The 133,258-nt window shown below is 50.3% G+C and overlaps 5 protein-coding genes and 1 non-coding gene across 13 annotated transcripts in view; 4 read left to right on the top strand and 2 right to left on the bottom strand.

The window, feature by feature from the left end:
* Positions 1-10,765, bottom strand: part of NWD1 (NACHT and WD repeat domain containing 1) — a 94,642-nt gene extending 83,877 nt beyond the window's left edge. For 2 of the 6 annotated variants that reach the window (XM_049877320.1, XM_049877327.1), the window contains exons 1-4: positions 10,578-10,765; positions 8,839-8,936; positions 7,260-7,417; positions 1,988-2,073 (exon numbers count right to left, since the gene is read on the bottom strand). In XM_049877320.1, coding sequence (XP_049733277.1) covers positions 1,988-2,073; positions 7,260-7,293 — 120 coding nt within the window. In that variant the 5' untranslated portion in view covers positions 7,294-7,417; positions 8,839-8,936; positions 10,578-10,765. The other 4 variants (XM_049877321.1, XM_049877322.1, XM_049877323.1 and 1 more) reach the window with 4 other exon arrangements.
* Positions 10,766-23,916: 13,151 nt separating this feature from the next.
* On the bottom strand, positions 23,917-45,796 carry TMEM38A (transmembrane protein 38A). The gene is made up of 6 exons (XM_049877318.1): positions 45,588-45,796; positions 31,179-31,335; positions 30,066-30,250; positions 27,259-27,346; positions 26,157-26,274; positions 23,917-25,469 (listed from the first exon to the last, which is right to left on the bottom strand). Exons 1-6 carry the CDS (start codon positions 45,709-45,711, stop codon positions 25,248-25,250), a joined length of 894 nt encoding a protein of 297 aa, XP_049733275.1. The 5' UTR covers positions 45,712-45,796; the 3' UTR covers positions 23,917-25,247.
* A 985-nt stretch (positions 45,797-46,781) lies between these two features.
* On the top strand, positions 46,782-57,813 carry SMIM7 (small integral membrane protein 7). Its single transcript, XM_049877319.1, has 5 exons — positions 46,782-46,943; positions 47,027-47,068; positions 47,553-47,608; positions 53,208-53,298; positions 57,000-57,813. Exons 1-5 carry the CDS (start codon positions 46,918-46,920, stop codon positions 57,013-57,015), a joined length of 231 nt encoding a protein of 76 aa, XP_049733276.1. The 5' UTR covers positions 46,782-46,917; the 3' UTR covers positions 57,016-57,813.
* Positions 53,761-53,831, top strand: TRNAE-UUC (transfer RNA glutamic acid (anticodon UUC)). Its single transcript has one exon. It is a non-coding gene; the product is annotated as a tRNA-Glu (tRNA).
* Positions 57,814-69,247: 11,434 nt separating the features above from the next.
* MED26 (mediator complex subunit 26) lies at positions 69,248-118,970 on the top strand. Of its 3 annotated transcripts, none has more exons than XM_049877316.1 (3): positions 69,248-69,588; positions 115,810-115,884; positions 116,366-118,970. In XM_049877316.1, exons 1-3 carry the CDS (start codon positions 69,517-69,519, stop codon positions 118,007-118,009), a joined length of 1,791 nt encoding a protein of 596 aa, XP_049733273.1. In that variant the 5' UTR covers positions 69,248-69,516; the 3' UTR covers positions 118,010-118,970. The 3 variants fall into 3 exon arrangements, with proteins under 3 accessions (XP_049733273.1, XP_049733274.1, XP_049733272.1); XM_049877317.1 differs by lacking the exon at positions 69,248-69,588 and adding an exon at positions 113,442-113,519; XM_049877315.1 differs by lacking the exon at positions 69,248-69,588 and adding an exon at positions 113,649-113,832.
* A 1,995-nt stretch (positions 118,971-120,965) lies between these two features.
* Positions 120,966-132,963, top strand: SLC35E1 (solute carrier family 35 member E1). The gene is made up of 6 exons (XM_049877313.1): positions 120,966-121,410; positions 121,680-121,750; positions 124,388-124,525; positions 125,694-125,819; positions 127,124-127,369; positions 128,898-132,963. The coding sequence occupies exons 1-6, from the start codon at positions 120,993-120,995 to the stop codon at positions 129,126-129,128; spliced, it is 1,230 nt and encodes a 409-aa protein (XP_049733270.1). The 5' UTR covers positions 120,966-120,992; the 3' UTR covers positions 129,129-132,963.
* Positions 132,964-133,258: the final 295 nt, after the last annotated feature.

Genomic DNA, 133,258 nt, shown 5'->3' with positions numbered 1-133,258 from the left:
ATCTAAGATGCATCAGTTGGTCTCAACCCACCTGGATCAAAGGAGAATGAAGAACACCAAGGACACAAAGCGATTATGAGCCCAAGAGACAGAAAGGGCCACATGAACCAGCGACTACATCATCCTGAGACCAGAAGAGCTAGATGGTGCCCAGCTACAACCGATGACTGCCCTGACAGGGAACACAACAGAGAACCCCTAAAGGAGCGGGAGAGCAGTGGGATGCAGACCCCAAATTCTCATAAAAAGACCAGACTTAATGGTCTGACTGAGACTGGAAGGACTCTGGTGGTCATGGCCCCCAGACCTTCTGTTGGCCCAGGACAGGAACCATTCCCAAAGCCAACTCTTCAGACAGAGATTGGACTGGACAATGGGTTGGAGAGGGATGCTGGTGAGGAGTGAGCTTCTTGGATCAGGTGGACACTTGAGACTAGGTTGGCATCTCCTGCCTGGAGGGGAGATGAGAGGGTGGAGGGGGTTAGAAGCTGGCGAAATGGACAAGGAAAGAGAGAGTGGAGGGAGAGAGCAGGCTGTCTCATTAGCAGGAGAGTAATTGGGAGTGTGTAGCAAGGTGTATATGGGTTTTTGTGTGAGAGACTGACTTGATTTGTAAACTTTCACTTAAAGCACAATAAAAATTATTTAAAAAAAAATAGTCAGTGAAAACCCTAGGGGTCACAACAGTCTGATCCATAACTGATCATGGGGATGGCGTGGGCCTGGGCAGCATTTCATTCTGTTGTGCATGGGGCTGTCATGCGTTGGAACCAACTGGACAGCAGCTAACAACAATGTTCAGGGAATGTTGAATATTCAGCATGACTGGTTTCTTAGTCCTTGTTATGGATTGAATTGTGTTCCCCAAAATATCTGCTGGAGTCCTAACCCCTGTACCTGTGGATGTGATCCTGTTTGGGAATAGGATTTTTCAACGTTGTATTAATAAGGCCACATAAGTGTAGGGTGAGTTCTAAACCTAATCACTTCTGAGTTATAGGAATAGATTAGAGACAGAGGTAGACACAGGGGGTAGACACGCTCTATCTGACCACTAAAGAGGCAGATGTATCCACAAGCCCAGGAACTAGAAGCTGAAATAGACAAGGAAGAGCCTCCCTAGAGCCACCTGCTGAATTCAGACTTCCAGCCTCCTGAACTATGAGGAAATGAATTTTTGTTGTTTGAAGGCATCCGTTTGTGGTATTTCTGTGACAGCAACACTCGGGAATTTAAGGAGACTAGTGATGGCTCAGTGGCAAAATCCTTGCCTTGCATTTCAGAGACCCAGGTTCAATTTCCAGCCAATACACTTTATGAGCAGCCACCATCTGTCTGCCGGTGGAGGCTTGCGTGTTGCTATGATGCTGAACAGGTTTCATGGAGCTTCCAGACTAAGACACACTAGGAAGAAAGGCCTGGCAATCAACTTCCAAAAATCAGCCAGTGAAACCCTGCAGATCACAATGGCCCTGTCTACAACCAATTACAGGGATGGTGCAGAACTAGGCAGCGGTTTGTTCCATCGTACATGCGGTCGTCATGAGTAAGGGGCCGACTCGATGGCAGCTAACAACAACAAGTGCAAAAAGAAAATACAGGTCCTTTTCAAAAAATCATTACAAATTTCAAGACGGAGAGAAAAGCAGAGTGTTAAACCGGGTGTGGTCCCTACATACCCATGAGGCCAGCCCTGCCTACCTCACTTCGGCTTGCATTTTGTTGCTGTTGTTGTTTGGTGCTGGCGAGTAGATTTTGACTCATGGCGACCCGATGTGACAGAGTGGAACTGCTTCACAGGGTTTTCTGGGCTGTAATCTTTACGAAAGCAGATCCCCAGGTCTTTCTCCTGCGGAGCCACTGGGTGGGTTCTAACCACCAGCCTTTCTGTTAGCAGCCGAGCGCTTAACCATTGCACTACCGAGGCTCCTTGCTTGCATTTTAAGGCAGGGGAAACTGAGGCAGGGAGGAGCAGGTAGGCACTTACCTCGAACATCAGGCCGTGCTTCTGGCAGAAGGTTTGCACTTCGGGGTAGGCTGACTTTTGCAGGGCTTCCCTCTCTGTGTCCATATCTGTAAGGAACAGCACCAAGGCTGTTAGCTGGAAGAGCCCAGAACTAGTCCCTGCCTGTGGCTGTTTTTAGCCTCCTTCATCTCCACTGAAGCTAGGGCCTTGACAACGAATCCAAAGACACAAAAGATATGGGGTAGACCCAGGGAGACCAACTGTCCTAGTCTGCCCGGGACCTTCCCAGTGTTAGCCAGAAAATCCTGCGTCCCAGGAAACTCTCTGGTCCTGGGCCAAGCAGACTGGTGGGTCCCCTGGGTTAGAACTGTCAGATAAAATCCACGGTGACCAGTTACATTTGTATTTCAGATAAACAATAATTTTTAACAAAAGTATATCCCAGTCCATGCAATATTCTGATACTTTTGCTTTTCAGATAAACCAGTTAAATTTGCGTTTCAAACACAAATAATTTTTAGCCTAAGCATGTCCTAGTCTGTGCAGCAAGTTTGGATGAGTTTGCATTTCAGCTAAACCCAATTAAATTTACATTTCAGATGAAATTTTTAACATAAGTATATCCCAATCCATGCAGTATTTGTATTTCAGAGAGACCGCGTTAAATGTGCATTTCAGATAAACAACAAATAATTTTTAGCATCAACATATCCCTTTCCGCACACTATTTGGATACATTTGCATTTCAGATGAACTGAGATAGACGTGTGTTTCAGATAAACAACAAATACATTTTTTAGCATAAGTCTGTCCCATTCCATGCACTATTTGGTTAAGTTTCCAGCTAAACCCAGTTAAATTTACATTTCAGATAAATTTTTTACATGTCGCAATCCATGCAGTATTTGAATAAATTTGCATTTCAGATAACCCCAGTTAAATTTGCATTTCAGATAAACACTAGTAATTTTTAGCGTAAGTGTATCCCAGCCTATGCAATATATGGGACTTATTTATACTAAAGAATTACTCCTTGTTTAACTGAAATGCAAATTTAACTGGGTGCCCTGGTTTTGTGGGACATTTTTGTTTTCGTATGGCTTTTATTTTTTATATTTTGGCTAAATTTGGCAGCCCTCCCCAAGGTAAACCTAGATTCCAAGACCTTCTGTACCTCTGTAGAGTGGCAGACTAGCCTCATTTTCACTCCTCTGCAAAACAGGGGCTATGCCTCAACTTTGCAGGAGCTGTAAGCACCCTGAAGTCAAGGACTTCTGCTTGTCCTGGTCACTGCTGGATCCTCAGGAGTCAACCCAGGCTCTCAGTGAGAGCTGGTTAAATCCTTAAATGTTGTTGGTTGTTAGTTGCTGTCGAGTCGATTCTGATTCATGTAACCCCATGTGCACAGAGTAGAACTTCTCTCCATAGAGTTTTCAATGCTGTGATGGGACTTTTCAGGAGCAGATCGCCAGGCCTTTCTTCTAAGGCACCTCCGGGAGGGTTTGAACCGCCAACCTTTCAGCTAGTAGTTGAGTGCTTAACAGTTTGCGCTATCTAGGGACTCCAAAACATTGAATATTACCAGTCAAAGTGCCTGGTGCAACTTGCTGTTAGGTGCCCTCAAGACAATTAAGACTCGTAGCGACCCTGTGTACAAACAGAACGAAACACTGCCTGGTCCTGTGCCATCCTCACGATTGTTACCACACATGAGCCCATTGTTTCAGCCACTGTATCAATCCATCTCATCGAGGGTCTTCGTCTTTTTGACTGACCCTCTACTTTACCAAGCATGACGCCCTTCTCCAGGGACTGATCCCACCTGATAACGCGTCCAAAGTATGTGAAATGCAGTCTCGCCATCCCGCCATCCTTGCTTCTAAGGAGCATTCTGGTTGTACTTCTTCCAAGACAGATTTGTTCGTTCTTTTGGCAGTCCATGGTGTGTTGAATATTCTTCGCTAACATCACAATTCAAAGACGTCAGTTCTTCTTCAGTCTTCCTTACTCATTGTCCAGCTTCCGCATGCATATAAGGCAGTTGAAAACACCATGGCTTGGGTCAGAGGCACCTTAGTCTTCAATGTGACATCTTTGCTTTTCAATACTTTAAAGAGGTCTTTTGCAGCAGAATGGTGCAACACAGGTGTTGAAAAAGCATCTATTTCCTCCACATAGGCAGTGGGAGGTCACTTTAATGTCTACGGCACAAAGTGTCAGAGCTTCTTACAGCTACTGGTGCAGAGGCGCTGACCTCCCTGGCACAGGGGTCAACCTGGACACCAGTCCTGGCTCTGCCTCTTCCTTGAGCCTCATGCGGTATGATCACACCTGCCTCATAAATGTCACAGGCCATTTACATTTTCCTGCAAGTACCCAGGACCCTTGCTAAGCAATGGGGACCCAACAGCAAATAAGACATATGTCGATGGCATTGCGTGTTCGTGCTGTCCTGTCTTGGCTCAGGGTAGCTGATTGCCAAATTTCCAGGAATTTTGTGAGCCAATGGTTAACACAGCTGTTATTAAAATTAATATTGTATAGACTTACAAGGAATACAATATATTAAAAGCAGAGTGTTATGGATTGAATTGTGTCCCCCCCGAAAAAATATGTCTTGGAATCCTTACTCCTATAATACCTTTGGATGATACCTCTAGATGAGACCTCATTTGGGAATAGTGTCTTTTTTTGTTATGTTGATAAGCCCTATCAGTGTAGAATGGTTCCCAAACCTAATCCCCTCTGAGTTATACAGAGCAGCGTAGACAGAGGGAAGCAAGCACGAACTGGGGAAGACAGTACCACATGTGAGGATCGCCAAGAAACCAAGGAATACCGGGCTAAGGACGCTGAGACAAGTAACTTCCTCAAGAGCCAACAGAAAGAAACCCTTCCCCTATAGCTGATGCCCTGGACTTGGACTTCCAGCCTCCTGAACTGTGAGACAATAAATTTCTGTTTGTTAAAGCCACTCACTTGTGGTATTTCTGTTACAGGCGCACTAAGAAAATAAGGCACAGAAGTCACAAATACAACTCACTTCTGACATATTTTACTACATTTGACGTGACCTCTGTTCTAGAGGTTATTCAGGACTATTGATTCTGTATGATGGAAACATTATATATAGAGAGAGTTGCTACTGTGCAATTCTGCCCAACTCCAGACCCAGCAAGGTAACATTGGCAGCTTGAGATCGACGATGTGGGACTATTTACACCACGGAAATTGGCAAACAGTACAGATCAAGTGTCGTTAGGTTTTTCCTAAATTTTTGGAGAGCTGATTGTTAAATATGTAGTCTTTTCCCTCATGGAATTTACAGCCTCATCAATGGACCCAGGCATTAAATAGGTACACAAATACATAGATAAGATAGTTATGGCTTATGGAATGTGCTATCAAAGAAACTTGAGTGTGAAGCTTACACACCGATGTTCAAAGCAACACTGTGCACACTGGGCCCACGCTCATGCTGCCGCCCACCTAGAGAGCCCTCCCCGACCTGGGAGACCTCACACCCTCCTGGGAGGCCAGCCAGGCAGGGCCATCTGGAGTGGTGGGCCTGTCTCACTCTCAGGGGCCCCTTTGGTGACCTGCAGTTCTCGTCACAGCTTCTTTTGGTCTGCAAGCACTATTCACAATAGCCAAAAGGTGGAAACAATCTAAGTGTCCACCAGCAGATGAGTGGATAAAAATAAAATGGTGTATCCATACAATGACGTATTACTCAGCCATAAAAAGGAATGGAGCACTGATACATGCTACAACATGGAGGAACCTTGGTAACATTCTGCTGAGAGGAAGAAGCCAGACACAGAAGGACAAATACTACATGATCCCACTTACATGAAACAGGCAAATGTACAAAGACTAAAGCTTATTAGTGGTTACCAGAGGTGGGAAGGAGGGTGAAAGGGGGAGTTTTAATTTAGGGGGCACTGAGCTTCTGTTAATGGTGGTAAAATAATTTGGAAATGGATAGTGGTCATGGCTGTGCGACATGATGAAGTAATTAATGTCACCGAATTGGACACATACAAAATGGTGAATGGCACATGTTTTGTTACATATATTTTTACCACATAAAGCAATTAGGAAAAAAAAAAAAATGTGGGCTGTGCTGGAGGTAACTTTATACTGGGGGCAGAGGGAGGCTCCCTGAGGAGGGGCTGTTTAAGCAGAGGTCCCAAAGGGTAGGAAGAAGAAGGAGGAGAGAGGAGTCTGAGGTCAACAGTCCTCAGTGGAGTCTGGGGCTTCATGGGTTCCAGGACCTGCCAGAGGCTGGTGTGGCCACAGAGAGTGGGTGAGGGGAAGTTTATAGGTGATAAAGTTGGGTGGGTGAATTTGAGGTCTATGACGCAGTGTGATCATCATAAATGTTAGTTGCAATATCATTTAGTACTACCAGCACCTCTATCGAGTTGGACTCAGCCTAGCTTGTCTAGGAAGAAATAGAGGTTCCAGGAGGTTGCCGTGTCCGACTTGGGTCACTGGCTGAACTGCGTTCATGTCCAGTCTCCTAGAGCCCCCTGGGCCATACCCATAGCTCTGGCACCCCGAGAGAGCCCACTTGCTTCTAAAGCCCTAGCCCTGGGCCCACCTTACCTGAGACTGTGGAGCTGATGAAGATGGCCACACCGCTGGACAGGGGTGCTGGGAGGGGGCCTGGCTGGCCCTGCAGGAGTCGCCGGCGGGTGCCTGGGCTGAGGGGGCCCACGCTCATGCTGCCACCCACCTGGAGGACCTTTCCCCACCTTGGAGACCTCACGCCCTCCTGGGAAGCCAGCCAGGCAGGGCCATCAGGAGTGGGGAGCCTGTCTCACTCTCAGGGGCCCCTCTAGCGGCCTGCAGCCCTTTTCACTGCTTGCCTTGGTCTGCAGAAACTAATGGGGGGGACAGCGGGCTGTGGCCTCCACGCCAAGCCCGTGGATGTGGCTCCTCCAGGCTCTGGAGCCTTCTCCCCCTCAACCAAGTATCTCCTTGCCCTCAGAGCTCAGCGGTCGCCACAGCAACTGTGGTTTCCCAGAGCTGAGTGTTGGGGCCCGGGGACCAGCCAGTATCTCTAACACCTGGGTCCCCTGGGAACTCTGTGTAAATGGAGCTGGGCCCAGGTGTGCAGAGGGGAGGCCACGGGATGCTGGCAGCCATGCCCATCCCTGGTGGGGCAGGCAAGAAGGACAAGGACCGGCGAAGCCCCTACCACGTCCTACACTTACCTCCCCTTCCAAAGAAGCAAATTCCTTCCAGGACTAAAAAAAAAAAAAAAAAAAAAAAACGCAATCCTCACCTGGGTCCACTCTGCTCCCAGGGACACTTGGCATTGTTAGGAGACGTTTTTGATTGTCACTGTTGGGGGAACGATGCTACTGGCATTGAGTAGGTGGAGGCCACGGATGCTGCTCAACACCCTACAGTGCACAGGACAGTCCGCACACGGAGAATGATCTGAAACCGAATGTCAGCAGTGCAGAGGCTGAAAAAGCCTGCTTTCAATCAGCAAGCCAGATATTCCTGCCTGCAGGAGGCGGGAGTGTTGGCTAAGAAGGGAGATTAGCAAGTCTCAGAGGGGCAGTTAAACACCTGTCTCTATCAAACCGGGATGTGCCCTTTGAAATAATAAAAAACATGGGTTGAGCATAGAATTACCATAACAAAACCAGTTACTGCGGAGTCCATTCCAACTCATGGCAACTCCGTGTGTGCCACGGGAGAACTATGCTCCATACGGTTTTCGATGGCTGATTTTTTGAAAGTAAATTGCCAAGCCTTTCTTCTGAGGCACCTCAGGGTGAACTCTCATCTCCAACCTTTAGGTTAGCAGCCGAGAGCATTAGCTGTTTGCACCACCCATGGACTCCTAGAACTACCGTATGACCCAGCAATCCCAATCCTGGGTGTATCCCCAAAAGAATTGAAAACAGGGACTCAAACAGATACCTGTGCACCAGTGTTCATGGCGGCATTACTCACAATAGCCAAGAGGTGGAAGCAATCCAAGTGTCCATCAACAGACGAAGGGATAAACACAACGTGCTCCTTCCGAACAATGGAACAGTATTCGGCCATAAAGAGAAGTGACGTCCGATACACGCTACGATGTGGACGAATCTTGCAAACATGATGCTCAGTCAAAGAGGCCAGACACAAAAGCCCGCATATTCTGTGAGTCCACTTACACGAAACGCCCGGAATAAGCAAATGTATGCAGACCAAAGTTTATTAGAGATGACCAGGAGATGGGGATGGCTCATTGTTTCATGGGGACAGAGTTTCTGTTTGCGGTGCTGAAGAAGTTTTAGAAATAGTGGTAATGGCTGTGCAACATGGTGAATGTAATTAATGTCACCACGTTGTACACTTAAAAGTCCTTAAAACAGTAAATTTTATGTTACATATATTTTACCATGATAAAAATGTTAATTTTTTAAAAAGTAGGAAGCTAAGAAAAGCGGTAGCACAGTTTTACGCATGTTAAAGGGGTCCCTGGATGACACAACTACTAACTGAAAAGTTGGCGATTCGAACCCACCCAGAGGCACCTTGGAAGAAAGGCCCGATGATCCACTTCCGAAAGGTCACAGCCTTGAAACCCTATAGAGCAGTTCTACTCTGCATACATGGGGTCACCGTAAATCAGAGGTGACTCGATGGCAAATGACAACTACTAACAAATGGTATAGAAATACATAAATACTACAATAAATATGCTACGTTAGCTCAAAAAGAAAAAAAGCGGGGGCTCTATTGACAAGGGAAAGACTCCCTCCCACTTTGGCATTATTTAAAATGTCTTTGCGGTATAAGCTCTGCCCACCTGCCTCCCAGCAGTAATAAACCACCACAGAGATGGACAGAGGAATGTGTACCTTGGCGCCCGCGGGCCCGGCTTGAGTCCTGGCTCCTCCATCGCCTTCCTGGGTGATTTAAGCCAGAGGCCTTCTTCTCAGGGCAGCAGATATACCATCTGTGAAATGGGTGGAAGAACCATCAGGCCGGGGTAGGGTGAGGAGAACAGGGCACTCGCCTCTGGAGCAACATTTCAGGGAACCCAGTGGGCTGATGCAAATGGGGAATGTGCTCCAACCGAAAGGTTAGAGGTGTGAGTCCAATCAGAAGCACCTCAGAAGAATGTCCTGGCAATCTACTTCTGAAAAATCAGCCATTGAAAACCCTATGGAGCACAGTGCTACTCTGACACACGTGGGGTCACCAGGATTTGGAGTCAACTTGATGGCAACTGGTACTGGCCACTCAGTTTCTCCACCTCAGCACTGCTGACATTCAGGGCCGGATCATTTTCTGTGGTAGGGCTGTACACTGTAGGGTGCTGAGCAGCATCCCTGCTCTCCACCCAGTAGCACCCCTCCCCCAAGTAGTGACAACCACGAATGTCTCTAGACATTGCCAAGGAACCCCCGGGGGGCAAAATCACTCCCCCCAGTTGAGATCCACTGGGATAGATAGGTAGGCAGGCAGGCAGGCAGGCAGGCAGGTAGGTAAGTAGTAGACAGACAGTTATAAATAGATCAAGACAGATTGATCGAGATAGATAGGTGATAGGGTCTCTCAGACTAAGCTAAATTTCTTAGCCTTGGCATTGTTGACGTTTAGGGCCAGATTGGAGCCCTGGAGGCACAGTGGCTAAGAGCTTGGCTGCTAATCAAAAAGTCGGCAGTTCGAATCCACCAGCCGCTCCTTGGAAACCCTATGGGGCAAGTCTACCCTGTCCTATGGGGTCACTATGAGTAGGAACTGACTCAACGGCAGCAGATTTGTTTGTTTGTTTTTTCATTTTTTGGTTTTCGTTCTCTGTGGTGGAGGCCATCCTGTGCACTGTAGGGTGTTAGCAGCATCCTTGGCTTCTACCCTCTAGATGTCAGTAGCACCCCGTCTACCCGTTGTGACAACCAAAATGTCTCCAGATGTTACTGATGTCCCCTAGGGGTTAAGATTGCCCTCCCCACCCCCAGATGAGAACAGCTGGTATACACATCTAGCTATCCCAACCTCAGGGCCTTTGCATGTGCTGTGCTGAACTCTTCATATCAAGTCTATCTCAACTTCAATGCCACCTCCTGAGAGCTCTCTCTGATCATCCCCTTGCTCAGTGCCCACCCCCAAAATCTCTCTCTAAGCCCTTGCCCTATTTTAATTCTCTGCACAATACTCACCACCGGCTGACAAAGCTCTTCTTTATTTGTCTACTGTTTGGCTCTGCAATGAGAGCTTGAGTTCCATGAGCACAAGGACCTTGTCTGCAGGGTCAGCGAGTCGGGCACGTAGTAGGTGCTCAGCTGTTGTTGTTAGCTGCCATCCAGTCAATTCTGACTCATAGCAACCCCATGTGTTACAGAGTAGAACTGCTCCATAGGGTTTTCTTGGCTGTAATCTTAATGGAGGAAGATTGCCAGGCCTTTCTTCCAAGGTACAACTAGGTGAGTTTGAACTGCCAACCTTTCGGCTAGTAGTTGAGCACTTAACCATTTGTGCCACTCAGGAACTAGGTGCTCAGTAAATAGTTAAGTCAACAAGTCCGTCTTGACTTTTGTTTGTTACCACAGGCAATTCGGCAAGACTGCATTGCTCTGAAAATCCCAGCACCCACCTTGTAGCGGCCACTTTATTTCCATTGCTGCTCCTCCTCTCTCTCTGCTCCCCGGTAGTGGAAGGGCCAATTTAGAACCCTCTGGAGAAGTAGGTCAGGGAAGAAAGTTTTCTAGACCTGATGGTGCCCAGAAGACAACCACCAGCAACCGGAGCCACTTTCGTCTTAGGGACTTTGTTCGTCTCTCCCTGCCCAATTCTCCCAGCAACGGGGATAATGAAAGAAATTGTTTGGCTCACAGCAAACAGCTTAGCTGGGCTCCCAGCCAGATGGGCAGTTAACCATTGTGTGCTGGGTAATACAGCTTGTTGCAGGAGATGCCACCTGTTGGGGGTGTATGAGGCGCCAGCAGGTCTGCAGATGTCACCAGCAATCCACACAATGACCCCGAGAGAGAATATTATGATCCTGTCCCACAGAGGAAGAAAAGGAGGTGCAGAGAGATGAAGCCCCTTGTCCCTGAGGCTTGACTTCCCGTGCCTGAGTTTTCACAGCTACCTGGGTTGATGAATGCTGTGATTAAATTGTGTCCCCCAAAATCCTACTTGGAAATGGAATTGCCTTTGCTAATTAGATCATACCTGAGGGGGTGGAGAGAGAGAGATAGATGATAAATAGATAGATGTTAGGTAGACTACAGACAGACAGATGATTGGTAGATAGACAAACTGCCACTGAGTCTGCTCTGATTTCATGCACAACAGAACGAACTGTTGCCCTGTCATTCTCACAATCACCAGCATGTTTGAGTTCGTCGTTGCAGCTACTTTGCCAGTCCATCCATCTCACTGAGGGTCTCCCTCACCCTTGCTGGCCCTCTACTTCATCAAACATGATGTCCTCCTCCAGCGACTGATCCCTCCTGATAATGCGTCCAAAGCGAGTGAGTCAGACAATGTTCTGTTGTGACCCAGAAGGCTTTTATTGGCTAATTTTCAGAAGTAGATCACCAGGCCTTTCTTCCTAGTCTTAGTCTGGAAGCTCTGTGGAAACTCATCCACCATGGGTGACCCTTCTAGCATTGAAATATCAGTGGCATAGCTCCCAGTATCACAGCAACACCCAAGCCACCATACTATGACAGACTGACAGACAGGTGGTGGTACCTGAGGAGCGTGGATTCTAAATCTGATTACTTCTAAGTTACAAAAAAAGCAGATTAGACTCAGAGACACATATACACGAGGGAAGACAGATGCCGTGTGAGCGCAGTCTTCAAGCAAAGGAACCAAGGAACACCCAGGACAGGGAAGGAATCAACATGGCCCAGACACTGATTTGGACTTTTAGCTTCCAGAATGGTGAGACGGTAAGTTCCCATTCTTTAAAGCCACCCACCTGTGGTATTTCTGTTACAGCAGCACTAGGGAACTAAGGCAGTGAGGAGATAAAATGCACTTACACATACAATGAGTCTAGCACCGTGCCTGGCTCGTGGGGAAAAAAAAACAAAACCAAACCCTTTGCCATCGAGTAGACTCCCACTCATGGTGACCCCATGTGTTACAGAGCAGAACTGCTCTATAGAGTCTTCTTGGCTGTAATCTTTACAGAAGCAGATTGCCAGGCCTTTCTTCTGTGAAGCACCTATCTGGCTGGGTTTGAACTGCCAACCTTTGGTTAGTAGTCAAGTACAAACTGTTTGCATCGCCCAGGGACCTTGGCTCATGGGAAGGGCCCATGACGTGTTGGCCATTGTTAATTACTATTATTACTGCCTCAAGTTTCATTCAACAAGTGGTGGAGCAAGGAATCCAATGCAACTCTGCCTCTAATGTCAATGTTCCAGCCAGGCTTATTTAAACCTAAATCTCTAGGGCTGGGCTTCCCAACCTCAGCACTGGTGACATTTGGTTCCAGAACATTCTCTGTGGTGGGGGCCGTCCTGTGCACTGTAGGGTAGCAGCATCCCTGGCCTCCACTGGCCCAAGTATCTAACCAAAAATGTGTCTTAACGTCACCAAATGCCCCCTGGGAGGAAGAATCATGCCCAGGCGAGGACCCCTGGGTTAGGGGATCCCACTGACCCCCAAGAGACTCTGTGTCCCATAATCGTCTAGCCTACTGAAGCCCTACGATGCTGCACACCTTCAGATCCACACACTGAGTGGAGAGGGAGAGAGGAGGGAAATCACAGAAGCTGGAGGGTCACCCTGGTTTATATCGTCTAACCCACTGGAATTTATGCCAGTGTATTGTGTGAGCAGGGACAGAATTCAATTTTTTGCTAAATAATTAATACAGGGTGTCTTCCCCTTGGCATTGCTGCCGTTTGGGGCTGGATTATTCATTCTCTGTGGTGGGGTCACCCAGTGCACTGTAGAGTCTGGAGCACCCACTCGTTGCCAATTGCACCCCTCTCCCCAAATGTGACAACCAAACATGTCCCCCAGTATTGCCAAATGTTCCTTGGGGCAGAATTGCCCCCAGTTGAGAACCATATCCTTAGACCTAATAATAATAATGTTATGTTTTGAGGGACTCTTAAGTTTTGAGTACTTATATACTGTCTTTAATTTTCCCACCAACTTGGGGGGTTCACTTTACTACCCTGGTTTACTGATCATGAAAATAAGCCTCAGAGGAGTTAAACAGTTTCCTCAGTCTCATAGGATGTGACAAAGCTGGGGGAGGGGGAAGGTCAAACTAAATTGTGATTCCAAAGCCCAACAATTGCTGGTGAAATCGGAATCTGTGGATATTAAAGAATAATGGGCCAAGTTTTCTAAGTGTGATAATAGTATCGTGGTTATGATTTTTCAAAGAGTTTTTATCTTTTAGTAACACATAACAAAATATTTATGGGATGATAAAACACCCGTTCCTTCAAAAGAATACTGTGACTAGTCATTAAGGAAACACCAGTCAAAACCACGATGAGATTCCATTTCACATCACTAGGACGTTGAAGATTAAAAAAAAAAAAAAAAAAGGCAGAAAATAACAGGTGTGATTATAAGGGAAGATGTGGAGACATTGGACCCCTCATCCACTGCTGATGGGAATGCAAAATGGTATAGCTGCTGTGGGAAACAGTTTGGTTGTTCCCCCAAAAAGTTAAACATAGAATTTACCATATGACTCAGCACTTTCACTCTTAGGTAGAAGAACTGAAAGCAGGAACACAAATAGAAACCTGTACACCTGTGTTCATTGAAGCATTTTTCACAAGAGCCCAAAGGTGGAAACAACCCAAGTGTCCATCAACAGATGAATGGATAAATATGATGTGCTTCATCCATACAATGGAATATTACTCAGCCATAAGGGGAAATGAAGTCCTGTTACATGCTATGACATGGATGAATCTTGAAAACATCATGCTGAGTGAAATAAGTCAGACACAAAGGGACACACGTCTTAGGCTGTGTTCTCTAGAGAGGCAAAACTAGCGAGTTGTGTATGTATATATACCTAGAGAGAGAGAAAGAGAGATTGAGATTTATCTCAAGGAAATGGCTTAACACAGTTGTACAGGCTGGAAAGTCCCAAGTTCGTGGGTCAGGCAGCTGAAGGCTTCTTCTGACTCACGTAGCTGAGTCCCAAGATTGGCAGGTCAGAAGGCAGGCTGCTGCCTCACAGGCTAAAGAGGCCAATGAATCCCAAGATTGGCAGGCAATGCAGCAAGCAGCTGGCTCAAGTCCCAAGAATCAGAGGTCAGATGACAACGAGCCAGATGCAGGATCCAGAGCAAGCAAGCGAGCTTTGCCAGAATGTCCATACACATATATTGGATGTAGGTCACACCTCTGAGAAAACTCCTCTTACAACAGATTGGCTGATCACATCATATCACATCATGCAGGATGACTACATCGTTACATAACTGCCAAATTACATCATTATATAACTGCCAAACCACATCAATACATCACCACCAAACCACTGAGAATCATGGCCCAGCCAAGGTGACACATAACTTTAATCATTACAGACACATATTGTATGATACCAGGTATATGAAATACCTGTCGTTGTCATCAGGTGCTGTCGAGTCAGTTCCAACTCATAGTGACGCTATGCACGACAGAACGAAATACTGCCAGGTCCTGCGCCATCCTCACAATTGTTGCTTTGCTTGAGTCCATTGTTGCAGCCACTGTGTCAATCCATCTTGTTAAGGGTCTTCCTCTTTTTTGCTGACCTATCTAGAATAGGCAAATGCATAGAGTCAAAAGAAGACTGGAGTCCCTAGATAGTGCACACTGAACATGCTCGGCTGCTAATCAAAAGCTTGGAGGTTCGAGTCCACCCAGAGACTCCTTGGAAGAAAGCCCTGATGACCTACTTCTGAAAAGTCAGCCACTGGGGAAAAACGTATGGGGCAGAGTTCTACTCTGACACACGTGGTGTCGCCATGGGTCCGGGTGACTCAAGGGCAAGTTTTTTTGTTTGTTTTAGGAAGATTAATGGTTGGGATAGTGGGAGGGACGAATAGGGAGATAAAAAATAACGCGACGAGTTGGACAAGGGGATGAGGTGATGGTGGTCGGGGCTGGGGCTGGGGCTGGGGCTGGGGCTGGGTGGGGGGGTCATTGTCCTATCCTATGTACTTTGGGGAGTGTTTGGAATTCTCCACAGTAAAAGCGTAAAATATGATCGCAATTTTTTGAGTAGGTGTCAAGGCCCAGCTCAGGGGTTTACCATACCTCCTCTGTCATCCCTGCACTGCTAAAGTTATTCCCACCCCACAGAAGAGGAACCCAGGCTGAGAGATGTTTAAAAATGGAATTGAAAATCTCAGCAGGAAAGGAGGTGCCTGGGCTCAGCATTAACGGGAAAGCAGCACCCCTGTGAGGCCAATTCGGGAACTGCCGCCTGGATGGATTGAAGAAGCTTGACCCCACCAACCTCCAGGGCCAGGAGTAGGGTAAGGAGAGTGAGGCACTCACCTCCGCCACAACATTGGGGGCCGGGCGCCAAAAAATCCAGCAATCAAGATAAATAATATTTTAATGCAACTTTTTTTAAAAGTATTATGGTGAAATATGTATAACAAAACATTAGTCATTTGGGTCATTTTTAGGTGCACAATTAAATAACATTGATAATGTTTGTCATGTTGTACAACCATTCCCACTATCCATTTTCGAGTTTCTCATCACCCTTAACAGAAACTTGGTAACCCTTTTCCCTCTGACTTGCCGCTGGTAACCACTAATAAACTTTTGTCTCTGGGCGTTTGTCTATTTTAGATCCTTTTTTTATATGAATAGGATCATACAATATTTGTCCTTTTGTGGCTGACTTATTCCACTCAGCATATTTTAAATTTTCATCCGCACCATAGCATGTATCAGAACTTCGCTACTGTTCATGGCTGCATAATATTCCATGATATGTCTTTTCCAAGGTTACATATATATTTTGTTGTTAGTTGCCATGGAGTCGATTCTGACTCATGGTGACCCTATGTGTGCAGAGTAGAACTGCTCCATAGGGCATGCAAGGCCGCAGATCAGAAGCAGATTGCCAGGCCTGTATTCCAAGGTACCTCTGGGTGAGTTTGAACCACCAACGCTTCGGCTAGTAGTTGAGCACTTAACTGTTTGCACCACCTGAGACTCCGACCCTCTACCAGTCATGATGTCCTTTTCTAGAGATTGGTCTTCCCTGATGACATGTCCAAAGTAAGTGAGTTGAAGTCTCACTATCCTCATTTTTAAGGAACATCTGGTTGTACTCTTCCAAGACTGACTTGTTCCTTCTTTTGGCAGTCCACTGTACATTTGTATGTTCAATATTATTTGCCAAGACAACAGTTCAAATATATATATATACATGACACAAATGGTTAAACATTCAACTACTGAGAGGTTGGCAGTTTGAATCCACCCAGAGACACTCAGAAGTAAGGTCTGACAATCTACTTCTGAAAAGCCAGCCATTGAAAACCCTATGGAGCGCAGTTCTACTCAGACACACATGAGGTCACCAGGAGTTGGAATCGACTCAACAGCAGTGCCGTCGAGTCCATTTCAACCCCTGGCCACCTTGTGTGTGCAGAGTAGAACTGCGCCCCATAGGGTTTTCAAAGCTGTCCCCTCTTGGAAGCTGTAGTGCAATGGATTGCTTTTTTATGGCCTTTTTCACTATGGTCTTGTAACTCCCACCAAATGACTGGGTGGGACTATACAAATAAAGTGCTTGTGGTCCCCCAAGGGATTGGATAGATTGCTAATAATGCAAATAAGGTGCATGGTACCCTTGTGGGAGTGGGACCATGCAAATAAGGTGTATGGAACCCTAACAAGGGGAATGGCCAGTTTTGCCATCCCATTAGGCTTAAAATGAACCATCCCAGAGGCGAACGGTGATGGGGGGAGTGGAGTGTGTCATTTGGACCTGGGGTTTCTGCACTGAGAACTTCCTAGACCCGGGAGATGGAGACAGAACTGTAACACTAGAGACAGCACAAGATGGTGAGAAGTGGCAGCAAGCATGGCAAAGAACCAGTAGCAATAGAACCAGGAGACCAGGCAGGAGATGGCATGGTGGGCTTCCCTGCCTACAGAGCAAGAAAGTTGAGTGCCTTCGGGTAGGAGGCTTGCTGGCGGAGTGGGATACCTCCAGGCACTCCAGAGCTTTTTAACACTTGCCAGAGTGGGGCAGAGGCCAGGCCAAGAGGCCGAAGGCCAGAGAGAAGAGAGAGAGGCCTGCCTGCAGGCATGGCTGAGAAGCTGCCCTGACCAAAGAACTGTACCCTGAGTCGTTCCTGATCCTGAATTGTAACATGTTACTTCCTTTTTAAACCCCATAATTGTGGTGAATATGGTCTGTGAGTCCTGTGTGGCCATTGCAATTAATTACTGAACCCAGCAGAGAAGTAAAAAGTGCCATGGGAGGTGTCAGAATTGGTGAAAAGGTTGAAGGGTGCAGGTATGTTTGGCCTCCAACTCACAGGGATCAGCCCTGGGCTGATGTTGAAGGTGATTTTCCCTCCCCGTTGTGAAGTTAGCCAAGGAGGTCCAATGCCCCAAGCCATTTTTGCAGAAGCAGATTGCCAGCCCTTACTTCCAAGGTACCTCTGGGTGGGTTTGTGCCACCAACTGTTTGGTTAGTAGTCTAGAGCTCAACCACTGGCACCACTCAGGGATGCATATATCCTTAATCCCTCTATCCATGAATGCATATGACCCTGTTTGGGAAGAGGGGTTTTCTTTTGTGATGTTAATGAGGTCACACCAGTAGGGTGGGTCTTAAACCTAATCTCTTCTGAGTGGTGTCTTGTAAGAAGAGAAGAACAGAAACAGAGAGACATATACAGGAGCAAGGCAGACATCAAGGAACACCAACAACACCTGGGGCTACCAACAAGAAATGACCCTCTCCTAGAGCCAATGCCCTGATTTGGACTTCTGGCCTCCAACACCATGAGATAAGCCATTCCTATCCTTTAAAGGCACCCACTTTATGGTATTTTCTTCTGGCAGCCCTAGGAGACTAAGAGTCTGGGATGCTCTTCCCCCATCTTCTAATCTTCCCTGTGTATTTCAAAGCCCCTCCTCCAGGAAGCCTTCCTTGATCCTTCCAGGCCCCTCTGCGTCCCCATGACACTTTCTTCCCTCTCTCAGGGAACCACTTGAGGATGAAGAACGGGCCCTTGCATCTCTGTGCTCAGTGCCCCACATACGGACAGACACGCCATTTGTTGAATAAATTGATGTTGACTCTGATTATGATCTGTTTTCTTTTTTAGTTGTCTTTTTTTATTATTGTGGTCAAAATATACACACAAAAACCTTCGACAACACAACTTCTGCATGTACAATTCAGTGGCATTGACTACATTTTTCATGTTGTGCTGCCATTATCTCTATCCTTTTCCTAAATATTCCACCACCATTGACACAAACTCACTGCCCTCCCCCCCAAACAAACATTCCCCCTTTCCCTCTTCCCTCCCACCCCTGGTAACCACTCATAAGCTTTGGTTTCTACATATTTGCTTATTTCACAGAAATGAGATCATACAGTATTTGTCCTTTTGCGACAGACTTACTTCACTCAGCTTGAGATTTTTAAGATACAGTTCATTTCTTCTATGAATTTTCACATTTTTTAGAGTTAGAAAGAGTCCTAGAAAGCATCTAGTCCAAGGGTTGGCAAACGGTTTATGTAAACGGCTAGAGGGGAAATATTTTCAGCCTTGCGGGCCAGGTGGTCTCTGGTACAACTACTCAATGCTGCCATTGTACTGAAAAAGCAGCCACGGAGAAAACGTCAATTAACGAGTGTGGCTGTGTACCAATAAAACTTTATTTACAAAAACAGACACAGGGCCGAATTTGGCCTGTGGGCTGTAGTTTGACAACCCCTGACCAAGTTTAACATTTTCATTTGACAAGGGAGAGATTTGCCTGGGGTTACACGGGAAGTTAATGGCAGAATCGAGACTCAGTGCTCAGCCCTGCCAACTCTCTTTGTGTCTTCGCTTGAACTTCTCAGCTGGCTTCTGTGGGCTCCGTTAGGATCTCGTTTCCTCTGTTAATTAAGCTGGAACTTTTCCGAGATCCTGCAGGCAGGTGCCAATGAGAAGGCCCGATGTAAAGGCAGTGATAACAGCCCACGTCTGTGTAATTGCCGGAGAGTTGCCTGAGAAACACAGAAGCAGGACGGGAACTTACCTTTGCTCAGCAATTGCCCAGCACCAGGGGTTGTGCTTAACTCGCTCCCTGTGTGCATCTTAAACCAAAAAAATAAACTTATTGCTGTTGAATTGATTCTGACTCATGGTGATCCCATGTGTTACAAAGTAGAGCTGCTCCATAGGGTTTTCTTGGCTGTAATCATTACGGAAGCAGATCTCTGGGCCTCTTTTCCATGCTGCTGCTGGGTGGGTTTGAACCGCCAGCCTTTACGTTAGTAGTAGAGTGCAAACCATTTGAGCTACTTGGGGACTGGTACATATCTTACGCTTCCCTAAAAAGATGTGGAAAAATTATGCACTCTGGAATGAGATGGGTGTGGATTTTAATTCTACTCTACCATTAGCTCTATGGAAACCCTGGGGGCATAGTGGTTAAGGGTTATGGCCACTAACCAAAAGGTCAGCAGTTCGAATCCACCAGGCGCTCCTTGGAAACTCTATGGGGCGGTTCTACTCTGGCCTATAAGGTCACTATGAGTCGGAATCGACTTTACTGCAACAGATCATTAGCTCTATGCAACCAAGGCCAAACTACTTCACCACTGAGCCTTGATTTTTGGCCATAAAATGAGGGTAGCAACCTACCTCAAAGACATGTTACTGTTGTTAATTGGCATGAAGTCCACTCTGACTCCTGGTAACTTTATGTATTTGTAACAGAACAAAACGTTGCCCAGTCCTGCGCCATCCTCACGACTGTTGCTATGTTTGAGCTCATTGTTGCAGCCACCCCATCAAGCTCAAAAGACTGTATGTAAAAAATCTGCTTCAGGGTTTGGCATGTTGTGAGCACTTAGTAAAAATTTCTAGGCTTGGTCTTGGCCTGGATTCACTTACGAGACTGGGAAGGAACCTCTAAGATGACCCCATTGGTCCCTGCCTCCAGCCTTGTATCATCCCCTCCTGTCTCAGCTTCCTAGTGGCTTTAAAGAACATAAGCTTATTTTCTCACAGTTCTGGAGGTAGAAGTCCAAATCAGGGTCGATTCCTTCCTTGTTCGTAGTCCTGGTCGTTCCCTGGTGCCTTGGCTTGTTGATGATCCTCACATGACCTCTGTCTTCTCTCCTGTGCCTGTCTCTGTGTTTATTTTGCTCTTTTTATAACTCAGAAGTGATGAGGTTTAGGACCTACCCTCCTCTGGTATGATCTCATTCACATCACAAAAGAAAATCTCCTTTTCCCAAACAGGGCCATATGGACAGGTACAGGGGTTAGGACTTCAACACATATGAGGGGGGACACAATACATAACAGACAGTCACGTGATGATGGAGGCAGCTGTTGGAGTGATACAGCCACAAACCCAGGAACACCTGGGGCTACCAGGAGCTGAAGGAGACAAAGACACCTTGATTTCGGGACTTCCAGCTTCTAGAACTGTGACAGTAAATTTCTGTTGTTTAAGCCAAGTCTGTGGTCAATTGTTACGCAGTCCCGGGATGCTCGTACACCCCTCCTTGGATTCTTGCAACAAGGAGGAATGTAAGACAGATTCAGTGCTCATCAAAGGGCCCCACGCAGCCCTGGGACGGTGGACACTACTCTTTCTTGTTGGTATTAGACCCAGGCACCCCATGGCTCTGCATCCACCTCATCTTTCATGCTGCTGAACCTTTCTGGATCTTCCTCTCCATTCGAGAAAAAAGGAAGCTACCAAGCAACTCCTGCAACTAAAACCAGCCTGGATTGAGAGCCAGGCTCCGAGTCCTCGCACCTCTGCGGGTGCCAGGGCCAGCCAGTGGCTGCCCACCCCCTTCCCGGAATAGGTCGGGGAGCTATGTTGGTACAGTCTGTGCTCCCAGACGGTGAAGTCCCAGAGCATTCGTGAGGGGAGGCTGGGAGCAGCTTATCTCACCCTGCCTGGTGCCAGAGGATCCCAGGCAGGAGGTCTCTGGGCACTTCACAGAGCTGGGTCTGCAATCCCCACCCAGCCTCCTGCTGATGCCAAGGGCTTTACAGAGACCCCACCCAGCGAGGAAACCGAGGCTCAGGTAAGGGGGGGTGTCCACCCAGTATACACCGTGCAGGGACAAGGCCAGGATGTGAGCCGGCCTCGAAGGCTCCAGAGCTGTACTAACCCCCCCTTTCTTCATCTCCTCCTCCTCCTCTCCTTCTTTCCTTCCTCCTCCTCCCCTCCTCCTGCTCCTCCTTCTTTTCCGCCTCCTTCTAATTAAGACATAACTTAAGCAAGGAAAAACAAGTTGCTGTTGATTTCAACTCACAGCAAACCCATGTGTTATAGAGTAGAGCTGTGTTCCATAGGGTTTTCTTGGCTAAAATAGGGGCCTGGCTGGCACAAGTGGTTTGTGCTTGACTACTAACCTAAAGGTTGGTAGTTTGAACCCACCCAGCAGCACCATGGAAGAAAGGCCTGGCAATCTGCTCCCGTAAATATTGCAGCCAAGAAAACTCTACAAAGCAGTTCTACTTTGTAACACATGGGGTCGCCACATGTTGGAATCGACTCGATGGCCATGGGTTTGGTTTTTACTTTCTGGTTTAATCTTTATAAAAGCAGATCCCCAGGGCTTTCTTCTGTGGTGCTGCTGGATGAGTTTGAACCATCAACCTTTAGGTTAGCAGTTCAGCAAAAACTGCTTGTACCACCCAGGGACCTAAGGTAGAGCTTACATACACAGCAAACCTCACCCTTTTCAGAGTACAGTTCTGCAAGTTATGACAAACACGTACAGCCATGGAGCCATCACCACAGTCAAGGTACAGGACAGTCCCATCACCCTGCAAGTCCCTCTGGGCCCCTTTGTAGTCAACGTCTCCTCCCACTTCCAGCCTGGCAACACTCAATCTGTTCCCTGTCCCTACAACTTTGTCTGTTCCAGAATGTCTTAATCAATGGGATCACACAGTAAGCAATCTTTCGAGTCCCGCTTCTGTCCCTGAGCAAATGCCTTTGAGATTCAGCCTCGTTTCAAGTATCAGCAGCTCATTCCTTTTCACTGCTGAGTAGTGTTTCATCTCGTGGCTGGACCACAGGTGTTTACCCACTCACCCGTTGATGGACGTTTGCTTGTTGTTTCCAGTTTTGGGGGATTACTAATGCTGTGAACATTTGTATACAAGTCTTTGTATGGACGTGTGTTTTCATTTATCTTGAGCAAATACCTAGAAGTAGAATTGATGGGGCATATGGCAGGAGTGTGTTTAACCTTTTAAGAAACTGCTAAGCTGTCTTCCAATGTGATTGTACCATTTTACACTACCCCCCAGCAGTGCCTCAGAGTTACAGGTGCTCCTTATCCTCACCAACACTTAGCATGGTCAGTCTTTTCAATTTTAGCTTTTCTAGAAAATTTTTTTTTTTTTTTAGTAAGGGCACTGGTGGTGCAGTGGTTAAGTGTTTGGCTGCTAACCAAAAGGTTGGCAGTTTGAATCCACCAAGCTGCTCCTTGGAAACCCTATGGGGCAGTTCTACTCTGTCCTAAAGGGTTGCTATGAGTCAGAATCAACTTGAGGGCAATGGGTGGGTACCCTGACAGGCAGGAGTAATCACCACCCCTTTTTTCCCGAAAGCGAACTGACTCAGAGAAGAGGTGATCAATTAAACCCAAGCAAAATCCATTTCCGTCTAGTCAATTCCAACTCATAACAATCCTATAGGACAGAGTAGAACTGCCCCATACAGAGTAGAACTGCCACATAGGGTTTCCAAAGAGTGGCTGGTGGATTCCAACTGCCGACTTTTGGCTAGCAGCCGAGCTCTTAACCACTGTGCCACCAGGGCTTTGTGGCAGCCACTAGAAACTAGGAAAAGAGCAACAGAATTGTTTCTCTCTCAAAGTCTCCAGAAGGAATCAACCTAGCCAAGACCCTGATTTGGACTTCTAGCCTCCAGAACCATGAAACAATAAATTTCTGTTCTTTAAAGTCACCCACTTTGTGGTGTTTTCTTATGGCAGCCCCAGGAGACTAACCCAAACCCCTTGTCAAGTTGATTCTGACTTGTAGCAACCCTATAGGACAGGGTAGGGCTGCCCAATAGGGTTCCCAAGGCTGTAATCTTTACGGATGCAGACTGCCACATCTTTCTCCCGTGGAGCAGCTGGTAGGTTTGAACCACTGCCCACCTGGTTAACAGCCAAGCACTTAACCACTGAGCCACTAAGGCTCTTTTAGTAGACTAAGACAGTATCTAATTTTGGCCTTAGTTTATTTCCTTAATTACTACCAGGTTGAATATCTTTCATGTTTGTCAGCCTAATCTCATCTCAGAATTGCCCGTTCACACATCTTGCCCATTTTTCTGTTTGCTTTTCTTTAACTAACTTATTTGTAAAACTTTACATAATTTGTGTATAAATAATTTCCTTGTCAGGTATCAGAATAGCTCAGTCTTTTCAATAGCATCTTGTTCTTTTCTAATTTGAATCCTTCGTTCGCCTTCAATCACTTAAAGTGTATTTACTGCATATTATATTTATGCATCCGGTAATTCTTTTATGTGAAGTTCTTGAGGATTTGAAATTGCTCTACAACACTGGGATTCGAACCCAGGTCCACTTGACCCCAAATCTCACAGACCTCCCCCACTGCCACCATCTTCCCCTGCAATCCACAGCTACCTTGAGCGTCACTCCAGCAGAAGGTCAGAGCATCTGGGGATACAGACCCCACCTATGTGACTCTGTCTTCAGGGTGAGAGCATGACAACAAATCAGACCAGCATCAGGGTTCATTCACAACGATTTATTTGCCGACCCCTCACAGACATGCAAGAGGACGAACTTGCGGCGTGACAGCCTCAGAACCCACCCAGCTTCCAAGTACCACCCAGAAAAAGGCACTTTCCCAATAGCTGGGCAACCCCTGGGACCGCCATCAAGCTTTGGCCAACCTTGTGCCAATCTCTCGGTTGCCCCCAGCTGCTGGTGGACGCCCTGAGCATGCCCTGAGCACCTACTTATAGCTCTAAGCCCAACCCCCCACCTGAGACTGGAGATGCCCAACCCCTACCTGGACATCTCATGCAATTTGACCTCTCCTGGCAGCCAAGGACCACCCCCTCCCCCACACAGAAGCAAGTCCTGGCCACCCAGCAGCAGCACAAGGCTCAGCACAGAACAGGCGTCAAGATGTTTGTTGAGTTACTGAAAGAGCCACAGTGAAGAAGGCCAGTATGAGGGAGGCCTGACACTTCCAGGGCCCACAGGGAGAGCTCTCCAGCTCCTGCCAGAGCTGGTTCTTAGAATAGCAGCCCAGCCTGCAGCACTTCTTGGGTTCAGGGGCAGCGAAAGGTCAGAAAGAGTCTTCGTCATGCCCCAGGCTCTCAAGTCCAGTCTTCTGGAGGCCTCCTCTGTGCCAAGTTACTGGTGGGCTCCCCCATCTGAAAACTCAAACGATCTAAAATGCAAAGCTGCTTTCAATCATAATTAACAACCCCTCCCAATGTCACTGAGCCTATGAGCTTTTAAAGCTTTTTCATGTCCACTTGAAGACCCTCTCTGGCCTGGTGGCCCTGCCTCCATCAGAGGTGGGTGGGAGGTTCCTGCCCACTGTACAGAGGAGGAACAGGAGGCTCAGAGAAGGCAGGTAACTCCCCTGGGGATGCCCAGTAAGGGCTGGAACTTTCTGGGCACAGGGAAATGGTCCAGGTCCTAGGGAGCCTGGGCAAGAAGAGACTTCGAAATTGTGCCAGGGCCTCTGTGCAGGGAGCAGGGCCTGTGTCACAGCAGAGACTTAGGAAATATCCATCAAATAAATGACTTCAGAGTCCCCTAAAATTCTTTGAGTCAAGATGCGATTTTAGGAAAAAGTAGAACCAAGAAAATGACAGCAGGATTTTTGGTTGGAGCTGCTCCTGGGATTCTGTACGGCTCCCCGAAAGCTAGGAGCCTGGCAGAAAGGGTGACCCCCAATCCCTGTACCCCCATATCTTACTTAATATCATCAGCTAAGGGAGTGGGTAAATGGCCCCAGTTTACAGACAGGGAGTCAGGGCCCAGAGGGGATAAGCCAAGCCCAGAATGCCCGTTTCCCAGTACCCATGGCCCCTGGGCAGCCCACTAATCTGCTTTCTTGGCCTTCTTCTTCCTGGACCCCTCACTCAACTCCTCCTTGGACTTGGAGGGCAGGGCACCTGGGCTGCTGCCAGGGGACGCCCCATGCCCCCCCTGGTTGTCATGGTGATCATCGCCCTCCCAGGCTTCCCCAAACAGCACAGGGCAGATGTAGCCCTCCAGGACATCAAAGGGGGATCCATGGGAGTGGGTGGCCGTCAGGAACACCTGAAGAGGAATATGGAGGCAGGGAGGCGGGGAACAGGAGGGGAAGAGGGGACAGAAGGTTAACAGGGTCAGGGGTGGAGGTAGCCCAGCCTGAACTCTGGCTGCACACGGGGGACCCACCATCCTGGTGGGGTCCTGGGATGCAGGACTTCTGGTGGTAAAACCAGGACCAGCATACCTGCCCCCTTCCCCAGGGGTTTCCAATGGGCTCAGAGAGGTAAAGGGAGTGGCCTGGGGTTGCACAGCAAACAAGGGGCAGAACAAGACTTGGACCCTCTGCTTCCCTCTCCTCCTCCCCTGAAATCAGGGCTTATGTCAGGGGAGGACACACCCTTGTGCTGGGGCCTTCCATCTCAACTTGGGGTGAGTCCCCTCATGGGAGGCACTAGGCCCAGCATGGACCAGCACCAGCCCTGGTCTAAGTGCCCCAGTGCCTCTTCCTCTGTTCCCTGCAACCTGAGACTCCAGTTCCTCCCGTTTGCCAAATAAATCTGGCATCCCCAGGGCATACCCTCTGCTGGAGTTCTTCTCCCTCCCCCATCCTCACCCTACCCACTGGACCCTGCTCTTCTGAGGCCTCCCCTCAGCCCACAGGGAGACCCTGCACCAAAGCTCCTCCCCTTTCTGCACTGGCCACCCTGGGCCAGAAGTGACATACCCTGAGCCCCTCTCCCAGCCCTAGCTTACCTTGCAGGACACCATGAACATGGTGAAGATGAAGATGAGGCTGGCTTTGGAGACAGGGAGCCAGCGTGTCTGCTGGAGGGTGAAGAGCACAGCTCCGTACAGGCTGGCTTTGGTGGGGCTGGAAGGGAGGCACACGGCTGACCGATCAGGGCTCCACAGAAAACCCCCCACCCCACTCCCACCCCAGCTTCTCCTGAGTGTGAGGTGGGGACGAGCACTGGCGGCTTGGATAAGGTGATGTTGCTCTGCTTCCTAGCAAGTGACAACCGCTCTGGGTCTATGTCCTCATCTTTGGGCTGAGGACAGGACAGACTTCTCACAGGGAGGAAATGAGGTACCCCATGTTTTCCAAAGAGTAGGACGGGAGATGATTTTCATTGGTATATGGGTGAGCCACTTAACTCTGTCATATTTTAATGGCTATGGCCTTATTTATTATGTATTGAGGAAAATGTAAGTAGCCCAAATCTAAAATATTTTTTAGTAATGTGTGAGGCTAGATGCAATGTGGTGCCCTGGGTTGGGTCCCGGATGCTGCCCCTGGCCTGCCCACTGCTTCTCACCTTGCTCTGGCCACACTCGCCATCCAACCCCATGCCCCGACCTCATCCCAACCAGACTCCCCAGCTCACACACCCCACCCAACCCCACACTCCCACCCACACTCCCAACCCCATGGTCCCGTCCCATGTACCCCACTCAACCTCATGCTCCCAACCCCACTCTTACCCCATGCACCCCCCGAAGCCTATGCTTTCCCCCACACTCCCCCTCATGCTCCCCACCCTTCGTGTCTCACCCAACCGCACACTCACACCCCAATCTCCCAGCGCATCTCCTCTGAACTAGGCCTTATCTCTTCTCTTTCCTGACTTGCTGCTTTGCACAGCTGGTGACTGCAGGGCTCCTTCCCTGCTGAAAGCCCTGCTCTCTCTTCAAAACCCAAATCAAGCATCACCTCTTCTCTGCAGTTCTGCCAGTCCTCACCCTGGGCCACGGCCCCGCTCTGGGCTCCCCTAGCCTTGCCCTCTCCAAGTTGCCTAGCCCAGGGTGAGGCCCGAGGCATCCATGAACACAGGAGGGTGGGCGGGTGGCTACTCACAAGGACATGTGCAGGATCTCATTGGTCTCCGGCTTCCAGACGCCCCGAAGCAGCTGCTCAACGTTGGACATGAGGGCGACTCCAGAGCCTATGGGCAGGGGGCGTCTGAAGGAGCCACCCCAGCTCTAGATTCCCGAGGGTAGCCTTCCCGCCCCGGGACTTCCCCCAAGGGGCATGCAGCCTGGGTGTGTGTGATCACCAGGTGCAGGTAGGGAAACAGAGGCTCAGAGGGTCACATGGCACATTTAGAGCAGAACCAGCATGAAGGAGTGTTCCAGATTGAATTGTGTCCTCCCCGCACAAGATATGTGTAGGTGCCCTTGTGGTGCAGTGGTTAAGCGCTCAGCTGCTAACCTAAAGGTCAGCAGTTCAAACCCACTGCCACTCCATGGGAGAGTGATATGGCAGACTGCTGCCCTAAAGATTTACAGCCTTGGAAACCCCATGGGGCAGTTCTACTTTGTCCTATAGGGTCGCTATGAGTAGGAATTGACTTGTCGGAGTGGGTTTGGTTTTTTTAAAGATACATATGGAATCCTAACCCCTTTAACTGTGGATAGGAGTCCCTGGGTGGCACCGTTAATGGCTTGACTACTAGCCAAAAGTTTGGCAGTTTGAACCTACCCAGAGGTGCCTCAGAGGGCTTGGAAGACCTGCTTCTGAGAGGTCACAGCCTTGAAAACCTTATGGATAGTTTTACTCTGACACACGTGGCATCACCTGACAGCAACTAACAACAACATACCTGTGGATACGATCCCATTTGGGAACAGGGTTTTCTTTGTTATGCTAATGAGTATCAGTGTAAGATGGGTCCTAAACCTAATCACTTCTGAGTTAGAAGCGGCAGCATAGATACAGAGGCAAGCAAGCACAAACAAAAGAAGACAGATGTCCCATGGAGATAGCCAAGGAACACTGAGAAGAAGCAGAAAAGCTGAAGCAAGGACCTTCCCCTGTAGCAGAGAGAACCTTCCCCTAGAGCTGGCACCCTGAATTTGGATGTCTAGCCTCCTGAACTGTGACAAAATAAACTCCTGTTCACTAAAGCCACCCAATTGTGGTACTTCTGTTATAGCAGCACTAAGAAACTAAGACAAGGAGTAATGGGTGTATCTTTCCCCCCTCCCCTGCCAAGGTGGGTCTCTCCCCGCTTCTCACCTCCTTGGGCTCTGAGTTTTCAATCTTTCCTAAGCCATCCACCCTCTGGGAGGCATGCTATACCCCCGAGGAAGCTGTAGTAGAGACTTCCTGGAGAGGGCGAATAAGGAGACCCAAGTGGAGAGACAATGGTTAAATTTCTGGAAGAATCTCCCCCATTTACCCCAAAGGAATTGGCTAATGAGTTGGCTTGGGCACCCCCACCTGGAGGAATAGGTAAGCCAACTGGGGGGGTGGGGCTGATATGCACAGGGGGTTCAAACTATACCTCACATGGGCTCTCAAATGGGGGGCAGGGAAAATGGTAACACCTGGAGACATTTTTGGTTGTCACAGTTGGGAGGGTTACTACTTGCATCTAGTAGGTAGAGGCTGGGCAAGCTGCTCAACACCCTACAATGCACAGGATGGCCCCCACCACAGAAAATGATCCAGCCCTGTTATGGATTAAGTTGTGCCCCCCAAAAGAAATGTGGAAGTCCTAACCTCTCTACCTTGAATGTATCCCTGTTTGGATATAGGAGTTTTCTAGGGTGGGTCCTAAACCTAATTGCTTCTGAGTGGTGTCTTATAGAAAGAGCAGAAAAGACACAGAGACACACACAGGGAAAGACAGATGCCAAGGAAAGCAAAGGAACTCCCAGGCTACCTAGAGCCAATGCCTGGTTTTGGACTTTCAGCCTCCAAAACTGTGAGACAATAAATCCCTCTTCTTTAAAGCCACCACTTGTAGTATGTTTTTGTCACTGCATCTCTAGGTAACTAAGGCCACACCAAAAACCAAATCCATTGCCGTTGAGTCGACTCCGACTTATAGCAACCCCATATTCAGAGTAGAACTGAGCTCTATAGTGTTTTCTTGGATGTCGTCTTTACGGAAGCAGATTGCCAGAACTTTCTTTCATGGTACCATTTGGTGCATTTGAACTGCCAACTTTCAGGTTAATAGTCTAGCACAAACCATTCGCACCACCCAGGGACCTAACCAGCTGGCAATGAGTAGATTCCAACTCATTGTGACCCCATGTGTGTCACCGCAGAACCGTGCTCCATAGGGTTTTCCACTTTGTGATCTTTCAAAAGCAGATTGCCAGGCCTTCCTTCTATGGCCCTGCTGGGTAGGTCAAACTACCAACCTTTAGGTTAGTAGTCGAGTGTAAACTGTTATTGCCACTCAGGGACCTAATCAGTTGCCAATGAGTAGATTTCAACTCATTGTGACTCCATGTGTGTCAGAGCAGAACAGTGCTCCATAGGGTTTTCCTGGCTGGAATCTTTCTGGAAGCAAATTACCAGGCCTTTCTTCCACAGCCTTGCTGGTTGCGTTCCAACTGCCAACCTTTCAATTAGGTAATGAAAACAGGCCCCAAGTATTAACATTGCTGCGGTTAAGAAACCCTGCCCTAGAGACATTAGCTATCGTTGTTGCAGTCATCGTTGTCCTATTTACCTCTGGTGGTTAAGTTTTCTGGAAGAATCTTCCCAGGTACCCCAAAGGTATTGGCTAATAAGGAGACGCGGGCTCCTGCTAGAGTTCTGCCACCCCCCCAACCTGGAATAATAGCTGTGCCAATGGCGGGCCTGACTTGTACCACTTGGGTGGGGGCCCCCGACGGGGGCCATTTCATTGTTGCTGTCCTACTTACCTTTGACCCAGCCGGTGGCGATCATGACAAACCAGCCGTGGTGGTAGTGGTGGTGCGCATGGTGGATGCCCACCGCAATCTTGCGGACCCTCACCACCTCCTTCATGGCCACAAAGATGAGCTTCACGGGCAGGAAGCAGACGCACTTGTAGAAGAGGTCCATGGGGCAGAAGAAGATCAAGTACCTTCGGGGAGAGAATACCATGCATCGGGGGGTGGCTGGGGCCTTGGGAGGGGAGGTGGTGTCTGCAATTTCATTTTCTTTAAAGGCTGAGTTGACACAGTTTTGAGGCCCTGGCTGGAGGCTGGACTGTCCACCCTCTCTCCCCTCCTCTTTTATTTTTTTTTTTTTTGTAGAGTAGAACTGCTCCATAGCGTTTTCTTGGCATGATCTGTACAGAAGCAGGTCGCCAGGCCTTTCTTCCTCAGCATATCTGAGTGATTTCAAACTGCTAACCTTTAAGTTAGCAGCCAAGCTCAAACCATGTGCACCACCCCAGGGACCTTGTATGAAAAATGCCGCCTTCAAACACTAGAATCACCCTCGGGAAGCTGAGGTCCACACACCATGACAGGCATATGAGAAGTGAGGCCAGTTTGAGGGGATAGCAGGATCACAACTTGCATCTAATGCTTATGTTGTAGTTAGGTGGTGTTGAGCAGATTCCAACTCATAGCGAGCCCACGTGACAGAGTAGAGATGCCCCATAGAGTTTTCTTGGCTGTAGCCTTTACGGAAGCAGACCACCAGGCCTTTCTCACCAACCTTTCACTTAGCAGCTGAGTGCTTAATTGTTCATACCATCAAGGCTCCTAGATGCTTATATACCCTGAGAACAAATATATATGCAAAATTCAGTTCCATTCCATAGCCGACCTGACTCCTCTTTCCTGTGTCACACCTGACTTACCATGCCACAGATTTGTCGGAGCTTGTCCAGACCCCGCCTTCTGCGATGCGTGGGGCCTGGGACAGACCTGGGCGTGGGGCACAGTGGTTGGGGTGACCCGTGTTTGGTGTGCGAGGTTCCAGTTCTTCCTGCTTCCTGGATACCCAGCCCAGGAGACACCCCCACCCCCAGCCCGACTCTCCACCGCCCCATAGCTGCTCACCAGACGGCCGAGGCCAGCAGGACACTGGAGTTGTTGCTGAAGTAGTCGATGAGGGGCTCCCCGAGCAGGAGGTCAGCCAGGATGTAGCTTCCGAAGCAGTGCAGCATGGCGCAGAGCCAGGACGCGACAGGGTGGCGCCGGGAGAGCTCGACCGCTCCTGGGGGGCACAGGGGAGTCCCCCACCATCGGCCGTCAGGAAGCCGGGCACATGCTCTGCCCCCATGCCTGCCCGTCAGCCCAGCATCAAGGCCCCTGCCCATGCCAAGCAGTCTCACCCATTCCAGACAGAGAACCAATGCTCAGAGAAGTTGTGTATGTGGCCCAAGGATACACAGCAAGTAAAGGCAGCACTAGGTCAAGCTCCTTCCTCCTTGCTCAGTGGTTTGGCTTGAATTGTGCCCTCCCACCTAAAAGGTATGTTAAAGTCCTAACCCTGGTACCTGTGAACCTGACCTTGTTTGGAGAAACAGGAGTTTTGTTTACAGATGTTCGCAGTTAAGTTACTGAAGTCATACTGGAGTAGGGTGGGTCCTAATCCAATACGACTGGTGCCTTATAACAGAGAAAGACACACACACAGAGACGATCATGTGCAGACAGAGGCAGAGACAGAGTCATGGGGCCACAAGCCAGGGAACACCTGGAGTCACCAGAAGCTGGAAGAGGTAAGGAAGCATCTTCCTTCAAAGGCTTTAGACAGAACAAGGCCCACAGCCGTGGGCACCCTGATCTCAGACTCCCAGCCCCCAGAACTGTGAGGGAATACATTCCCCTTCTTATAAACCATCCAGTTATTGGTACTTTGTTACAGCAGTGCTGTAAGACTGATACAAATGTTAAAAGGACAACAAAGAAAAACAGTATAACTTATTTTACAGTTTCTGCAACCAAGGATACAAATCCCAAAACCCAGTGCCTTCCAGTCAATGCTGACTCACAGGGATCCTATAGGACAGAGGAGAGCTACTCCTTCAGGTTTCCTAGGCTGTAAACTTTACAGAAGCAGGCTGCCACACCCTTTCTCCCAAGGAGCTGCTGCTGGGTTCAAACCGCTGACCTTTTGGTTAGCAGGCGAGCACTTTAACCACTGCACCACCAGGGATCCTCACAACTAAGGATACATGCCAGTAAATACTATTAAATGAACTACTACAAACTCAAGGCGACCAAATACAAAGGGGCTGGCTGAGTGAGCAGCAGCTCAGGGCATGGGTCTTGGATTGTTCACTGAAGTTTTATCACAGGTGTAGTAGATTCGAGTGGCCACACTCAGGATACAGGATGGTGCCACAACCACAAGGAAACTCCCTTTGTGGTTAGATCCTCTTCCCAGCCCGCAGCAAAAAAAAGCAGACCAGCTGCCGTACAGTCGACTCTGACTCGTGGTGGCCTCATGTGTGCCAGACTAGAACTGGGCTCTGTAGGGTTTTCGATGACTGATTTTTGAGAAGTAGATCACCAGGCCTTTCTTCCGAGGCATCTCTGGGTGGACGTGAACTTCAGCTATCAGCCAAACGTACTCACCATTTGCAAAACCACCCACCTATTCTCCATCAATATGCTTTTGTCCCTTGAAGACTGTTACGTAAGTGGAATTGTGCCGTATACAACCTCTGAGACTGGCCATTTGCATGAGGGATAACGCCCTGGCGATCCATCCAGGTTGTGGCATATGTGACTGTTGCTGTTAGGTGCCGTTGAGTCGGCCCCTGATTCATGGTGACCCTATGCACAATGGAACAAAACGCTGCTGGGTCCCGTACCATCTGTGGTCAGTTAAGGAACGGATCGTTTAAGGATCCATAGGGTTTTCAGTGGCTGATTTTCAGAAGTGTATCATCAGACCTTTTTTACTAGAACGTTTTAGCCCAGAAGCTCTGCTTAAACCTGTTCAGCACCATAGCAACACGGAAGCTTCTACTGACAGATGGTTGGTGGCTGTACCTGAGGTGCGTTCATTGGAAATCGAACTTGGGTCTCCCACATGGGAGGCGAGGATCCTAACACTGAACCACCACAGCCCTCATCCATTGCACGTACAAGTTGCTAAAGAAGGTCTGTAGTTCATAGTATTATACCCATCTCAGTGTCCTGGTTTTAATATTCAGCTGTGGTTACATAAGATCTTGTCATTGGGAGAAGCTGGGTGAAGGGTACAGGGAACTCTCTGCCATTTTTGCAACTTCTTGTGAGTCTTAACTGATCTCAAAATAAAAAGTATTTTTTAAAATTTCTACATTAAATGGGGGGCACTCCCTACAGCCATAAAGAGAAAGGAAGCTTTAATACATGCTACAACATGGATGAACCTTGAAAACATCATGCTGAGTGACAAAAGTCAGACCTAAAAGGATAAATACTGTACGATCTCATAAGAAACAGACAAATGTATAGCAACTAAAGCTTATTAGGGGTTATTAGGGGTGGGAGGGAGGCAAGGAGGGAATCATTGCTTGGGGGGCACTGAGTTTCTGTTAATGGCGGTGGGACAGCTTGGAAAAAGGTAGCGGTGATGGTTGCACAGCACGATGAATGTAATAAATGTCAGTGAATGGTACATGTGATAAATGTGGAATTGGAAAACATTTTGTTATATACACTTTTCCACGATTAAAAAAAAGCAACATAACAACAGCAACAAAAAGGGGAGGGTCTGGCTTTTTATAAATAAGCTTACAAAAACACGACACTGGGATGCAGGAATGATATCTGGTTATCAAGTTCTTCCATTTTGTATACCCATTTAACGTCTTTACACTCTTTCTAAGTGGATAGGTTATATCTTCACACTAATACCGTCACAGACTTTTAAAGCCACACCCTAGAGTCTGAACCTGGGTGTCTGCCTCCCTAGGTGTGACAACTGATTTCATCATATTGATTCCCTCCTTCCGGCACTAGTTTCATTTTCCAGGAAGCAACCTCAAGATTGAGTTGTATGGAACACCTACTTGGCTCTCACTGCCACAGGCTAGACACGTTGTTCCTATCGTGATTGTCAGCTGCAGTCTACCTGGCACTGACTCATGGTGACCCCATGCACAACAGGATTGGCCCGTTGTGTTCCATAGCGTTTTCATTGGCTGATTTTTGGAAGACTACCAGGCCCTTTTTCCGAGGTGCCTCCAGGTAAACTTGAACCAAGTGCTTAACCATTTACACCACCCAGGTGTATCCCCAAAATTCATGTCCACCTGGAACCTCAGAATGTGACCTTATTTGGAAGAAGGATCTTTGCAGATACAATTAAGGAGCTCTGGTGGTGCTCAGCTGCTAAATGAAAGGTTGGCGGTTCGAACCCACCAGCCGCTCCACAGGAGAAAGACGTGGCAGTCTGCTTCCATAAAGATTTACAGCCTTGGAAACCCTAGTGGCAGTTCTACCCTGTCCTATAGGGTCGCTATGAGTCGGAATGGACTGGACAGCCATGGGTTTTTAAAAAAATTTTTTAGCAGATAATTAAGGTAAAGTTCAAGATGAGATCATCCCAGACAAGGATTTTAATGACTGGTTTCCTTGTAAGAAGAGGAGAGAACACAGAGATGCACAGAGAAGAGGGCCATGTGTGGATGGAGGGAGAGACTAGAGTGATGTGGCCACAAGCCAAAGAATGTCTAGAGTCACCAGAAGCTGGAAGAGATAAGGAAAGATCCTTTCCTAGAGCCTCTGGGGGACACATGGCTCTGCTGACACCCTAAATTCGGACTTCTGGTCTCCAAAACAGTGAGAGAATAGATTTCTGTTGTTCCAAGCCACCCACTTGTGCAATGTGTTATAGCAGCCCCAGGACACATATACACCACCTGACAGATGAGGAACCTCAGGCTCCCCAAGGTCAAGTGCCTTACCCAAGGTCACCATGCATCCCACAAGTATTTCTGAGCAAGTATGCCAGGCCTTTGCTAGACGCTGGGGGTGCAGCTGAAAGCAAGTTCAATCGTTGCCCTCCTGGGATTCACAGCCTGGCAGAGATGCAGCACAATCAAGTAATCCCACAATCGAATGTCAACTTCCATAAAGGAGAGGCACAGGGCGCAGTGAGTGGGTCTGCCTGGGGGCTTGGCCTAGGGAAAGCAGTCAGGGAAGGCTTCATGTAGGAAGCGGTGCAAGTTCTTAAATTTCATAAAAAATGGTGCCATACTGAATATATCCTTCTACAGCTTGTTTTTATCCACATTGTTTTCAAGGTTTATACACATTGATTCACACTGCAGCTGCATGTCTGTCTGTCTCCAGAGCTATTGAGTCAACCCCAACTTATGGTGACCCCATGTGTATCAGAATAGAACTGTGTTCCATAGGGTTTTCAATGGCAGAGTTTTCAGGAGCAGATCACCAGGCCTCTCTTCCGAGGCACCTCTGGGTAGATTCAAACCTCCAACCATTCAGTTAGCAACTAAGCCTACTAACTGTTTGCAGCACCCAGGGACTATGCATACGTACATCATGATAATTTTGACTGCTGTATAGTATTCCACCTTAGGACTAAATCTCTACTGAGCCATTCCCTGGCAGATAGTACATTTTATAATTAGGAAACATGCCCAGTAAAAGTTGTTTTCAAGTAAACAATCAACATACTCCCCTCTCTCTTCACCATCCCCACCAAATAACCATGTGAACTAGACCAAACCATTTCTTCTCTCTGAGCCCCTTCCATTCTTTGTCAGGTGGGGACCCTAAATCTCCCTTCCTCAGCTCCTAATGAGGGCTGGAATCGAATTTTTCCTCCTCTAATCTCATCCTCCTGGCAACCCTACATGCGTCTGAGTAGACCGGCTCCATGAGGTTTTCAAGGCTGTGACCTTTTGGAAGCAGATCACCAGGCCTTATTTCCAAGGCGCCTCTGGGTGGATGTGAACCACTAACCTTCTGGTTAGTAGGCAGGCACTTAACCATTTGCACCACCCAGGGGTTGCCATGAGTCAGAACAGACTCCATGGCAACTAACAACAATCTCACCCTGGAGTTACAAGCTCAAGTGCATCTTCTCCGCACCCTCAAGGTTCTCTTAAGTCTCGAAATACACCAAGGTCCCCGAGTAGGAAGCACAAAGTCTCTCTTCTCTGATGGGGTTCTATTTAAAACACTGCCCGCTGAGAGTTAATCCTTTGAACAGCTGGTGGACACTGGGAACCTGAGTTTAGCAGAAATGGATACGTCTCCATCTAAAAATAACCCCAGGGGTTGAATTCTTTCCAGGGCTTTTGCTGTGCCCTCTGGGACCGTCCTAGGGACCAAGGCTGGGATGTGGATATGGAGGCTGGGTTTGCATGCTTGACGCTCCGATCAACGGGCTCTGGGGTGTGCACCACGCCTGCACCCTGACAGAAAAGTCCACGCTCAGGTGCTACTCTGCCACTCCCTCTGGCCTTGGGCTAATAACCCCCACCTTGAGTTTCCTCCATGGAGCCCTGGTGATACAACGGATAAGTGCTCAGCTGCTAACCCAAAGATTTGAACCTACCTGCATCTCCACAGAAGAAAGACCTGGCAATCTGCTTCCATAAAGATTACAGACAAGAAAATCCTGTGGGTCGGTTCCACTCTGTAACACATGGAGTAACTAAGAGTTGGAGTCAACTCAATGGCACCCAACGAGTTTCCTCCATCAAAAGGAGAGAATGAAAGCACCCATCCTTACAGAGTCAGGATGATTCAGCGAGGTCATGTGGTATTATCATTACCCTTTTTATACTAACTGATACCCTCCCAGTAAACCTGGGAAGGAGAAGTCTCCCCATTGCCACAGATGAGAAGACTGAGGCTGACGAGGGGACCCGATGGAGTTTCCACAGCATAGTAGTAGCCGAGAAACCAATTCCCAAGCTCCAAAGCCCTTTCCTTTTGCTACATTCCTGCTCAGTTTCCCCTGCTGGGTCTCAGTTTCAAACCCAGGCTTTGTGTCAAATCATTGGGTGGGCATGGGTGAATCTCCCTCCTCTCCGGGCCTCAGTTTGCTTATGTGTATAATGGGATGATACCTAGGGTGACTAGGCCTGCGAGTGGCACAATCAGTTTGCGTTCGACTACTAATCTAAAGGTTGGAGGTTTGAACTCAGCCGCGGTGCCACAGAAGAAAGGTCTGGTCATCTGCTTCTGTAAAGATTATAGCCAAGAAAACCTCATGGAGCAGTTCTACTCTGTCACACACGGGGTTGCCATGAATCAGAACAGACTTGACAGCAATGGACTATACAGGGTGATCAGCCACCCTGATTTGCCTGGGACCCAGAAGTTTTCTGGGACTTGGGACTTCCAGCGCTAAACTCAGGAAAGTGTCGGCAAACCTAGAGGAGGTGGTCACCCCAGTGCTATCACTCATTTTGAAGGGCTCTTAGAAGGATGAAGAGAAATTGCTTGGTGCTTAGCAATTATGCAAGCAACGTTCCTGGAGCCAAAGTGAGACAGAAGTTGCCTGTGGATGGAAATTTCTGTATACGGATTTTTTAAAAAATGAGCTCTGTCTTAGGAAACATGGGTCAGTTACCCACCCCCCAACCTCAGTTTGCTCATGTGTATAATGGGGATGCTATCTAGGGTGACCAGGTCTGTGGGTGGCACAAATGGTTTGCACTCAACTGCTAACCTAAAGGTTGGCGGTTCGAACTCATCAGTGGTGCCACGGAAGAACGGTCTGGCAATCTGCTTCCATAAAGACTATAGCTAAGACTTTGGGGCCCTAGTCTGGCCTGAGATGGGCTCTGTGGCTTTTCCTTGCCAGGGTCAGTGTCTCACTTCCAAATGGCAGGGCAGTGCTAGAAGGTTCTCAAAGGTACTGTCAGCACCGCCATTGTTTCCTGCTACTTAGTCTGAGGTCTAAACACGTGTGGTCTATTGGAAGACTTTCCCAGCGACTCTAAGTACTATTCTCAGCACCTCCCAGCTCCCTCAGTTTCCTCCTCACCAAAATGGAGACGGCAGCTCTGCTTACAAGGTTGGAGGATGGGCAGTCCCTCACCCAAGGTCACGGATCAGAGATCCACGGGATGTTCTCTTTGGCTCTTACGGTGTTTTAAAAATGTTAGGACAGCTGACATATAAACATGTTGTTAGCAGCCATTGAGTATGCCCCTGACTCATGGCAACCCAATGTGCAACGGAATAAAACATTGTCCGGTCCTGCATCATCCCCATGTTCGTTGGTCTGCTTGAGTCCATGGTTGTGGCCATTGTGTATTTTGAGTGCCTTGCAACCTAGGGGGCTCATCTTCCAGCACTGTATCAGACAATGTTCTCTTGCGATCCATAGGGTTTTCAACTGGCTGATTTTTTAAGTTGATTGCCAGGGCTTTCTTCCTAGTCTGTCTTAGTCTGGAAGCTCTGCTGAAATCTGCTCAACATCCTAGCAACACTCAGGCTCCATTGACAGACTGGTGGTGGGTGCACATGAGGTGCATTGGCCGAGAATGGAACCTGGGTTTCCCACATGGAAGGCAAGAATTCTACCACCACTGCCCTTGCCATATAACAAGGGAACTTCAAGTCCAGATTTCCAGCTTCTCTGGAAAAATCAGCCTTGGCAGTTCTAGCCATAAGCACATAGAGACGCAGGTTGACTCCCCTGGGGTGTCCCCACCTGACTCATTTCACTTGTATTCCCTGCCTGGCCCCTGGAGGCATTTGAGCTTAAGACCCCTGGTCTAGTGGTTCTCAACTGGAGGTGGCTATGTCTCCTGGGGGACACTTGGCACTTGTGGGTGTCATGAAAGGGTGGGATGCTCCTGGCATCAAGTGGGTGGAGACCAGGTACACTGCTCAACACTCTACAATGCACAGGACAGCCCCCACCACAGAGAATGATCTGGCCCCAGATGTCAATGGCACCACAGCTGAGAAACCAGGGTGTAGAGAATTGTTCTCAAGCTTGGCTGCATGAGGAAGGTGGGTCAGGAATCGGAAATGCTGTCACCATGAACATCTGCTTCCTGTGCCATGAGACCGGAAGAACTGGATGGTGCCTGGCTACCATTATTGAGTGTTTTGATCTAAAATTCTGTAGAAGAATCCTAATCAAAAGGGAGGAGACAGAACAGAATTACAAATTCTCATGGAATCCAGACCTTCTGGAGCCATTGAGGCTGGATGAACACTCAAAACTATTGTCCTGAGATAATCTTTAAACCTTAAACCTCAAACAAAAACATGTCTCAGGAGTCAGCTTTGAACCAAACAATCATTTAGCCTAATTACTAGTTAAAGTATGTCTGCCTTGAGCATTGTGCTCTCTCAAAGATTTATCTGCGCAAGATCAAATTGACAACAGCATCTGGAAAAGTAACATGAGAAGCTTAGGGGACAGTGACTTTGCGTTCATGGCGGTGGAACAATTTGGAAAAGGATAGTAAGAATAGTTACACGAAGAATGTAAACACTAAACTGTACCTGCAGAATTTGTTGGAATGATATATCCTTTACTGTGTGTATTTTCACAAAAAATAAATAAAACTGGGCTGCTTGTTGGAACCATCTGGGGAACTTTGAAAGAGAGTGACTCCTGGCCCTACCCCAGGAGACCCTGATGTACGTGGTAGAGGGGTACAGTTTGGACAGAAGGAGTATGAAAGCCTCCCCAGGTGATTCTAATGTGTACCCAAGTTTGAGGACCACTGGTCTGGAGGATTCTTTGGCTGAGTCAGGGTTTAAGGTATCCAGCATGTCAATTCACTCATTCATTCATTCATTCAAACACAGGGCTGACACCCACTGCTTCCTCCTCTCTCCCCTGTCTGAGACTAGGGGTCCCCAAGATGAGCCAGATCCCAGCCTCCCTGTCCTTAAGGAGCTCCAGGTTTACTTCTTCCTTTCCAGTTTGAATGCCTTTTATTTCTTTTTCTTGCCTAATTGCTGTGGCCCAAATTTCCAGAGCAATATTGGATGTCGTTGTTGTTAGCTGCCATGGAGTGGATTCTGACTCATGGCGACCCCATGTGTGCAGAGTAGAACTGTGCTCCACAAAGTTCTCAAGGCTGTGAGTTTTTTGGATGCAGACTGCCAGGCCTTTCTTCGAGGCACCTCTGGGTGGGTTCAAACCACCAACATTTCAGCACTTAACAGTGTGTGCCACCCAGGGACTCCTCAGGAACTCTGGGTTTAATGAGCAGCTCTTGCCTCTTTTACTCCAATATGTATGAGCGAGCCTGGGATCTTGTTCAAATGCAGATTCGGCAGGTCAAGATGGGGTCTAGGAGTCTGCATATCTGAAGCTGCGAACCTAAGGACCACACTCTGAGTTTTGTCCCCATTTTAGGATTCTCACGAAAGCCTGCCCCAGAAAACGCATCTCCTACCCAGCCTTACAAATAAGGTGCACGTCAAGGTGTCCCAGACCTACTGCTGAAGGTTTTCAAAACGTCCTCACAATAACCAGGAAATGGCCACAGGGATTATTTTACTGATGAACCCATTTTGCAAATGAGCAAACTGAGACTGAGGGCAGTGAAATCACCAGCCTGGAGTTTACCCAACGGTGGAGGGCAGGAGGAGGTCCCTGGGTGGTGCAGACGGTTTCTGCTGAACTACTAATTGAAAGGTTGGTGGTTCAAACCCAGACATCAGCACCACAGAAGAAAGGTGAGGCAATCTGCTTCCATGAACATTACAGCGAAGACAATCATATGGAGCAGTTCTACTGTGACACACATGGGGTCGCCATGAGTCAGAACCAACTTGATGGTAATGGATTTGGGTTTGGGGTTTTAGAGGGCAGAAGTGACTCCTAGTTCAGATATCTTTCGTTCAGGCCAGCTTAGTTCTCAGAATCAGCCAGAGCTGGTTACCCAGGCAGCTGACCTGTGCAGATGCCCAGAACAGTGTGATCAGAAGAACCCCATACTTGGTTTAATGCTTTGCTGTCGCCATCTTGGAGTTGCTGGGTGGTGCCAATATTGAATGTGCTCGGCTGCTAACTGAAAGCCTGGAGGTTTTGAGTCCACCCAAAGGCACCTCGGAAGAAATGTCTGGCAATCTGCTTCTGAAAAGTCAGCCACTGAAACACCCTATGGAACACAGTTCTACTCTGATACACACAGGGTTGCTGTGAGGCCGAGTCGACCCAACTGCAACTGGTAGTGATGGCCGCCATCTTGAAGTCCTCAATCTCAGAGCCAGTGGCCCTGAGTTTTCATTTTGCACCGGATCCTGCAATCGGCACATGAATTCCAAGAAGAAACATTGGTAGTGGTTAAGATTATATACCAAACTGGGGGCTAACCACTCAATCCAGTGCCTTGCTCTTTTAGTAATTGTGGTGATTTCGTGAAGTCGAGCAAGCTGGTACTTAACCTTGCTAAGCTTCGGTTTCCCCAGTTTTGAAACGAAAGGGTTGAACTGGGCTGGGGGTTCTCAACCTTGTCAGGCTACTAAAGTCACCAGGAAGGAGGTGCTTGAAAAATGCTCAAGCCTGGGCCCCACCCCAGACCCTCTGATTTAACTGGTCTGGGGTGGAGCCTGAGCCTAGGGAAGAGGGGATTTAAAAGCCCCCAGATGAAAGCAGAGACTCTAACAGTACTTGTAAACCAATGTTCAAAGCAGCATTATTCACAATAGCCAAAAGGAGGAAACAGCCCAAATGCCCATCAACAGATGAATAAAATCAACAAACGAATGGATAAAGAATATGTAGTCCATCCACACAACGGAATTAGGCCATAAGAAAAAATGAAGAACATGCATAAATCTGGAGGGCATTATGTTAAGTGAAATTAGTGGCAAAAGGACAACTATGAGACTGCTATTATAAAAACACATGAAAAGGTTTAAACACAAAAGAAAACATTATTTGATGGCTATCAGGGTGGGAAGGGAGGGAGAGATGAATTCACTAACTAGGGAGTACACAAGAAACATCTTGCGTGAAGAAATGGATAACACACAATACAGGGGACGTGAGCGCAACTGGACTAAACCAAAAAAAGCTAAGAAGTTTCCCGAACACAACCAAACACTTCACGGGACAGAGTAGCTGAGGCTGGGGTCTGAGGACCATGGTTTCTGGGGACATCTAGGTCAACTGCCGTAACAAAGTTCATCAAGAAAATGTTCTGCATCCCACTTTGGTGAGTGGCGTCTAGGGTCTTAGAAGCTTGTGAGTGGCCATCTAAGATACATCGATTAGTCCCAACCCACTTGGAGCAAAGGAGAATGAAGAACACCAAAGACAGGGAAAATGTTAGCCCAGGAGGAAAAAGGGCCACAAAAACCAGAGACTCTATCAGCCTGAGACCAGAAGAACTAGATGGCGCCCAACTACCTACCACCAATGACCACCTTGACTGGGAACAGAGAGTCTCTTGATAGCATGGGAGAAAAGTGCGGAACAGAACTTGCATTCACATAAAAAGACCAGACTTAATGGTCTGACTGAGACTGGAAGAACCCCTGAAGCTATGGGCATGGGACACTATGTTATTTCAGAACTAAATCCATTCTCAAAGCCCACTCTTCAGACAAAGATTAGACTGGACTATAAAGCCCAAAACCATAAAACATAAAATAATGCTCGCGAAGAGCATGCTTCTTGGTTCAAGCAGATACATGAGACCAAATGGGCGGCTCCTGTCTGGAGCCAGGATGAGAAGGCAAGAGGGGACAGGAGCTGGTTGGATGGACACAGGAAACCTGGGTCTGAGCTGTAAATTTCACCTAAAGTACAATAAAAAAAAGAAAAAGAAAAAATGAAGTCCTGATAGATGCTACGCATGGATGAACCTCAAAAACATGCTCAGTGAAAGAAGCCAAACACAAAAGGACAAATGTCGTAGGATCCTACTTATGTAAAATTTTTAGAATTGGCAAGTGCATAAAGACAAAAAATAGTGGTTTCAGGGACTGGAGGGAATAGGGAAATGAGGAGTTATTGCTTAATGAATACAGTTTCTATTTGGGGTGATGAAAAAGCTTTAGAAATGGATTGTGGTAATGGTTGCATAACATTGTGAATGCAATTGATCCCACTAAATTGTACAGTTAAAAATGGTTAACATAGCAATTTTGTTATATATTTTTTTACCAGGAAAAAGAAGCCTCAGAAGCTTCAAATGTGCAGCCAAGGTTGAGAACCACTAAATCTTCTCAACCTTTAGGAACTTTCAGGAACCTTCAGGCTCCCGTACTTCTAGCTCAGGTGATTTACTTCTGTGGGCATCTCCCGACCCCTCATCCTGCTCTCCTGGCATTAGGACCTCCATGGCCACGAGGCTCTTGCCTTCCATTGCTTTGGGTTCTGCTGGTCTCTGGGCAGCATAAATGGTGTGCCCTTGGCTACCTACCTAAAGGTTGTAAGTTCAAACCCCCACCGGCACCATGAAAGAAAACCCTGGCGATCTGTTCCCATAAAGATTATAGCTAAGAAAACCCTACGGAGCAGTTTTGCTGTGTAACACACGGGGTCGCCATGACAGAATCCACTTGCTGGCAAGGGGGTTGGTTTGGTTTTACTGGGTTCTGCACTGGTAGGGGGGCCTGGTCTGAGCCACCAGGTCTTCCCCAGACAGGAAATACAGCCCCTGTTCCCTCTAAGACAATACAAAGCTTATTTTGCTTTGGAAAGTGGCTGCTTTCCAGAATAGCTTTTAAAGACAGACTCTGGGGTGTAGGTAGGCAAAAAAAAAAAAAAGAACAAAAATTGCAAGGGAAGGAGAGTATCATCCTATTTGCATAAGACCAAACATTATACCTATAACTACATAGGTACAGATGTGTAGGAAGGTCTGGAAGGGTGGCCGCCTGTGATGTTAACTATACTTATCTTTTTTCCTTTGCGCTTCTCAGTTTTTTCTTTTCTATAAATAAACCTGAGCACCTATTTTTATCATCTGGAAAAAAAAAAGCTATTTTCGTACAGAGAAAAGAATACAGAGGTAATTTACATGTAAGAGGGAGAAGGGATCACAAAGTTTTGGGTTGATTGGTTGACTAGCTAAATGCTACTATTCATCTCAGTGTGCTGAAATAATTAAAATACTAGGTAAAGAGAAACATTTGCTCCAGGGAAACTTGCACAAAAATAGAACACAATCTACAGAGGTCATTAATCCTCATTTTGGAAATGTTTATAAAAATCCAGAAGCAGTGTCTCCCCTCCTGAGAGTCCCCAGTAGAGGTCTAGGGCAGGGGGAGAAGGCTGACCCCAAGTCACCCCGCCCTGGGGCCGGCTCCACTCGGTTTAAGTGTAAAGGGTTGGCCAGAGCTGGAGGAATTCGCGCCGCCGGGGCGAGGAGATCCAGCGGCCTGGGTAAAGGGGAGGGAGGGGAGGGCGCCCACAGCGGGGTGGGGACACCGGTGTCACTTGTGCTTAACTGGATCGCAGCCCCCAGTACTGCCAGACCTTATATAGACACTCAGTTGTCGCTCCCTCTCCGAACACCAGGGACAAGGAAGGAGAGGTCACGGCTGGGGGGGCTAGGACATCTGCCTGGGCCCTTGCTGCGACCTGCGCCCCCAGCCCACGACCTGCGCCCCCAGCCCACGACCTGCGCCCCCAGCCCACGTTGGTGCAGTTGGCCTGGCCAGGACCACTTGACCTTCGTCCTCACCCCCAGCGCCTGTTTCCGGTCTTCTGAAAACTCTCCTCCATTTCCCTCCGCCTGCACCTGCTCCCCCTCCCCCAGCCCCTCTGCCCCAGCAAACTATCCTCGGCCCTCCAGCCCGCGCCCCAGAGGGGAGCACCCTACGATGCCAGAGCTGCCTACTCCCACGAACCAGAACCTGTCCCCGGGCAGAGGCGTAACGAGGGAGGATGGAGGTGGGGGGTGGAGGGGGGCACTTGCCCTGGCGCAAGTCCGAGGGGGCTCCTCCAGACGAGGTGCCAAATGACATTCCAAGGCACCATAAATATGAAAGGTGCCTGACTGAGGAGGCTGGACAAGAAGGGGGGAAGGCGTTTCTGCTGACGCTTAACCGCTATTAACGTCTATTAATCTTGAAATGGGGGGGCACGGTTTAGAGATTGCCCCTTGGCGCTGGAATGGGGGGGCGCAGCTTAGAGATTGCCCCTGGGCGCTCCTTATCCTGGCTACTGTCCCTGTCCCTGGGTCTCCCCACCCTCATCCTCCTCGAGACCCTGGGTTGGGTTGGCCCCCCACCCCCGTCACCTCCCCGGCCCTCATCTTAGGGGGAGCACTCCATGATGCCAGCACTGCCTACTCCCGCAAACCGGCTCCTGGGTCTCTCCACCCCATCCCCTCCGGACCCCCGGGTTGACCCCCCAACCCCTTCACTCGGGTTTACTCCCGCCCCCCCCAGGCCGCCTCCACCCCCAGCCCACGCCCGAGGGGGCGAACCCCACGATGCCAGCGCCGCCTCCTCCCCGGAACCAGTCCTTTGGTCTGTCCCCCCAGGGCCCCCGGCTGTCCCCCATCCCATCCCCCGCCCCCCATGCCAGTCTCTCCACGCCGTCAGTCAGCTCACCTGGCTCATACTTGAGGTAGACAATGGAGACAATGAAGTAGCTGAGGTCGAAGACCGGGAAAAGCGGCACCCGCGAGAAGCTGAGCGCCAGCTCGCCCAGACTCAGCGCCGACAGCAGATCCATGGCGCCCGCCCGCCGGGTCGGACCCCAGCCCCTGGCCGGGCAGCGCGTCCAGCAGCAGCAGCGGCGCCCCCGCGCAGGGCCCGCCCCGCCGCCAGGCACCGCCCCGGCCCGGCCCCGGAGAGGAGGAGCGACGGCCGGCCTTACAGCCCACGTCCGCGACCCCGTTCGGCCCAGCGGGGCGGACTACGGGCCCCCAGTGTTGGGTGAGTCGGCGCGGGCGGCTGTCCCTTCTGGGGGCCTGTCCCTCAAGGAGCCCACCCAGCCGGGACTCCTGTACTGCTGGGGTCGGTTAGGATACCTGTTCCCTGTGGGACCCAATCCATCTGGATCCCCGCTCCTATGGGGCTCAGTTAGGACCCCTGTCCCCTGTGGGACCCCTTCGGTGGGGACTCCTGTCCTCTGTGAGATCCACTCCGTTGGGAACATCGTCCTCTGTGGAGACGGATCAGTCAAGACCCCTGTCTCCGTGGGTCCGGTAGGTCAGGATCCCCGTCCTCTATGGAGCTCAGCTGGGACCACCGTCATCCGTGGAACTCCACAAGTCACGATTGCCATCCCCCGAGGGACCCGCTTTGTCGAGACCCTCGTCCCTCGTGGGATTCGCTCGGAGGGGACCCCTGTCCTCTGTGGGGCTCGCTCGGTCGGGACCCCTGCGCCCACGGGGACCCGCTTGATGGATGCCCACGTCCCCTCTAGGGCCTTCTCGGTGGAGACACCCGCCCCTGGTGGGTCCGCACGGTCGGGGACTCCTTCTCCTTTTAGAGTACAGTGAGTCAGGGGATCCTATCGTGGGGTGCCCACTGCGTCAGGACCCTCGGCCCCTGTGCAGCTCCATTTCTCCAGAAGCCCAATCCGGGTTCCGAGCAGAGAAGGACCCTCATCTGAACTCATTTTCCGTCCGCGGAACCCTCACGCATGCGCGGCTCGCTTCTAACGCGAGGCCCAACCCCGCGCCAGGTGGCTCCGCCCTTAGGTAACGTCACATCCTAGCCCCGCCCCTCCTCTGGCGCCCCGCGTCTCCCGGGGAGGAGGGGGCTCGCTTTCACCTAGGGGGCCTGGCCTGCAGGGGGCGGGTTCCTGCGTGCCTCGGCCTTCGATTGGACCAGCCCTCGCCAGTGTTGTTTCGGTATTCCTCGGCTCCGGCCCTTTTCCCTTCCCTCCCCCGGGCTTCCGCTTCCGGTTCTGACGGACAATTCGGCCGTAACGATGATCGGGGACATCCTGCTGTTCGGGTAATTGGGGGGGCCCAGGGAATGGGGAGAGAGAGCCAGACCGGGCGAGGGGCGGCTCCGGTAACCGCATTCTCCCTCCGCAGAACGCTGTTGATGAACGCCGGGGCCGTGCTCAACTTTAAGCTGTGAGTAGGCCGCTCCGGTCCGCGGCCCCACTCGGGACACTCGTAACCCCGCCCCCACATGCGTAAACCCGCCCCACCTCGCAGCCCCGCCCACAACCCAGGCCCCGCCCTTGTCTCAGCACTTCCCCGGGAACACGCCTTCTGGTAGCGCTTCTGTTCCGCTGTCCTCCTGTGACCCTCTCCGGGCCTCCAGTCAGTACCCCGGAGAGTTTCAGACCTTTCTCCCAACGGAACCCCCTCGATGCCACCCAGAAAACTTTTAGCCCTACCCCGACGCTCCGTCCACCACCCTGTCGCCTTTCAGCATCGTAAGTGGTCGCCCAGAGAGAGTCATTGAGTCACCCGAGGTCACACGGGAGGTCAGCAGCTGGGCTGCAGCTGCAGCTGCTGCGTCTCCAGGGGCCCTCTGAGCCTGTGTCAGGGCCAGGGCAGTGCATGTCCTTATGTCCCATCGATAGCGAACACTGTCTGCTCCTTTTTGTAGGAAAAAGAAAGACACCGCGCAGGGCTTTGGGGAGGAGTCGCGGGAGCCCAGCACAGGTAAGACCTCTCACCTTCCAGTTCTGGTGGCCGCTTGCACTTCCAGCTGGAGGCCCTGGAATCACATTGTCCATTTTGGAAAGGACAGTTCTTTCTCATCAAGCCTTCTACTCACGTGTGTGCGCTCGTTCCCACGAGGTCTCTAGGTGGCTTAAATGGTTTGTGCTGGACTGAATCTAAGGTTGGTTGTTCGAACCCACCCAGCAGCATGGCAGAAGAAAGGCCTGGTGGTTGGCTTCCATAGATTAAAGCCAAGAAAACCCTGTGGAGCATAGTTCTACTCCATAACACATGGGATCACCGTGATACAGTTGACTTGATGGTAACAGGAAGTGGGGGAGAAGACAGAGCTGATACCTGGTGAAGTTTGCGGGGGAGAGGGAGACAGAGGGGATATTCTGGAGGAGGGGACAAGCTACTATTTTTGTCAGGTGCCATCGAGTTGGTTCCATCTCATAGCGACCCTGTGCACGACAGAATGAAACACTGCCCAGTCCTGTGCCATCCTCACAATTGTTGCTGTGTGAGCCCATTGTTGCAGTCACTGTGTCAATCCATCTTGTTGACAGTCTTCATCTTTTTCACTGATCCCCTACTTTACCACGCATGATGTCATTTTCCAGGGACTGCTCTTTCCTGATAACATGTTTTCTAAGGAGCATTCTGAGTGTCTTTCTTCCAAGATGGATTTGTTTGTTCTCCTGGCAGTCCATGGTATATTCGATATTCTTCACCAGCACCACAGTTCACATGGATCAATTCTTCTTTGGTCTTCTTTATTCATTGTCCAGCTTTCACATGCGTATGAGGTGATAGAAATGCCATAGCTTGGGTCAGGAGTACCCTCATCCTCAAAGTGACGTCTTTGGTTTTTAACACTGGAAAGAGGTTCTTTGCAGCATCTTTTTTCAATGCAATATGTCATTTAATTTCTTCGCTGCAGCTCCCATGGGTTGATTGTGGATCTAAGTAAAAGGAAATTCTTGACAACTTCAGTGTTTCCTCAGCTTATCATGAAGTTGCTTATTAATCCAGTTGTGAGGACTGTTGTTTTCTTTATGTTGAGGTGTAATCCATACTGAAGGCTGTAGTCTTCGATCTTCATCAATAAGTGCTTCAAGTCCTTTTCACTTTCAACAAGCAAGGTTGTGCCATTTGCATATCCTAGGCTTTTAATGAGTCTTCCTCCAATCCCAGTGCCACGTTCTTCTTCATATAGTCCAGTCTCAAATTATTTGCTCAGCATACAGATTGAATAAGTATGGTGAAAGGATACAGCTCTGACGCACACCTTTCCTCCTTTTAAACCATGCAGTATCCCCTTGTTCTGTTTGAAAAACTGCATCTTGGTCTAGGTACAGGTTCTGCGTGAGCACAGTTAAGTGTTTGGAAATCCCATTCTTTGAAGTGTTATACATGATTTGTTACGATCCACATAGTCGAATGTCTTTGTGTAGTCAGTAAAACACAGGTAAACATCTTTTTAGTATTCTCTGCTTTCAGCCAAGATCCGTTTGACGTCAGCAGTAATATCCCTCCTTCCATGTCCTCTTCTGAATCTGGCTTGAATTTCTGGCAGTTTCCTGTTGATGTACTGCTGCAACTGCCTTTGAATTATCTTCAGCGAAATTTTACTCGTGTGTGATATTAGCGATATCGTTTGATAATTTCTGCATTCTCTTGGATGACCTTTCTTTGGAATGGGCACAGATAAGGATCTCTTCCCCTCAGTTGGTCAGGTAGCTGTCTTCCAGATTTCTTGGAATAGAAGAATGAACGCTTCCAGCTCTGAATCTGTTTGTTGAAACATTTCAGTTGGTATTCTGTCAGTTCCCAGAGCTTTGTTTTTTGCCAGTGCCTTCAGTGCAGCTTGAATTTGTTGTTCAGTACCATAGGTTGTTGATTATATGTTACTTCCTGAATTGGTACAATGACTCTTTGTATTCCTTTCATGTTCTTTTGGTGCATAATTGAATATTTTGCCCATAGAATCCTTCAGTATTGCAACTCGAAGCTTGAATTTTTTCCTCAGTTCTTTCAGCTTTAGAAATGCCTAGCGTGTTCTTCCCTTTTGGTTTTCTAACTCCAGGTTTTTGCACATTTTATCATAATACTTCAGTTGGCCTTCTCGATCCACCCTTTGAAATCTTCTGTTCATCTCTTTTACTTAATCAGCTACTGTACGTGGTGCAATTTGGGGGAGATATGACTCCCTTCCATGTGGGAGACCTGGGTTGATTCCTGACCAACGCACCTCATGTGCAGCCACCCCCTGTCTGTGGAGGCTTGCGTGTTGCTATGGTGCTGAACAGGTTTCAGGGAAGCTTCCAGACTATGATGGATTAGAAAGAAAGGCTTGTGGATCTACTTCTGAAAACCAGTCCTAATGATCTGATCCACAACCAGTCATAGGGACGGCGCAGGTTTGGATAGTGCCTGGGGTCGCCATAAGTTGAGGGCTGACTTGACAGCAACGTGTTTGATTTTTGGATTTGTGTTATGTGTGTTAGGCCTGAGAATGTGGTGTTCCTCCTGCCCACCCCTGCCCCACTTTTCTCCCACCAGACTTCCCCAGACAAGTCAGCAGTTACTTCTCTTCCTACAGCTGTAATTTTCTTTTTGGATGCTGTTGTCTCACTCACGTCTGCTCTTGCACTTGATCTGTAAACCAAGAGAAGAGGCCTGAGACTTTCAGGCTCCCAGTCTCAGCGCTCCAACATGCAGGAATGAATGAATGAACGGATGAACAGCCTCACAAGCAGTTCTTGATTGTGGTGTGATGGACTGATGGATAAATGCAAACCTGTTTTTTGGCCTACGTGATGTCATTTTCTTGTTTTTATTAAGAAAAGCAAATCCACTGGCGTTGAGTCAACTCTAACTCATATCAACCCCACGTGTGCAAAGTAGAACTGCCCCATAGGGGTTTCTTGGCTGTAATCTTTACGGAAGCAGATTGCCAGGCCTTTTCTTCTGCAATGCCGCTGGGTGGATTCAAACCGCCAACCTTTTGGTTAGTAGATAAATGCAGACCATCTTTGTCACCCGTTAGATGTCAACATTGCTAGACTTTGAATAAATTGTGACTCCTGCCCTGATTGAAAATCAGGTGTCTTGTTTTCCTTGAAAGATGGGCCCATCCTGAAGCTCAGGGTTCAAGTGACTTCCTGGCAGCTGTTGAGTGGGGTTGAGAAGCCAAAACAACTTCCAGCAGGGCGAGGGACCTCCGCCTCACCCCAGGTCCCATCCCCTCATATTCGTAGATCTCACTGCCTGGCCCTTGGAGGCCCTGGAATTTGTACCACCTGATGAATTGATTCCTGTGACTCTTTGGAGTCTAACGAGACCTGCTCATGACTGTTGTGTCTATTCATGCATTCGTTCATTTGCCAGATGCTTATTGAGAACCTGCTGTGTGCCAGCCATTGGGCAGGGTGCTGGAGACACAGCAGGGAATAAGACGGTGTCCCTGCCTTGTGGGACTTGCCATGGAGGGGCAAACAGTTCCAGGCGGGTTAAGTGCTGACATGGAGTAACAGGATGGTGAGGGAGTGCCACTCCAACTGTGTTGTGCCAAGGGAAGCCCCCTCTGAGCAGGCAGTGTTGTAGCCCAGGCATCCATGCCAACATGGAGCATTATACAAGGTAACTGGACCCTGAGGGAACTGTCAGACAGCTGCCGTCCCCTGGGGCCCTTCCCACTGGGGAGCTGCTATATTAGAGGCCTTGTATGGGTGTTTCACCCCGTCTCCTGACCCTGAAAGGTAAGGGTTGTCTTCCCATGTGACAGATGAAGAAGTGGGCTCAGAGGTGTAGCTCAACGTGCTAACAGCGAATCTGGGTCTTTCTGGTCCGAGAGATTGTAATCGCGACCACTGACCAACCCTTCATTCATTAATGCATTCAGCAACTATGTATTTTTCTTGTCAGCTGCCATTGAGTTGGCCGGGACTCATGGTGACCCTGTGCAGAGTGGAATGAAATGCTGCCCAGTCCTGCGCCATCCTCACGATCAGTTTGGATTGGACCATTGTAATTCATAGGGCTTTTATTGGCTGATGTTTGGAGTAGAGTGCCAGGCCTTTCTTCCTCATCCATCTGAATCTGTTGAAAACGGCTTGGCATCCCAGCAACACACACTGCTATGTATTGCCTACCCGCCATGCTGTGTGAAAGACTCTATTCCAGGCCTTGGGGTCGCATCCTCCGAGTCTGAATTGGAGCCGTGGTGGGCGAGAGATTGGGCATGAAGGCTGGGAGGCGATGAGAGCCCATTCGGTGATGGGTTGGCTGGCATGGCGGCTGTGCCCTGACCCTGGCTCCCCAGGCTCTTCTGGCTCGATCTTTTTTCACTATGCTTTGTTCTCCTGCAAGGTACATTCTGGTTGTCTGAGGAACGCTGTTTCTCCTTCCTCTGTTCTCTCAGTCTGACTGACTCTTCCTGCCTTAGCAGCTACCTTTGTGGAGTGCCCCTGTGTGCGGGTACTGTGCTGAGGTCTTATCGGCACCCCCACTTAAATGGGAGGAAACCCAGGCACACAGAGGCCAAGGGCTGGCTCAGGGTCCCTAAACAGAAGGGCAGAGCTGGGCTTTGAGCCCGCACTTTAAGGTCTAGCTCACAGGGTCCTTGTAGAGGCATCCTCTGACCTGCACCCCTGGTACACACCCTTGATTGGACCTCCCCCGCCACCCAAGCGTAGGTTATTAGGGCACCCTGAACTTTTCCATCCTAGCAGCCATCCTGGAAAATAACCACGTATGTGATTAGTTGTCTAGCATTTGTCATTCCTGTGAACTCCTGGAGGGCAGGGTACCTATCTTGTTCCTCCCTGTGTCCCTAGCACCTGGCTGTTGCCTGGAACCAGGGACCTCAGAATCTGTTGGTGGCAGGGGATCCCATTTACCAACCCTGGCCCCAGGGAAGGAGTCCCTGGGTGGCGCAAGAAGTTAATGTACTCGCTGGCAACCAGAAGGTTGGAGGTTTGAGTCCACCCAGAGACAAGTCAGAAGAAAGGCCTGGCACATTACTTCTGAAAAGTCAGCCATTGAAAACCTTGTGGAACACAGTTCTAATCTGACATGCAATGAGTTGCCAAGAGTCAGAATTGACTCAGTGGCAAGTTATTTATTTATATGTGTCTTACAAAATATTCTCTTGGTTTTCTTTAATATTAAAAAATGTAAAAACCATCCTTACCTCACAGGCCGTATGGAATCAGGCAGTGGGACACATTTGGCCCGTGGGCTATGGGTTGCCAACCTCGGCTGAAAAGACTGGGCTTTCAGTTCTCCCAGCTCAGTAAACCTGGCAGAAAGCAAATGCCCTTTTCCTAACTGTTGGGGCAAAAGTCCCAGGGCTGGGTCTCACTGGACAGGCTTGGGTCACATGTCCCTCCCTGAGCCAATCAGGCTGGGGGCTCAGTGCTCTGGGGGTGGGTGTCAGGGGCACTCTAGGCATGTACGCTGAGGGAGAAGATGTGGAGGCCCAGAGGGGAAGCTGCAGCAGTGGGCATCAGGTGGGCAAAAACCGAGTAGGCCCACCACGGCCATTACAGCAAAAACGCTAGCCGTGTTGTAAAAACGGTTTTTCACTTTCCAGGTGACAACGTGCGGGAGTTCTTACTGAGCCTCAGATACTTCCGGGTCTTCATTGCCCTGTGGAACATTTTCATGATGTTCTGCATGATCGTGTAAGTCTGACGTTTACTTTCTCAGTGTCCTTCTCCAGAACGGCCTGACCTGGTGGTCTTTCTCCGCCCTCACAGTATGCACTTTGTGTCACACTTCTTGTCTTCAAAGTAACATCTCTCTCAGTCAGTGAGGAGACCGGGGACCCATAGGGAGGGGTAAGCCATGGTGCCACGGTCCCATGAGCCAGGCCGGAGCTGTGGCTGGGACAGGGTGTTCTCTGAGGTCTGCCTGTGTCAGGTGCCTTGTCATGCGCTGGCCAGAGACACCTTACCCTAGTCCATGACCTGGTCATTTCACACCAGTGTGGGACACGTTGCTTATGTGGCCAGTGCGCCATGGTGTCCTGCTTCAGCTCTGCTGAAAACCAGCAGAAACGTATTTAGACTTTATTTTTATTTTCACACCCGTTTTCATTTATGCATTAGGCTAGCAAAAAAAGACCCCAACAGATTGGTTTGGGGGCTGTGGTGGTTCAGTGGTAGAATTTTCACCTTTCACGTGAGATACCTAGGTTTGATTCCTGGCCACTGCACTTCATGCATGGCCACCGCCCATCTGTCACTGGAGCCTGGTGTGTTGCTGTGATGCTGAACAGGCCTCAGTGGAGCTTCCGGGCTAAGGCAGACTAGGAAGAAAGGCCTGGCAATCAGCTTCCAAAAATTAGCCAGTGAAATGGCTGTGGATCACAATGATCCGATCTGCAGCTGATCATGGGGATGGCACAGGACCGGGCAGCATTTTGTTCCACTGTGTGTGGAGTTGCCATGACTCAGAATAAACTCGAAAGCAGGTGTTTAACTGGTGAGAGGGGAAGAGTCCCTCAAGGAAGGCCTCTACTGGGAAGCAGTGATTTGCTTCCCAAGATATTGAAAAACTGGAAACCACCTAAATATTCAGGAACAAGGGAAGGGTCAGGTAACTTGACGGACGTCTATTTGACCAGCTGTCATGACACCGTGACTGATGACGTTCCGGAAGGTTCCATCTGCAGGGTGAAATGTTTTGAAAGTAAAAACAGCTGGATGATGCCTGTATTCACGGCCTGAGCTCAGATGAGGCTTGCTCTTGGTAAACATGGAGTAAATATTGAATGAGTGCCTGAACGATGTGAGGGAAATACAGCTCAGTGAAAGTGCTGGGAGAACCTGCCCCAGCTGGTCCACGGAGGCGATACCCTGCCATTGCCGAGGAAGCTGGTGGAGCTTGGGGGATGGTTCACTTTTCCCTTCGTCCACTTCTGTGCTGTTTGTCCTGAACTATTTTGGGAGTTTGTTGTTGTTGTTGCCTGCCATCAAGTTGCCCCCAACTCATGGTGACCCCATGCACGATGGAACAAAATGCTTTCCGGTCTTGTGCTATCCCCACGATCAGTTGCAGATTGGACCGTTGTGATCTGTAACGATTTCATTGGCTCATTTTCAGAAGTAGATCACCAGGCCTTTCTTCCTAGTCCCTCTTAGTCTGGAAGCTCCACGGAAACTTGTTCAGCATCATAGCAACATGGACAGATGGACAGCTGCACATGAGGTGCCTTGGCTGTGAATTGAATCCAGATCTCCCACATGGAAGGGGAGAATTCCATCACTTAACCACCAATGCCTTATTTTGAAAATCTGTAAGTCATGAAAAACTTTGAAATGCAGGGAAAAACATGTTGAACTGTTTAGGGTGAAGTGTACCGATGTCTGTGACTTATTTCAAAACACATCAAAAAATAAGGTGGAGGATGGGTGGATAGATTCATGATAAAGCAAAGTGTTAGTTGTAGAACCTAGGTGGTGTGTATGTGGGTGTTCACCAAACTATTAACTCTTCTATATGTTGAACTTTTCATGATAAAATATTGGGGGGGAAGTAGGGAGAAAATGAGGATGTCAAAGCATGGAGTATATACAAGTAAAAAGTGAAGGTCTGTCTTCACAATTCAATATTTTTTAATATGTAATCTAATTCCAGAACATTCTCAATACCCCACACAGAAACCTTATACCCATTAGCAGTCATTCTCCATTCTTCCTTCTCCGATCTCTGGCAAGTCACTAATCTGTTCTCTGTTCTGGGTATTTCATGTAAATGGAATCACACAGTACGTGTCCTTTTGTGTCTGGCTTATTTCATTTCGCATAATATTTCAAGGCTCACCCATGTCATAGCATGTGTCAAGACTTCGTTTCTCTTTATGCCTGAGTAATATTCCATTGTTTGGATAGTCCAAATTTTGTTTACCCCTTCATTGAGATATTTCCATCTTTGGCCACTGTGAATAGTACTGCTGTGAATGTGTACAAGTTTTCGTGTGGTTGTGTATTTTTCATTTCTCTTGGGTGCATACCTAGGAGTGGAATTGCTGGGTCATGGTAACTCTATGCTTAACTTTTTGAGGGACTACCAGACAGTTTTCCAAAGCAGCTGCATTTTAGGTCACCATGAGCAGTGTAGAAGGGTTCTGTACATCCTCACGAATGTTTGTTATTGTTATAACAAATAACAATTTTTTTAAACTGTTACTTTTTTTTTTTTTAGTAGGTTTGAGGTAGTATCTCATTGTGGTTTTAATTTGTATCTTCTTAATGATTAATGGGAGACCTGTGGTGCAGTGGTTAAAAGCTTGGGTGCTAACCAAAAGGTCAGCAGCTCAAGTGCACCAGCTGCTCCTTGAAAATGCTATGGGGCAGTTCTACTCTGTCCTGTAGGGTTGCTATGAGTCTGAATTGACTTGGCAGCAAAAGGTTTAATGACTAAAGATGTTGAGCATCTTTTGATGTGCTTATTGGCTATTTGTGTATCTTCTTTGGAGAAATGTGTATTCAGATCCTTTGCCCCCTTTTTTTTTTTTAATTGTTATTTTTCTACTCATGATTAAGAGTTTTTTCTATATGCTAGATATGTTTCTTATAAAATATATGACTTGCAAATATTTTCTCCTATTCTGTGTGTTGTCTTTTTACTTTTTTGATGGCATCCTTTGAAGTAACACAAGTTTCTAATTTTGATGAAGTCTCATATCTATTTTTTTCTTTTGTTGCTTATGCGTTTGGTATCATATCTAAGAAACCATTTCCAAATCCAAGGTCACGAAGTCTTACTCCTATGTTTTCTTCTAAGAGTTTTATTGTTTTGGCTCTTGAACGTTTAGGTCTTTGATCCAGTTTGAGTTATTTTTGTATATGGTGTGAGGTAGGGATTCACCTTCATTCTTTTGCATGTGGTGATCCAGCTGTCCCAGCATCACTTGTTGTCGTTTTGGAAATAAATGTTTTTTGGAATGGTTTTAGATTTGTAGAAAAGTGGCAGAGCTAGTACAGAGAGTTCCACTACTTTCTTTTTAATGGAAATTGGTTTGCCACTGTGAGGCTGAGTCATAATTTATGTACTCATTCTCTGACTGATAGGCATTTATATCATTTTCACATTTTGCTTTTCTAGATTTTTCTTCAATGATCAGTGGCCTTGGGGGGAAAAATCAATTATTTGTTTATTTAAAGTTCTTTTTTATTCATAAAGTCACCACTGACTTGAGGTAATAGAAAGTGGACTAAAATGGTATAGGTTTATATGAAATTTTTTTTTTTTAGAGTTACTTTTAAAAATCAGGAAATAAGATAATCTACGTAATAGTAACATAAAATAACTTATAAAAGTGTTTCTAGAGCAGTAACTACCTACTTTCACAGAACTTTCTGCCTTCTGACTTCCCCAGGCTGTTTGGCTCTTGAGCCTCCTGATACGGACCTAGGATCACACCTTCCCAGGTGTCGACTCTGCGCTCCTCTGTTCTGATGACTTCAAGAATGTTTTTGGAACATTCCAGCGACCTGCCCAGAAAGTTCAAGTTCGTGGTGGGTGGATAAATGTTCTCCAAGATGCCAGTGATTTCCCAGCCACGCCATTTTTTCCTGTTTGTTTCTTTTCAAAGATATTCTCACTTTGGTCTCTGAATTGGAATGCTGTCCACTTGACGAGTGTCAGGAGCGCTGATAAAATTGCATCCCCCGTAGATGAAAAGAACACGTCTAAATCATTTTATCGCATTGGAACCCCTCTTCCACCAAGCCTTTACTCGGTACCTGTTTCTGGATATTTTTTGGTTTCTTTTTAATAACCATTTTTTGGTTAGAATCAGGCAGGTGTTTTTATCATTTTAACCTGGGGATCTGAGCCCGTAAGTTTGACGAAGCCTTTCTTTTGGACAGTGTTTGTTTGGAATAAGTAAGTTGGGAGTTGCTGGGTCCGACAGTGGATCTAGGACCAGTGAGGGGCCTGGTGTCCGAATTCCTTTCCCATCCTGACAGGCTCTGCTAGGCCCCTCGGTGTACCTCAGGTCGTCCTCAGGACTTTAAAGAGCAGGGGACACTGATTTTCCTGTTTAAACACTAAACTGTTAGCGAGTGGCATGAGATGATTACAGGTGAAGTATTACTGATTCCCACGGGACCGGGGTGGGTGGGAGTGCTGTGTGAAATCTTGCTTTGCCTTGAAGCCCTTTGTGAAATAAAGTAACTTTGGGGCCATTACTTTTACACTTGCCAGAATGAGTGATTTACATGGTGATATCGAAACTGTGTTCTAGAAGCTTGAGTTTATGGGTCTTCTTTTTCAAGTTGGTGATTTCAAGGTCGAGAAACAATTAACCTTGTTCTAGGAAACATGATGATTTCCACATTGTCTTCGAGAGGGGGTCCTGGTTTACTCACCAAAGTGAAATGCCTGCAGTCAGTTGCCCAAATCCCAGAGGCTTTTGATTTGCTTGCTGTGTTTTTTGAAATCTTGACTTGTAAGTAAACCTGGAAAGGGGAAAAGAAGTAAATACACAGGTTTCTAGCACTAAATAGCATTGAAAGTAAAAGCTTGTTTCTAAAAGGGACCTTTTGCTTGTACGTTTTTTACCAAGAAGCCGACTTCAACTTAAGTCGTTTCTAATCGTCCTTTGGAAAACACCTAGGATTCACTTTGGAGGTTGTCAAAAAGCCAAGAGTTGAGGTTAGTTTTTTTTCTTTTCCTTTTGGATTTTGCTAAATAAACGGTTGATAAAATTTGTACAAATATGGTTTTGACCCAGGCTGCTGCTAGAGGTCATGAAAGTGCCTGGGATTGCTGTGGAGTTTTGCTACACCAGGGTCAAGCCCATTTCTACTTTTGCTCAACTAGCATAAAGGAGTCCTTGGATGGTGTAAGTGGTTAAGCGCTCAGCTCCTAACTGAAAGATTAGAGGTTTGAGTCTACCCAGAAGCGCCTCAGAAGAAAGCCCTGGCAATTTACTTCCAAAAAATCAGCCATTGAAAACCCTACAGAGCGCATTTCTGCTCTCACACACGTGGGGTTGCCGTGAGTTGGGGTCAATTCAACAGCAGTAGGTTTAATATAATTCTGCTTCATTACTTCTATAATTTTTTCTCCTGTCAAGTCTGGGCCAAGTGTCACCTCATGGCCTGTGAGTACCAGGGATCATAGCTGCTGAATCAGTCACCACCCGGGCCCGTGTTCTTGTCCGAAAGAACAGATGGGCCAAGGTCTTGGATGGCCCGTCTTTGAGGTGTGTGAATGGTGAGAGGGAAACCTTCCACCTTAGTCTCATTGTAACGATGCATTTATTCGTTACGGGGATGAATTATGCTCTAAGAATAGAATGCTGTCTTGAGAATTTTGTCTCAGTTGTTGTATCTTTCTCCTGAGAACTGTTGCCTCGTTGTTCAGTTCTTATGAGCAGCGTAGCTTTTCAGGATGCGGTAGGAGGCTGCCACCATCCCTTGTTGGTGCAAACAGTGTACGTGCTTGGCTGCTAACTGAAAGGTTGGAGGTTCAAGTACACCCAGATGCACCTCGGAAGAGAGGCCTGGCAATCAACTTCTGAAACATCAGCCATTGAAAGCCCTGTGAAATACAGTTCTACTCTGATGCACCCGGGGTTGCCAGGAGTCAGAGTTAACTCCATAGCACCTGGTTTTTGGATTCATAAATGCCTTCTGCTGCTCGCTCTGTGATGTGGAGTCTCGTACGTAAACAATGAAGGAAGGCTGCAGTTTGGAGTTCCTGCCCTTGCCATGTTCTGTTTGGGAGTTCATGTTTGAAACTCTCTTTAGTTCGTCTGCACTTGCCACCTTGAGAAGTGGAGCATGTCTCTCCTTTGTGTGGGTTTCTCATTGTATGTCAGTTTCAGCCGCTGTAGGACAGCAGTTGGCAAACTGTGGGCCACAGGCCAAGTCTGGCCCATCACTTGTTTTTATAAATAAAGTTTTATTGAAACACAGCCATGCCCACTTGTTTATGTATTGCCTGTGGCTGCTTTTACGATACAACAACAGAGATAAAGTCGTTGTGACATAGACCATCTGGCCTGCAGAGCTGAAAATATTGACTGCCTGGCCCTTTACAGAAAATATTTGCTGATCCCTAAGTTAGGAGATGACAGAGAATCTTGCGGTGCCCCTTCCGGTAAAGCCACCCAGATGGATTCATCACCATGCCTTGTGGTCTTATTTTTCTTCCCATGGTTTTTTTTTTTTTTGGTGGTGAGAATATACATAACAAAACATGCTAACTCATCATTTTCCACCTGTACAATTCAATGACGTTGATTATATTCCTCAGGTTGTGCAACCATTCTTGCTGTCCGCTTCCAAGTGACTATACCACCATTAACTTAAACTCAGTGCCCCCTAAGGAAAAACTCCCCCTTTGTCCCCTCCCTCCCACTTCCGGTAATCACTAATAATCTTAGGTCCCTATGTATTTGCCTGTTCTAGGTATTTCATGTAAGTGGGGGCATACAGTATTTGCTCTTTTGCAACTGACTTATTTCACTCAGCATGATGTTTTCCAGGTTTACCCACGTTGTGGCATGCATCAGGTCTTATTTTTCTTTACGACTGAGTAGTAGTACGTTGCAGGGGTGGACCACATTGTGTTTATCGGTCATCTGTTGATGGTATTTCAGGTGTTTCCACCTTTTGGCTATTGTGGTGTTGATTTTAGCAAACACACGTTCTTCAAATTTGGTGAAAATCCAGCCAGCCATTTTCAAGTGATGTGGCTAATGGGCCAAAACCCAATTTTATTTTTCTGGATGGGTGGGTGGGTGGGTGGGTGGGTGGGTGGGTGGATGGGGGAAAATCCCTCTTGGGCTCCTAGGGACTCCTCACAGCAGCTCAGATGAATATGATAATGAGCTCAGATCTCAGGAAGTAGTTAGATTTCAAAAGCAAGCATGACCGTCATTAGTGATCATTTTCCCTTCATTTCAACCACTTCATTATCTCTTTCTTAAACAAATGTGAATTTATGAAATACTCGGCAAGCTTCCTAACGTTTTATTGTTGATGATCTTGTGTTGATGGAGAACGGGTGCTGTTTGTGTATCAAGCTGAAGGCCTGCTGTTAAACAAACAAAGACGGAGATTCTATTTGGGGCTTGTTTTCCCCTATTCCCTTGATTACTAGTGCTATGCAGAGAAAGCACTTGATCTGCATCAAGCCCCTCTCTTCTCGTGAGAGTTTGTGGAAATCAGAGTGTTGGTAATCCCAAGTGTTCCTGGATGAGAAATCAGGCAAAAGGATCAGTACCAGTTTCTGTTAAGTGGATTTGACTCCTAGCGACCCCATGTGTATCAGAGTAGAACTGTGCTCCATGGTTTTTGATGGCTGATTTTTTGGAAGTAGATCACAGGCCTTTCTTCCAAGGCACCTCTGGGTGAACTCGAACCTCCAACCTTTCTGATAGCAGCTGACTGTGTTAAACATTTGCACACAGGGACTCCAACCAGTTGCCATTGACTCCAACTCATGATGACCTCATGTGAGTCAAGGTAGAACTATGTCCAATAGGACTTTCAGTGGCTGATTTTTTTGGAAGTAGATTATTAGGCCTTTCTTCCAAGGTACTTCAGGGTGGACGTGAACCTCCAACCTTTCATTTAGCAGCTGAGGACTTAACCATTTACCACCTGGGGACACAGTGCAGCTACCTCGTAGTTTTTACCAGTGTTGCTGCTTTTATTGAGAGACATGTTCAACAGGGTTTTGTGAGGTTGAAATGAGATCGCCGAGTGTGTGGCTTGCAGTAAATACTCAGCAACTCTTGGGCTGGTAGTATGGCTTTGAGGCATTAAAAAAAAAAAAAATCTGTGGTCTAGGAAAGTCCCTGAGTGTGCTGTGAAGGTCTTTGTCTCTGAATGCTCCACGTTAAGGTCTTTATGTTGTAGTGGGCTTAAATATTGTCCGAGGTTTTATGGGGTCAAATATTTTCCAGAGCCCTCTTTAAAAAAAAAAAAAAAAAGAATAAAAATTCCAAATATAAAACTGCAGGACCTCAGAAGGGACCCATGAAAGTGAGCTTCAGTTGCTTCCTGGTATATCCACTGCCTCTGGCAAGAAGTATTCAGGTAGGACAGCTCCAGTGCAGGTTTATCCAGCCACTCACCATCCTCAGTATATCGGCCCAACCTGATGCTTGCTTCTCTTGTGGTTTCAACATGGTTGCTTCATTCCAGCCATCACATCCAGCATCCCAGTGTGGCTACATCCGGAATGAAGAGGCCATCCTTTCATTGAGTCTCTTTGTAAAAGTGTGGAAACCTCATACAGAACCACCCCCTCCTCCAGCAGGTGTCCCTTCAGGTCTCGTTAGTCAGAACTAAGTGACAAGCCCACCTTTAACTGTTCCCTGAGAAGGCAGTGTTATGGCCATGATTGGACGAGACTGGCAGGATTCACCCCCAAGCAGGTGTTAGGTAGGTCAGGAATGGGTGTGTGTCTCAGCCACCAAAGTAAATGTGAGAATGTCTTCATTCCTTATTTGTGAGCTGAGTACAGTGTTGATAGCTGCAACCCAGTCATTTATCTTCTGAGCATGGCCCCTAAGGACAGGGACAATGGGAATCTTGTTTTAGTTCTTGGAAATATATATGCACGATTGCCATTCTGGTATTATTTATACAAGAGGGAATTTGAAAATGACTAGAATGTCCAACCTTTGGGGGGATGGTCAAGTAAACAGATACATCCTGCAGATACCTGTACTATTCAGTGCCGCCATGGCCACTAGCCCCACGTGGCTGTTTAAATGAACTCAGTTAGCCCAGTGCCTCAGAGCAACCCCATTCCCAGTAGCATTTCACGGCAGGAAGCTCTAGGGCCAGGGCTGTGTCTAGAACAGAGGGCCTCTAAGGGCTGGTATGAGTTTTCAGCGGCTGCTGCAACAAAAGATCACAAACTCAGTGGCTTAACATTCTGGAAGCCAGAAGTCCAGATTGGGTCTCCCTGGGCTAAAATCAAGGCATCAGTCGGGGGCCGGTTCCTTGCTGGAGGCTCCGGGGAAATTCCGTTTTCTTGCCCTTTCCAGCTTCTGGAGGTCACCCACGTTCCTTGGTGCATGGTCTTGTCCTCTGTCTTCAAAGTCAGCAACATCGGTGGAGTCTTTCTCATGACACCATGTCTGACCCTGACTCTTCCTGCCCCGTATAAGGACCCTCGTGGGGACATTGGGCCCACCCAGATAACCCAGGAGCATGTCATTTTGTGGCCAGCTGGTCAGCATCCGTAATTCCATCTGCTACCTTAATTTCCCCTTGCCATGTGAGATAATGTAGTCACAGATTCCAGGGAGTAGGACGTGGACATCTTTGTGGGATCCTTGTTCTGCCGACCACGGGGGAAGATAGTAAATGTTTTTACCCACACGTCACACACATGTGCCACACACACATGCACAACACACATGCACACGTGCCTATCACATGCCACACACATTGCATATGCCGACACGTGCACGTGCCTAGCAAATGCTGTGCGCCCCACGCGTATCAGGCATACACACGGCACACATCATACATGACAGAAACAGCACACATGCTGCATGTTCCTCTTACCACATGCTACACGTCACATAGCACACACCACACACGACAAGCACACATGGCCCTTACACACGTATCGCCTTGCTCAGACCCTTTTCAGATCGGAGGACGTCTGCTGGCTTCCTTCTCCTGGCCTCCCCTTGTGGAAACTCACTGAGATTAGAGCATTTCGTAAAGCCATTTGGCCTTGATAGGACACTGCCGTTCTGAAATTTGCTTTTAGAAAAGTGAACTGTAGTTGGCAGCATGGCGTGGGGAGGGAGGGAGCATTGGGAGTTGGGGGGTTCCCTGTCTGACGACTTGCCATCGAAACTGCACTCTGATCTGTGAGTCTGTGACCTAGGTAACCTTGGAGAGCCAATGGCAGGATGCCTGTGGTTCAGGAAAGGCCAGGAGGAATCTTGTTAAATGGCTCCATTTGTGCGTGTGTGTGTGACATGCATTTGTGTGGCACATGTATGCTGTGTGTGGCATGCATTGGGATGTGGATGTGAGTGGAATATGATGTTTGTGTGGTGAATGTGTGTCATTGTGAGACGTGTGGTGTGTAACATGCAAGTGCGATACATGTGTGCGGTGCACGTGTGTGATATGTGCATGTGTGGCATGTACGATGTGGTATGTGTGTTTCTGTGGTATGTGGGGTATGTGTGTGTGGTGTACACAGGCTGTTACAGATTCTGGCTTGCTGCCCCCTCTTGAACTGCGCTTTCTCTTTATAAGCTCAGAACAGCCGCACTTCCTGTGCCAGGGCCTATATATTCACTGCCTCTAGCATGACTCAAGGCCGTAGGGAGTATTGGCATCATCTGGCTGTCCCCATGGGAAGTGGAAGCCAGGCCTAGGGGAGCTGGTGTGAACCCTGGCCCCCTGGCCCTTCTCCCTCATCTGCTCCGCTGCCTCCCCACCTGGGATCTTTCTGGAAAGTTGGGGGCCAGTTGTCTTTGGCTCAGTATACCACCATCTGGGCTTACATCATCAGGTGCTGAGGAGGTTTGGTGAGCTGCTGTGATACCCAATGCATAGTAGGTCCTCAGGAGACACCATTTGTAGCTGCGGCCCCTCCAGAACCCCTTGGCACCAGAGGCATTCCAGAAGTCAGAATTTGCTGGATTTCTAAGAGGTAGCATGATGCGTGGGTTCCCAGGTGGCACAAACAGTTTGCAATAGACCACTAACTGAAAAGTTGGTAGTTCGAACCCACCCAGCAGCACCATGGAAGAAGAGATGTGGTGATCTGCTTCCATAAAGTTACAGCCAAGAAAACCCTATGGAGCTTAGTTCTACTCTGACACACAAGGGGTTGCCATGTGTTGGAGTCACGGCAACTGGTTTTACTGTTTAGGCAAGAAATTTGAGGGGGCATGGTGGGGATGGCTTGACTTGGATTCCTAGAGTGTCAACTGGGGCCAGGACTAAAGGGGACTTCTTGACTCATATGTTGGAGTCTCACCCAGGTATTTGGAGCTCCATCATCACTGCTGAATAGGTTCCTTCATCCTCCATGATGGCCCAGGGCCCCTCCCCTCAGCACATGGCCCCTCCTACAAGGCTGCCAGCCTTCTGACATAGCAGCTTGGTACTCCTAGGACTGCAGATTTGGAAGCTGCCAGGCATCCTCCCCCCCCGCCCTTTTTTAACCGTTTTATTGAGATCTAACTCATGTACCATAAAGTATATGTTGAATGTGTACAATTCAGTGGGTTTTAGTATATTCAGATGGTTGTGCAACCATCACCATAATCTAATTCCAGAACATTTTTGCCACCATAAAAAGAAACCCCATACCTGTTAGCAGTCACTCTCCATTTTCTCCTCCCCTTCCATTCCCTAGACAACCACTAATCTACTCTCTCTCTCTGCATTCGCCTGTTCTGGACATTTCATTTAAATGGAATCATACAATATGTGTCCTTTGTGTCTGGCTTCTTCCAGTTAGCATGACATTTTCAAGGTTCATCTGTGTGTAGCATCAATCAATACTTCATTCCGTTTTATGGCCAAATAATATTTCATTGTATGATTGGACCACATTGGGTTTACCCATTCATCTGTTGATGGACACATAGCTATTGTGAAGAGTGCCTCTATGAACATTCGTGTACAGATCTTTGCGTGCATGTGTGTTTTCCATTCTTTTCGGTTGATTCCTAGGAGTGGGGTTGCTGTTGCTGGGTCATGTGACAGCCAGGCCTTCTTAAGTCACTAGCCTGGAATGGCCAGAGCATTGCTTCCACTGCATTTTCTTGGCTGAAGTGAGTTGCAGGCCCAGCCCAAACTCAGGGGAGGGGCTGGCACAAGGGCCTGAATATCAAGAGGCGGGGTTTGTTGAGGGCCTCATGTAAAGTTCCCAGTGTGGAACCTGATACCCACACTAGGTGCTTAGTAAATGTTACTCCCTGTTATGCTCTTTATTATTAAGAACAATAATATAAAACCAGGGCAGTAAGGAAAACTCAAACTGTTAGGAATCAGATCTGCATCCACCCTCAGCATTTAGGGATCATTGGTACCAGAGCATGGTACCAGATCCATATGGTGAGAACTGTGAAGCCTACTAGAGGTCAGAGACAGACCCCAGCACTTGACAAGATGCATAGGAGGCAATACGTGTTCATTTAGAAAATATGGAACTATAGGAAAAAAATGTAAGAGGAAAATAAAATCAGCTGTCATTTTATCTGTTGGAGATAACTACTGTTAATATTTTGCTTTCTTCCCTTCCAGTATTTTTTCTGTGTGTCGTGTATATAAGCATACGTATTTTTTATGTGCCTTATATGCATGAGCATATAAACAAGACTTCCTGCAAACACAAGCAGAATGCTGAACCCCATTTCTAGGTACTTCTGAGATAACTGATCTGGTTGAATGAGTTTATATATGAGAAAGTGCCTTTTAAAAATTCCCACGAGACTGTTAAAATCAGGACAAACTTATGGGTCAAAGTGGGTTTTGTCACGTTTATTTTTCCCTATTAATCACCAGAGCCTTACATGGCTTATTAGGGGAAGTCCAGTAACTTCCTCTCCTTTAAAGTGCCCAGGACTCCCAGGGACTTAGTATGTCTAGAAGGGCACAGCTGCTGCCGACTTCAGGCTGGCCTGTTCCCGCTGTTGCTCCTTACAGCCACATGGTGTCATTGTTGAAGACTGATCCTGCACAGTTTTGGTAGCCAGGCCACTCACTGCTTTCTTACCCAGATTCTTGCTTGGGTCACAGTGTTTCATCAAGGGAGAAAGATCCGACTCCTGTAGTGTGAAACTTGGCTGAGAATGCTCTGCACATGGGCTTCTGGAAACTACCTCCCCAGCCACTTCCCAAAGCAAGAGCAAGTCATGGACTTAGAGCTACTTACTTGCTCTTCCTTCCTTCTTAGGGGCCACCTCACTATGAGACAGCTTTTTCAAGGGTGTTCAGTACAGAAGTTCTCTCAGGACCACCACCACACAACCCATCCTGACTCATAGCGACCCTGTAGGACAGAGTAGAACTGCCCCATAGAGTTTCCAAGGGGCGCCTGGTGGATTCGGACTGCCGACACTGGGGACAAAACTCTCTGTACCCAGATAATGAAGGGATACATTGCTGGGGAAGAACCATTATGGTGAGAGGACTTAAGACTTTCCACCTAACCTTTGTGTAACTGACAGGAGTCATTTCAAGTGTCCTTTCTTTGTAGCAGAAGGTCGGCTAGGTGAACTGCAGTGTCTACCCTGGACCTAGGAGGAGCTGCTCACACTTTCAGGACTCCTGTTCACTGCCTGTTTTATTTAATCTTTACCATTACAAACACCTTTTTATAGACAATGTTAAATGAATAAAATTATGTATATGTATTTACAGATGTGCGTGTGCACGTGTGTGCCTGCATGCATATACAATATGTATTACATCTTATGAAATATTTCACTCATTGAAGAAACATTTACTGAAGCACCCTGTGTACCCAGTGTCCCTAGTGTCCCTGGGTAGTGCAAATGATTTGTGCTGTACTAGTAACAGGAAGGCTGGAGGTTCAAACCCAACCAGTTGCACCGTAGAAGGCCTGGAAATCTGCTTCTGTAAGGATTACAGCCAAGATTACAGCCTTGTGGAGTGGTTCTGCTCTGACATACATGGGGTCAACGTGAGTCAGAATTGACTCGAGAGCAATGAATCTGGGTTTGTGCGTGTGTGTACCAGATCTATGGAACTGAAAAGTTTGTGTATGTGTGGGTGTGTGTATACAGTTGTCATGTATTTGAGGACATGTTCATTCACTTATTCCACAAATAGCTAATAAGCACTTTTTGGAGTAGAACGCCAGGCCTTTCTTCCAAGGTGCCTCTGGGTGGACTCAAACTGCCAGCTTTTCAGTTAGTAGCCAAGCATGTGAACTGTTTGTACGACCCAGACACTAATAAGCACTTTTCTATCTACTGGGGATTCTGAGGCAAGTCAGTACCCTCATGGAACTCACAGTTACATTAATGCTGCTTCTTAGTTTAAAACGAACAGGTAAGTTGAGTACTTTTCATAAAACAACCTTTCCTGTGCAAAACAAATTATTTCTATGTAATCCTTGACTTTTCAAGGAGACGTTGTACATCTGAGTTGGAAATTCATAGAGGCAGGACCGGCATATGCTTGGAGGGAAGGCTTGTTTATTTTGCTTATCTGAAGTGAGATAAAGACTATCTCCAAATGGACCATTTTCCAACTTAGACCATATATGCAAAGCACCTCATTTTAGAAGAGAGTAAAGGGAAGTATTTTGCCCTTGTTTAGTTTCTCCTACAAGAGAGATGCAGAACTTTTCACATGTGCAGAAGCAAGAAACCACAACCACGTGCAGAAGCAGCAGTTTTTGCACATAAAAAAAGCTTCCCAGAAACATGACAAATGCAAGACTAACAGGTGTAGCACAGATTCAAGGTGCACATGTGGTTCTCATCAGCTGCCGCCCTTGTGTTTTAAACCTAGGTCTTCCTGTAACAACAAAGTTATTTCCCTGAGGCTGGGGTTGGTAATCCTCCTTTCCACCCCTTCTCATAACAGCATTTCTTACAGAGCTTCCACAGAGAGGAGAGACAGCCAGCAATTAAAGAAGGCAGCTGGGAGGGATGAAAGGGGGGAACCCTTAGACTTGACATCAGCAGTTCTGGGTTTGAACCGGAGCTCTCGGGGTGATCTTGGGCCTCAGTTTCCTCCTGTCATTCAGAGGATGAGGTTTCAATTTTCTAGCACCCCCAAGCAAAGCAGGGTGGAAGGAGCCTTTTAACCAATGGTTAACTGCTCCCCAGGGGACATTTGTGCTTGTCACAACTGGGGGGGGGGCGGTGAGGAGGCTACTGGCATTCAGTGGATAGAGACCAGGGATGTGGCTAAACATCCTGCAAGGCACGGGTGGCCCCAAATGTCAATTGTGCCAGGTGGGAAAACCCAGGTTTGCAACTTCGAGGTCAGCTCAAGGGGGCTGGTGTTTCAGCTTCCCGATCTCTGGTGGCAGCTTCTCCGAGGCGCGTTGTCTTCTCCCGTTAAAGCGTCCTAAGACCGACCCTCGCCTCACACCCACGCCGCACTAGGAGAGGCGGGGACACGGCCCTACGCAAAGCTGCTCAGGTGAAAACCCTGCTGCGCGCAAAATCGCAACGGGGACGTCTGTGGCCTTGCGTCCCCCAGAAAAACCGCTCGAAGGGCTTGGAGGGTTTCCGCGGATGCTCGCGACAGCCGTCCTCTGCCGTCCTGAGTCCAGAGTCTCGATCTGACCCGCACCCCCGCGGCAGCAGCCTGGCGCGCCGGGTTCAAGAACTCGGCGGGCGCGCACGCGCAAAAGGCGCGTTTCCGTAGGAAGCTGCCGGCGCGCGACGGGGGCGGGGCCTCGGGCGGTGGCCGTTGCCCCACCCAACCGCTTCCTAACGGCCCCCCCCGGCCGGGCAAAGGGGCGGGGCGGGCAGAGGGCGAGTGCTCTTGCGCGCGCATGCGCGCGCATGCGCGGAGACACGGGGCGGAGCGCTCGCTCGGCCCCGCCCGAGCCCGGCGTCTGTGCCCGCCCCCATCTCCCAACCTCCTCAGCGTGGCGCCGACGCTGCGTGCGGCGCGGGTTACCCAGTGTGCTCCGCGCGGGGGCAGCTCACTGGAGTTTGCTTCTCGAGGCGGCGGCTCCGGCGACTCCGGCGGCTCCTCCTCCCTGGTGGCGGCGGCGGCCCGGCCCGAGCGCCGGCCCCGGCTCCCCTCTCCCGCCACCCCGCGCGCCCACTCCCGCCCCGGCGCCGCGGGAACATGCGGCTCCGCTCCCGGAGGCCGGCGAGTGAGTGACCCCCGTCCCCCGCCTCAGCCCGCCCGCCCGCCGGCCCGGCCGCTCCCCCCCGCCTCGCCCAGGCAATGACAGCGGCTCCGGCGTCTCCGCAGCAGATCAGGGACCGGCTGCTGCAGGCCATCGACGCCCAGAGCAACGTAAGTGCCCGCCGCGCGGGCCGGGACGGAGGCCGCGTGCGCCCGGGACCCTCCCCCTCCCCAGTCTCCCGCGCCCGCCGGGCCCAGGTAGACGTGCCCGGCGCCCCTCTTCCCCTGAGGGTCGCTGCCATCTCGCTCTCTTGCCTCCTGGGCCCGTACCGGGGCCAGGTGGGGCAGCCCGGCGTCTCCCGGTACGTGAGGCCGAGGCTTCCGTGCGGCCTGGGCGGAGGGAGCCGACAGAGGCCCAAGCCAAAGCTTCTCCTTCCCTGGTGCTCAAGCTCCTGGACCTTCACTGCTCCGGACGGAGCTCGGCAGCCTTGCCCTGCCCCCAGGCCTCGAGACCCCCCGGGAAGCCCTGTCGGCAGGGGGGAGGGGAGGGAGAAGGGCTGTGGAGCAACTGGTGTCTGGGCCATGACTCGGGGAGCCGGTGCCTCCTGTGTGTTGGCCTTCTGGATGACCAGGGAAGTCTTTTTTCCCTCGCCTCCTGGCTGTGAACACCTGACTGGCTACAGAGGGAAGTCCTTGGTCTGCTTTGCCCCCAGCCGAGTGCCCAGGGCGCATGAAGAGCCCCCCTCCGTTCTGCCACTGGACCTGCCTTTGCGGGATCTCTCTCGGGGTCGCTGCGGAGGGAAGATGATTTGGGGGGATGGGGTGGGATCCTTCTTGTTTCTTGTCTGGGCATAGGTGACCGTTGTAGATATGACCAAACCCTACTTTGTGGTAGTGAATTAGAGGTGGTGGTTTTCTCTCCCAGTCCCCCAACAACCCTGCTTTGGCCCCCTCCGCATTGTCCCTCCCGGGGGTCAAACCCTGAAGGGTGATTTATGTTCGGAGATGATCAGGGTTAACTCCAGGGTGCTGTTTTCTCAGGTGCACCTCCTCGGAGGCTATTGTTTGTAGAGGGAACCCTCCTCTCTTATGTGTGTATGTAGGTGAAGATCCATGGTGTTCGTCTCATATTTTCCCACAATAGTTTATTGGCAGTAGGGCTCATTTTTCTCTGTGACAACAGCAGGTTGGGCGATGTGGCAAGATGCAGTGGTAGCCAGGTATGGAGTGAACTCCTGCATTTATTGTGTGGCCAGGAAGTGGCCATTGAGGTCAGTTTTTAATGTACTGGGGATGGAAAAAAAAGTTGCCCTGGATTTGGCCAGATAACTCAGATTTTTCTTGTTGTAATAGCTTTAGTTTTTCCTTTACATGAGCTTTGCTGCTTAGCAGTATGCCTTGGTGCTGGTGATTTTGGAATAATTCATGTTGAGTTACCCTGGTGGTGTGGTTAAGTGCTATGGCTGCTAACCAAGAGGTCGGCAGTTCGAATCCTCCAGGCGCTCCTTGGAAACTATGGGGCAGTTCTACTCTGTCCTGTAGGGTCGCTATTAGTTGGAATCGACTCGACGGCGGTGGGTTTGGTTTGGGTTTTTTTTTTTTTAATACAACTGTGGTAGAAATTGAGGGGTTACGACGTTTCTAAGGCTCTGATTTATGTGTCATAGTAATTCTGTTGCCCTTGGGCGTTAGGTTCCACTAAGATTGACTAGTAGTAATTATCTTCAACAAACGTGGTAGATGTTTTTGTTGTGATTTTGGGGGTGGAGTAGGCATACACTACATCAAACCTTCCAGAATGCTCTTTTTGCGGTGAACTGGTGCTGCTGCAGTTCATAAGACTGAGATATTAGAGGATAAAACACGTAACATGAGAAATGTAGTCTTGGTGACTTTTGCATCTTTTGTTGAGCCGCAGTCTGATTTCTTGAATTCCACATGCTTGCTTTCCCAGACTCCAAGAGATCTCTAAGGTGTTAGCACTGATCCTTAATGCTGCTGAGGAGAGCTTTGGGATCAGGAGGCACTCTGACAAGTGGTCACAATGCTGTAGATGAGGTGGAGCAGTGATCACAGAGGGTTCCAGGATCTGTCAGGCTGTCACCTAAAGAGTTCTCAGGAGTAGAGGAGGGGAAAAAGGAAGGAGGGCTAACTAAGGGTCGGGAGGGAACAGGCTTTAGTTTTGTATGGCTAAGCATGTGCAAACAAGTCGTATTCATTCGTACTGGCCTGTGGTTACATTGCATGGTTTGGCATTCATATTTCTTGTGGCTCATTTTAGGGAGGCTCTGGTGATAGGTATGGAGGTGCTTGGCTGTTAATCAAAAGGCTGGAGGTTCCAGTCTACCCAGAGGTGCCTCAGAAGAAAGGCCTGGCAATCTGCTTCCCCAAAATCAGCTATTGAGAATCCTACGGAGCAGAGTTCTACTCTGATACACATGAGGGCGCCATGAATCGGAACTGACTCAATGGAAACTGTTAGTGATGGGTGTGTTTACAGTCCTGCTGAAGTGTGGGGGATGGAATTGGGAATATGAGGTATGATAAAAGCGCCTCTTTTAAAAACTGCCGTTATCAGTGGTCATCTGTGAGCGTTTTTAAAAGCCACTTGACAGGAGCATGGCTTTCAGCGACCACTGAATAGGAACCTCAGAGCGGTGGCAGAATAAGTGACCTGAGGAGGTGGTGTGAGCCCTGGCACGTGCGTGAGTCTGCAGTTTCGTTCAAGTTGACCTGGCTCAGGTAAGAGCAAGGTGGCACCAGTATAGGCCTTGCTGGCACACAGCTGCTCTCCTGCACCTTGCCCAATCATGAATCTCAGTTCTGGAGAGTTGGTTGACACATATTTAAGATGCCCATGAAATAAAAACAAAACAGAAAAAGGGACAGTGTTGAAGAAACAACACTAAAATTAAACCTCTTCTGAGAGAAGCAAGAAGCGGTAGAGAATTGTGTCGTGTAATGCTTACCTTCATGGGCATGCAATTATGGTTAAGAAACCTAGCTTTTGCTGGAAACAGCAGTCAGGCCGCTGACCTAATATCCACAAGTATCTGCAAAGTTAGAGCTACAAGGCAAAGTAACATTTGCTGACCACCATTCCCTTGAAGGCCCTGCAAGGGGAAGGTTGTTTCTTTGTTCTGAGTTCTAACCTCTGGAGTGTTTAAATTTCTACAGCAGCAGGCTCTGAGTTAATAATTTGTGCCAACTCAGTGATAAAGCAAATCCTCTGCAATCAGTTGTAAAAAGCAGCTAACAGTTTTTCAGAGCAGATGAATCCTTCCTCTCTTCGTGGTGTGCATTAGCCCAGAGGGTGGAAGTCTCTCCAAGGTGCAGTGTACATACTTGTTCCAGCTGAATCTCGTTTCATGATGAGCAGAGTCCAGGGCTGTGCCTTCCTCTCCTGCAGAAGTCATCATTTGTCCACTGGAGCACTGACTCCCCAGCAGGCGACTGTTCCAGTTTGTCTCAGCATGCGTTGTTTCCCCAGTGTACAGGCTCTGCCTCCTGACCAGAATGCAGGCTGCTTGTGGAAGCCGCGTCTCGCCTCCTCTCGCTCAAGCAGAAGCATCCAGCGCACAGCTAAGTGCTTGTTAAACAGGCTGTACTCCAGGCTCCTACTCGGACCTGTGACTCTGGAGCTCCGCCTGAGCCCCTTTTTACCTGAACCCTTGGGACTGCTGGTTGCCCAGAGCTCCATTGTGGAGTTGTCTAACACTGAACTTGGAGAGTGGGGGAATCACTGATGCCTTGAGACCCAGTTTTGAAACCAGGAGGAAGACGAATGTCAAACAGTGTCTCAAATTTGAGAGATGTCTGACTGAGACAGGGAACTGTGCAGTGTATCCCCGAAAAAGTGAAATCACAGCACTAGGCAGGGCTTGCTAAATGCCAGGTGAAGGCTCTGTGTGTTCCAAGCAGGAGGAGACTGGAGAGGGTGTTGTAGAAGGAGAGAGTGTTGAACTAGCCCTGGACATCCACATACATACTTCTCAAGCAGGAACCTCCTCAGTTGCTGATTCCCACCCCCTACTCCCCCAAGTGTGCAGACATTTAGATAAAGCAATTGAAGTTCTGTAGTGTCCACCTAGAAAATAGAAAAGTTGGTGGCCTCCCTGACAGAAGAGGACAGGCCCCTGAGGGGTGGTTCTGGGTACATTCCTGGTCCTTGCTTCTCAGGGCCATTAGGAGTTCACGTTATGGTGATTGCAGTGACCACAGGGCCTCTGCAGAGAGACATACACAAGAAGAACCTTCTCCCACCTCGGAAACGGAGGGTCAGGATGTTGGCCTAGCTTCCGCTACAGACCCCTCATCTGAAAGTGGGGTTGGAGTGGAGGATCCTTCTGGATCCAAGGCTCCAGCTTTGAAAGGGGCAGCAGGGGCTGAAGTAGGTTGTGATAGAAGGCAGGTTTTTTGTTTTATTTTTTAAATATCTATGTGAGGTGCCTTGTGTGAACTTTCTAAAGAAAACAGTTCTACGCAGGATAGGCAGGTTACCTCTATCTGTATAGCACTTCAACAGAGTCTCTTTGTTCCATCCAGGAGCCCTGCAGAGGGAGCTAGGGGGAGTATCTAAACCCTATAAAAAAGTCTCCCCTTTTTGCAGGTGCAAAAAGCGTTGTGATAATATTGTTAGCTGCTGTTGAGTTGACCACCAACTCCTAGTGACCCCACAGGAAGTGGATCGAAATGCTACTCAGTCCTGCGCCATCCCCATGATCGGCCGCAGATCAGACCTTTGTGCTCCAGAGGACTTGCACTGGCTGATTGCCGAAAGTAGATCACTAGGCCTTCCTTCCTAGTTCATCTTAGTCTAGAACCTTCTCCGAAACCTCTGCAGACTCATAGCAACCTGCAAGCCTCCACTGACAGATGAGCGGTGGCTGCGCATGAAGTGCATTGGCAGGAATTGAGCCCAGGTGGTGGGGACCATTGATTTGGTGTCTCCTGTGGCCAGGTAGCAGATAGGATGCTTTTGTTTCTTACTGAGTTAATGTTAAGTGACTTACCAAAGTTAGGGCTGTTATTAAGTGACGGTGCTTCTGACCAGACTCCACCACAGGAGTCTCTGGGTGGTACAAATGGTTAAACACTTGACCACAAGCCGAAAGGTTGGCAGTTCAAATCCACCTGGAGCTGCCTTGGACAAAAGGCCTGGCGATCTGCTTCCAAAAGGTTACAGCTTTGAAAACTCTGTGAAGCAGTCTACTCTGCACGCATGGGGTCACCGTGGGTCAGAATCAACTCAGCAACAACTGACAACAGCAACAATTCACTGCTCACTGCTCTCAAAAGAGAGAGGCGGCTTCAGAAGAGGCACTAGGGGCAGCTCTCTTGCTGGTAAGAAAAGCTGTGGGAGCCTCTTGTGTCCCACACATACTTACATGAATTATAGCTTGGGTTAGATTTACCAGTGACACAACTGACAGGTTAGAAGCCTGTCCTGAAACTACCTCAGATGGATGTCCCGCACAGACTCCTGGGCCTGCCGGGGTGGGAACTGCCGCTGATGGCGATTTTCATGACTCTTGTCTTCTAACTATGTTGTCTGCTCCAAAACTAAAGCACTTTGGAAACGAACTTAAAATGCCTCTGATCCTGCAGAAAAGAGGGGTCCTATAAACTGCAGAACTTCGATTCTTGAGTAGAATAGATCTGAAATCTAAACACGCAGCCTCAACAGCGGTCCAGTTGCCCACTTTTGGTGGCTTTCCTGTCTTGCTTTTTGTAACTGTAAGCAGAACATATGAGGAGAGCAGTGTGTCATTTTTTGACTCTGGGAAAAGAGCAGGGAAGAGTGTCAGTTGTCAGCAGGTGTCATTCCTTGTTTGTGCCTCACTCTCTCCCATGGAAAAAGGTGGACATTGTGCTCTGTCTGCCCAGAGGCCTCGAGGTGGCTCTCTGACATGTCTTTGAGGCAGAGTGTGCCATCCTGGCTGGTGGTCACAGAGTCATGGTGGGCTATCTGGCTGCCTGTGGGAGAGGCTTTTGTCCTGGATAAAGGTGTGAAGGGCATACGTGGTCACCTGGCCCCTGGGTTGGAGACACAGGGTGTCTGGTAGGACACTGAGCTTTGGGCCAGGTGGAGAGGCTGCACGCTGTTGTCAAGATTCTGGTGTCCACGGGGCATCTTCACAGACAGAGCACTTCTTTAGAACCAGTCCAGCCCATCTTGGGTGCCTGCACCCACTGGGTGGGCGCCCCCCTCCGGGGATGCCTTCTGGAAGGAAGCTGGTACTTGCTCTGTGTTGTAGAAATGGTGCTTTCTCCTCCATTCCTGATAGAGCTGTCCAAGTTGGCTGCTCCCTCTGGGGTCCTGACGCTGAGAGTCATGGGTTTGAGTGGTGGTCCAGCAGTGACTGCGTGGGTACTGTGGGTTCAGCCTGGCCTTGCTCACGCCATGCCCAGAGCAGCCTTCTGAAATGGCTACTCTCTGGCCTTGGGCACATGTGTGTGGACACGAGAGTGCCTGTCCTGGGGCATCCTGTGATCTCAGGTACACATGTGTGGACACGGGGCTCCCTGCCCTGGAGCATCCTGTGATCTTGGGTATTCGTGTGTGAACACGGGGCTCCCTGACTTGGGCATTCTGTGATCTCAGGTACACGCATGTGGACTGGGGCTTCCTGACCTGGGGACATTCTCCTGAGTCGGGAAGCTGCCAGTGGCCTGCCTGCCATCTTCGAAAGTGCTCTTGGGTGGTTCCAGCTCTCCGGAGGCAGAGTAGCTCCATCTCAGTCACTAGCTGTACCATTGTGTGGAGAAAGAGGGTAAACTGGGAAAGGCAGTTCTGCAGTTGAGTAAACCTTTCTAGCAAGTGCTTCTGCGGCTGGGGGCAGAGGAGGCAGACCCGAATCTGCCCAGCACCTGCCCTCGAGGGTCTTGGAACCTCCAGGGAGGAGGGCAGGGGAAGAGCTAGTCCCGGGACTGGGTCTGAATATTCGGGTGGAGGTGGTTCGAGCAGGATGCTGTGTGAACACCTGGGCGTGGGGCTGGGGGTCGGTGCAGCTCACGGGGCTATAGGTGTTATGTCCAAACAGAGCAGTTCTTCATTTGTTTTATTTCAAGATGGTTTAGAATTCTTAAGAGCAGGAAATGACTTTCCAGACTGTTTTATCAGTTGAGTGTTCAGAGTCTGGTACAAGAAGTCAATTCTTGATTTGTGCCTGGTGAGGGAACCAGTTGCTGATGAGTTGATTCTGATTCACGACAACCCCACGTGTGTCAGAGTAGAACTGTGCTCCACAGGGTTTTCAATGGCTGACCTTTCAAAAGTAGATCACCAGGCTTGCTGGGAGAGGTGCTCTGAGTGGATTCGAGCCTCCAACCTTTTGGTTACCCAAGCACTTTCACCTTTCCATTACCCAGGGTCTAGTGGGAGGGGGAGGAAGAGCTCAAAAGAAGGAATGGCTGGTGGGTCCTTGAACAGTTGTGCTCTTGGCCAGGGGACGGAGGTTGATGGGGCAGGCGTCAGACTCTATCTGTGAGCCCAGGGGTGAGCATGTGTGTGAGCCAGCCGTCTAGCCTGGGTCAGGTTTGTGCTGGGTCAGGTTTGTGCTGTGTGGCTTTCGGGGGGACAAACCTGGGTGAGGAGGTGGGGAGCTGCTGGGAGGTGGGCCCTGGCTGCTCTGAGGGAGGCTACTGATTGTAGTCGGAGCCGGCTCAAGGCAGACTCCCAGGTGCAGGGATGCGCAGAGCAGCCTGGCTCTCAGACCTGCAACCTTCGCGTGCCTTGCGTTTCTGTGATTCTCTGTGGAGCATACTGAAAAGGGAGTATTGCGCCAGATGGCCCTCAGGGACCCACATCTTGGGGACTGCCAGGCCTTTGAAGCCCCTAGGACTACAGCAGCGTTTCTTGGGTTTACCCACTAGAGTAACGTCAGAAGGCCCCTGAATTCGGTTGCGCTCAGTTCCCACGGGGAGCCTGGTCCCCAGCTGTGGGCAGAGGAGGCCGGGAGGAGCAGGGACTGGGAGCTAGTGCCATGGGACGTGCTCGGTGTCCCTGCATAGTTCTCTGAACCCCTCCTGGGAGTAGGGGCTGCTTCCTCGTTTGGGGGCGTTTTTCCGGGGTCACAGGGCAGGGCATGGTAGCTCTGGATCTAAATCCAGGCTGATGAGCTCTGAAGCAGCCTGTGGGTTTAACGAGGATGGCTTCCCATCTCCCACACAAGCGGGCCCAAGAGGAAGGTTAAACATGAATGCGTCTTCTAAGTTTTAATCTTACAAATGTGACATGATTTTTAAATGCTGTTTTTTGAATTTTCATTTCTTTCCCATTTCTTACCATGTTTTCTCCTTAAATGCTTCTAGACTGGTGGCTCATAACCTTTTTGAATGTGAGGGTCTATTTTTATTATCAAAAACTTTCCAGAATTTCCACATAATGACAGTTGTACTTGGAGTTGGTCCCTGGATGGCCCAAACGGTTTGCGCTCAAGTACTAACCTAAGGGCTGGCAGCTTGAACCTACCCAGTGACACCCTGCGAGAGAAAGACCTGGCAGTCTGCTTCCATAAAAATTACAGCCAAGAAAGCCCTGTGGAGCAGCTCTCTGTCGCATAGAGTTGCCGTGAGTTGGAATCAACTCAGTGGCAATGGGTACTTGGAATAACTGTTTTTTGAGACAATTCAAGGACAAAAGCTACTGCTAACGCAACCATGCTTAGATGAAATTAAATCTTGTCATCCAAGTGCTATCTACTGAAGTGTGGGTTGGCGTGTGGGGGGTCACCTGGTGGCTCCTGAGGTAGCTGACTGCCCTCCTGCTGTTAGGCTGGCTCCCCTTGATACCACTCGTTTACCTGTCAGCTCCCTGCCCTGGTGCATGGGCAGGCGCTGGTGGGTGGCACTGCTGTGTAGGCAGGTAGTACTGAGGTATAAGCAGTACCACTGACATGTAGGTAGGTGTGTAGTACTGAAGTCAGCATGTAGTGCCCACAGCTGGCGTGTAGACACATGGACTGGCCCAGCTGACCCCGCTCATAGATCGTTTCACAGCGTTTCCTTCAGGTATCCTGTTAGGTGGTTTGCCTGCAGAGTGCCTGCTCTCCTGCCTTTATTCAATTTTGTCACCACTTCTGCATCCAGTCCTGCTCAGGGAAGGTTACCCTGTGCTGGTGATGAGCCTGAGCGGCAGGGGGCAGAGCAGCGGCTGTGCCAGTGGGCCCACGGGTGGTCTGTTCTCGGGAACGGCTGGCTTTCCAGTCTCCATTTCTCCTCTGTCCTGTTAGCCTCACATGTAGGTTGTGCCCCAGCCTGCAGCATCAGGTCCCTCCAGTGAATGTCATCTAGGAAAAGGAGAAGGTGACTTTACCAGAAGCCCCTGCAGTACTCTCTGTTACTTCCTGGGGCTCGATGAGACTGTGTGCCAGCCATGACCTCGGCACCGGAGTATGCCAATGGCCCCCTGTAAATCTGGTGGCGATGACCATTTCCCTAGACAACCAGGCTCAGAGCAGACAATCTCCCAGGACCATTAAAAAAGAAAAAAGAAAAAACCCAAACCCGTTGCTGTTGAGTTGATTCTGACTCATAGCGACCCTATAGGACAGAATAGAACTGCCCCATAGAGTTTCCAAGGAGCCTCCTGGAGGATTCAAACTGCCTACCTTTTGGTTAGCAGCCGTAGCACTAAACCATTATACCACGAGAGTTTCCCCAGGACCATTAGGGTCCTGTTAATAGGGGAGGGGGTGGTGGCTGGGGGAGAGCCGGCTAAGTCCCCTCACTGCCTGCTGACTTAGTGGCCCGTCTGATGTGGAGATGGTCATCAAATAGACGTCATGCTGGCAAGAGTGGGTTCCAGAAGACAAAATCGGGCCACAAAAAAGGCCCAGAGGAATGGGGGATGGGCTAGGTGGCGTGCACGGAATTGTGAGCACTTCCTCTACTGGAAGAGCTCACTGACTGCGACTGCCCCAGGAGGGCCCGGGCAGGGCAAGGCCCTATGGTCCAGGGGCTGCCCCTGTGCCCAGGCAAGAGCCAGCACTGGCCCACTTTTCTCAGCTCAGGGGCGTAGACAGCAGGCCTGACTTGGGCCCGGGAGGGCCGGCCGGATCCAATTACCCAGACTGTTTCCTGCCCACTGCTGAACCTGGGTGACTGGAGGCTGGTTTCCCATTAGGTTAGCTGAGGGGTGGGGTCAGGGATTTTCAGGCCTCCTGAGGGCCCTGGATGGAACCTTGAGGCCAGCCTGCACCCCAGGTGTGGCTTCTATTCTCAGTTTTGCTGCAGCTACTGGTCTGGCCGCTAGTAAAGTTTGTGTGCGTCTTATCAGGAGAGGAGGTATCTGGGTGACACAAAAGGTTTGCACATTACTACTAACCTAAAGGCTGACGGTTTTTGCTCACCTAGCAGTACCACAGAAGAAAGCCCCGGTCATCTGCTTCCATAAAGATCACAGCCAGGGCAGTTCTACTCTGTAAAGCGTGGGGTCACCATGAGTCAGAATCGACTCCATGGCAACAGGTTTGGTTTTTAGCTTTTTATCAGGAGAGGCCTGCCAGTGGACATTTCACTTTCACTTCCACTAAGGAGCCTTTCAGGCCTTGTAGGTTGGTCCATACAGATGTGCTACCGACTGTAGGGCGTTACCTCTGAACAGCAGGCGTGTCGCCCTGTGTGGTGGCGGCTTCCCACCTTGTTGGTAGCCTTCTCCACGCATTCAGTTTAAATGGCTGCTTAGGGGTGGGGATTGGGGTGGGAGAACAGATGAAAACTGGCCTGTTTTTCTGTCAGTGTCCCTGGTGCCGTGTGTGCCTGCATGTCTGTCTGTCTGGTTGTGGACAGGTTTCCTCCACCCTGTGGGACGCACCGGTGTTCCTGAGCTTGACCTGTTGAAGGTGAAGTATTGAAGATGGAGGGACACTCTTTCCTGCATCCAGTCTGCAGACTCCTGAAGAGGTGCCCTGGCCTGGCCAGGGTGGCGGGAGGGGCATGAGAGGGTGGCAGTGCCCGCAGGAAGTAGGGGGAGGCGTTTCCAAGAAGAAGCGAGTCTGTCTGTGGACAGAAACAGTAGGTGTCCACAGATCACTGTGGCCCCAGGTGCCGGGATGAGTACAGTGGGGACACTGGGCTGGCAGGTAAGGGTTGTGGCAGCTTAGATTTGCTTTGATGTTTGGCAGTTTTTATCTGCAGTGTTACCAGTCCACCCTCACCCATCTGAACACACTGTCAGCCCCACGTGGATCCCAGTGACCGAGGGGCAGCTGCTTGTCTGTAACCCCTGGGACAGTGCTTCTGTGTGGAGAGTGAGTGGTTGGGTTCTGCATCAGGATGGCAGGGACATGTCCAGGTTTGGAGTAGGAAGTACATCACTGCTGTGGAAATGAGCGGCCTTGGCCATGTGGGGCCTTGTGTTTGTCATCCCAGGACATCTCCTGGCTGCTGCACTGCTCTCCAGCCCTGCCACAGGGGCAGTGCTGAGTGCACTTATCTGGTGAGTGAGTGAGTGCATGCGTGTGTGGGTGAGAGTAAATGAATGCAGGAGCCCTGCAGGCTTGGCCCTGCTCAGCCCCATCTGTAGTGCCTTCCCTGGCCTCTCACAGCCTTTCCCCAGGTGCTCGCAGAGCCCATGGGCTCTGACTTGGCTCCTGCTGCCCAGTCAGCACCTGCTGCTCTCAGCGTGCTGGGTGTGTCTGTCTGCAGCACCCCAGCCACCCTGAGGTCCTGGCCCACCGCTGCTTCTGCCTCCCTGTGCATGCTTCCCTGTGCTGGCCTGGAGGTGTCCCCTTCTGTGGGGCCGTGCTGCCAATGGCCAGTCTAAGCATTCTGGGTGGCCTGTGGTAGAGAAGACAGTACTTCATCTGGTAGAAATTCAGGCCATGGAGCTGGGCAGAGGTGAGTTCACCTGCAGCCCCGGACAGGTTAGGGCCTCACCTGTGTGAATACCTTGCTGCTGCAGAAACTGTGAAACAGGGACATGGCCCGTGCCAGATGTCCTGGATGTGCTTGGTGATGGACAACTGTATTCTCAAGCTATCATCCTGGTGCTGGCCTCTGCTTCCATGTTTCCCTTGGACAGCTGCCCCTTTCTTCCTGCCTCCCTCCTTCCTGCCCATTGGACAGTGTGACCCCATCTAGTGAGTCCTGGGATGGCATCTTTCTGGCCAGTGATTGGTTCAGGATGTGCCTGTGAGAACGTATCCTGGATGTGCTTGGTGACAGACAATTGTCCCCTTGAGCTATCATCCTGGTGCTGGCCTCTGCTTCCATGTTTCCCTTGGACAGCTGCCCCTCTCTCCCTCCCTCCCTCCCTCCTTCCTGCCCATTGGACAGTGTGACCCCATCTAGTGAGTCCTGGGGTGGCATCTTTTTGGCCAGTGATTGGTTACGGGATGTGCCTGTGAGAACGTTCAGTCCGTGTGTTCTAGGACTCTGCTAGGGGCACTGGGGAGACTTGGATGGGAAAGGGTGGAAACTTGTATGGAGATGCCAACCCAAGGGTGGGAGTGGGGCCTGGTGCCGCTGGTATGGTGAGCCTGCCCTGCACTGGTCAGTGTGGTGAACATGGCTTGCTTTCTTGGTTGAGCCCATCTGAGCTGGATTTTCTGTCACTTGCAACCAGAAGGTCTGGGCACATGCTCGCAGCCCTCTGTTCTGCATGTTCCCACTCCCCTCCTGTGCCCGCCTCGCTTGGTGGCTCCTCTCGCAGCCCCTGACCTGCTTGGGGCTCAGAGCCTGGGCACCTCCTCCCAAGGCTGCTGCCAGCTGACCCAGGAGTGCCACCAGCAGTACCTCTACACCCCCGTTGGTCTTTTCTCCCTGGTGGTAGTAGTGGGGTCTGTCTCTGCTTTCAGCGGTGCCTACACTGCAGGGCTGGGCCAGGCAATGGCAGTGCTTAGCTCGAGGAGAGTGGGCATTGCAGTGGCCAGACTTGACTGGGCTCCTGGAGGACATGGCCCCTGTGGTGGCTGCTTGGCCCTTGCTCAGTATCCTTCCTGTGACATGGAGTATCAGGGGCTGCACACGTCACATGCCTTCCCAGTGTCCTGCTCAGTCCTGGAGGTCTGGGAGTGCCAGGGACCAGACCCTGGGTCTGGCTCTTGCAAAACCACAGAGAGGGAGGCAAGGGGGAGTGGGATGGGGTGGGTAGAGGGAGTGAACTGCTGGTGAGTTCCCCAGGCTGCGCTGCCTCCCTGGGAACCAGGCCTGGCCCGGGCCAAGGTTTCGTACCTGGCTATGCTGTGAGTGTGTCCAGCTGCAGGGCCTGCACTGGTGCTTCTGCCTGAGTGGCCGGCGGGGTATTGGGTAGTGTACCTGGGCCTTAGACTTTACTGGTAACCAGATTGGCAGTCACATCACCTCGTAGTGGTGCCCTGAGGGACATAAGACCTGTTGTGGTGGTTAGTCAGTGGAATGGTCGTGAGGGAGATGGTATTATCTCCATGTCGCAGATGAGGAAACTGAGGTAGGGGGTTGTCTTTGCCTGAGGCCATGAGTGAGAAGGGACTAGGTAGGACTCCAGCCCATCAGTGACGAAACCTGCAGGGAGTGTTCTGTTGCTGAGCCCAGGGATGCTGGTGACCAGCTCCCCCTGGATAAGCCAAGTGCTCAGTGTCCTTTGGTGTCAGTCTTCATAATGTCCGTCTCTCCGGAGGGAGTTCTCTTTGGGCCCCTACAGAAACAGTCCCGAGGACAACAGCATCAGTGTTCACTGTGTGCTGGCACGTGCTGGGTGTGATCCCACTTTCTAGATGAGGACACTGAGGCTGGGTGGGGTAGCTGGCCTCCGCACTGCCAGCAGATGGCCAGGAGCCTGCGTCCATCTGGCCTCACGGCTGTGCTGTTCAGCACAGGGCCCCAGTGACAGGAAGAGGGTGTGGGACTGCTGCTCTCTAACTGGCCTCTGAGCACTGCTGTCCCACAAAGCTGTGAGGACGTGTTGCCCTCTGTCTTATCCCGTGTGGCAGCCACATGGGAGAAGTAGACACTTAACAGGTGACGAGGACAACTGAAAAACTAATTCTGTGTCATTTTACTAAACCTAAGTGGAAATGGCACCTGGCACTAGTGTTCAGGTGACTTGGATAGCATGGTTCTAGGGCCTTGGGTCCCACGAAGAGGTGGGGAGAGAGGCTGTGCCCAGCTGGCTGTAGATGCAGGACAGGGCTCTTGCCCTGCCCCTACCCGAGGCTCTGGTCTCCCTAATGTCTCCAGAGCCTCTGAGCCATGTTGGGCCAATTCATGAGGCCAGAGGTGGACTCTGGGTGGCACATACAGTTAAGCACTCAGCAGCCAACCAAAAGGTTCACAGTTCGAATCTACCTGGGGGCACCTTGGAAAAAAAGGCCGGGCAATCTGCTTCTGAAAGGTTACAGCCTTGAAAACCCCACAGAGCACAGTTCGACTCTGACATACGTGGGGTCACAATAAGTTGGATCAATTTGATAGCAACTGGTTTGAGATTTTTTTTTGTCTTCCGGAGAAGAGGGCTTTCCGCCCATTCCTTAAGTGCAGTCTGACGAATGGGGTTTAGCCACCAACTAGAAATCCTCTGACCTCTGAGCCCTTCCTCCTCAAAATAAAAAAGACGGAAGGGAGAGTATTATTTAAGGTGTGAGGCGTCGAGAGTCAGACCTGGCTTGAGATCCCAGCTCCGTATTTTAGCTGTGTGTTCTCGAACAGATTACATAGACCGTACGTCGTGCCGTTGTCTGTAAAGCGAGACACCCCACCCTTCTGTGGTGGTGTGTTGGTTCTGATTCACGGTGCCCCTCTGTGTGTCAGAGCAGAACTGTGCTCCACAGGATTTCCAGCGTTGATGTTTCAGAAGCAGATTGCAAGGCTTTTCTCCCGAGGCACCTTTGGATGGACTTGAACCTCCAGCTTTCAGTTAGCAGCAAGTGTGTTAACCATTTGCGTCACCCAGGGGAGGGGGCTTAAACCAAAACCAAACCAGTTGCCAAAGTCTATTCTAACTCCTGGCCGACCCCGTGTGTGCAGAGTAGGAGCTGCTCTGTAGGGTTTTCAAGGCTGTGGCCTTTCAGAAGCAGATCACCAGGCCTGTCTTCCGAGGTGCCTCAAGGTAAGTTCAAACCACTAACCTTTTCGGCTGGTAGTCATGGTTTCCCATCCCACCCTACTGAAGGCTAAATAGTCCCTGAAATAAAACTGCTTCACACAGTAGGCACTAAAGTGTAAGCTCTCCCCTTTGGTGTGTGGGGAGGGGGGCTGTTATTCCTCTGGACGAGTTCGCGGATTTTTAACTTGGGTTTCCACACATTCTGTGCTTTCTCAAAGATAGCCTTTCCTGTAGAGTTAGCAATGAGCAGTTACAAGATAGCATTGCATAGTCTCACACATGTCTAAAAGCTCCCTGGGGGAAAAACAGGAAGAAATAGATGGTATAATAGAATTCCAGAGGAAAAAGTGCCCTCCTTGGCAGGCGGGCTCGGGTTGAGACCCCTAGTCAGGTGTACAGCCTTTTTTCAAACTGCTCTGTGCTACGGCTGGCAGACGGTGTAATCAGAAACCACCTTCGTGTGTGAGATTTCACGAAAGTGGTATCCTTCCCACGTGGAGCCCTGGTGCCGCAACTGGTTAAGTGCTTGGCTTCTAACCAAAAGGTTGATGGTTCAAATTCACCCAGTGGCTCCACAGGAGAAAGACCTGGCAATCTGCTTCCTTAAAGTTTACAGCCTAGAAAACCCTATGGGGCAGTTCTGCTCTGTAACATGTGGGGTCACTGAGTTTTGGCACCCAACAGCAACAGCAGTCCTTCCCGTATGGAAAACAGACTCAGAATGAAAACGCGCGAGAGCGCCACAGCATCACTGAGCAGAGAAACACTGATACACTTGATAAAGAGAAAACACGCCTGGTACTCAGACCTGTGGGAAGAATGGTGCAGGCAGGAAATCAGGGCTGACCGAAAGTGGCTTGTTTATTTTATCTACTAGCCCACTCCTCTCACCACCCCTAAACCCATACCACCCAGTCGCTCACCCTCTTGGAAACCATTTATGTAGCAAGGGGCATAGACATGTTCACGCCCTTTGACCTGGTAGTTTTACTCTTAGAAATTTATTCGGATGTTTGATGACTTTTACTCACAGTTACAGTGGATGTAGCAGTATAATCATAATCATTGATGTTATTAATTACACGGCCCGGCAGCCACCTGGGAAACATGGCCTATCCACCGAGTTAAAGGACGGAGACCTGGAGGGTGGGACACCCCGCCAAGAGGAGGAAATGAGGGTTCTCAGCCATGGACATCTAGGAAGGGAATGTATGGAGACGCAGAACCCCGAACTCAGTAAAATCGGATGCACTTGTGTTGGGGTGGTGGGAACTTTTTCTTCCCCCCCGCCATGCTCCATTGTCTTTTCAATTAAACATGAAAATAAAAATCAGGTGCTTTAGCCTGAAGAGCACTTGAGAGCTATCAAGAGCAATCAGATTGAGTGGATTGTGGGCCTCTGTGTCCTGCAGTCCTTGGAGAGGAGAGGATTAGTGCCCTCTTAGGCATTTCCATAAGGTTCGAAGCAGCAGCGTGCAGTGCCTTACCACAGCAAGTCCACTAGCCGTGTTCTCGGAGGACTGGGGTCTGTCCCACCATCACAGGATACAGGTGGACTCGCAGGCCTTTTTGGTAGTAGTCAGTGGTGCTGCCTCCCAAGGCACCATCTCCTCTTGTGCTGTTAAAGTACCAGAAGTCATCATGGTTCTTGTTCTCCTCCCACCTTAGTAGGTCTCATCCATCTGTAAGTCCTAGTGGCTCTCCTGCCAAAATATATCTTCTCAACTCACCCTTTTTGTGCGAGCTGTTTATGCTGGACCACTGATCTAAAGGTTGGTAGTTCAAACGCACCCAGCAACACTGCAGAGGAAAGGCCTGGTGATCTGCTTCTGAAAAGATTATAGCCAAGAAAACCTTATGGAGCAGTTGTACTCTATAACACATGGAGTTGGAATCGACTTGACGTCAACAGGTTTTTTGTTTTCTTTATCTCTAGTCTAAGCCCAGCCATCTCCCTCTTGGATAGCATCCTCTTGTCCCTTCCAAACCCGTCTCAGATGTCCCTTAAAACACTCCCATGGCTTTCAGAGTGAACAGCCACACTCCTCTTTGTTGTGGCTGCTGAGGCTGTGGGATCTGGGCCCTTCTCTACTTCTTACAGCAGATTGAACCTATCTTCCGTATTCGGACTCTGCAGCCCACCAGCCTTCTTGCCTCTGGCCTTTCACATTTTTGTGCCTATTCCAGGCCTCCTCCCAGACATGGGATGATCAGCCTGTCCCCCTCCACGCTGTGACACTGCTACCTCCAGCCTCATAGGAAACGATCGTGTGGGCACAGTGCAGAGGTGACTGGAGGTGGGATGTGGAGAGGCACATGGGTGTCCCACATCTTCAGAGAGATTACAGGGGAAGTAAAGTTGAGATGCTGGGGGCACATTTAATACTGAGCATGTATAGAATTTCCGAGTAATGTTGTTGATTTTAAAAACCGGGAGAGCACATATCTGGGAACATAACTTAGATAAATCAGGCTTTTTTTTTTTTTTTTGCTTTTTCAACTCGACACTAAAATTTTGTTTGCCCGAGGAGGTGGTAAAAAACTTAGAACGTTTTTGAGTAAGCATTCAGAAATTTACGAAAATTGGCATATCTAAAGAATCTAGGTTCCTCTCTCTTTGTTTACGTGTAAAGTTGAAATATGATTATGCAAATGGATTTGTGGTTTCGTTCAAACCTTTTTCAAGTACTTCGACATAACGGAGAAGGTATAAGTTACTTAGTGCGCACACGTAGGTAGAGGCAATAGTGTGTGGCTAAATGTTTGCCAGCTGGCTGGCTCTCGCGTGCGTATATACCAAACACCTCAAAGCCACTGCTGTGGAGTCGTCCCAACTCACGGGGACCCCGTGTGGGTCAGGGTAGAGCTGTGCTCCGTAGGGTTTTCTCGGCTAGTTAATCTTTACGGAAGGAGCCCTGGTGATGCAGCGGTTAAGTGATTGGCTGCTAATCGAAAGGTTGGTAGCTTAGACTCACCCAGCGGCTCTGTGGGAGAAAGACCTTGCAATCTGCTCCTGTAAAGATTCCAAACCTGCTGACATGCCATCAAGTTGATTCAGACTCAGCGACCGTATAGGGTAGAGTAGAACTGCCCATAGGGTTTTCAGGACTGTAAATCTTTACAGAAGCAGACTGCCACACCTGTCTCCCACGGAGCGGCTGGTGGGTTCAAACCACCGACTCTTCAGTTAGCAGCTGAATGCTGTAACCACTGCAGCACCAGGGCTCCCTCCTGTAAAGATTACAGACTAGGAAACGCTATGAGGCGGTTCTACTCTGTCACATGGACTCACTGTAAGTTGAAATCGACTTGAGGGCACCTAACATCAACAATCTTTATGGAAGCAAGTTGCTGGGCTTTTCTTCCCCGGTGCCGCTGGGTGAGTTCAGACTGCAAACCTTTAGATTAGTAGCTGAACACCAACCATTTGCATCATCCAGGGACCTTACATGTACATTTGCAGTGCCATGGTTTGCTTTTATATGGCCTTTCTTGCCGTGATCTTGTAACGCCCACCAAATGATTGGGTGGGGCTATGCAAATAAAGTACATGGTGCCCTTGTGAGGGGGTGGGACCATGCAAATAAGGTATGTGAAACCCTAACAAGGGGATTGGTCAGTTTTGCCATCCCAGAGGCAGAAGGCAGGACCTCACTACCACCAAGAAAGAAGAGCTGGGAGTGGAGCATGTCCTTTGGACCTGGGATCCTTGGGCTGAGAAAACCTCCTGGACCCAGGTGACCAGAGAGAGAGCTGTAACACCAGAGTCAGCAAGAAATGGCGAGAACCAACGACAGAAACGGCAGTAACAGAGGCAGCAGAACCTGGAGACAGCATGGTGGGCTTCCTGTCTCAAGGAGCAAGAAAGCTGAACACCTTTGGGCTGGAGGCTTGCTGGCAGTGGGGTTCCTCTGGACACTTGGCAGAGCTAGGCTTGCCGACCTATGGAGCAAGAGAGCTGAGTGCCTTCAGGCTGAGGCTTACTTGTGGAATGGGGTGCCTCTAGGCACTTACCGGTGGAGCTAAAGAGCTTTGTAACACTTGCCGGTACGGGACAGAGGCTGGGCCAGCCCAAGGAGCCGAGGGCCAAGAGGATGAGGGCCAGGGAGAGACCTGCCTTATAGGTACAGCCAAGAATCTGTGCTGACCAAAGGACTGAATCCTGAGTCATTCCTGATCTGAATTGTAACCTGTTATTTCCCTAATAAACTCCATTTTCACGAGTACCCTTACTCCTCACTTATCGGCTGCCTCATTATCCAAGATTTCACATTTAGGACAATATTTTAAAAACTTGCTATCCAACTATTTTGCTCATTAATGAGGTAGCGGGCATGGCGGCAGTGGCTGCAGAGTGTCCCCTACCTTGAGGAGGATCTCCGGGCAGCCTCCGGGAATCTGGGCTGTACTGCCCCACGCCCTCCATGCCCTCCTGCCGGCGCTGTGTCCAGCTGCCGCACAGGGCGGGCCTCCTCTGTGGCCACAGCCTCTTGACAGACACTCTGGCAGCACCGAGCCAGCAGGCGCCAATTCTGGGTTCCCAGGCTGCTATGTGACCTGAGGCCCTGCAGCTCAAAATTGTGAGGTGGGGAGGGAGGAAAAAAAGAGGCATCAGAGAGGGTATTTAGAAGAAATGTGTGTGAGTTCAATGATACTGCAAAGTGAGCCAAACTGGGCCTGAAGCCTCCACCTCAGTGGATCCGGGTGCACAGCCAGATTCCCAGCACCATTGCAGGAAGCCCCTAGCCTCGGTGACTCAACAGGTTTGGAAGGTAGAGCAGGCTCTGGGATCGTGAATGCAAGGCTTTCAGGAGTGGGAGTGGAGCCCTGGAGGCAGCTCTGCAAAGGAAGCTCTGACACAGCACAGGAAGAAGGTGAAATGGTTCCGCTGTGGGCTCCTCCAATTGCGCAGCCTGGCTTTATCCAGCTTTGTCTCCTCCAAACCTCCTTCTCCACAGAGGAATAATCCATAACCGGACTCATCACAATGATGAGCACATTAGCAAATCTTAGCTGGCGTTATTTCTATGCTCATATTTTCTAAATTTAGGGAAAAAAAGGAGAAATGGATGGTCTGAAAACAGAAAAAAAAAAAATCCTCCATTTTTGCCTAACGCCGGTTTTCACATAACAACCTGGTCTTTGGAACCTAACCATGTCGATAAGCGAGGACTAGGTATATTGTCTGTGAGTTGTGTGTGGCCATTACAAAGAATTGTTGAACCGAGGAGAGACTGCCATGGGAAGGACGGCTGGTGTCAGAATTGCTAAAAAGGTTGGAGAGAAGAGGTATGTCTGACCTCCACTTCATAGGAATCAGCCTTCGGGCTGTTGATCTTGATTGTCTCTCCTCCACCTCCTGAAATTAGAGGGGTCAGACGCCCTCACCATGCCACCATTTTTTTAACGTGTTTATAAATTTTACTGATACGAAGGATGGCTAGCATACAATTCACAGACGATAGTGAAATACACAGCAATCTTTTAGCATAAATTTCATATAGCCAGTTGGTTCTCCCAGACTACTTTTATTGATTTTTGCTGAAGTTTTGTGTCTATAGTCAACTTTCTATTGTGGTTGAAGAATGAGTGTTCTGATATGAATGTGGGTTGATATTTTTGTTTATGTTAATGAGTCTGCTGAATCAGATAATAGTTTTCAAATAATGGAAAAAATTTCCTCAGCTTTTTGTGCTAGTCACAGTGTAGCGGCTACAGGCCTGACACACTTTTAAGTTTAATCTGCGTTACTGACATTTTCTCCCATCACTTTTTTAATTCGAAAATACACATGACAAGAACATACGCCATCTCAACAATTGATTACATTCTTCAAGTTGTTCAACCATTCTCGCTATCTTTTTCCGAGTCATTGCACTACCATTAACGGAAACTCATTGCCCCATAAGTAAAATTTTTTCCTTTCTTCCTGCCTCCCACCCCTGGTAACCACTAATAATCGTTGGTTCTATATATATCTGCTCATTTCATGTAAGTGAGATCATACAGTGTTTGTCCTTTTGAAACCAGGGCATCAAACCTGTTCAGTCATGGCTGATGAAGCAAAATCGGAGCAGAGCAGACCCAAATTTTTAAATTTTGGTGAAGTGGACCAATAATAGGAATGGGAAAAATTATGGGTCAGAGCCCTGGAATGGGAGTCTTGGAAGAAATGTAGTGAGCCCTTTCAGGAGCCTGATGCAGGAAATTGGATTATCGCCAGAGCTGTGGAGGGTGACACACACTCACAGTGGTGAGGTTGGCGGCCATCTTTGAGCTGAACACTGCTGTTTCCAGCTCTGCCAGTCAAGAGAATTGGTTGCTACGCAGCACGCACGCTGCCCATGTTTTCTAAGAGGGAGATTAAGCTTCTAGCAGGGCTTCGATCTGTAATTTTTCCTGTTCTGGGTAGCAGTCTAGTTCACCTACATTTTAAAAATTGAATCTGTTTGGATTTCACTTCATCAGCCATGATTGAACTGGACAGAACAGTTTGAAGCCCTGTTTACTACAACTGACTTATCTCGCTCAGCATGATGTTTTCAACGTTCATCCATGTTGTAGCATGCGTCAGGACTTCATTTCTCTTTATGGCTGAGTAGTATAGTAGTCCATTGCTCCATCACTCCCTTAAGTCTAGACCCTAAGAGTTGGCAAACTTCTTCTGTAAAGGGCCAGATAGTAAATATTTTCACCTTGAGGCTCCCACAGTTTCTCTGTGCAACCCTCCCACATAGCACACAAGCAGCCATAGACAACATGTAAACAAATAGGTATGGCTATGTGCCAGTAAATCTTTACTGACAGAAACCAGCAGTGGGCTGGATTTGGCCCAGGAGTTTGCAGACTCCTGGTCTAGAGTCCATCAACAAAACAACAAAATTAAGCCCTGGTTTTTAGCGTGTGCCAACTGCGATGGTGTAAATACTCCCAACATGGCTGATTTCAAGCTGGTAAGGTGATATCACTGAATGTGGAGTTGGGAAGAGATACTGAGTAGCACACCATTCCCACCGCACAGAGCCTAGATAATAGTATAATGTGGTGGGATAATTAGAATAAAAGTAATGAGTTTTGAGTATTTCATTACCTTTGTTATAATGTAGCATATTTAAGTATATGTCATTTGATTGTTAATAATGGCTGTGGTTAACAGCTGGCTTCTGAGATTCTTGGTGGGAGGCAACTCCAGCCCCTCTGGTAGAATCATTGTCCTAGCTGACTTGGATGCTGCTAACGGAATGAGTGTCAGGGTGTGCGGATGGAGATCTGGGCCCAGGGCTGACTGTTGGAAGGCTCTCTTGGTAGTAGGGTGGCTCATCAGCCATGCTCCACGCCCCTCGGTATATGGTAAGCCAGCTGCCCCAGGTTCACTGTGGCCCCTTGGGGCTGAGGTAACACTTTCCTGGCCCGACAGTTGGAAGGGAAGCTTTGCTGTTAGCATGTCACACTGTTTATCTTCGTCGTAGCTGTTAGTACAGTCACAGTATCTTTTCTGCTGGTCTCTCGCCTGCCTTCCCTGATTCCCCAACAAGGACGTGATTGTAAGCCCCATGTAAGCATGTAAGCCTCACCTAAGCCCTGTGAGGGCCAGGCCCCATCTGCCCTGCAGCAGGTGCGTGGCACACTGCTATGTCTTGGTACGTAAGTCACTGGGATGAGCCCTGGGCCGCCTCCTCACTTGGCTGCAGCAGCTCCAGTGTGCAGGGCGGGTAGCTTGGGCTCCCCCTGCAGAGGTTTTTCCTGGTGTCTGACAGTACTCCTTTGGGGTGTGTGCCCAGGTCCTTCCCCACCCCCCAAACTTGAGCAGCCTTGTCTTCTGGCTTTCTCCCCAGATCCCATGGGCTACCCTTGCTAACTTCACCAGGCCATAAACTCTGCTCTTGGTTCAGCTTAGCTAGTGGCATGTTAGCTTCTTTCCCCCAGAAAAAGAGAGAAAAAGCAGGCCCAGTGCCCTTTGTGCTGCCTTGTGCTGCCCGCCCACCCCCTCCCATAAGGGACCAAGTGCTGTCTAAGAGTCGTGGTCCCGAGCGCTTGCCTGGCACATCCTGCTGGGTTAACACTGAGGCCAGAAGGACTGAGCACACGCCCTTCATCCCCATGTGGACTGAGGGACTTGTATTCCTGGGGAACCAGAGGAGGCACCACATTCCTGATCTGTAGGGACCGGGCGTGACAGTCCAGGAGGGGCTGCGCCAGTGCAGTCTCCAGAATGTACCAGCTCGCAAGTGGGCCTCAGTGTGCGGACTCTGGTTCTCCCTGCTGAGGTAACTGAGAAGCCGCATCATCACTGCCGAGCTGACCAGCATGTTGGTGCTCCCAAGCCTATTCCTTCACAGGCCACAGTTTCCGGTGAGGGGAGATATGAAGTGTGAGGGAGGGAATGGAGTGTGAGCATAGGGGAGCGTGTGCACACGGACATGTGGCGTGCACGCGCAAAGGTATGGGAGCGCACACATAGTGGAGTGTGAGTGCGCAGAGGTGTGATTTGTGTACGCAGAGGGGAGTGTGTGCACACAGGTGTGGAGCGCACGTGAGGAGGTGTGGAATGCCTTCACACAGAAATGGAGAGTGCCCAGAGGCAGGCAGGGGAGGAAGGAGAACTTGCTGGTTGGATTACCGGTGCAAAGCAGTCAAGAGCTCCAGCCTTGTAACTGGGCCATCGCTAAGAAGACACATGTGGAAGTGCTTGTTACCGGCAGGGCATTGTGAGAACAACATCACTGTGTTTCTGGGGCCTCCTGTTCTAGGATTCTTCCTGGGACCTTTCCCCCTCTCCTGGCTCCCTTCTCCTGCAGCATCTCCCGTTGGCCCCTTTTTCCAGCACCTTTGCCCCCATCCTGCAGAGGCTCTCTGCCCACTCCATCCAGACCCCTCCCCTCTCTTCTAGTGCAGACTGAGTCAGTGAGGACACTGCGCTCCCAGCCTTGGAAGCAGGAGGCACCTTCCAGCAGTGTGTACCCATTTGTGTGTGGATGTCTGTGTGGGTGTTGGGGGCAGCCTGGCCCTCCTACCTGCCCTCCAGGAATCTGGGTGGCTGTGGGTGTTTCCCATCCCTCCCCCAGTGGGGGCAGGCTCCTGGTCTCTCTGTGTTTTCTGACATCTACTCCTTGTGATGTGCATGTTTCATTCACTTCGTCCACTCCTGGCATGTCTCGTTCCAGCATGAGGGCCTTGTGGCCTTGCAGATGTCCCTCCCTGCAGATGTGAAGGTGTGTGTGACATTGCTGAGGGAGGGTGGTGTCTGCCGTCCCTCACTTGGCCGAGTGGGAACCAGGGGTGTCAGAGGTGGGGCAGTGGTGCAGTACCAGGCAGCCAGTCGGAGTGAGCAGGAAGGGCTGGGGCACCCAGAGGGCTCAGTAGGGCCCCCTGTCTCAAGCAGCGCAGGTGGGGTAAGATTCGCATCCATCCGTGTCTTGTCTGGTTGTCAGTGACCTCTGGGGAGTGCTGTGCATCCACTGTCTCCAGCCTACGGGACACACGCTGCGACTCAGCTACAGGCAGGGGACCCTTCCCAGTCCTCAGTCCCCAGTTCCAGTCTGAGGCTGCTGGCTCTGAGCCCCAAGTCCTGTGTGCAGAATGGCTGGGAGCGAACAGAGATGGGCGATGGGGTGGGGCTACAGCCCAGCTCAGCCTCCAGCACTCCTGCAGCAAACTCTCAGGGCGCCCAGCCTGCTCCCCTCAGATCATCCCAGTCCTTGTACGCCACAGGCACTCCTGACCAGTCCTCCCTGGGAGCCAGGAGCCTACCTGACTCACACCTTGGAGCCTTTGCCAACTGGCCCCTCTCTGCAGGGCCTGCCTGCTGGGTGGGCATTCTTCTCAAGTCCCCCTCCACCACATGGACTTGGGGTGGCCAGGGCCTGTCCTCAGCTCCGGGCAATGTTGCTGCCCCACTTTTTGCAGGTGCCGGGATCTGTGCCCCTTTACCACATGTTCTTCTATAAATGCAGGGACTGCTGAGGACAGTCCCAGGTGTCCCTCTGATTGGAAAGGGCTAGGGTGTCCTTGTGTCCCATTGTCGGCATGGAGGCAGACATGGTTTCCTTTTTTGGTAGCTGTGCCTCCTTTTAGTAGGTACTAGAAAAACTAGAACCAGCTTGGCAGAGGTGAGATTTCCCAGGTTGCATTACTTAGGACAAGAGTCAAAAAAAAAAAAATTAAAAAAAGCAACTAAAAGAGCAGGGTATGGTAGCAGGTGGCTTCCTCCCCAACACCTCCCCCTGCCCAGCCCAGGGCCGCACAAGTCTGCAGGAGCTGTCTTTAGGATATGCTTGCCTCCATGGGGAGGCTGAGAAGTTTGAGGGGACCAGGAACCCGGAATCAGTTGTTTTCCCAGTCAATGTACTATATTTTTTATTTACAACTTCAGTGTTCTTTGCTGTAGAAATTCAAGTTCGTATTCAGCAATATCACCAGTTCTCAGCCACAGCGAAGCTTGACTTGCTTGTCATTGTGAGTTTCACCTGACCCTTGTCCTAAGGCCCCCTGACAGGCAATGTGCTCAGCACTGCCTGCCTGCTGCACCCCCTTTGCATGGGGCCTTCTCGATTCCTGCTGTAGTTGAGTGGCCTTTGTGGGACCACGGGTTGGTGGGAGGCAGGTTGGGGACACTGGGGGTGCAGGCTACAGGGGGTACTCTGACTGTCAGTGGCCATGCAGGAGGTGTGGGTTGCTGAAGGGACTCCTCAGAGGTTGTCAGTACTGCGGGTTTGTTTCTGCTTTGCGGGGGGCGGGGTAGGGTGGTCGGGGTTCTGAACCCTGCCAGGCGGGGTGTGCGACCAAAGGGGCCACTGGGTTAATGAGGACAAGGAGGGCATCAGCAAGAAGCACACCAGGCACACTGTCATTGTGTGCCCAGAACCTTTGTGGGACCGGGGCCACAGGGGCAGTTTCATCTGGAAGCTCAGGGAGGTGGTTTCTCATCAGACTTCAGAGAGCAGCCGGGTGGAATGCAGCCTACAGGGCTGGGGTCCCAAAGGCCAGGACAGGAGAGGGCCAGCCCCTCTTCCTTGTGAGTGTGGGCTCTTCAACATTTTCATTGTCAGTTTGTGAAAAGAACTCCCCCAGTGCACATGCACCACGAGGGTCTCAGTTGTCTGTTACCTGTTTCTCATCTCTTGTGCTGTGTATCTGGGCAGGACAGCAGGAAACAGTAGTGGTGAACTGACTACTCAACTCCACAAGGTGCTGCCAGAACCCACTGTGAGGAGTCTGGAAAACTGGGCAGTGTGGGCTATCAGCAGCTGCAGTGCAGGCTCTGCATGAGCCGTGAGATACGGAGTCTGACCACCATGTTGGACCCAGCCTTGCCCCCTCCTCTCTGAAGTGGGGCTGCCAAGCCTGCTTTGGAGGATAGATGCTTTGAGCTGAGATCATGGTTGTCACCGGTGGCAATGAGAAGTGAGCAGTGGCTTCAGGGCTGTGAGTGGACTCTGCCAAGGTCTCTGGGCCTGGCGGGCACAGCTTTGGGCACTGCAGTGGTGGTTCTGAGGGCCTTGCAGCATTGCTTGTTGCCCTCGTTGTCCTCCCCGCTGTATGGGCTCAAAAGGGCCAGAGTCTGTGCTCATGCTTATGGCTGCGTGGATCTTCATGCCCGACCTCTCTGCAAAGTTGTAAAGATCTGACTCCCCATGCTGCCCCCGCTGTTGCCTGCTGCTGTACAGCCTGAATCCCGAGTGCCTCTGGGGTGTGGGTCAGGAGGTGGGCCAAGTGGGCAGGGCTGGGAGCTGTGGCCCCGGAGGCTGTCTAGGCTCAAGCCCAAGTTCCCCTGGGAAGTCTGAGAGGATCCCCCAGGTCCTGCCACTTTGTTTCTTTTTTGGAGGGGGGTAAGATGCCATGTGGGAGGGGCTGGGTCTGCCCCTGTCACTTCCTACTTTGAGCTTGCCCAGGGTCCCAGGATATCTATATGTGTCCCACAGGAATTCTTTGACCTTCCCAGGTGGAGTGATAGTCAATAACTGACAGTTGCCTGTCCCCTCACCACTCTCCGAGCTAGTCCTGGGGGCAGGGAGTCTGTCTTCTCTGCAAGGGGGCCGGCCATGCCTGCGCTCTGATGCAAGGGTGGGGTGCAGTGACAGTAGTGTCAGCGGTGTGGGTCGAGGCTCCAGAGGCTGTTTTCATGTGCCTGTGCCAGGTTCACTGTCCCTCCCCGCTGGCCTGCATGTTTGGATTCACCGACCAGAGCCAGCGGTAACAGGGATCAAATGACGGCCCAGCGCTGGGGCAGGGTTCACCAGGCCTAGGAGGGTGAGGGGGGCCCCTTGCCAGGCCTCTGTGGGGAGGCAGGCCAGATCTGCTTTCCTGTTCCCCTTTGTGAGGGGCTCACAGCCTTGTGGATCTGAGAGGGAAAGACAACTGAAGCAGTACCAGTTGACACAAAAACACCTGGACCATTGCAGCAAAGCGTTAACACCTGGGGATCTCTTCCTGAGGAAGAGATGAGGGAAGGAAGTTGTATGTTTGAAGATGTTCTTTGCACCTGGAAAGAAATGAACTCTCCAGTGCTGAGAGGAGGTATTTCATGATGGCATGTTAACACAACGTGGTCGTTATGAAGATGACGCAGCAATGAAAAAAGGAACAAGCATCGATGATGCAGTTAGAGCTATGCAATTTTGACTGGTTCTGGACTGGGCATGAGAGCCACCCAGAAAGTGTTGCCAGCCCCCAGGCTGGCAGGAGTACACATCTACACCCCAACTTTCCTCTCGAGAAATGGGATACAGAGCTTGGTTTTATCTGAGGCCCTGGCAAGGTGTCTGCCCTGCCTGAGTCTCCGCGTCTCCGATGGTAAAGTGGTGTTTGTATCTGCCTCTGCCTCTGGGCTGTTGGGGTTCACAGGGCCCCTGTCTGATGGCAGTGGTGGCCCAGTAGATGTTCTCAGAGGAGGGCAGACATTCAGGGCGATGGGAGTGACTCCTCGACTTGCTTCCTTCAGTGTCCTGCGTTCTCAGATTGTAAAACGTGCCAGAACCATCATGCAGACAGGACCATGGTACAGACAGACTCAGAGAAAATTAATGCCCAAAGCTGGGCGTGAGGGCAATAATCAGAAAGTAGAGCCCTCCTGGTTCATAAGTACACCCTGATGCGTAGGTTCATAGTGCCTGAAAAGTTCACAGTAAAAACCAGTTGCTGTCGAGTTCACTCCAAGTCATGGCAACCCTGGGTGTATCCGAATAGAACTGTGCTTCACAGGGTTTTCATTGGATGATTTTTCAGAAGTCAATACCAGGCCTTACTTCCAAGGTTCATCTGGGTGGACTTGAACCTCCAATCTCTCTGTTAGCAGCCAAGCATGTTCACTGTTTGTAAACCCAGGGACTGTAAAGGCCATATTAGGAGTTTGAAGTTGTGGTTAAAGGAAGCCTCATGTGATGGGGTTAGTGTAGGTGGGTGCCGGGGGCGGGGGACGGTGCGAGAGAAAGGGATGATGTGTGGTCTTTAGGCTCACCCTGCCCCGAGGCTGGAGATGCTGTTCCCCAAGGCACAGGTGGTACAGGAAAATGAGTCAGAGAGATGGTGAGTGGTTGGGGCATTTGCTGAGATAGAGACAGTGTTGGGCAGTTGGTCCCTGGGGAGGACCTGGGGCAAAGTGTGGATCTGAAGTTGTCTAAGATGGGATTGTCCAGGAAGAGCTGGGAAATAAAGTGAGAGAGAGAGAAAAGGTCTGGGGTGGGTGCTTGAGCTCTGAGTGGAGGTTGATGAGGGTGCACAGGGGGCTGCAGAGATGCAGGGGGTCCAGAAGGAGGAGCTGCTGTCCAGAGGTTAGGTAGAAGGACTGATGGGTCCTTTGCCTTTGGTGGCAAAGGTAGCCTCAGAAAAGCTGTTTGTTTTGGTGTAGTGATAGGTAGGGATGGGAAGCAAAACTTTGAAAAATTTGTAATGCTATTTTAGTTTGTTGTGCAAACACAGACCACAATCCCCTCCCTTAGGTGCACTGTTGCATTTATGTTGCTGTTGTCTGGCTTACTTGGAAAGGATTACACACTGTGTGTAGAGAGGATGAAAGTACAGTTTGAGGAAAGGGGCAAAAAACAGACAAACATGTTGAACGGTAGATATAACAGTATTAAGGAAGCAATGTCACAAATGATGTATGGAACTAAGGTGATGTATGGAAGGAACTCTGTCTTAAAAGCTTGCAAGCGGCCATCTAAGATACAACTATTGGTCTCTTCCCATCTAGAGCAGAGGAGAGTGAAGAAAACCAGAGTCAAGGAAGCAATTAGTCTGAAGGACTCATAGCCCACATGAACCACAGCCTCCTCTAGCCTTAGACCAGAAGAACTAGATGGTGCCCGACTACCACTCCTGACCGCTCTGACTGGGAACACAATATAACGTCCTGGTTAGAATGAGTGAAAAATGTAGAACAAAATTCAGATTTATAAAAAAAGACCAGATTTACTGGTCTGATAGAGACTAGAGCAACCCCTGAGACTATTGCCCTAAGACGCCCTTCTAACTTGGAACTGAAGCTACAATCCTAGAGGCCACCTTTCTGTGAAATAATAGACTGGCTTATAAAATAAACAACACCTGAGAGGAATGTGCTCCTTAGAACAATCAACTGTACGAGACCAAAAGGACAGCATTTGCCCAGAAGCAAAGATGGGAATGCAGGGAGGAGCAGGGAAGCTAGATAAATGGAAACAGGGCACCTAGGGTGGAAATGGGGAGAGTGCTGACATACTATGCAGCCAGTGTCGCAGAACAATTTGTGTATGAATTTATTGATGGGAAAACTAACTTGCTGCGTAAACATTTGCCTAAAGCGCAATAAAATGTTCAAAAAAAAAAACAGAGAAAGTTCCCCTCTCCCAGGTCTCCTGAGTGCTCTTTGCCCTCATGCACTTAGAAGAAGAAAAAGAATGACTGTCTTACCAGATTCAGGGGTCTCTTGGCACCCTGACAAGAGCCATACCTCTTCCCCTCCTTGAACATCTGAGAATGGAAAGCCACAGGGTGAGCTTTCTGGCTGCAGTGGGTTCTTTGCCTGCCCTCCTCACCTGTGGAATGCTTAGGGGATTTTATGTGTGTGGGAAGTACGGCGGGGCCCACTGCAGACTAGCGGGGGGCTGACGGCTGCTGTTTGGTGGCTCAGGTCACCTCTGGGACACCCCAAGGCTGCTCGGCCCCCACAGAAAGGCTGGGAGGAAGCAGTTGATGTGGATCTTGGTGGCTAGGGACCTCAGGAACCGTGGTGCCACCACGTGATGGGCGGCTCTGCCACCAGGGTCGTCACAAGGGATCGTGGTGTCTGGCTCCATGGTGTCCTAATGTCTGGCTACAAAGAAACCTCTCATGGCTCCCCTCTTGCTTTTTACATAACCCTTTTGGAATAATTTCAGGGTTGCCAAGAAGGTGTGTTTGAGAAAACATTTGTAGTTGTGGTAACTTCCAGGAACCACTAATATGAAAATGGAAGATGTTCTGAGAAGCTGTTGGGTCTGCCTGAATGAATATCTTTGCCTGAAAGAATCAAAGCCCATGCTACCCCCTGGCTACAGGCCGGGGGAGACAAGAGAGGCAAGTGCTTAGAGGCGCAGGTGTACTCAAAGGTGGCCAGTGAGAAGCCTGCCCTTCCTGTGTTGTCCCCAGTATGTGACACCACCCCCCCAGCCTGTCTCTCAGTGGTCTACCCCTCCTATCTGACCTGTGTCTCTGCGGCCCACCCCAGGGTGGCTCCCCTGTCCTGTCTTTCACAGAGCTGTGTGAGCATCACCAGGAGTCACTTCTGTGTGCTCACGATGCTCCTGGAGTGGCCAGTGCAGGCAGCAGCTGGAAATGGGACACAGCACGTTTGCTTCCTAGACACTGACATGGGTGACCACAATCCAGGCTTACCGCGGAGAGAAAACTCGAAGACGTTTGTGATACTGGAATAGCACGGGGCCCACAGCCGAGGACTTTCACATGGGGGTGCCAGTCGTTCATCCATTCGTTCATATGTCTCTCCTTCCGTCCATCCATCTACCCACCCATCAACCATCTACTCATCTAATCACCCACCCACCACCTACCCATCCATCCCCCATTCACTCATCCCTTATGCCCCCAACAGTTAGTATTACCAGTCCCTTCCTGTGTGCTCTGTCCCGTCTGCCAGCCTGTCATGGTGTGGGGGCTTGCATGTTGCTATGATGCTAGAAGCTATGCCGGGACTTCAAATACCAGCAGGGTCACCCATGGTGAACAGGTTTCAGTGGAGCTTCCAGACTAAGACAAACTAGGAAGAAAGGCCTGTGATCTACTGGAAATCAGCCAGTGAAAATCCTATAGATCACAACAGAATACTGTCCAATGTAGAGTGCTGGAAGATGAGACCCTAGGTTGAAAGGCACTCCTAATACACAGTGGCTGGCTGCAACAATGGATTTGAGCATACCAACAATCGTGAAGATGGCCCAGGACCAGGCAGCATATCCTTTTGTTGTGCATGGGGTCACCATGAGTCAGAGCCAACAACAACAACAAATTCTATGTGCTGGGCACCATTCTAGGTACTTAGGACATGACTGTAAAAATGGTGTGGCAGGGGCAACTGACCTCCTCCTCCAGCTTCACAAGGGGGAAGGAGAACCAAGATCAGTAGCCTGAGGCTGATTCCTGTAAGGCAGAGGTCAGACATACCTGCTTTCACCAGCCCTTTTTTTTTGACCAATTCTGACACCAGCGGTCCCTCCCACAGTGCACTGGACTTCTCTGCAGAGTTTGATAATTTGTTGCAATGGCCAGGCAGAACTCACAGACAGTACTCAGGATTATGGGATTTATTAGGGAAGTAACAGGTTACAAATTCAGGTTCAGGAACACTTAAGGGTATAGTTCTTCCATCAAGACAGCCTCTTCTCAGCCATGCAGACAGACAGGTCTCTCCCTGGCCCTTGGCCCCTCAAGCCCTCGTCCTGGCCTCTGCCCTGCTCTGAGGCAAGCATTACAAAGCTCTTTTAGCTCTGTCCAGAGTCATCCCACTCCGCCAGTAAGCCTTCTGCTCACAGACACTCAGTTTTCTCCCTCCGTGGGCTGGGAAGCCCACCGTGCCATCTCCTGCTAGTCTCTTCCAGCGCACTGCTGTGTCCTGATTCTGCTGAAGGTGTATTCTGCCACTGCTTCTTGCCATCTTTGGTGTTAAACCTCTCCCACTTTAACACTCTATGTGCCTCCTTTTAAGCCTAGGGGGATGGCAAAACTGACCAAGCCCATTGTTAGGGTTTCATATACCTTACTTGCATAGTCCCACCCAGTCATTTGGTGTGAGTTACAAAGACTATGGCTAAAAAAAAAAAAAAAAAAAAGGCTATGGCTAGAGAGGCCATATTAAGTAATTCTCTGTACCTCAGGCCACACCCTGGCTCTTCTAGCCATTGACCCTTTCATACTTGAAGGATTAACTTCCCCTTCCCAATCATTTTACCAGTCCAAAACAGCCACTAACAATTAGTCCTTCAGTAGGGCAAAGACTCCTCAGGGTGAGGTTACTCAGGTACCAGCCATTCAGGTCTGCGGCAGGTGTCTATCCAATCTGGTCATGTTCTCTAAAAGTTTGTCTCGCCTTCACCCTTTTCTGGCGTCTGATGAAATTTGACTGAGAGAAGATTATTCCCTTGCTGTGAGCCTCACGAGTTATCAGCATAGCCAGACCTTTAAGGGACGTCACGTCCGGCCACTGTACTCCAGTCCAGCAGTGCCTCCCCCTTAGTCCACACACAGCTTCTACAATTATAGTTTTTATAACCACAATTACCCTGTTAACAATCAACACTCAAAACTGAATCATATAATCCTATCAGCATCTCCTCCAGCTTTTTCGTCCCTAGACTCATCAGGAAAAGAAGAGTCTATTCAGTGGGGATCCTCCCTTGTCCTCCTCATTTAACGTAAGTATACGAAAGTATGTAAGCCAGCCACTTCATGCCTTTATCTCCCCGTTTTAGGTAGCCAATTTCTAAATTCCCCGTCTTTTTTTTTTTTTTTATCAAACCAGTACTCTGAGGAGACAAGCATGTTCCTTTAAATAAATCTTCTGTTCCAGTTGGAGCTCTGAGCATGTGCATCTGTAACCAAAGTCCAGTTCGGAGCAGACCATCCAACTGTAGCAATCTACACCAGTCCACAGTGTCAAACATCTTTCTCTTCTTTAGTCAGGTTCTGGTCAGCTCATCCCTAGCCATCTAAGCTAGTTCACAATGGGTACTGGCCATAGGCTCAGGAGTTCACACATACCTCCCTGCACTTCAGACCAGCCAGCCCTTTCTCTCTCTCTCTCATCCCTAGCTACCATGGGCTAGGTCAGTGTGACCGCATAAGCTCAGGAGTCTGCACAACTCCTGCACTTCTGACAAGCCAGCCCTTTTCTCTCTCTCATTCCTAGCCCCTGTGAGCTAGGTCAGTGGATGCCAGTGGAACATTGTCCAAACTCAGCCTGTCTCTTTATTGCTTCATTTCCACATTTCCACTCATTGAGTGGGCCCAGGTGGTCACCTGAGGTGAGCATACCATGCTGTCTCCTTTCCAGCTCCCTTTAACTTCGAGTCCTGGAAGGGGGTTCTGATTGGCACTGTCTCAGTGCACTCAAATGCAAACCACTTGCTTACTGGAAATCCAAAAAACAAAATAGCCATTTTCTTTTTCTTCCAGTCCTTCCTTTAAATGCAAATCTTATGTTCTCTCAGCAGTTCTGGATAGGTCTGCATGTCTTTACAAATGCAAACTTCCCTGACTCTGCAGGGTTAAGATGGGGCTCAGGTATATACAGGGCTGCTGCATTGAAATGAACAAGACTGTTTCTTTTGGACAAATCTTAGTTCCCCTTTTAGCATATCCAATTAGGTATTGGCTGAAGACAGAGTTACATGTTGTCTGTAATCTGTAATATCCAAAATTCGTTTCTATCATATATTTAGTTCTGCTTTACAACACTAGGTAGAAGGAACATTCAAAATCCATATCCAAACCCACTGCTGTTGAGTCGATTCCTGCTCATAGCGACCCTATAGGACAGAGTAGAACTGCCCCCATAGAGTTTCCAAGGAGCACCTGGCGGGATCAAACTGCTGACCTCTTGGTTAGCAGCCATAGCACTTAACCACTACGCCACCCGGGTCTTCTCAGTATCCATAGTACATTCAAGTAAACACATAATCCTAAGCGCATAACCGTTTTAAAACATTCCAGTTTTATCTTCTCCACCCTTTGACTATCTTCCCATCCATATGCATATGGCCTCAGGCCTCTGGCTAGGTGGAAACAGAAGACCTTGGCACCCCATTTTAACCCACCTGGCCCTTGTCCAGAGCCACTCCAGATGTGTCTTTTCTCCCCTTGGCTGTAGCATAACATCTCTCACTTTCCTTTCAGCCATTACAGATAGCAACCAAACTAACCATCTAAGAATCAAAAGTTTCACTTCCCACACTCTTTCATTCTTTTCTTACAAAGTGCCATGTCTCCATGAATCTGGAGTCATTGCAGCCATCTCACTTTTGACACCAACTGCAAAAAATGGCATGGTGGAGGCATCTGACCTCATATAACTTCACAAGGAGGATGGAGAAACAAGATTAACAGCCCAAGGTTGAGTCCTATGAGGCAGGGGTCAAACATACCTCGTCTTGCCAGTCCTTTTTTTTTCCTTTTTCTTTTTACCAATTCTGACACCATCTGTCCCTCCCACAGTGTACTCTATCTCTGCTGAGTTTGATAATTCTTTGCACTGGCCACAAAGAACTCAGTTATGGAGTTTATTAGGAAAGTAACAGGTTACAGTTCAGGTTCAAGAATGTTCAGGATACAGTTCTCCAATCAGGAAGCCTCTTCTCACCCATGCCCTTAGGCAGGTCTCTCCCTGGCCCTCGGCCCCTCAACCCCTCGGCCCTTCATCCTGGCCACTGCCCTGCTGGGGCAAGTGTAACGAAGCTCTTTTAGCTCTGCCAATAATTGCTAAGATGCACCCCACTCTACCAGTAAGCCTCGACCCGAAGCTCTAGCTCCATGGGTCAGCAAACTAGCTTCACCAAGTGCTTGGTGGCATCCTGCTCCACCAGCAAGCCTCCTCCCTGAAGGTGCTCAGCTTCTCAATCTGTGGACCGGGAAGCCTGCCATGCTGTCTGCTGCAGTATCCTGGTTCTGCTGCCAGTTTCAGTGCTACTGTTTCTCGCTGTCTCTGATACTATAGGCCTCCCTCTGTTTTCCGTGTTACAGCTCCAGTCTGTCTCTCTTTGTCTCCCTTTAAGCCTAGCAGGATGAAAAAACTGACCAATCCCCTCATTAGTGTTCCATACACCTCATTTGCATAGTCCTACCCAGTTATTTGATATGAGTTACAAAGACTATGGCTAGAAGGGCCATATTAAGTAACTCACTTCACTGCAACAACTATTTGCGAGACACACACATGCCTGGCGTGTGATACACCTGTCAGGCGGGGACAGGCAGCATGTCGAGTGCAGAAAGACAGAGCCAGTGTGTAAGTGGGCAAGTGCACAGTACTCGCTGGACAGGCCCTGCTCCCTGAGCAACCTGGCCAGTATTGAGGCGAGGTGTGGCCTTGCTCTGCTCAACCTGGGGAGGGGCCCCAATGACTTTTTCCTAACTTTCAGGTCAGTTCTTGTATCTGTGCGAGATGTCACCAGAGCTGTTGAGGTCATTGCTCATTTGGGAACTTGACACCCAGGCAAGGAGGGGGTGTCCTGTTTCCCAAAGGAGGTGGCCTCCCACACAGGCACTTGTCCGCTGCTGCCCTGGGTGGAGGTCCCGTGGTGCCCATTACCTGGGGTGTAGCTGGGTGAGCGTCAGTCCACCATATTCCTGCCTGCAGTAAATGACTCCAAGCACAGGCCAGTGCCTGGCCGAGTCCTGAGGTGGGAAATGTGGGAGTGAGTCTGTATTTTAGGTGATGTGTGTTTAAAGACTTAGGGTATGTGACACCCTGGCAGCTGCTGCCATTTGGACAGTTGTATTGTGCCCAGTGGTTTGCAGGTGGCTGCTTGGCACTGAGAGAACAACATACCAGCGTTGGACCTGGTCGTGAGGCCAGCCCACAAAGACATCCCTGATGTCCACTGGAGCAGAAGTGGAATTGTCTCAGAGACCCTGGCTTGGGAGTTTGGAAGAAGGGGGAAGAGCCTGGTAGGGTGAGGCAGGGCCCTGGTGGCCGGAGGAGGGGTGAGTGCCATGCTGGAACAGGCTGCTGCTGTCTGTCCGGCTGCCTGTTTGGAAGGGATGCATGTGGTGTGATTTGCTAATGTTGCACCCACTCTGGATTTTGGGTTACCACCAGGGCTACACGATGCCACATCTGAGAAGGGCCCTGTGACCTGGTGCTCTGTGCAGGTGGCGCTGCAGCATTCTCTGGGAAGGGCGCAGACCAGCCACCACAAAGGGTGGTACCATTCTGCCACGGGGTCACGGGGCCTAGCAGACCCCACTGCCTCTGTCAGAGTGGCATCCCTGTCACCTGAGGTCTTATCCAGGTGCAGACTAGGCCCCTGGGGGTCTGTGATGGTGGAGCTGAGATGGGGAGGAGGTCCATGCCTGGCCTCTGGCCTCCTTGGAGAGTAGTGAGGGTCTTGGTCAGCTGTGGGGGGAGGGGGAGGAGAGTGGTGAGGAGATCAGGGTCTCAACCAGATTTCTATCCCAAGAGATTAGTTTCCAGGGAGTTAAACCACGCAGAGCAAGGAGGAGTGGAGCCGCACCAAGGGCATTTTGGCATGGGGGGAGATGTCAGCTGCCCCTGTACCAGCTGCTGTGGTGGGGGGCATGTTGTTGTAGGCTGGATTCTGCGTGTGTCTGTGGCTACTGCCCCATGTGAACCTGAGACATCAGGCACCCCCGCTTCCCTCGTGGTCCTCACAGACCTGTAGGGGGCTGACACGGGCGCCAGTCAGTAAGTTCAGCCTGTGGGGGCTACTGAGCATTTTATGTCACAACGTACAAGACTGTGCTGCCCGTCTTAAGCTACAGTGTGTCCTGAGGGTGGGCCCAGCTCAAACCCAGGGTCAGCCTTCACAAACCGAGAATTGAAAGCTCTTCTGTGAGTACTCTGTGCATTATCACAGTGCAGTGGGATGTCCAGGCCTGGGACCCCCACCTCCACTCCTGTTTTTCCTAGGACCTTGTTATTATCTGTTCTCCGTGTCCCATGGTTTTTTAAAAACAGCTTATTGGCATGTAATTGACACACGATAAACTGCACACATTTAAAGTGTACAATTGGATAAATTTGACCTATGAATAATATATGTGAAACCATCACCACAGTCAGGGTAATAAATGTATCCACCATTTCCAGAAGCTTCCCTGTGCCCCTTTGTAGTCCTTCCCTCCTGCCCTGTCTCCCCGTTGATCTGCTTTCTGTCGCTAATAGATCATTTTGCCTTTTCTGGAATCATGAAACACGACCTCTCTTTTATTTTATTTTTTTGATCTGGCTTCTTTCATTGAGCACATTTATTTTGAGACAGACGCATGTTGTGGTTTCAATAGTTCAGCCCTTTTTATTGCTGAGCAATATTCCATTGTATGGATGTACTACGATTTCTCTATCCATTCACCCGTTGTTAGGCTTTTGGGTTGTTAATGAATCCGCCAAAGCGTTGCCAAGGTGATTCTACCATTTTTACACTCACCCCAGCAGCGTAGGAGAGTCCCAGGTGCTCCACATTCTCATCAACACTTGGTGTGGTCAGTCTTTTTAATTTCAGCCATTCTAGTGGGTGTGTAAGGGACCCTGGTGGCACAATGGTTAAGCCCTGGTCTGCTACCCGAAAAGTTGGTGGTTTAAACCCACCCAGGGGCTCCACAGGGCAGCTCTGCAGGAGAAGAGACCTGGCGGAAGATGACGGCCAAGAAAGCCCTATGGAGCAGTTCTGCTCTAACACGTGGGGTCATCATGAGTCAGAAGCGACTCAGTGGCCTCCGACAACTACAGCAGCGGGTGTGTAGTGGTATATATCTCATGGTGGTTTTAATTCGTGTTTTTCTAATTAGTCATGATGTTGAGCATCTTTTCAAGTGTTTTTTGCTATCCAAGTCTCTTTGGTGTAGTGTCTGTTCAAATCATTTGCTTATTTATTTCTCCTTGAGCTCTGTAATTAGTTTGTACTGTATAGCTTATCGTGTATTGTATTATAGGTATATCTTCTTAGATACATGATTTGTGTATCTTTTCTCCCAGTCTGTGGCTGACTTTTTCATTTTTGTAACAGTATCTTTTGAAGAGCAAAGGATGTTTCATTTTGATGGAGTCCAACTTATTCTTTATACTTTTTGTGTCATGTTTTTAAAATCTTTGCCAAATCCAAGTTTTCACCTGTGTTTTCTTTAGAAATTTTATAGCCTTAGCTGTTACATTTAGGTTTATGGTCCTTGTTGTGCTTTCCCATCACCCTTAACAGAAGTTTAGCAGTACCCCCACCCACCCACCCACTCCTGTGAGCTGTGATGGAAGAGTGAATCCTGAGCCTGTCAGGTGGCTGGGCCCCTGTTGCAGTGGTCTTCGGCCTGACACTGTGGTGCCCTGGGCATCCAGCCCCAGCACCTCTGCCCCCCGTTTGTCAGGCAGGGTGTCCACTAAGGGACCATGAAACTGAAACGAACAGAATGATTTCTGACAGCTTTTCGTTGAAGTATAAGAGGCAGGTCATGTGCAAGTCCTACATTTTACATCTCAGTGACTTCTCCCAAACGACGCCCACCCAGCAGGAGACACATCTTCAGGAACCCCCAGCTCCCCACCCCTGCCCCAGTACACCTCCTTGACTCTGTTACCACAGAGACGTCTGGCCTGGGGCTGAGCGCTCATCGCTTTGCAGTGCAAGGCGATGCATCTGCGGGGGTGGCGGCACTGTCATGGGCTGTGCTGGTGTCCTTGGTCCTCTCTGCCATGGCGCTGTTGCAGGAGTGCCCACTGAGAGATCCCCTTGCCTACTGCTCACCCAGTCCCCACGGAGGCCAGGAGCAGCAGTGGGGCACCCGAAAGCTGCATGGCTGTATGGTTGCGTGGCAGCTCCACGTGCGTATCTCTTGTCACCTCCCAAAGTCTATGGGGCCATCCCACCTAGTGGCTGAGGGGAGAGCAGGGGGAGGTTGTTGGCTGCCCTCAGGCCCCCGGGGCTCCCCTGCTTAGCTGAGGCTGAGGCGTCTGTGGTGCTGTTTGATCTGTCCCCCTTGGTGGGACTGGCTCCTTCCTTCTGCCTTCCATTCTGTAAAGCTCTTAGGAGAGAGAGGCTGGGACAGAGAAGCCCTTCACCCCAGCATCCCAGTGTGCCGTCACCTAGGACCTGCGTGAGCATCCTTAGGAATACAGAGCCGAGCCTGGCCTCCTAATGGTGCAGTTGGATCAGTGAAGGAGCAAGCCATGTTCTCCATGGGGCTGACTCCCAGCAGAGGAGATGCCAGGGTTAGGTCCTGCCAGGAAGGGCTGCTCAGACTTAAGTGGTGGCAGGGCCAAGCCACCACTGTCCCGTCCCAAGGCTTTGTAGCCCGACACCCATCTGCTCTGTGGGGCACAGCTAGTGCCAAACCTGCCTGGTCCCCTTGTCCTCTGGGCCTGGCCTAGGAGCCATTTGCAGAGTCTCCACGGCGGTGGTGGAAGTCCCTGGGCCAGGTCTGATTCTCAGTTGCGTGCCCTCCTGGGGGTTGTAGATGCCCATGGGAAGCAGATGGCCCATGGAGAGGAAGCGCTTCGTAAGTGCTCAGTGGCTGGCGTTCTTCCTCTTGCAGCCCTGGATGGAAGAGCTGGCTCCCCACAGGGTGTGAGGCTCGGTGGGGCCTCTGGGGAGGAAGGCGCCTGGATGAGGAGTGGGGGTTGGAGCCGCTTGAGGAAGACCTGCTCCCTGCACTGCTGTGGGGCCTGGCCAAGGGGGGATCAGGAGGATGGGCCTGTGCTCCCTCAGGGCCTGTGGGCAGATGTAAAAACATTGTCGGGTAGCATCTGACCTCCTGTCTCTTCACAAGGGGGAGGGAGAATCGAGATCAACAGCACAAGGCTGATTCCTATGAGGTGGAGATCAGACATGTGCCTCTCTCTGCCTTCTTTACCAATTCTGATGGCACACGCTACTGCTCGGCTGAGTTCGATAATTCATTGCAGTGGCCACACACAACTCAGACAGTGCTCATGATGATGGGGTTTATCAGGGAAGTAACAGGTTATAATTCACATTCAGGAATGCCCAGGATACAGTTTTTCCATCAGGACAGCTTCTTCCCAGACGTGCTCCCGGGCATGCCTGTCTCTGACCCTTTGCCTCTGCCCTGCTTAGGCAAGTGTTACAAGCTCTTTTAGGTCAGCCAGTAAGCGCCCAGAGGCACCCCACTCTGCCAGTAAGCCTCCACCCAAAGGGTTCAGCTCTAGCTTTGTGTATCAGCAAACCTAGCTTCACCAAGTGTTCGAAGGCTTCCTCCAGGAAGCCTCCTGCCTGAAGGCACTCAGCTTTCTAGCTCTGTTGGCCAGGAAGCCCCCCACACAATCCCCTGCTGCTGGTCTTCCCTGCCGCTGTTTCTCTGCCGCTGCTTCTCACCGTCTTCCATGTTACAGTTTGCTTTCTCTCTCTCCTGGTTCCAGGATCTTTTCAGCGCAGGGATCCTGGGTCCAAAAGACAGGCTCCACTCTTGACTGTTCTTCCCTGGTGGCAGTGGGATCCTCTCTTTCATGCCTCTGGGATGGCTCATTTTAAGCTTACCAGGCTAGCAAAACTGACCAATCCCTTTGGTGGGCCACAGTTACCTTTTTTGCACAGTCCCACCCAATCACTTGGATGGGAGTTACCAAGACCATGGCGAGAAAGGCTACATAAAAGTAATCCATCACACTGCAGTGGGGTTGGTCAGAAGCAGGGTCTGTGGGGACACAGAGGGGCACCTTTACTGGACCACCACCTCTGGTGCCACGTGTGGCGGGTTTGGGTTGGACAGAGAGCTGGTTTGCTGGTGAACTTCAAGTTAAATGGTCTTTGTAAATTCTAGCCTAAACCATGCTGCATGAAACCACGAAGCTGGTTTACACGCTGGGCTGCCCTGGCTTGTCTGCTGCCCCTACCGCCTGGAGCCCACAGGGCCAGCAGGTGGGGGCTAGAGGACATGAGCTGGGCTGGGGATGTGCTGGGGCTCCACAGGGGGATAGGCTGGGTAGAGGTCGGGGCTAGGGTGCTCCCCGACCCCATCTTTAAACTTGGAGCCTTGGGGTGCCTACAGCCCCTGCCAAGATGGCAACACCCAGCCTCCCTCTTCGGAGACAGGCCTAAGACCAGCACAGGTGCTGCCGAGCCTGGAAGCCACCAGCTCAGGGAGGCTGGGAGCTCTGTGACCAGTGCTTTTCCCTGGGGTGATGTGGCGTCACTGTGGCCTAGTGGCACCAGATCCCCGCATCCACCTGGTGAAGCCTCAGACATGGCTTGTGGCGAGGGAGGCCTGCCGCCTCCAGCAAGACAAGCCACCTGCCCCAATGCCAATATCCTTGTCTGTCAAGTGGGTGTGAGGGTGATGAGGAAAGGGCTTAGCCCCTGGAGCCCCACAAGGATGGCTGCTGCTCCTCCCCCACCCCACCCCACCCACTCCTGCCCATGGGCCGGGGTCCCCCTTCCCAGTGCATCTGCACACCTGCTGTCAGTTCCCGGAGGTGGGGCTTTCTGCAGGGGGCCTTTTGGGTGTGGAGGGGGCGGTGAGAGTGCATGTCTATGCAGACATAAGAGCCCTATCTCTCGGTTCCTGTTTCAGACCGACCCAGAAATCCCCCTATGTGGGGGCTGCTTTCAGTGTTGGGGTCTGTCCCAGCCCCTGGGGCCAGGCTCTGGGCGGATGATCTGACTTGGGAAGCAGAGGTGTGAGACCTGTGGTGAGGGTTAGCTGCGGACTTGCTCAGGCGGGGTTTGTTTTGGTGGCACATCACTTGCGTTGCTGTGGGCAGGGTTTCTCAGTGCAGCCCGCCTCCTGGTCCCGGGATTTCAGAGGGAGCAGCTCCTTGGGTTCGGGATCCTGGGCTTGGCGGAGGCCAACAGGACCCTGGATTTTTATGCAAGTGTTGTCGTTGGCAGGGGCCAGGACCTCCTGGGATGGGCAGGGCTGGAGCAGCAGTCACCCTTTCCCTGCGTCCTGTCTTCCAGCAGAGCAGGGTGGATGGACATAAGTGAGTGGGGCAGGCAGAACTGTGCTCCAGTCATTATGCCCATCTGGCTGCAGGCTCAGACCTGGCTGGTGTGTTTCCTATTCTTTAGGAAAACTGTTTGGCATGTGGTTTCCAGAAGTTTATTTGACTGGGACATGTCCTGGGGAGAAGTCCAGAGGGGCAGGGCCTGACTAAGGCAGCAGAACCACTAGAAACCCCCTAAGGGCCACACTGTTATAAAGAGCCGGATCGGAGGGACGGAAGTGTACAGAGACCGTGGTCTGTGGGGACCAGGGCAGGCAGGGTGCCAGCTCCTCACCTTCATTCCCCAGCCTTGCCCACTTCCCCATTTGGTAGGTCAGTTGCCCTCTACCCCATCGCTTGTGGAGACAGACCCTGTATTCTGTCCCCCTTCTTTCAGCTGAAGCTTCCTACCCTGCCCTCTTCATGACCTCCCTGTCCTGCCCTCAGCCTGACAGTTGGCCTGCCCTGAGTGGTCTGGGTGGGGCCCTCCCTGCAGTGCCTTGAGCGCCCCCCAGGGCCTCCCCGTAAGGGTGGTGGAAGGGCAGAGGGCCGTCCCCATCTCAGTCCCCTGGGGCCCAGCCCCACTTGGTGCTGCCCATGCCTCTGGGGAAGGCTCCTCCACTATGTGGCATTGCCAGGAACCCCCACCCCAGCAGGCCCCATGCACGGACTGCAAGCTGTGGGAGGCTCTGGTGGGGGAGGGCCTCAAGCCAGACCCTTCTCCGGGCAGCCTCCCAGTGTACTCAGCGGGGTCTGCTTTGGTCCTGGGGCGGGGGAAGGGGGCAGCTGCATATATTGGGACTGCCAGGCTGGTGCTCCCACGCTCCTCCGTGTCTCACCATCAAGCAGGCAAAAGGCCATCCAGACAAGCAAGGCAGGACGTCTCTCCTGTCCCAGGCCCTGCTGGCCTGGATGCTGAGAGCAGAGCTCAGGGGATCAGGCCAGCTGATCCTGAACTTCCAGGCAGCCACAGCCCCCGACTCCTCAGTGCCAGCACCCCAAACACATCATAAGAGCTGAAGGCCTTTGCTCTGCCCGAGTACAAGGGCACAAGAGCACGTAGTCGCTGCCTAGCTCCACTGCCTATTACCTGACCTTCACCCCCACGGCTCCCAGCTGTCCTGCACCAGTTCCAGCCATTTTCAACGTGCTCGCCTGCTTTGCCCAGGTGTTCTGCCTCCTTGCCCGTCTGGCAGCAGGAAGACATCCACCCAAAGACAAGGACACTCTGTGCCGCCGGCTGGCTGTGCCTGGGCAGTAGTGCTTGCCCTGCGGGACCTGGCTCTAAATATACCCGTGTGAGGTCACCAGGATGGGACCCGTCAGTGCCAGACCCAGTCTCTGCTCGCTGCCCATTGAGGCATCTCACCTCAGATCACCTCCCGCTGATGCCCCTTAGATATGCTCACAGACATGGCCCCACAAGGAAAGTTGCAGGGTAGTCTCACCTAGGAGCACATGGGCCGTGGGTGGAAGGGCAGCTTGGCAAGTGGCCTCTCAGTTGGCTGTGGTCGCTGGGCACCTTTACACCTGGAGGGGACACCAACACCCTGGTGCAGAAACACATACAGTTGGCAGGCTAACTCCCCAAGACACCTGTGTCCTGGTCCTGGGAGCCAGGCATGCGGCTCCTCCCGTGGTAGGAGGCTATGGGGATGTACTGAGATGGAGAGAGGAGCTGAGATCATCCCAGCAGGTCGGAGAGACGAAGCAAGGACTTGGCTACACTGCTAGATTGAAGATGCAGGAAGGGCCAGGCTGAGGAATGGGGCCACATCCAGAAGCTGAACACGGCCTTCAAGGGACAGCCAGTGAGAAAACGGGGACCTCAGCCCAACAGCCACAGGCGCTGAATCCCTCCACCACCTGACTGAGCAGGGACTCAGACCCTCCCTCCGACCCTGCAGGTCCGGCTCTGCCCGCCACACCTGCCTCCAGCAGGTGAGACCCTCACCCACTTCTGTCTGCCCAACCGAGAGAGAATAAACGCACGTTGTTTAAGCCACTAATGTGTGATGGTTTTGGCAGTGACAAAAAACCCACAGCACACGGTCCTGTGAGGACAGGGTTGGCAGGGGGGACAGGCTGATGGCCAGCCCCACCTGACGGGATGTGTTTCTCTGCTTACGCTTGGTCAACCCAGGTCACGGCTGGGGAAAGCCATCACTGCGACCTCATCTGTAGTGGCTGCGGAAGTGCACCCAGGTGTCCCTGGGATGAAGAAGGGCTGGGCCAGGTGTCTGCGCATGCTGATGTACGCAAGGAATGCTTCTGGAGTCACACAAGGCGATGCTGAAGTGGCTGTGGGCAGAGTACACTTCACTGTGTGCCCTTTAATGCCACTTTAATTTGTACGACCCAACTGTAGCTGAAAACAAATTCAAGTGATTGGGGGTGGGGAGTGCTGTGCTCACTGCTACTCACAGGGGTGCAGCGGGGGCCTCCTGCGACCACGCCCTGCCCCCAACAAGCCCTCTTGGCCCTGCCACAAGCCCCCAGAAGCCTATAGCTGCTGGGGTTATTGTTGAGTCTGTGGGAACTTTTTATATAGTGTGGATCCAAGTCTTTCACCGGGTACTTGTTTTGTCAGCGTTTTTCCCCCAGGCTGTGGCTTGCCTGCTCACTAACAGTAGTTTTTACCAAGCAGAGCTTTCTAATTTTGATAAAGTCTAGTTTGTCAGTATTTTCTTCCTACAGTCGGTGCTTTGGGGCCCCTGAGAAGTCTTTGTGTACCCCAAGGCTGCAAAGATGTTCTCCTATGCTGCTTCTATGATGCTTTTAGAGTTTTAACTTTTACATTTGAATTTGTGTTCATTCCTAATTACTGTTTGGTGTTTGATGTAAATGGAATCAGACAGTGTGTATTTTTGTGACTTTTCACTCAGCATTGTTTACGATTCATCCTTGTTGACGCAGCTGTGGCTCGCTCATTCCCATTGCTGGGCACACTTCCTCTCAAGTCAATGTAGTCGAGTCCTTCAGCTCTCGGTTACCCTGTGTTGTGATCCTGACCCCTTGTGGTCATTGTGGCTGCAGTGTCATGGGTCTTCTCGTTCACGTCTCTCAACCCACAGAGTAGCCATTCTCCTCAGGGGCAAGGTCCTGGTCGCGATCAGGGCTTTGGAGGAGACAGCGGCCTTTCTGGACACGTTGTTTCTGTCTGCAAGATGGGAGGGTGGTTATGACTGAAGGAGTTAACACAGGTCAAGGGCTTTGAGCGGGCCGGCAGACAGCAAGCATGGGGCAGGGATAGACTCACTGGGGCCTGGGGTCTGTGCGTGCTCAACTTCACCAGGTAAACCCACGCTGGTTCCTGAGGCTGGCTGCACCCCTACGACCAGGTATCCCAGACACCACTTCTACCAGGTTCCTGTGTATCTGTAGTGGTCTTAATTTGCACTTTCCTGATTAATAGGGAGTAAGCCTTAGCTTATTGGTGTTGAAATGTTTTGATCCTGTTTTAAGAAATGTTTTGAGACAAGTTAATGGAAATGAAACAACTAGAACAGAAATAACAAGAATGTTGGCACAGTGTGAAGAACATAACAGTGTCATTGGTCATTATGTTTACAAACTGGAGTGAGAGCATGTATATTGTTCTCACCAAAAATATTAATTAAAATGAAAAAAAAAATTTTTTTTTTTTTTTTTAAGATCAAATTCACCACTTTAGGCCTATAAAAGTACAATTCACTGGGCTTTAGTCCATTCATAGTGTTGTGCAGCCATCACCACGATCTAGTTCTCAAACAGTCAGACACTCCAAGGAGAAACACTCTCCCTCCTCCTCCTCCCCTCTCAGCCCCACAGCCCCCACTCCACATCCATCTCTGTGGATTTGCCTCTGTAGTCTGGGCAGTTCATGTAATCTGTCCGCCTCTTCGTGAGGTCGCATGTCCCTGCGGCTCGTGTTTTCACACTGTCTTGGTCTCTTTGGAAGGTCTGGATTTCAGTATGATCACAGTGATCGGTTTATTGCACATTGATCATTTCCTTTAGGCTTTGTGCCAAATCAGATGGCACACGCAGGCTGTGTACGTGATAACTGCATGCAGGCAGGGGTGTGTCTGGGTCCCAGTAAGCCAACCAGGTAGAAGCTCAGAGGGGGGGTGCGGGGGGGGCCATGTTAGCCCCTAGGGGCAGGTAGGGGCTTGGGCGCTGCCAGCTCTGCTTGCCCTGAGCTGGGGTAGGGGAACAGGGGCAGGCACTGACAGCGGCTCTTGTCTTACAGATCCGGAACATGGTGGCGGTGCTGGAAGTCATCTCCAGTCTGGAGAAATACCCCATTACCAAAGAGGCACTGGAGGTGGGTGCTGCTGCTGTCCTGGGGATGCGGGAGCAGGGGCGCTGTGGCAGGGCACAGGTTCCCCACTGTATCCTCCCTGGCGTGCCCGAGCCCCTAGGTCTCTACCCATGAGTTAGGAGGTTTGTAGAATGTGCCTTACTGGCCTTAAGAGGACTGAGCGAGGTGCCATCCTGTCAGAAGCCTCAGGGTGCCGGTGTGCTCCAAGACCGAGTTGTCACATAAAGCACTGCAGGAACTGGGTGCTCTCACCGGAGATAGGTGGGGCAGATCCTGGCCCATGTGAACTGCACACCTGGGGTAGTCCTCTGCTCATTGGAGGCCCTTGCCTGGAGGACTAGGTCCTTGGGTGGCCGTGGCTTTGCCATCCATAGCCTGTGGGCCCCAGGGAGCAGGGCTGGAGGTAGAGCTGTCGCAGAGCTCTCATGTTGGGAGGCCTCTCCCGGGCCAGGAACCCCGCCCCTCACCACCCACTCTGTTGCAGGAGACACGGCTGGGGAAGCTTATCAACGACGTCCGCAAGAAGACCAAGAACGAGGAGCTCGCCAAGCGGGCCAAGAAGCTGCTGCGGAGCTGGCAGAAGCTCATTGAACCTGTGCACCAGGGTGAGGCGGCGCTGCGGGGGCTGCCTGGCACCGCCGGCTCTGCCAACGGGGGCGCTCACAACTGCCGGCCAGAGGCGGGGGCAGCCGTCGGGCCCCGGAGCATCCGTGACCTAAAGAGCCGCAATGACATCCAGAGGCTGCCTGGTCAGCGGCTGGACAGGCCGGGCAGCCGCAAGCGCCGGGGAGACCAGCGTGACCTTGGCCACCCTGGGCCACCACCCAAGGCCAGCAAGACCAGCCATGAGCCTCTGGCCCCCAGCTCTTCCCCCCTGCCCACCAATGGGATCAGCGGGAGCCCTGAGAGCTTCACTGGTCCCCTGGACAGCGGCGGCCACACAGGCCCTGAGGGCAGCCGCCTGGAGCCTGGCGAGAACGACAAGCACAGTGGCTGGATCCCGGTCAATGCCGTGAGGCCGCACACCAGCTCACCAGGCCCAGGCCTGGGGGCTAAGGCTGCCTCACTGCAGCCACTGGACAGGGTAGACGAGACCCCAGGGGCCCCCCACCACAGGGGCGCCCCCCGCTGCTCCTTCAGCCCTCGGAACTCACGGCATGAGGGCCCCTTCGCCAGGCAGCGGAGCCCATACGTGCCCAAGGGCTCAGTGCCCAGCCCCTCACCACGGCCCCCATCAGTGGAGGCCACACAGGCGCCTTCACCGCTCCCACTGGCCCAGCCCCCCACGCCCCCTGTCCGGCGGCTGGAGCTGCTGCCCAATTCAGAGAGCCCGGGGCGTTGGCCTGACCAGCCCGAGGGCCACCAGCGTTTGGCGGGGCCTGGCTGTAAGGCGGGGCTGCCCCCGGCCGAGCCTCTGCTGCTACTACCACGGGCAGGCCTATCCCCAGACTCCTCCAGGGCAGACAGCGATGCCGCTTCCTCGGGTGGCTCGGACAGCAGGAAGAAGAAGCGGTACCGGCCGCGTGACTACACAGTAAACTTGGATGGGCAAGGGGCTGAGGCAGGTGTCAAGCCTGTGCGGTTAAAAGAGCGCAAGCTCACCTTTGACCCCATGACAAGACAGATCAAACCCCTGACGCAGAAGGAGCCTGTGCAGGCCGAGAGCCCTGTGCGCACCGAGCCATCCCGGACAGAGCTGGACGCGCAGGAGCCCAAGGGTGGCCTGCAGAGCCCCTTCGAGCAGACAAACTGGAAGGAGCTGTCACGCAACGAGATGATCCAGTCCTACCTGAGCCGGCAGAGCAGCCTGCTGTCGTCGTCAGGCGCACAGACGCCAGGCGCACACCACTTCATGTCGGAGTACCTGCGGCAGGAGGAGAGCGCCAAGAGGCACAGTGCCCGCGAGACACATGTGCTCGCACCACACAGCCCGCCTGCGGACCTGCCAGGGCACACACGTGAGGTCACACAGGACGACCTGGAGCGCATCCAGGCCCACCAGTGGCCGGGCGTGAACGGGTGTTACGACACACAGGGTACCTGGTATGATTGGACGCAGTGCATAGCACTCGACCCACATGGTGACGACGGGCGCCTGAACATTCTGCCTTACGTCTGCTTGGACTGACTGCCTGAGGGGCGGCGGGTGGGTGTGGAGGCCCAGGAAAGGCACCTGGGGCAGGGCAGGCACTCCTGTGTTCTGCCCTCGCAATTCTCCTTCTTTTGTGAAATGCTGCTACCAGTTTACTAACAAACTTGCATAGGAAGGACTGCGGGAAGGACGGCAAAGCGAGTTCCAAGCACTCCAGTATCCAGCTAGACGGAGTGCAGGTCCCGCCTGGAGACAGTGCAGATACCCTGGCCGCATGGGCTGGGCGCAGCTGCAGGCAGGCACAGAACACTTGTGGAAGAAGTTACCTTTAATGAGAACCGAAAGCACGCTGTCTTATTTATTTGCATTTGTTTGTGTTGTCCTTTGGCCCGAGATGTCTGGGAGGGTGGGCAGGAGTATGGCCTTTGTACGGTGTGTGCTCGGTCCAGCCCAGTCACTGCTGAGCCTCGTTTTGGCATGGGGTGGCCAGCCCACCGGCCACTAGTTTGACCCCACGTTTCCCGGGCAGCCACACATTTTTATCTGGTTTCAGTTACAATCTTGTTTCTAAAGAAATGCTGCAAAAATTTAATTTTTCAAGAGTTCATTTTCTCCCCCGTTTCATCCGACCACCAGCCAAACAACTTTCCTTCCTTTCTCTTTTCTCATTCTGTCCCCTTCCTGCACATCTCTAGAAGCTGTCATCTTTCTAGAGTGCCCCACCCAAAAAGCCCCACAGAAGTCACCGCGGGTGCTACAGGGTGTGTGCTGTTCTAGGCAGAGGCAGCCTGTCCGGGCTGGAAGTACTCGTGACCATTCCTTTAGAGTCGTTTGCCTTATGGTTATCTGTCAGAAACGCGGTTTGCAAAAACAAGGAGCCTTAGTGAATGTACAGTACCTAGACTTCTGGGTCCCCAGGACGCAGAAGGGGCAACTTTGCTATTTGGTCCAGTAAGTGGACACCTTGTGATATAAATGTGGAAATAAAAGAAACCATTTGCACAAACCAGCCTGCAAGTCGTTTCTGATTTGGTCCTTGCTACAACCCAGCCCCTCACACAAGTCTGTTCTTGGAACCCGGATGAGCCAGAAGGCCTGGCCCCCTCTCTGAGATTATGCCCCGCCCCCAGCCAGAATGGGAAGCAGGGCAGGTGCCAGCAGAAAACTGGCCATCTGCTTTCCATGTAGAAACTGATGTCTCCCCCTCTGCAAAGGCACATGGTGCCCCTCCCACCTCTGAGGTCACCTACTAGATTTGGGTGGCAAACATAGGGCCACATGGAGACATGTTACCCTGTCTCCATCCATACCCACCTGGCCCACAGACACCGGGAAGCAGGCTCAGGCCCAGGTCTTGGTGAGGACACCAGGGCAGGAAACTAGACAGGCCCCACTGTGGGCATCTCCTTCCCTGCCCCCTCCTCCCCAGATTAGAGACCCTGGGGGCAGGAGGCTGTCATGTGGAAAAGTCAGAATCTGAAGGGGTAAAGGTTTCATGGCTCCTTCCCACCTTGTGTTTTTTCCCCAGATGTACTAGGTGTGCCGAGGCTGGGCCACCCACCCTTGGCCAGGCCACAGTCTGCCTTAGTACCAGGCTGGTGTGTCCATTGTTTAGGAACAGTTCTCCTTTGACTGGAAAGTGAGCAGCTTTTCGTTCCTCCTTCTCATTACTGAAACCCTAAGTAAGCCAAGACTTCGGCTTTCTAGATTTCTTCATTCTGGAATAGGTCATCTTGCCCACATCTACTTACTCTCCACCCATGAGCACACGGCTCCCCTTAAGAGGGACAGCCTCACGGCGCACACCCAGGGCCCAGGAACGTTCCAGCCTGCAAGACCGCAGCCACCCCAGAACCTGGGTTTCAGAGCCATCAAGGCTTTTAACCTCAGCTTGGTGCACAGCTGCAGCCTACCAGCTGCATGGCTCTGGGCCAATCACTTCACGCACATGTCCCCACTTGAGGAACAAGAGTGCCTACCCCAGAGTTGTGAGCACTTCAACGATGAAAACTGAACACACCGCATAAAACTGCTGCGGAACCAATATGAACCTCAGCGCTGCAGAAAGCCTGTAATTAGGTTCCTAAGCCCACTGTGCTTGCCTTCTCACCAGAGATGGAGAAGAGGAGCTGCCCTGCGAAAAGTAACATTACCCTAACAGAGGTCGCAGGTGTAGCCGGAGGATATCGGGTTGCGGAGGTTGGCGCTCCAGGAGCATCTCTTCGTCCTGGGCTTTAGGACAGGCCGCTGCTCCCCCGCCCCCACCCACAGGGTGTCCTGAGTCCCCAGTAAGCCCCAGGGCACAGGTATCTCCCGGCTTTAAGAAAGCAAGGATAAACTACGATTCCCCGCAACACCTGGAGAATCAAGTTGAGGTTGCCACTTCCTAATTAGCCAAGATTGTAAAAGAGAATTTTAACCATCCCTCCCCCAAAAAATAGCTGGATACACGTGATTTTTGGAACAAATGAAAATCCTTTTAGTAGAATAACATACTTTTGCTGGAAAACACCCTCTCGCCTTCCTCCGCTGGGCCAGCTGGTACCGGGACGCCACGGTCAGAGCCGGCATGTCTCGGCCTGCAGAGCCGGGAGCCCGACGGGCCCACGGGGGCTGCCGGGGCGCCTGCCCTCTCTGCATGGGGCCGCCGCCAACTACCACACGGGGCCTGATGTCCCGGGCGGCGGCCCTCGGACATGCTCCGGAGACGTCCGTCCCGGTCTGCAGAAAGAAGGGCGCTTTCACAACCCGGCTTCTTCCCCCAACCGCCCCTCCCGCCGCTCGCCCTCCTCGCTCCTCTCAGGACCCACTGCCCGCCTTCCGCTTCCGGCCTCGGCCGCGTTCTCCCCGGAAGCCCCCCGGGAAGGGCGGGGTCTGCGCTCGCGACGTGGTGGTGGGCGCGTCGCTCGGCGCGCGGGCGGTGGCGTAAGCGGCGGTGGCCAATGGGAAGCGGCGTTGGCAGCGTCCCCCGCCCACTGCCCGGCCCCCGCGTCGCCGTTCCGGGGGCCGGGAGGGCAGGATGGCGGCGGCGACGGCGGCGGGCCCCGGGCTTCCCGGGGCTGCGGGCCCGGGCGGTGGTGGCGGGGCGCGCGAAGGCGCGCGCGTGGCGGCGCTGTGCCTGCTGTGGTACGCGCTGAGCGCGGGCGGCAACGTGGTCAACAAGGTGATCCTGAGCGGCTTCCCGTTCCCGGTGACCGTTTCGCTGTGCCACATCCTGGCGCTGTGCGCGGGGCTACCGCCGCTACTGCGTGCCTGGCGCGTCCCCCCCGCGCCACCCGTGTCGCCGCCCCTGACCGGTCCGCACGCGCCTCCCGGCCCGCTGCTGCCGCCGCGCTTCTACCCGCGCTACGTGCTGCCACTTGCCTTCGGCAAGTACTTCGCGTCCGTGTCGGCGCACGTCAGCATCTGGAAGGTGCCCGTGTCCTATGCGCACACCGGTAGGTGTCGGCTCGGGGGCGCCTGCTTGGGGCCTCCACGCTCGGCTGGGAGTGCGTCAGGGGCCAGCTCGTGCCCCCTGAGCAGGAGAGGATGGAGCTGAGCAAGGCGGGCCACAGCATTTAGGGTAGGGTGGGGGGTAGCCCTGCAGGAATAGAAGGCCGAAGAGGTTTAAGGAGCAGCCAAGCTGCCAATCCCGCCCTTCCCCTTCCGGGTAGATGGGACAGGCTCCTAGGGCGGGCTCCTGAGCGCCCCTTGCCTCTCTTTGCAGTCAAGGCCACCATGCCCATCTGGGTGGTCCTCCTGTCCCGAATCATCATGAAGGAGAAACAGAGCACCAAGGTAAGGGAGGTTGTGGCTGCTGGTGGATCCAGGGCTGCCTGCTGGACCTCACCAGGTGACGTGGTCCAGGCTCCCAGGCTGCCTGGTTCCTGTCAAAGTCAGTGCGTGGCTTCTTGGAGCTCTTTTACTACTGTTCTAGAATCCCTTTGGTCAGTGGTGGAGGGTGTGTGTGTGTGTGTGCGTGTGTGCGTGTGTGCGTGCGTGCGTGTGTGTGTGCGTGTGTGCGTGCGTGTGTGTGTGTGTGTGTCTAGGGTGGCTTTGCGCTGCCTCTACTGTGTGGGTGGTCTGGGGGATGCTGAAGCCCATGTGTCCTCCCGGTTAGCAGGTAGGCTACAAGTAGCTTCTAGGTGATGGCATGGTTGCATCTTTGCCCAACACCCTTGGTCTCCAGCAGGACCACATTTGGAACTCCTGGTCCCTGCCCAGCACTCTTTGTGCTGTAGTTTTTTTCCTTGCAAGAGAGTTGGGACAGTTAGGGACCTTCTGTAATAAGAAAGGAGGTGCTAGTCCAAGGAGTCTGCTTTTGACAAGATCCAGCCCAGTTTTGAGAATTTTGATCGTTCTGGGGATGGAAATGCAAACATCATGCAGACCTAGGACTGCCTTAGGAAGGCAGTCCTGACACAGCCCAGGGTCTGTTCAAGACGCCAAACCAGGGTGTTTCCTACTTGGGGCAGGTGGGAGAAGCTGGGGCCTCAGCCAGAGACATCCGCCTTCCCCGGCGCCTTGCTGCCCTAGCTGGAACCCATTTCCATGCTGGACAGAGCCCTCTTCCACAGGTGGTCAGTTTTTGCCTGGCATGGTGGTTTTTTGGTAACTCAGAATGGTGGCCGTGTCCTGGATCAGTTTGTAGAATTGGGCCACCTCTGGTGGGTTTTTATTTTAATTTTAACCTGTTTCTTGATCCTAGCAGAGCGGTATGTGTTCTGCTGCCCGCCCCTGGGTGATGTCAGGTGGGTGGGTGACTGTCTCGCCTGGGCGGTGTGTGGCTGCGTCAGTCAATATCACATCAAGTTTATCAGGTTTCCTGGTTGCACGTTGCAGGGGACATTGTAGCCAGCCTGGGCATGGCTTGGGCCAGAGCCGGAAACTTTGCACAGCCAGAAAGGGCTCTCCTAGGCAGGGTGAGGAATGATAAGTAACTTTGACTAGACTCCCCACCACTACCGTTCTCCAAGACAAATAAAGCAGGTAATCAGATAAGGGGACTTCAAAGGGGACAGTCACATGCCTGTGGGCTGGCACTTCAGTGGGGAGCTGGGGTCAGGGCTTGGTGGTGACAGTGCCCCCAGGGCATTGCAGGCTTGAGCGTTTTCTTGCTAAGAATTGGGAGTGGAGCCCATTTTCCTGGAAGTTGAGCCTTTTTGCACCAGAGCTCAGGAGCCATCCCATGCACTCACCCTGGACGTGCAGGACCTCTGGTCACCTCCTAGCACTGCATCCACCACACGTTCATTCAGTCAGCAGGACTGAGCGCCTACTGTGTGCTGGCACCGGGATAGAACAATGAACAAGGGCCTGCCCTGATGGAGTAAACATTAGAACACAGGATTAAATGGGCAGTTATGATTTTGGGGGCAGTTGTGGCTCGGTGGTAGAATGCTCGCCTTCCACGCAGAAGACCTGTATTTGATTTCAGGCCAGCACTCTTCATGAACAGCTGCCACTGTCAGTGGAGGCTTGCATGTTGCTAGGATGTTGGACAAGTTTCAGCAGTGCTTCCAGACAAAGGAAGAAAGGCCTGGCAATCAACTTCCAAAAATTAGCCAATGAAAACCCTAAGATCACAAGGATCCCATCTGCAGTTGATCACGGGGATGGCGCAGGACCAGGCAGCATTTTGTTCTGTTGTACGTGGGGTCACCATGAGTCAGGGCCAAGTCGACAGCAGCTACCAACGACGACGTTGGATAGAGCACAATGCCACAGGGGAGGCACAGGCAGCAGTGGGAACCCATAGCAGAGGGCCACTCGGGGCAGGGGTGGAACGGGGGATGTTCTGCTTGGAGTAATGGGGGAATTGAGACCTGAGGGGTGACAGGAGGAGCGGGTGGGATGGCATGGGGGTTGGGGGTGTCCCAGGCAGGTGAGATGGTGTGTTTGAAGGGCCCAAAATAAGAGGGAGTAGGGACCCTACTAACGTTTGTGCAAATGGGGGGGCTCCTGGTGCAGACTGTGAACGTGCTTAGCTGCTAACTGAAAGGTTTGAGGTTTGAGTCCACCCAGAGGCGCCTCGGGAGAAAGGCTGGCGATTTGCTTCCAAAAGGTCAGCCATCGAAAGTGCAGTTCTACTCTGCCACACATGGGGGTACCAGGAGCAGGAGTAAACTTGACAGCAACTGGTGGTGCCCATGGAAGTCTCTGGGACATTAGGGGTTTCAGCTGCTTCTTTGGCAGAGGACCTGAGTGGGGTGTGGAATAGGGGATGGGGCTGCTCATGGCAACACAGCCCTGCCCCAGATGTGTAGCCATCTGCTTCCTCCCCTACCCCCAGCATCCCTGTCAGTTTCCCAGAGGGGGATGTGGTATCCCTCTGGGGTGTCATGCTGGAGAAGGAGGAGACAGTAGCTGAGGCTTTGCTCAGGGCCCCATAACAGGTCCCAGGAACCAGGTGTCAGCCCCTGCCTTCCTTCCCAGGTGTACCTGTCCCTCATCCCCATCATCAGTGGCGTGCTGCTGGCCACTGTCACGGAGTTGTCTTTTGACATGTGGGGGCTCCTCAGCGCCCTGGCAGCCACCCTGTGCTTCTCACTTCAGAATATCTTCTCCAAAAAGGTACTGGGTCACCGTCAGGGTGTGCATGGTGGGTGAGGGCATGCGGGTGGCCGCTGACCGAACGTGAGGACGAGGCCAAGTAGAGATTTCTCTATTAGTGCAGGGAAATGCTCATTGCCCTCTGCAGGCTCTCTGTTTGTCATTTTATTTTTTAAATGGTGGATGTTTTTCTGTTGTAAAATTGGCATTTGCTCAATGTGAAGCAAAAAAAGAAAAACCCAATGAAAAATCGAAGATTAAGGACCTACCGTGTGGCAGGTAACGTGGAGGCTGCTGGAGATGAAGAATCAAATGAAACCTGTCCCCTGCCCAAGGGGTTTCCAGTACCGTCCCTTAAGGGCACTGCTAATGGTTTTTCTTCCTGCGCATGTATTGGAGTTACACTATTATAGCTATGGAGCCCTGGTGGCAAAGTGGTGAAGAGCCCAGCTGCTAACCAAAAGGTTGGCAGTTCAAATCCACCAGCCGCTCCTTGGAAACCCTATGGGGCAGTTCTACTCTGTCCTACAGGATTGCTATGAGTCGGAATTGACTTGACAGGAGTGGATCTGTTTTTTTTTTTTTTTTTATAGCTGTATTTTAAAATTCTGCTTTGTTTGATTACTATTACAACGTAAGTGTTTCCTCATATCAGTAAAAATTGCTTCTCTTTACTGCTGCCATAATTACACTCTTCTCAGGGACCACAGTGAATGCAGTCGTGTTCCCTACTGGAAACACAGCTTGTTTTCAGCTGTTCCTTATAAATAACACAGCCACAGACGTCATTGTACGTAACATTTTCCTGCCTCTCAGGTTATTTTTTTAGGATGCGTTTCCAGTTCTTGGGTCAGAGGATATGAGAGTTTTATGGCTCTTGAAATCCTTTGCCTGGTTTTACTTCAGAAAGGTTACACCATTTTATCCTTAAACCAGCAATATTTAAGAGTGCCTCATTCACTGCAGCTTTGTCAGCATTGAGTATTACCTTTTTTTGGGGGGGGGGCGGTGGGGGGCGGTCCTTCATAAAACAGTGCTTGTTTCAGGTCCATGCTGTGAATAAGCGCACTTGTAGGTTTGGTTGTCGAGTTGAATGTCAGGGTCAATGTGCGTTCATTGTATTTGGGATCTGGCACCCTCTTTCCGTTCATAGTTGCAATCAGCCTTTAAGGAGACTTTCTCTTATCAGGTGTTGAGAGATTCCCGGATCCACCACCTCCGGCTGCTGAATATCCTGGGCTGCCACGCTGTCTTCTTCATGATCCCCACATGGGTTCTGGTGGACCTCTCGGCGTTCCTGGTCAGCAGTGACCTGGTGAGTTGGCTGGCCCCAAGCACTCGCCCTTCTCCTGACTGATTTCAGAGTCGATGCTTTGTTGTGGTGTCACAGCTCTGTGTTGACTTTGGGAGTTTTTGGCCTATGTACACGTCTGTGTGTGCGCATACCCTCTTTTTTGTGTTTCGCTTGAGATTTGGCAGGGCATTTTCACAGCAAGGACTGGGCGAGCTGAACAGGGATCAGTCTGCCCCTGTTGCATGGATAATGTCTTAGTCTCTAGTGTTGCTATAACAAATACCACAAGTGGGTGGCTTTAATGAACAGAAATCTATGTTCTTACAGTGCAGGAGGCTAGAAGTCCCAATTCAGGGCCCTGGCTCTAGGGAAAGGCTCTCTCTCTCTCTGTTGGCTCTGGGAAAAGGTCCTCACTTCAGCTTCGTTTTCTCAGTTCTTGGCAGTCCCCACATGACATTTGTCTTTCCCCAATTCATGCATGCCTCTGTGCTTAATCTGTTTTTTTCATATCTCAAAAATGCTTAGGTTCGAGATCCATCCCCGCACTGATACAGCCTCATGAACATGACAAAGAAAACCCTATTCCCAAATGGGATCACATCCACAGATGAAGGGGTTAGGATTCCAACACACAGTTTTGGGGACAAAATTCAGTCCATAACGAACAAGGAAACAGACTGAGAGGGTCGAGCAGCTTTCCCGGGGGCTCCCAGCCCAGGGCACCTTCATGTCCATGGGTTCTTCACACACTCAGGAGCTCCCTCCTGGGCGCTCCTTCCTGTTCAGTGCAGACTGTCCAGTCAGCTGACTCATGTTCTTCCGAACCCAGAGCTCCTGGCACTTCACTTCCAGGGATGAGGGGGGGCCCTTTGGAGCCCTTTATCTCGCCAAGCCTCTGCCTCCTTGGTGGGGTGGTCGCTATGAGTTAGAATTGACTCAGTGGCACACAACAATGTGGCTATTGTGAAGTGTCACGTGGGTCAGAGGTGGCGCGAGTGGTTAAGTGCTTGGGTGCTAACCAAAAGGTTGGCAGTTCAAGTCTACCCAGAAGCACCTGGAAAAAAAGGCCTGGCTACCATCAGCCATTCAAAACCCTATGGAGTACAGCTCTACTCTGACACACGTGGAGATGCCAGGAGTCGCGGTTAATTCAGCGGAAACTGGTTTATTGTGACACACCTGGGTATGCTACCTTCCAACTGTGGGACCTTGGATAAGATACTTAGTTCCCACACCCCGTCTCCCAGCCCGTTCCTATGCTGTGAGGCAAGGTGGCTGTGGTGCTGCCTCCATCCCCAATGTGCTATCTCGTTCCCCACCTGCAGACCTACGTCTCCCAGTGGCCCTGGACGCTCCTGCTTCTGGCCGTCAGCGGCTTCTGCAACTTTGCCCAGAACGTTATCGCCTTCAGCATCCTCAACCTCATCAGCCCCCTGAGCTACTCGGTTGCCAACGCCACCAAGAGGATCATGGTCATCACCGTGTCCCTCATCATGCTGCGCAACCCGGTCACCAGCACCAACGTCCTGGGCATGATGACAGCCATCCTGGGTGTCTTCTTGTACAACAAGGTGAGCTGGGGGACAGGCTGCCCGCCAAGCCCAGGGGCTGCACGTGAAGGGGTAGAGGGGAAGGAAGGGGCCAGGTGCCAGCTTTGCCGCTGATGGGTGTATGATCTCTGGCACGGCCCCGTCCCTCACCGGGCCTCCTTCCCCTCACACAGGGACCTGAAGCCCCGGGCCTGCCGTGCTGTGACTCTAGTGTAAGGGGGCTTTGGCAGCTAAGGAGGCGAGGATTTCTCTCCTTAAAAAGGCTCTGTTTAGTCTGGTGTAAGGTGCATAAGGAGCCCAGATGGTGCACATGGTTTGCAATGGGCTGCTAATCCAAAGGTTGGCCGTTCAAACCCACTCAGCCATTCTATGGAAAAAAGGCCCAGTGAACTGCTTCTCTAAGGATTACAGCCAAGAAAATCCTATGAAGGACAGTTGTACTCTTAACATATGGGGTCACCATGAGTCAAGGGCCGACCGGACGGCAGTGGTTTTGGGTTTTTTTTTTTTAAGGTGCATGATGATGGCCAATAGGACTTGCTTTCAAGTCTTTCTGTCCTTCATGGCTTCATTAACTGTTCGCCAGCCACGCCCAAGCTGCTCTGGCTGAGACTTGAGTCTCCTTGAAGAGCTGATTGGTTGGATGGACTCAGGAGCTCCCTCTGTCAACTGGGCCTGTCCTGTGGACTGAGCCAATGCAGTAGCGTCCACGTTGACAGTCTAGCGACACTGACTGCATTTTTCATGTTGTGCCACCGCCATCATGTTGTCCTTTTCCAAAATATTCCACCACCTTTAACATAAACTCATTGTCCCCTATCCTTCTGACCCCTGGTGACCACTAATAATCTTTGGTTTCTGTATATTTGTTTCTCTCATATAAGTGAGATAGTACAAGTCTTGTTCTTTTGTGACTTCACTCAGTATGATGTGTTCAAGGTTCGTCCGTGCTTCGGCGTGCGTCAGGACTTTATTCCTCTTTACAGCTGAGTAATATTCTGTTGCGTGGATGGATCACATTCTGTTTGTCCATCCGTTGATGGACGTTTCAGTTTTTTTCCACCTCTCAGCTATTGTGAGAAGTGTTGCAGTCAACACAAGTGTACAGGTTTCTGTTTGTATTCCTGCTTTTGCTGCTTCTCGGTAGGTACCTAAGAGTGGAATTGCTGAGTCATGTGGTAGTTCTGTGTTCAACTTTTTGAGGAACTGCCAAACCGTCTTCCTTAGCAGCTGCACCATTTTACATTCCCACCGGCCGTGGATGAGGCTCCAGTTTGTCTACCACCTCACCAACACGTTTTTTTTTTTTTTAATATTATTTCCATTTTAATAGGGGTGAGGTGGTATCTCACTGAGGTTTTAATTCGTATCTCCCTAATGGCTAATGACGTTGAGCATCTTTTCACGTACTTGTTGGCCATTGGATGTCTTCTTGGTGAAATGTCTGTTCAAGTCCGTTGCCCATTTTTCAATTGGGTTGTTTATCTTTTTGTTGTTAACTTGGAGAAGTTTTCAGCTGGATAGTTTTTAATTGCTCTTTCCCTTGTAGACCAAGTATGATGCCAACCAGCAAGCCAGGAAGCACCTCCTCCCCATCACGACGGGGGACCTGAGCGGCAAGGAGCACCCCCGTGCCATGCTGGAGAAACCCCAGAATGGCCTCCTCTTCCCCCAGCACACAGACTATCAGTACGGCCGCAACAACATCCTAACAGATCACTTCCAGTATGGCCGGCAGAGCTATCCAAACACGTACAGTTTGAACCGATATGACGTGTAGAGTCGGGAGCACAAGGCTCCTTCCCCCACCCCCAGCAGTACCGAAAACTTCTGACAACCAGAATGTAAAGAGAAAGGAACGGTGCAGAACCATGGGGTGTCCCCAGCCCCTGGGCTCCTGTGCTTCCATGGGCAGCGGGAGGACCAGCAGAAGTGAGAACTTAAAGGACTAACCCAGGCAAGGAGTGGAGCAGGTGCCTGTGACCATTATTAAAATAACTCCAGCAACAGAGAGGGACCCAGTTCCCCCCGGCACCCCGGGGGCCATTTGCAATTACTGGCAAACGGTCTGCAGTGAAAAGCAGTTAGTATTAAGTTCCTGTCGCCTAATTCTTTGCTGTGCAAGTCAGAGTTGGCATTGGCCCAGATTTGTAGAGGAAAGGAAATTGTTTTCTTCTCTCTGCCCCATTCTGCCCTTGCCGGAAGCAGGACGGGTCTCTCCTCCAGGGTGGCAAGGAGGAAGTGAAAGTGGGGGAGCACCCACGGTTAAGGAGGAGGAAGAGTCTGGGAAAGTCTTGCTCAGTGTCTCCAGCTGTTCCTGTCGTCCTTGTTCTGTCTTCTGATGTGTTTTTATCACTCCTGGGATGACTTGGTAGGACGGTTCATGGGGAGGAGCTTGCATTTTTCTAGGGGATAATTTGTAGTTGTGTATTTTTATGCCTTGGTCCCCACTAGGGGACCCATGAGGACTGGCTTGTGGATGGAAAAAGCATTTTGTTTTTACATGGTTCAAAAGAAGAAACGTTCCTACAGGGGAGGCCTACCTACCACATCCTGGTGTTTAGCAGGAAGCAATGAAATGTGAAGCTCCTCTCGGATGACCCCAGGCATTGAAAACGGAAATGAATCAAGGATATGTCTGCAGTATTTTGTGTACTTGACAAGATCACAATGTTTGGACCACGCGATCTGGTTTTGTGTTTTTCACGTTTGGATTTGAATCATGTCCTGGATTAGGGGAAAGGGGGCTGTACCAAACTAGGATTTGCTTTGCCAAATCAGATTCTTTGGCTGAGAATAAGTCTGACTTTGAACAGAATCATGTCATGAGGAAGATGGTAGATCACTCCTGTGTGCTGAGGGACGGGTGGGCTCACTGAGAGGACCACCCGCTTGTGGGGTCCTCAGTGATGGCGGCGTTCTTTGCTAAGCCTTGTCACCAGCCTCACAGACAGGTGCTGGTAAGTTTCCCTGTTCAGACTGGAAGTCCTGTAGCTCCTGCTCGACTCTGGTTTTTTATAATTGGCATTTTACATGTATGTGTCTGTCTCCCTGTTGTCAGTTGCCCTCGATTCCAACTCCTGGCAACCCCACGTGTCAGAGTAGAACTGTGCTCCGTATATTTTCTAGGCTGTGACCTTTTGGAAGCACGTCACCAGGCCTGTCTTCTAAGGTACCTCTGGGTGGGTTCAAACCCCCAAACTTTTGGCTAGTGTTCGAGCGCTTAACCCTTTGTGCTACCCAGGGACTCCTGGCATTTTACACTTACAAGGTTAAATTTTCTCAGCTTATGCGTGAACTCTGAGTGGTCCCTGGGTTGCCACAGTTTGTGCTCAGCTACTAATTGAAAGGTTGGCGGTTCAAACCCATCCAGTGGTACCTTGAAAGACAGGCCTGGTGATCTGCTTCCATAAAGATTACAACCAAGAAAACCCTAGGGAGCACAGTTCTGTAACACACGGGGTTGCCGTGAGTTGGAGTCGACTTAACAGCCACACGTTTGGGTTTGGGTTTGGTTTTGGGTTTGGTGTGAGTGGACCGCCCCGGCAGGGGTTCCGCTGCTCACCCATGAGTTTACACACCATTTGCCCTAGAGTCCCTCCGTTTGTTTATCTGTCCTTCGCTTGCTTTAAACACTTCCGTCCCCCATTTTAAGATAATTACCGTGCAAGATGAGATGCACCAGTCCTGAAGGGCATAATTTGTGACAAGATCTTTCTGAGCCCTTTCACCAGAGGCAGCAGTCTGGTGGGATTTGTCTCATGGCGAATACCAAATGGGGATAATTTTGCACCACAAAGATATTACCATCGTCAGGTTGTCTTTATGATTATAGTAACTGCTTCTCTGAGTGTATAATTGAACTCCAAAATGAGTTATGCCTCTATTCAGGTTGAATGAAATTTCTGATGTTTTTGAAATTTGTACACTACTCTGTTTTCTTTTTCCAACAGCAAATCTGCTGATGAGGGGAAATCACTGTCTGCTTTTATGATTTGTAAATTAATAAATGGTATATTTAATTCTGTACATAAATTTATAGCGAGTACATACACTGGAACGATTGAGACAATCGTATTTGACCAAATCAGCGGATCAAAAGACAAAGACATGTTTTTGAGACTTGCAGGTTCAGAACTGCCATTGACCTCCTGAAGGCCAGTGTTCCCAGCCGTTCACTACCGCTGCCTGCCACCTCCCCCAGCCCCCCGCCCCGCAGCCCTCACCCCACACCCACAGTCTCATCTTGCACCCTTATCACTGCTGGGGTTTGTGGTGGAGAATGTCGATTACTCATCCATGGTCTGATCTGGCCTCGGACACTGACTGTAACTCAACTCCTTCATTTTACAAAAGAGGAAACTGAGGCTGAGGGGATTTCTGAATAGTGTTGACTCACTATTGTGAGACTCAGTGTGGTATTTTTAAGTACCTTATTTTAAGTCAGCTATCATCAGGAAAGGAGTACCTGGGTGGTGTAAATGGTTAAATGCTCTACTACTCACCAAAAGGTTGGCTGTTCAAACATACCCAGTGGTACCTCGGAAGACAGGCCTGGTGATCTGCTTCCGAAAGGTCACAGCCTTGAAAACCCTATGGAGCATTTCTACTCTGCACACTTGAGGTCACCATGAGTCAGAATCAACTGGTCAGCAATGGATTTTTTGGTTTATAGTTAAGGAAAACAAATCCCTATTATAAATAAGACAAGCCACATGTTCAAGTGAGGAAGCACTTAAACTTCCTGAGTACTTGACATATGTCACGCAACAAGCCTTTTATTATTCCTGGGAGGGAACCCACCAGATACTTTAGGGTCTAACAACAGCCTTAAAGGCATAGAACGTTAATTATTAAAGGACTGAAAACTTAATTTTTTTCCCCCAATTGTCATCTGTTTCCAAGACTCAAATGCTATAGACTGTTCTTTGGGAATAATATTGTGTATATTACTGATGCCATTTACCAAAAATAAACAGTCCTGAGGGACTGGAGGTTGGTTCCGATTTGTCAGCTAGGGCCTCTTGAGATTTCGGAGTGACCCTGTCTTCAGCTACAAAAAGTACAAAGTGAGGTAGAAGGAGCAATGTGACTGGTACTTCGCTTTTTCATGTACTGCAGTGGATGTATGGCTTTTTTTTTTAAGCCAAAAATTAGGACATGTTATTTGAGTATTTATGAGACAGTAGAATAAAAACAATTGACAGCTCACCAGTTAATAATATGCCTTTATTGAATAACCTGGAAAATCTTGGAATGTTCTGGTGGCTGTGACTCTGAAGCATTTTTTTGTGTGTGTGTGTAATTTCCCTCTATTTATTTATTTAGTAAAGAAAATGCATGCACATATTACAGTGTTACAAGGCCTATAACAAAATACACACCTTCTCCTTATCAACTATCTCGTTATCCGACATTTCACATTGACAACAATAGTAAAAAAATCTACCATCTGACTATTCTGAACATTAATGACGTACGTCTGGGCAGTAACAAGTGCTGAGGTGCCAGGCAAGAGTAACATTGGCTTTGATGGTTGAAGTTATGTATCAACTTGGCTGGGCCATGATTCTTAGTGGTTTGGCAGTTATGTAATAATTTGGCATTTATGTAATAATGTAATTTGGCAGTTATGTAATTTGGCAAGTTATATAATAATATAATTTGGCCATTATATAATGATGTAGCCATCCTCCATTTTGTGATCTGATGTGGTCAGCCTCCATTTTCATGCAACACTGATTTTGTGTAATGACCTGGTCTTTGGAAACGAACCATGTAGGTAAGTGAGGAGAGGGTGTAGTAACAACTGTCCCTTTCCTTACCCTTGAGCCCCACTTCTCAGGGGTACCTACTTTTAACTTTTCTAGGTGTTTCTTTTGGTATTCGCTTTTGTATTTCTATGCGGTA

The sequence above is a fragment of the Elephas maximus genome, chromosome 3 (genome assembly GCF_024166365.1).
Source record: "Elephas maximus indicus isolate mEleMax1 chromosome 3, mEleMax1 primary haplotype, whole genome shotgun sequence".
NCBI lineage: Eukaryota > Metazoa > Chordata > Mammalia > Proboscidea > Elephantidae > Elephas > Elephas maximus.
This window is presented reverse-complemented; position numbering and strand designations above follow the sequence as displayed.

Coding starts and splice junctions, on each gene's coding strand:
- TMEM38A (XM_049877318.1), bottom strand. CDS start 45,711: ATGGATCTGCTGTCGGCGCTGAGTCTGGGCGAGCTGGCGCTCAGCTTC. Junction 27,347..30,065: donor CGCCACCGGCTGGGTCAAAG/GTAAGTAGGACA, acceptor CCCTGCCCATAG/GCTCTGGAGTCGCCCTCATG. Junction 25,470..26,156: donor TGTTCATGGTGTCCTGCAAG/GTAAGCTAGGGC, acceptor ATTCCTCTTCAG/GTGTTCCTGACGGCCACCCA.
- SMIM7 (XM_049877319.1), top strand. CDS start 46,918: ATGATCGGGGACATCCTGCTGTTCGG. Junction 46,944..47,026: donor GGGGACATCCTGCTGTTCGG/GTAATTGGGGGG, acceptor CTCCCTCCGCAG/AACGCTGTTGATGAACGCCG. Junction 47,609..53,207: donor GTCGCGGGAGCCCAGCACAG/GTAAGACCTCTC, acceptor TTCACTTTCCAG/GTGACAACGTGCGGGAGTTC.
- MED26 (XM_049877315.1), top strand. CDS start 113,689: ATGTGTTTCTCTGCTTACGCTTGGTCAACCCAGGTCACGGCTGGGGAA. Junction 113,833..115,809: donor AGGTGTCTGCGCATGCTGAT/GTACGCAAGGAA, acceptor CTTGTCTTACAG/ATCCGGAACATGGTGGCGGT. Junction 115,885..116,365: donor TTACCAAAGAGGCACTGGAG/GTGGGTGCTGCT, acceptor ACTCTGTTGCAG/GAGACACGGCTGGGGAAGCT.
- SLC35E1 (XM_049877313.1), top strand. CDS start 120,993: ATGGCGGCGGCGACGGCGGCGGGCCCCGGGCTTCCCGGGGCTGCGGGC. Junction 124,526..125,693: donor AGAATATCTTCTCCAAAAAG/GTACTGGGTCAC, acceptor TTCTCTTATCAG/GTGTTGAGAGATTCCCGGAT. Junction 125,820..127,123: donor TCCTGGTCAGCAGTGACCTG/GTGAGTTGGCTG, acceptor CCCCACCTGCAG/ACCTACGTCTCCCAGTGGCC.